The 144,179-nt window shown below is 27.8% G+C and overlaps 26 protein-coding genes across 27 annotated transcripts; 12 read left to right on the forward strand and 14 right to left on the reverse strand.

Annotated features, from left to right (window-relative positions):
• Nucleotides 1-1,872: 1,872 nt before the first annotated feature.
• Nucleotides 1,873-4,492, reverse strand: OCT59_002049 (uncharacterized protein; the record flags this gene model as incomplete). 2 transcript variants are annotated; one of them, XM_025319264.2, is made up of 3 exons in its annotated part: nt 1,873-2,309; nt 2,373-4,208; nt 4,486-4,492. In XM_025319264.2, 3 exons carry the CDS (start codon nt 4,490-4,492, stop codon nt 1,873-1,875), a joined length of 2,280 nt encoding a protein of 759 aa, XP_025174196.2. The 2 variants fall into 2 exon arrangements, with proteins under 2 accessions (XP_025174196.2, XP_065995407.1); XM_066144226.1 differs by lacking the exon at nt 1,873-2,309 and having other exon boundaries at nt 2,326-4,208.
• Nucleotides 4,493-9,282: 4,790 nt separating this feature from the next.
• On the reverse strand, nt 9,283-10,300 carry OCT59_002050 (uncharacterized protein; the record flags this gene model as incomplete). The annotated part of the gene is made up of 5 exons (XM_066144227.1): nt 9,283-9,290; nt 9,382-9,393; nt 9,492-9,665; nt 10,158-10,178; nt 10,252-10,300. The coding sequence occupies 5 exons, from the start codon at nt 10,298-10,300 to the stop codon at nt 9,283-9,285; spliced, it is 264 nt and encodes an 87-aa protein (XP_065995408.1).
• Nucleotides 10,301-11,296: 996 nt separating this feature from the next.
• OCT59_002051 (uncharacterized protein) lies at nt 11,297-13,296 on the reverse strand. The gene has a single exon (XM_025319265.2). The coding sequence runs from the start codon at nt 12,649-12,651 to the stop codon at nt 11,326-11,328; it is 1,326 nt and encodes a 441-aa protein (XP_025174197.2). The 5' UTR covers nt 12,652-13,296; the 3' UTR covers nt 11,297-11,325.
• Nucleotides 13,297-13,507: 211 nt separating this feature from the next.
• OCT59_002052 (uncharacterized protein) lies at nt 13,508-18,079 on the reverse strand (the record flags this gene model as incomplete). The annotated part of the gene is made up of 11 exons (XM_025332281.2): nt 13,508-13,769; nt 13,855-13,960; nt 14,043-14,130; nt 14,226-14,360; nt 14,433-14,479; nt 14,546-14,611; nt 14,686-14,849; nt 14,914-15,034; nt 15,104-15,508; nt 15,595-17,066; nt 17,236-18,079. The coding sequence occupies 11 exons, from the start codon at nt 18,077-18,079 to the stop codon at nt 13,609-13,611; spliced, it is 3,609 nt and encodes a 1,202-aa protein (XP_025174198.1). The 3' UTR covers nt 13,508-13,608.
• Nucleotides 18,080-18,410: 331 nt separating this feature from the next.
• Nucleotides 18,411-19,517, reverse strand: OCT59_002053 (uncharacterized protein). Its single transcript, XM_025319267.2, has 5 exons — nt 19,278-19,517; nt 19,112-19,161; nt 18,958-19,017; nt 18,716-18,840; nt 18,411-18,636 (listed from the first exon to the last, which is right to left on the reverse strand). The coding sequence occupies exons 1-5, from the start codon at nt 19,438-19,440 to the stop codon at nt 18,546-18,548; spliced, it is 489 nt and encodes a 162-aa protein (XP_025174200.1). The 5' UTR covers nt 19,441-19,517; the 3' UTR covers nt 18,411-18,545.
• A 133-nt stretch (nt 19,518-19,650) lies between these two features.
• On the forward strand, nt 19,651-23,171 carry OCT59_002054 (uncharacterized protein; the record flags this gene model as incomplete). The annotated part of the gene is made up of 13 exons (XM_025319268.2): nt 19,651-19,855; nt 19,938-20,125; nt 20,192-20,355; nt 20,417-20,512; nt 20,610-20,793; nt 20,878-21,363; nt 21,424-21,733; nt 21,825-21,898; nt 21,979-22,149; nt 22,227-22,284; nt 22,373-22,454; nt 22,540-22,761; nt 22,835-23,171. The coding sequence occupies 13 exons, from the start codon at nt 19,651-19,653 to the stop codon at nt 23,169-23,171; spliced, it is 2,577 nt and encodes an 858-aa protein (XP_025174201.1).
• Nucleotides 23,172-29,618: 6,447 nt separating this feature from the next.
• Nucleotides 29,619-30,072, forward strand: OCT59_002055 (uncharacterized protein; the record flags this gene model as incomplete). Its single annotated transcript, XM_066144228.1, has 3 exons — nt 29,619-29,661; nt 29,748-29,761; nt 29,821-30,072. The coding sequence occupies 3 exons, from the start codon at nt 29,619-29,621 to the stop codon at nt 30,070-30,072; spliced, it is 309 nt and encodes a 102-aa protein (XP_065995409.1).
• Nucleotides 30,073-30,469: 397 nt separating this feature from the next.
• Nucleotides 30,470-30,799, forward strand: OCT59_002056 (uncharacterized protein; the record flags this gene model as incomplete). Its single annotated transcript, XM_066144229.1, has 1 exon — nt 30,470-30,799. The coding sequence occupies one exon, from the start codon at nt 30,470-30,472 to the stop codon at nt 30,797-30,799; it is 330 nt and encodes a 109-aa protein (XP_065995410.1).
• A 1,277-nt stretch (nt 30,800-32,076) lies between these two features.
• OCT59_002057 (uncharacterized protein) lies at nt 32,077-33,177 on the reverse strand (the record flags this gene model as incomplete). Its single annotated transcript, XM_066144230.1, has 2 exons — nt 32,077-32,828; nt 32,901-33,177. 2 exons carry the CDS (start codon nt 33,175-33,177, stop codon nt 32,077-32,079), a joined length of 1,029 nt encoding a protein of 342 aa, XP_065995411.1.
• A 3,940-nt stretch (nt 33,178-37,117) lies between these two features.
• On the forward strand, nt 37,118-38,213 carry OCT59_002058 (uncharacterized protein; the record flags this gene model as incomplete). The annotated part of the gene is made up of 3 exons (XM_025326816.1): nt 37,118-37,176; nt 37,472-37,657; nt 38,021-38,213. The coding sequence occupies 3 exons, from the start codon at nt 37,118-37,120 to the stop codon at nt 38,211-38,213; spliced, it is 438 nt and encodes a 145-aa protein (XP_025174203.1).
• Nucleotides 38,214-38,674: 461 nt separating this feature from the next.
• OCT59_002059 (uncharacterized protein) lies at nt 38,675-39,163 on the forward strand (the record flags this gene model as incomplete). The annotated part of the gene is made up of 1 exon (XM_066144231.1): nt 38,675-39,163. One exon carries the CDS (start codon nt 38,675-38,677, stop codon nt 39,161-39,163), a length of 489 nt encoding a protein of 162 aa, XP_065995412.1.
• A 972-nt stretch (nt 39,164-40,135) lies between these two features.
• OCT59_002060 (uncharacterized protein) lies at nt 40,136-40,938 on the forward strand (the record flags this gene model as incomplete). Its single annotated transcript, XM_066144232.1, has 5 exons — nt 40,136-40,138; nt 40,201-40,230; nt 40,485-40,630; nt 40,713-40,792; nt 40,865-40,938. The coding sequence occupies 5 exons, from the start codon at nt 40,136-40,138 to the stop codon at nt 40,936-40,938; spliced, it is 333 nt and encodes a 110-aa protein (XP_065995413.1).
• Nucleotides 40,939-40,973: 35 nt separating this feature from the next.
• OCT59_002061 (uncharacterized protein) lies at nt 40,974-42,168 on the forward strand (the record flags this gene model as incomplete). Its single annotated transcript, XM_066144233.1, has 7 exons — nt 40,974-40,991; nt 41,082-41,098; nt 41,192-41,240; nt 41,390-41,420; nt 41,556-41,678; nt 41,986-42,073; nt 42,156-42,168. 7 exons carry the CDS (start codon nt 40,974-40,976, stop codon nt 42,166-42,168), a joined length of 339 nt encoding a protein of 112 aa, XP_065995414.1.
• A 1,925-nt stretch (nt 42,169-44,093) lies between these two features.
• On the forward strand, nt 44,094-44,475 carry OCT59_002062 (uncharacterized protein; the record flags this gene model as incomplete). The annotated part of the gene is made up of 2 exons (XM_066144234.1): nt 44,094-44,188; nt 44,259-44,475. The coding sequence occupies 2 exons, from the start codon at nt 44,094-44,096 to the stop codon at nt 44,473-44,475; spliced, it is 312 nt and encodes a 103-aa protein (XP_065995415.1).
• Nucleotides 44,476-47,868: 3,393 nt separating this feature from the next.
• Nucleotides 47,869-52,425, forward strand: OCT59_002063 (uncharacterized protein; the record flags this gene model as incomplete). The annotated part of the gene is made up of 10 exons (XM_025319271.2): nt 47,869-47,884; nt 47,962-48,371; nt 48,467-49,520; nt 49,590-50,393; nt 50,470-51,267; nt 51,343-51,969; nt 52,065-52,121; nt 52,212-52,235; nt 52,318-52,341; nt 52,409-52,425. The coding sequence occupies 10 exons, from the start codon at nt 47,869-47,871 to the stop codon at nt 52,423-52,425; spliced, it is 3,831 nt and encodes a 1,276-aa protein (XP_025174206.2).
• A 4,341-nt stretch (nt 52,426-56,766) lies between these two features.
• OCT59_002064 (uncharacterized protein) lies at nt 56,767-57,994 on the reverse strand (the record flags this gene model as incomplete). The annotated part of the gene is made up of 6 exons (XM_066144235.1): nt 56,767-56,876; nt 56,960-57,019; nt 57,149-57,287; nt 57,372-57,547; nt 57,627-57,690; nt 57,773-57,994. 6 exons carry the CDS (start codon nt 57,992-57,994, stop codon nt 56,767-56,769), a joined length of 771 nt encoding a protein of 256 aa, XP_065995416.1.
• Nucleotides 57,995-61,677: 3,683 nt separating this feature from the next.
• Nucleotides 61,678-61,968, reverse strand: OCT59_002065 (uncharacterized protein; the record flags this gene model as incomplete). The annotated part of the gene is made up of 1 exon (XM_066144236.1): nt 61,678-61,968. The coding sequence occupies one exon, from the start codon at nt 61,966-61,968 to the stop codon at nt 61,678-61,680; it is 291 nt and encodes a 96-aa protein (XP_065995417.1).
• Nucleotides 61,969-64,567: 2,599 nt separating this feature from the next.
• Nucleotides 64,568-66,732, forward strand: OCT59_002066 (uncharacterized protein; the record flags this gene model as incomplete). Its single annotated transcript, XM_066144237.1, has 5 exons — nt 64,568-64,946; nt 65,015-65,076; nt 65,166-65,293; nt 65,401-65,478; nt 65,553-66,732. The coding sequence occupies 5 exons, from the start codon at nt 64,568-64,570 to the stop codon at nt 66,730-66,732; spliced, it is 1,827 nt and encodes a 608-aa protein (XP_065995418.1).
• A 1,077-nt stretch (nt 66,733-67,809) lies between these two features.
• OCT59_002067 (Ubiquitin-conjugating enzyme E2 4) lies at nt 67,810-68,768 on the reverse strand (the record flags this gene model as incomplete). Its single annotated transcript, XM_025323565.2, has 6 exons — nt 67,810-67,916; nt 68,036-68,077; nt 68,168-68,273; nt 68,363-68,440; nt 68,527-68,631; nt 68,694-68,768. 6 exons carry the CDS (start codon nt 68,766-68,768, stop codon nt 67,810-67,812), a joined length of 513 nt encoding a protein of 170 aa, XP_025174211.1.
• A 1,449-nt stretch (nt 68,769-70,217) lies between these two features.
• On the reverse strand, nt 70,218-74,435 carry OCT59_002068 (uncharacterized protein; the record flags this gene model as incomplete). Its single annotated transcript, XM_066144238.1, has 6 exons — nt 70,218-72,962; nt 73,159-73,262; nt 73,358-73,718; nt 73,806-73,987; nt 74,083-74,152; nt 74,232-74,435. The coding sequence occupies 6 exons, from the start codon at nt 74,433-74,435 to the stop codon at nt 70,218-70,220; spliced, it is 3,666 nt and encodes a 1,221-aa protein (XP_065995419.1).
• A 2,462-nt stretch (nt 74,436-76,897) lies between these two features.
• Nucleotides 76,898-77,191, reverse strand: OCT59_002069 (uncharacterized protein; the record flags this gene model as incomplete). Its single annotated transcript, XM_066144239.1, has 1 exon — nt 76,898-77,191. The coding sequence occupies one exon, from the start codon at nt 77,189-77,191 to the stop codon at nt 76,898-76,900; it is 294 nt and encodes a 97-aa protein (XP_065995420.1).
• Nucleotides 77,192-79,362: 2,171 nt separating this feature from the next.
• Nucleotides 79,363-80,613, forward strand: OCT59_002070 (uncharacterized protein; the record flags this gene model as incomplete). The annotated part of the gene is made up of 8 exons (XM_066144240.1): nt 79,363-79,504; nt 79,588-79,605; nt 79,810-79,835; nt 79,907-79,940; nt 79,999-80,060; nt 80,161-80,181; nt 80,473-80,505; nt 80,584-80,613. 8 exons carry the CDS (start codon nt 79,363-79,365, stop codon nt 80,611-80,613), a joined length of 366 nt encoding a protein of 121 aa, XP_065995421.1.
• Nucleotides 80,614-90,432: 9,819 nt separating this feature from the next.
• Nucleotides 90,433-92,049, reverse strand: OCT59_002071 (uncharacterized protein; the record flags this gene model as incomplete). The annotated part of the gene is made up of 8 exons (XM_066144241.1): nt 90,433-90,726; nt 90,801-90,887; nt 90,980-91,157; nt 91,242-91,320; nt 91,387-91,453; nt 91,532-91,584; nt 91,665-91,894; nt 91,969-92,049. The coding sequence occupies 8 exons, from the start codon at nt 92,047-92,049 to the stop codon at nt 90,635-90,637; spliced, it is 867 nt and encodes a 288-aa protein (XP_065995422.1). The 3' UTR covers nt 90,433-90,634.
• Nucleotides 92,050-99,520: 7,471 nt separating this feature from the next.
• OCT59_002072 (uncharacterized protein) lies at nt 99,521-99,814 on the forward strand (the record flags this gene model as incomplete). Its single annotated transcript, XM_066144242.1, has 1 exon — nt 99,521-99,814. The coding sequence occupies one exon, from the start codon at nt 99,521-99,523 to the stop codon at nt 99,812-99,814; it is 294 nt and encodes a 97-aa protein (XP_065995423.1).
• Nucleotides 99,815-127,599: 27,785 nt separating this feature from the next.
• Nucleotides 127,600-128,107, reverse strand: OCT59_002073 (uncharacterized protein; the record flags this gene model as incomplete). Its single annotated transcript, XM_066144243.1, has 3 exons — nt 127,600-127,697; nt 127,796-127,894; nt 127,966-128,107. The coding sequence occupies 3 exons, from the start codon at nt 128,105-128,107 to the stop codon at nt 127,600-127,602; spliced, it is 339 nt and encodes a 112-aa protein (XP_065995424.1).
• Nucleotides 128,108-129,729: 1,622 nt separating this feature from the next.
• OCT59_002074 (uncharacterized protein) lies at nt 129,730-130,032 on the reverse strand (the record flags this gene model as incomplete). The annotated part of the gene is made up of 1 exon (XM_066144244.1): nt 129,730-130,032. One exon carries the CDS (start codon nt 130,030-130,032, stop codon nt 129,730-129,732), a length of 303 nt encoding a protein of 100 aa, XP_065995425.1.
• Nucleotides 130,033-144,179: the final 14,147 nt, after the last annotated feature.

Consider the following 144,179-nt stretch of genomic DNA (forward strand, 5'->3'; position numbering starts at 1 on the left):
ATGTATGTAAAATTTACTAGAAGCATTTATTTCATACATCCTTTAAAGAAAAGACATATAATAATCGCCATCATGGGTATGGAAGATCTCCTATATAATAAATGTAACTGTTTTAATACCTATGTAGTGTAACCAATTAAATAACAATATTATATTATATGGTTATTTATTTCCTAAAAGGTGCTGCTTCTTCTTAAAGACATTGATATAATACTTATAAATTATAATCAAAGATTATTATTTATTGAAAATTTTAATATTGAATACTTACTACTAGCTGATTATGCAATCAAACTGACTAATACAAGTCATGTTATATCATCGAAAGCTTCTTTGCTAATGAAGAGAATGACCTTGAGCGGTTTATGCTTCTTCATAATTTATCATTGGGTTGGAAAGGTGTTATCAAAAACTAAACAGTGTAAGCAACAATTCTTATTCTAATGCTAATGAGGAGTTGATTAATATATGACTATCTTTACATTTTTCTTTATTACCTTTTAAAATTACAAATTCATGAACTTAAATAAAATAATTAATTATTATCTAAATTCTTGAATAATTTTGTCTTTTTCAAAGTTTAAATAAATGAATATTTTTTTTTCAATTTTTGTAAATAATCCAACCTCCTACATTATTAGTTCTCGATATCTACAAATTTTTTTAAAAAAAATATACAAAATTAATCACTATTAATAATAATACTACTTTTATAGAGAAAAAGCATGGTTGAGCAAATATATCATCATCTGAAATACGTGTTTTTATTTGGAATTTCTAATAATCCATCCATCTATTATTGGGTAACTAAAAAAGTACAATACTGAATCTTACAAAGAATAAATTTGATACCGATAATCGTAATAAGAGTAGTATTTAATTCAAGATTTATAATATAAATATTTTATAATATTTAATATGGTCAATATTATTAATATGGCTTATTTTAACCAAGTTAACTAAGTCTTTGATTTTTAGGTTGCATAGATTTTTTCTGAAATTTTTCATAATAACGTTTTAACGTTTACATTGAATTTATTAACAATTTACGTTATGGTTCGAATCAATTAATTGGTAGTTTTTTTATTATAACAAAATATTATATTTAAAAAAACAATTTACGTGATTAAAATAAATCATAATCATATAGTAATTTATAATGTCATGTGTCATTTAGTAACATACTCACGTGATATTGAACTTTGGCTTCATCTGAATAAAGATTTGGATTCCATCGTCAAGGCAAATAAAATTAAATAAATTGTTACTGAAAACTTATGAAGGAAGAGTATGTTTTTACAATTGATCAATAATCATGTCCAATAAATTGCATAAAAAAAAAGAATGAGGCTCTTGAACAAAAAGCTGAATATGATAGTCATTTGTATTAAGTGCAATTTTTTCCTTTTTACTTTTACACATATAAAATATTTTATTAGCTATGACAATACTTGAATAAAATATTTTGAGTTGGGCAAAAAAAATTTTTAGATTCTCATGACATAAAATTTTAAAAATGACCTGGTCGGTCAGCATTTTTTTTTATATATGTAAAATTTTTTCATATGTGGAATTTTTTTACGTACATTAGCCAAAAACTTAAAATCACGTGATAAAATTTTTTACTATGATATATAAAAAAAAATTTCCATTTTTTTGGTCAAATTTTTTTTTTGCCCAGCTACAAACTTCAGGATAATTGATAGCACTTAATCATCACTTCGCTCAATTACAAACTGATTTATTTATGTAATAGCTTACATATATACTCTATATTCAGTGTTGAGCAAAATATACAAAAAATAAATATAATAAATAACAAAATACTATTATTCAACTGATAATAAAAATATAATACTTCTTAGTAATTGATTATTTTAATTCCAATGAACGGTCAATCTTCCCAACCAAATTCTGAATATTTTGTGGTTTATTAACTATTTTATTTTCATTTTCATTACTTCCAATAATAACGCCAATATCATCACTATTATAATAACACGTTTTGTTCAAATTCTTTAATTTGCAATTAAAGTTTTCTAGATCATTAAAAGTTACTTTAAGATTGTGAGCCATTATAGGAAACTTCTGCAATAAAGTTTTCGTATTTGGAAGGAATCTGCGCCAACCACAAGTGATCTCACAACGTAATACTTGAGTAATAGTAATACAAAATCCATGCATCCCTTCATAAATAAACCACTGACTGGAATGAACTCCAGGAACGAAATTTTCCCTATGACTACCATCTTTATCAAGATTATTGTCAATATATTGATATAACCAACGCTCTCCTTTAGTATTAGGACCTTTATAAAATAATTTTCACTCATTTGATGAATATTGAATATTATTACTTTTTTTATATCCACCTGTAAAATCTACACCTGGCGTTTTTGATATTCCAACCTTTCCTTCATAGCTCTTTTCATTACCCTTTGAAATTTCAATATTTCGATTTATTTGTCTTGGTTGTGAAGTACCTTTCAATCCAAACAAATTATTTCCATTATTAGGTAATGGAGAAATATGAACTTCGACAGAATGAAGTAAGTAACCGAGGCCTTTCCCATTAAATAATGAACATTGATTACTAAGCATATCTCCAACTCCACAAACATTTACATCAACGTCATATTCTAAAATCTTGATATCCTCCTCAAAAGGAATAATTTCTGCCCAAAGATTAGCAGAAATGTTAAAATCTTGCAAAAATTCAGAATTAATAACTTCGGCATTTACTTTTGATGAAATGTAGATTCTATCTACTTTTTTTTTACCACTATTATTATCATCACCATCACCATCATCATCATCATCACCACCATAATTATTATTACCACTATCATCACTATCATTATTACTAATAATATTACCACTATTACCGGTATTGTTATTGCTATTATTACCATTATTATTATTGTTGTTGCCATTTTGACGATTATTGCTACCACTACCACCACCATTACTATTGCCATTATTACTATCATTACCATCTTCATCCTTTAAGTTTTCTTCATTATTAGCAAAATAATTACTGGTGTTTAAATTCTGATTATTATTTTCATTTATATTTAAAGGTACTACTATTTTGTATATAACCTCAAACTGATCTTCAAATATAGTTTCAAGACATTCCAAAACTGTAATATCAAGTGATTTAGCAACCCAACAGGTAATGCATGGTCTAGTAGAATTTTTTTGAAAATCAGCTCCTATGGCATATACAGGTTGTAATTCTAGTATATGATCAATATCATCTTTTCGGCTGATAAGTAATTTTTGCAATTTTTCTGCTTCAGAATATGAAGTATCAGAAATTCCAGGAAAAATAGTTGCTTTTACTGTAATAAACTCTGAATTAGCTTCACAATTTGCATTAATAATAGGTTCATCAAATTGAATATTATTAAAAAGATTATTATTATTATCATTAATATTACTATCTATATTATATGTATTTATTAATTCATTGTTTTCAATAAAAAACTTATTATTTGAACCAGCTAATTTTTCATACCATTCCTTTGCTTTAATCTCATTTTTTTCAATTTCCAATCCATATCTATAAAAATTACTTAAATTATATTGTGCAATTTTATTACCATTTTCTGCTGATTTTTGATACCAATAAAATGATTTTTCTAAATCTATTTGTATATTTATACCATTTTTATAAAGAAATCCCAAATAATTTTGTGCATCACTATTATCTTGTTTAGCTGATTTTTCATACCATTTAAATGCTTCAATTTCATCAGTTTTTTCAATTCCCCATCCATTTTGATAATACAAACCTAAATTATATTGTGCAAATTTATTATTATTTTCTGCCGATTTTTGATACCAATAAAATGATTTTTTTAAATCATTTTGTATTTCATAAAAATATCCTAATTTATATTGCATTTTATCATTTTTTTGTTCAATTTCTTGTTCAACCAATTTTTCATCAATTTTCCATCCATTTAAATAATATGAAATTAGATTATATTGTGCCAATTTATTTCCATTTTCTGCTGATTTTTGATACCAATAAAAAGCTTTTTCCAAATCTTTTTGTATTCCTATTCCATTTTCATAATAATATCCTAAATAATTTTGTGCATCATTATGTTCCTGCTTAGCTGATTTTTCAAAATATTTAAATGCATTAATTTCATTTTTAATTTTTTGACAAAATAAACCAAAATTATATTGTGATAAACCTTATGAAAAATTAAATTGATTAAATTTAAATTACAAAACAATATAAAAATATTATCAGTTATAATAAAATTAAATAACTTACTATCTGTAATAATATATTAAAATAAAATTTATAAAATTTATAATTAAATTAATTAAATTTAAATTATAAAATAATATATAAAAAATATTTACCATCTGTAATATATTAAAATAAAGATTTTGCAATTAATTAAATTTAAATTATAAAATAAACATAAAAATATCATAATAAAATTAATTAATTAAATAACTTACTATCCATAATAATATCTGATATATTAAAATAAAATTTACAATTAAGTTAATTAAATTTAAATTATAAAATTATAAAATAATATATAATAAATTATAAAATTAAATAACTTACCATCTATAAATTATAATATATTAAAAATAAAGATTTGCAATTAATTAAATTAAATTATAAATAATATCAGATATGTAATAAAATTAAATAACTTACCAACTGTAATATATTAAAAATAAAGATTTACAATTAATTAAATTTAAATTATAAAATAATATATAAAAAATAACTTACTATTATCTATATATTAAAAATAAAGATTTGCAATTAATTAAATTTAATTTATAAAATAATATATAATAAAATTATAAAATTAAATAACTTACAATCTGTAATATATAAAAAATAAAGATTTGCAATTAATTAAATTTAATTTATAAAATAATATATAATAAAATTATAAAATTAAATAACTTACCAACTGTAATATATTATATTAAAAATAAAGATTTGCAATTAATTAAATTTAAATTATAAATAATATATAATAAAATAATAAAATTAAATAACTTACAATCTGTAATATATTTAAAATAAAAAATTTGCAATTAATTAAATTTAAATTATAAAATAATATATAATATTAAATAACTTACTATCTGTAATATTAAAAATAAAGATTTACAATTAATTAAATTTAAATTATAAAATAATATATAAAAAAATTATAAAATTAAATAACTTACAATCTGTAATATTAAAAATAAAAATTTGCAATTAATTAAATTTAAATTACAAATAATATATAATAAAATTATAAAATTAAATAACTTACTAACTGTAATATATTAAAATAAAAATTAACAATTTTTAAGTTAAATAGGAGAAAAGATTTTATATATTATAAAATAAGTTTTTATAATAAATACTGTTTTTTATAAAAATAATTGTAAAAAATACTTACATACTAAATAATTAAATTTTTTAAATAAAGATTTATAGTTAATTAAAAAATAAAAAATAATATAAAAAAATATAATAAAATTAAATACTTACATTCTAATAATTAAAATTTTTAAATAAAGATTTATAGTTAATTAAAAATTAAAATAATATAAAAAATATAATAAAATTAAATAACTTACCAACTGTAATAATTAAAAATAAAAAATTTTATAATTAAAATTAAATTTTAAATATTTATGTATTAATAATATTAATAATTAAAATTTTTAGATTAAATATAATTAAATTATAATAAAATTAAATACTTACGTGCTAATAATTAAATTTTTAAATAAAAATTTATTATAAAATAAGTTTTTTGTAATAAAATACTGCTTTCTATAAAAAGTAAATTATAAAAAATACTTACATGCTAATAATTAAATTTTAAAATTAAAAATATAAAATTAAATATTTATATATTGATAATTAAAATTTTAGATTAAATATTATAATAAAATTAAATACTTACGTGCTAATAATTAAAATTTTTAAATAAAATTTATTATAAAATAAGTTTTCTATAATAAATTAATATTGTTTTTTAAAAATAAATTATAAAAAATACTTACATACTAATAATTAAAATTTTAAATAAAAATTTTATAGTTAATTAAAAAATAATATAAAAAATATAATAAAATTAAATAACTTACCAACTGTAATATATTAAAAATAAAAAATTTTATATATTATAAAGTAAGCTTTTTATAATAAAATACTGCTTTTTATAAAAATAAATTGTAAAAAATACTTACATGCTAATAATTAAATTTAAATAAAATATTTATATATTAATAATTAATAATTAAAATTTTTAGATAATAAAATTAAATACTTACGTTCTAATAATTAAAATTTTTAAATAAAAATTTATAGTTAATTAAAAAATAATATAAAAAATATAATAGAATTAAATAACTTACCAACTGTAATATATTAAAAATAAAAATTTGCAATTAATTAAATTTAAATTATAAAATAATATATAATAAAATTATAAAATTAAATAATTTACCATCTGTAATATATTAAAAATTTTATAAAATAAGTTTTTTATAATAAAATACTGCTTTTCTTTTTATAAAAATAAATTGTAAAAAATACTTACATTCTAATAATTAAATTAAATACTTATTGTTAATAATTAAAATATTTGGAAATTAAATTATAATAAAATTAAATACTCACGTTCTAATAATTAAAGTTTTTAAATAAAAATTTATAGTTAATTAAAAAATAATATAAAAAATATAACAAAATTAAATAACTTACCAACTGTAATATATTAAAAATTAAAAATTTTCAAAGTTAAATAGAAAATAAGTTTTCTATAATAAAATACTACTTTCTATAAAATAAATTGTAAAGATACTTACATGCTAATAATTAAATTTTAAATAAAATATTATAAATTAAATATTTGTATATTAATAATATTAATAATTAAAATTTTTATATTAAATATTATCGCACAGCCCTATAGGATCATGCTGATTTTATTTGTCCGATATTTTCATTATCGTACAATATTGATATCAATAGTTTATTTGTGTACAATATTGAATATCGATAGTTTATTTGCGTACAATATCGAACATTAATAGTTTATTCAAGTATGATCTGCATTAGCCATACGATAACATAAATATTGTACGGTGATATTTATATTGGTTAATGTCACTTTGTAATATAAATACAACACTGTACAATATCCATTAATTATAATTAAATTATAATAAAATTAAATAGTACTTACGTGCTAATAATTAAATTTTATCATAAAATAAGTTTTTTATAATAAAATATGCTTACTATAAAAATAAATTATAAAAAATACTTACATGCTAATAATTAAATTTTAAAATTAAAAATATAAAATTAAATATTTATATTAATAATTAAAATTTTTAGATAAAATATTATAATTAGTAAATTATAATAAAATTAAATACTCACGTTCTAATAATTAAAATTTTTAAATAAAAATTTATAGTTAATTAAAAAATAATATAAAAAACATAATAAAATTAAATAACTTACCAACTGTAATATATCAAAATAAAGATTTGCAATTAATTAAATTTAAATTATAAAATAATATATAATAAAATTATAAAATTAAATAACTTACTATCTGTAATATATTAAACATTTTTAAATTAAATAGAAAAAAATTTTATATATCATTTATAAAAATAAATTGTAAAAAATACTTACATTCTAATAATTAAATTAAATATTTATTGTTAATAATTAAAATATTTAGATGAGGTTTTTACTTTAAATCACCAAGGGTAATCATCATCATTGGCTAAAATTATTAATTTTTACCAGCACTATATTTTTTTAATGCTGGTTAATTGTTATAATTTCAGTTACCAGTGATCATTACCCCCTGGTGATAGTTAGAAAAATTCTTTAGATAAAATATTAAATTAAATTGTAAATACTTACGTTCTAATAATTAAAATTTTTAAATAAAAATTTATAGTTAATTAAAAAATAATAATAATATAAAAAATATAACAAAATTAAATAATTTACCATCTGTAATATATGAAAAATAAAAAATTTTATATATTATAAATAACTAACTTTTTATAATAAAATATTATTGCTTTTAAAAATAAATTATAAAAATACTTACATTCTAATAATTAAAATTTTTAAATAAAAATTTATAGTTAATTAAAAAATAATATAAAAAACATAATAAAATTAAATAACTTACCAACTGTAATATATCAAAATAAAGATTTGCAATTAATTAAATTTAAATTATAAAATAATATATAATAAAATTATAAAATTAAATAACTTACTATCTGTAATATATTAAACATTTTTAAATTAAATAGAAAAAAATTTTATATATCATTTATAAAAATAAATTGTAAAAAATACTTACATTCTAATAATTAAATTAAATATTTATTGTTAATAATTAAAATATTTAGATGAGGTTTTTACTTTAAATCACCAAGGGTAATCATCATTGGCTAAAATTATTAATTTTTACCAGCACTATATTTTTTTAATGCTGGTTAATTGTTATAATTTCAGTTACCAGTGATCATTACCCCCTGGTGATAGTTAGAAAAATTCTTTAGATAAAATATTAAATTAAATTGTAAATACTTACGTTCTAATAATTAAAATTTTTAAATAAAAATTTATAGTTAATTAAAAAATAATAATAATATAAAAAATATAACAAAATTAAATAATTTACCATCTGTAATATATGAAAAATAAAAAATTTTATATATTATAAATAACTAACTTTTTATAATAAAATATTATTGCTTTTAAAAATAAATTATAAAAATACTTACATTCTAATAATTAAAATTTTTAAATAAAAATTTATAGTTAATTAAAAAATAATAATAATATAAAAAATATAACAAAATTAAATAATTTACCATCTGTAATATATGAAAAATAAAAAATTTTATATATTATAAATAACTAACTTTTTATAATAAAATATTATTGCTTTTAAAAATAAATTATAAAAATACTTACATTCTAATAATTAAAATTTTTAAATAAAAATTTATAGTTAATTAAAAATAATATAAAAAATATAATAAAATTGAATAACTTACCATCTGTCTTACTATCTGTAATATATTAAAAATGAAATTTTGTTTAATAAAACTTGGTTAAATTAATATAATATAATAAAATTAAATAATTTACCATCTGTAATATATTAAAAATAAAGATTTGCAATTAATTAAATTTAAATTATAAAATAATATATAATAAAATTATAAAATTAAATAACTTATTTATCTTACTATCTATAATATTAAAAATAAAGATTTGCAATTAATTAAATTTAAATTATAAAATAATATATAATAAAATTATAAAATTAAATAACTTACTTATCTTATTATCTATAATATATTAAAAATAAAAATTTGCAATTAATTAAATTTAAAATTATAAAATAATAAAAATAATATATAATAAAATTATAAAATTAAATACTTACATGTATTAATTCTTTTTTTCTTCTGTTCTAATTTATTCATTGAATTTATTGAATAAAATTTAAAACTTCCTGGTTTTGTTTTTCTTTTCCTTTTCTTTATTCTATTATTTTTTTTCTCTATATTTTCTCCTGTATTAATATTCATTTCTTGACTATTCTTTTCACTTATATATGCTAATAATTAAATTTAAATAAAATATTATAATTAAATTGATCAAACTTAAATTATAAAGAAAATAATATAAAATTATAATAAAATTAAATACTTACATGCTAATATAATAAATTAAAACAAATAATTTAAATTATAGATCACATGAAAATAAATATACTAATTAAAATTAAATAACTTACCCTCTATAATAAATAAAATAGATTTAGTAAAATGAATTTGAATTTAAATTATAAAGCCATATGAAAAATACAATTAAAATTATTAAAATTAAATAACTTACGCTCTAAATTAAATAAATTTAGTAAATTATAATATTATCATTCATTAGGAAAAAAAAACAAATAATGTTTAAAAAAATACAAGCAGAATTGGATAACTTACCTTCTATGATATAATCATTTATTAAGAAAAAAGGTAGTTAAAATATAATTGACTTACTAGGTAATACTTAAATTTTGTAGTTTAATAATTTATTGTATTAAATAACTTACCTATTTTATCTTCGCTGGTACCTAAATATTTTAAAATCGGTCAAGGTTAATTATAAATTAACAAAAATAACGAATCAAACAGTAAATTCCGTACCTTCATCTCTTATTACTCTTTTACCTTTACTATTAGCTTTTTCCGACATAATTGTAAAGCTATATAGAAACTAGTGGCTCGAGAAAATTTTATTTTATAATTGACGCAGTATGTAACATCAAATTTAATTTACATCATAATTATGTAATATCATTTCGTTTATAACAGCAAAACGAACAAAGGAACAGAAACCTAGTCCAGGGATCTCATACTGGGCATTGAAGTGAATGTTGTTGCTTCAATTTCTAATTAAAAGAGGTGCTATCGTTCTTTATCTTTGACAGTCCTTAGTCTGAAATGCGCAGAAGAATTAAAGGAGCTCTATGAACTATGAACTGGGAATAATTTCAAGGACTTTAAAGACTTTGCAAAAATAGCCACATGATATATTTTTGAAATTTTAAAATATATTATTGTTCATTAATACTCTTAATACTTTTTTTTATGTTTTTTATGTACAATGTATTTTGTTTTCGAATACTAATAAGTTGAAAATTACATTTATCATATAATGAATGAAGCGTGAGCTAGGTGTTGTCAATGCATTGAGCTCTCTGATGAAGAAGAGAGATCATAACTTAGAGGTTGTTGATGGCGTTTGGGACGAATTTTAAGAATATTTTTGATAATTGATATTTATACGACGTTTTAACCGATTTCCAACATCAATAATTCAAACAAAAAGAATCAATTTCTTAGTGTACGGCGAACATTAATCTTTTATATCATAAAAAAAAATAACGTAATAGTAGTGAGTTCGATCAATTGTTATTACTTTAATAATCATATAGATCGGTAAAAGTATAATTGGGAAATTTTAAATTTAGATATGGGTGGTAATTTCAAATCTACAAAAGTCAAGACATTACATTAAATTTCATCATCCTTTAGAAATTTTAAAAAATTTCAAAATTATTATTTTTTTAATGTTTAATGTAAATGAAATTGTTAATGTGTAAAAGATAATATGGCTTAAGTTCTGTTTGTACACACTACAACAAACCTACCAAAGGACCAATAAAATTCAATATATGAGATTTAAAATAATTAATTAAAGAAGGAATTATAATTAATTTATTTCGTAATGTTTTTCAATTCAGTGTCTGAAATATCTTCTAAATCATATTTTTGATTATCTGTTCTCCAATTCTTTTTATGAGCCATCATTAATGCCAATATTACAGGTAAATGTATGAGACTCCCAAAAAATAAATCCCTTGCAGTTTTGTCATTAGAATTTTTCCAAAATCTAAATGCACCTAATAAAAGTCCACTATTGATTATGGTCGAATCTAATGCGAACCACCAAGTTGTCATTTCAATATAAGGAATAATATAACATAAAGGAAATAACAATAAACTATATCTTAAAGAAACACGACTATTTAAAGCAGGGTTTGCATTGACCATCATGTGATATCCAGCTTTGGTATAATCATAACGCATATTCCAAGCAAGAGAATTAAAATGAGGAAATTGCCATGCATATAGAATTGAACCTAATACCCATGCACCAAGATCCAAACTATTTGTACAAGCTGCCCAACCCATCATTGGAGGAATTGCACCAACAATAGATCCAATCCATGTATTTACAATAGAAACACGCTTCATTGGAGTATAAATACAAGTATATAATACAATATTGGACGCACCTAAAATGGCTGTTAAAGGATTTACCATAGCAGATAATATCCCAACTCCCAATATTCCAGTTATCGTTCCGAAAGAAGCTGCATGTAAAGGAGAAATTACCTTACGTACAAGAACACGATTCCTCGTTCGTGACATTTGTGCATCATATGGTGCTTCCATCAATTGATTAAATGTATTTGCTGAAGCTATACATAATCCTGTGCCTGCTGTTGTAGCAAAAAGACATGTGAGATCAGTTGCCATCGGAGCCATAGCATACCCACACATTGTTGTTAATATTACAAGAGCTGCAAGTCTTGCTTTTGCGAGATCTCTATAAACCCTTATTAATCTAGAAAATGTTAATGAAGGAGGATTCAGTGAATTAATTTGACTGTGAGCATGGGATGTGAAATCAATGACAGGTTTTTTGATATTTTTGTTATCTTTGTTGTCCAAAGATTGAACTTGTGGAGCTGCTGCTGCTGATGCTGCTGTTATGATCTTGTTATGATGATGATTTGTACTTTCCCAGCGCGTATTTTGTATCCTTAAATGAGAAATTTTGTTATTATATGTTGGCCGAATTTTGAACTTTTCAATTGAATTAAATATTGTCCATGTTGAATGACAATACATATTTTTATAAAAATTCTTTACTAAACAATTTTGACGCTTATTCATTATAAAAATATCTTTTATAATGAAATAATTCGTTCGAAATTTTAGTTGTTTTCGAAAATTTAACAAAGTATTTTTCAACATTTCTACGATAAATTTTAAAAATTATAAAAAAAAAAAACTGATAGATAAGGTCGATCTGATCTACAGCAGTTTTTATGTTTTGATATTCTATCCAAATTTCTGGATTTATATTAGTCTGAAAAACGAGGTTCATTTTTTTGGGAACTGAAATTTAAACAATCTCTTTTAATAGTTAGTCTAATTTGAATTCCATAGGATATATTGAAACTTGTAATTTACGGTAGTTTTCTTCATGAACCTATTGATAAGACTTTAGGGATTCAGAAATTGCGAAGTATATATAAAATTACTAGAAGCATTTATATTTACTTTCGAGGCCGCGAGCATGGTCTATTGCTGAAAAATCCTTTAGTCTAAGGTCTCCTGTATAATAATTGCAAACCATGCATGCACAATTCAACATAGTATAATTATTATAATCATTATTGATTATGTAATGACTTATTAACTAATTAATAAAGCAATTATATTTTAACATCAGGTGAATTAAGATATATGATTTTAACAAGTTACATGCTAAAAGTTCATTTTGGTTTTTTATGGATTGATTCTAGAACCGGCTTAATATTTTCTTTTTATTATCTTTAATTAGTGGACTTTGAGCCACTTATTTTATAATTTTCACAATAAAATAAGATACAATCCATATTGAATTATCCAGATTCAGTATTAAATTTTAATCTTTTAAAGTTTAAATAAATTTTTTTACTTTTTTTGATAAACAATCAATTGTAAATATCTAGCCTCTACAAAAATAAAATGTCTTATTAATTACTTTTAGTCCCCAAATATCTATATGTATATTTTTTTCCTCCTTATAAAAAATAAAAATAATCGCCATTAATAATATTATTACTTTTGTGGGGGGAGGAAGAGTAAGAAATAACAACATTTTTATATATTTTATTATATCGATTTATAAATTTTTTTTTTCATTTTTCTTTTTCGTCTCTTTTTTTACATAAATATAGTGTCTTTTCCAACCATATCTACGATTCTCATTCCAGTATTATCTAACGAAACGTACATCCTCGTTGGAACTGGGGTTGGCCGTAGACACGTTGTTTGCAATACAAATTCACGTGTTGTCGGATGTGGGAACGAATCATTAAGTGGTGCTTTATTCAAAAAAAAAAATAAAAAAAAGGTTAAAAATTAAAAAGACATACTAAATATAAGTGATGATTAAATTTGATTACAAACCTCCAGAAGCAAATAATTCATAAACTGCTTGACGTTCGTCTCCATCTGAAACTTGTGTTTCTGGAATTTCTAATAATCTTTCTACTAAGTCATATTGTTTCGGTAACTAAAAATAAATATGAACCGATTTATTAGTAAGATCGGTTTAAAAAGGCATCTGATGGAAATGGTAATGGTGGTTTAAATACCTTTCGCAAAAGAGAAATCGCTTTACCGATAAGCATTTCGTTCCGTCTAAACGATTGTATTAATCCATCACATACAATATTTTTAGATCTTAAAAAATGTTGATTTACCGTTATGAGTTATATAATATTTAGCATGTAAATTCAAATTCAATCATGATAATTTTAATTTTTAATATTTTGTACCCTATTTCATTCCATGGAAAGTCAATCAGCTCTTGTGCCAAAGCTGCTAAGCCAGATGTTACAGGCTTAATGTTTTTGGAAACAGATCTAGAGACTAATGTGTCATACGCGATAAGGAATATAGTAGGTAAAAGTCTATGCAATTACGGGATAAATTAGTTATATTATTCAATTAACTTACACTATAATGATAAAAAAATTACTAACTCTTTAAATAGATCCTTAACCGATAATTGTTCCAAATAATGAAGTGCCTAAAGAATAAATTTACTCTTTAGAAAAAAATTAATTTTCAATTCACTAAAAAGTTCATTATTTACCTTTTCTGCTTCACGAGTATACTTGAACAATGGTTTCTGTCTTCTTGCCGGAATTCTTTTAGATGACTACGAAGAATACATGTTACTTTAATTATATATTATTTCCAATAAAGAACTTAAAACATAATAAGGATAATTACCCTCCACAATTCTTGCCAAAGATTTCCTTTCTCTTTCATTCTTGGACTAAGAGTTCCCTTGTTTGGATCTCCACTCTCGTCAGAAATCCAATCACGCGGTGAATACCATCGAACAAAGTCTTCTAATATAGCATGTGGATTTGCAGCTTTGAAGGCTTGCATATCTAGATGCAAATTATTAAATTAATCATATTATATAAATAATATATATATGTGTATGTAACTTACCAGATTTCAAGTGGACAGACTGTAATTGGGCTCTTATTTTAGTTGCATCTTCTGAAGAACCTAAATTCTCGAACAGTTCCTCTTGTTCACGTATCATATCTTCGGTCATAAATCCCATATCCTATAGAGTAAGGTTAAATTAATGTCATTATTATTTAAGCTACGATCAAAAAAAAAAAAATTTATATACCTGGGTTTCTGGTACTAGTAATGGCTCACCAGTTTTTAATAATTTAAGATTATTAAAATGGTATGAATGTCCTTCTCTCTCATTTTCATCCTTAAGTTCTTTATCAAATCTATCATCAAAGGACATTCTGCTTGCATTTTGACCCGCAAATTCAAATCCTTGATTTGAATCCATACTGGATGAATAATTAAGTTGAATAAATTGATCCGATTGTTCAGAAAATAAAGAAGTTGTTGGGGAATTAGAGTGAATATGAGACAATGAAGAAGGCGAACGACGATGTTGAGAAACCGGTCGATTTGGATTTTTCTTGTTCGGTATTCCTAAAGGAGTTGTTGTTGCTTCCTCAATTGCATCAAAGAATTCTTCTTCTTCCAATTCTCCAACACTTGCTGAATGAATATGCTAATAAAAACATTAAATCGTCACAACCAGCTCAACGAAATAAATTAAAAACAAGATTCAAGAGTTATATTTATTAACTTTCTTACATTAGGAGATTTTATTTCTTTTTCGTCCAAAGCGATAACATCAGAAGCGCTAGCACCATTTGAATTTACTGGAGGTACTAAAATCACTGAAGCTTCTGGTGTATCTTCCCCAGTTATATGATCAAATAACCGAACAAATGGATCTGAAGTCGTTTGCTTTTGTTCCATCAGAGAATTTTTACTTATTTTATTATTTAACATAAAATCAGAAGAACCTAAAGAATTACTCGATGATACTTGATTTTTTGGACTTGTGGACAGAATTGGGTTATACTTTTGATCTTGTCGAATGCGTGTAACACAACAATTAATCATGCACAATTTTTGATGAATTATATTGTACTTCATGTCTATGCCAATATTATGAGAATTGGTCATTTCAACTATAGGATCCTTCACTTTATTATCATCTATTGATAATGAACCATTTTGATTAATAACAGAGGATATATTCTCATCTTCTGACATATAAATATTCACGTCAGGTAAAGGCTCAAATCGTTCCCAATGTGAACGAATTTCTCTAATGATTTCGTTCCATAAAATTTTCAAAAATCCCAAAAATGAATCACTAGAACTATTCATACGTGAAACGGTTTCCAATAAATATTCAAGAAGATTCCATAAAAATGATTTATAAGGAACGGTTCTGACGCAAAAATGATGACCTAATGATGATGCTGATAATAAAGGAATCCCACTCAACGTGTTAATCCGTTCGGCATTACTTGGAAATGTTTTACTACTTAACGGATGGAATAGACGACGAAGAATTTCATCAATATCTACATCGTCCATATCAACGATTCCACCAACTGTCGATCTAGAGAATCGTGCCGCATCACTAGCTAAATCATCAAATTTGAATGTTCCCGGTATATCAGTAACCTGACTTTTTCTAAAAACCTTATTCCGAATCTTGCCTTTTAAATTATTTGATTTTTCAGCCAGATCATTGGCACAGTTAATGTTGAAAGAGAATATAGCATTATTCAACATGTTTGAAAGCGACGCGTGTGATTGATTTTGCTGATTTTCAGGGTAAAAGTTACATCCCAAAATCCAGATGGGAGCTCGTACGGCATCCATTTCTGAATATACGTCATTATCCAAATATGAGTCCCTCGGAGCAGAAGGAAAAAAAGCAGTGAGCAACAACGATTGAAGTTGATCATTTTGCGGACCGAAAGGTAAATTTGACGCTGAAGCAACTGTTGAAGTAAACTCCTGAGAAAATCCGGGTGGATCTTTCAACGTTCCATTTTCAAATATTGTTCCATTTCCAAACATTCCTCCATTCTGTCCTTCAAATTCTTTAAAGATATCTTCATTTATTCTACTCGAAGGAAAGTCATTATCATCAAAGTCTTTCCAATCTTGATCATCCAAATTTTGCAATTCATATGTGAATAACCCGGATACGACAATTCCAAGGTGCGGCATTTTGTCTAATTCTGGAACATCAACTTGATCTGTGTAACCGAATCCGATCAAAACGATATGTGTGTCAGATCTAGGTTGAATTTTTGTGTCGTATTTTTATAACAAGTTTCACGAATAACTTGAGAACAAATTGCATATCCAATTGATGTTTGGACGGTAATATTTGTGAAAATGAAAAATTACTAAACTAACACTTACCTAAAGGAATTTGATTTAAATCCATTTTTTCAATAAAAAATTCGGTCAAACCTGCTAAATGTGAAAAACGGGATGGAACATCACGAACATATGTAGTATTAAATCTTATCTCAACTTCACCAGCATCAATAACATTTTTCGCATATTTATTGTATAAACACATGTAACCAGCATATAAAGAATTTGCAACTTGACCAGTTGGAACATAAACTGGAAGCTTACATTTCGTATTATGAAACGCAATTGCAAATGAAGATAATAACATCTTTGTAGTATTAAGATCTAAACTTGTAAAATTTGAAATAGATCCGGATGAAAAAATATCTGTTGGCGTCAATACCAAAATATGAGTTAGACCCGTCCATCGATGAATTTTGTTTAAATTTATCGAAGTTGAGTCTAATGAAGTACTTGGTAGAGTAATAGGAAGGAATTCTGAACTAGGTAAAAATGGGTCAGGATTTGGAGGGAAAAGGGTAGTAGTAGTTGGTGGAGGTTGAAGTTCTGAAGTGGAACTTACGGAAGAAGAACGACTTGTAAATTCATTCCACCTTTTTATAGGATGATAATGATATGATAAAGTATAAGAATTATCGTCGAGAATTATTATCTCTCGTTTTACAAAAGGATCAATTCCTTCGACCGTTTTTATAGAAGGTTTGTCGCCAAGAGGGGGCAACTTTGAATCGTCAAATATTCCAAGTTGACCATCATTAACACCCCACCCATTTAAAACTTCTTCGACAGTTGTTATGAATCGCTCCCATTGTGAAGCAGCGGTATAGTCAATAAACTCAAAATGTTCGTCGTCATCAATAGGAGAATTTGGATTAGAAGCATGCATTTGTAAAAATTAAAAATGTTATAATATGAGACGACAAGAAAAAAATTTTTAGAGACATGAAAAAAATTTTTTGAAATGGAAAAAAAAAAATTTTTTAAAATTTTTTTTCGGTGTAAAAATTTTGATATTTATATTATTGATTTTCATCCAAATTTAAATGCAAACGCCCAAACAGGAAATTAATCAGGATTAACAAAAACCGCCAGTTTACTATATGTAATATACAAAATACTTATTTAGAATTAAAAACTCATAACGGGCGGGCTAGTTATTATATGTTATTATGTTGTCAGGATCGACTTTATGCATTTTACGCATTTGTTGTGTTGTGTACCACTGTACCTTATAATTTTAATTTTATTGATAAAGATAAGATACAAAAGAATTCATTGTTTAAATGTCAATCTTGTGATTTGGAATAATAACTTGAACGCAGTCCTGATTTACATTTATTTAGTTAGTTAAATTACAAAGATGATTTCCGAGGTCCCTTCACAATTAATACTGGACAATGTGCGTTGTGTTGACAGAAATCGGAAAAACTTCCTAAAAATAACCTATATAATACATATACGTATACATATATGTATAAATCAATATATTTAAAAAAGTTCAAAAGAAAATAAACCTGCGAACCTTTTCCATACTGACAAGTCTCTACTTCCCATTATAAGAACGTCAGCCTTCTCTTTTTCAGTATAATCTACGACTATATTTCGAGAATCAGCATTCGATTTTATTAATTCGACCTCACATTTAATCTAATTAATAAAAATGAAAATAAAAAAAGATAAAAATAAAAAGATTGTAAATATATATATTAACTATCCAGAGTTATTTATAGTTATTTATTTTAGTTATTCTGAATATTTTTGTACATTTGCTGTTTCTAACTTTTTAGCGAAAGGTTGCATTGCATCATTAGTCTTTTGTTCTACCTCCAAGTATAAATAAAAATCAAAAAATTAATAATTATTAAGTAGAATTATTAAGTAGTAAAATAAAAGAATATATTAATGAAATGGAATATACTTCTTTTTCCAAATTTGCGGCATATTCAGCTGCATAATTTACGTTCATTCCTAAATTAATGAATCGATCCGAAAAAAAAAGTATTAAAATATTAAAAATTGTCAAAAGATCGGGTTAATATTTTCTTTATTAGTATAAAATACGAAACTTATTCTCAAATACGTACCTAATTCAGTTACGTCGAAGTCAGAATTTAGACATAACGCTGAAATTAAATGCACTTCGTCTCGTTTAGGTATAAGGAAATTATCAACTATCCAATCTATAGTATATGAAGCCTCTTCAGAAGAAGGATCTAATGCGACAACTACTTTTCGTTGTTTTGACATTATTCAGACTGAACCGATATTAAATAATATAGGAATAAGATAATTTTTAATGTTTTTCTCAGAAAAATTAAGTTATCAAAAAGATCAACGGAAAGTCGGTACTCTAATTATAGAATCTGCGCAAATAATTGGTTGATGTAACCATCAGCTGTTCATGATTATCGTAAAAATTTTTTTGCTCAATTAAAAAAATTTCGATCTTTTTAAAGAATGGAAGTAAAATTCAGCAAAGATTCGATGTCAAAACGAGCAGAATCTGAAAAAGAAAAAGACAATGATGATAACGTGGATATTTTTTCCTCATTGACCAAGGGCGACGAAGACGAGGCGTTTGAGGAAGAAGCAGCTTTCATTTCTAAACAACTTCAAGCAAAGAATAGGAAAAAGAAAAAATCTGGCGGGTTTCAATCAATGGGTATAAATTATTTTACTCGTTTTATATACAAACAAGTTTTTTTGATCGGAAACTTTAATTTTTTTCTTGATTATATCTATAGGATTAAGTTATCCAGTATTTAAAGCAATATTGCATAAGGGTTTTAAAGTTCCAACACCTATTCAACGCAAGACAATTCCACTTATTATGGAAGGGAATGATGTTGTAGCAATGGCACGAACAGGATCTGGAAAAACTGCAGCATTTCTGATACCGATGTTAGAAAAGTTAAAAGGCCATTCTGCTAAAGTAAGCAAATTATAATAATAAAATTAATACGATGTTATAATTTTACTACAATTAATACAATTTTAGGTAGGTGCGCGTGCAATTATATTATCACCATCACGTGAACTAGCACTCCAGACACAAAAAGTTTGTAAAGAACTTGCTAAATATACCGATCTGAGATCTTGCTTAGTAGTTGGTGGTGATAATTTAGAAGATCAATTTGCGATGATTGCAGGAAATCCCGATATGTATGTAATTGTCATAATTTAAATATTGTTCAAATAAACCTATTCTAACTGTTAATGTTAGTGTTATCGCAACCCCAGGACGTCTACTTCATTTGATAATTGAAATGGACATAGAACTCAAAAGTGTTGAATATATCGTTTTTGATGAAGCTGATAGGTAGATTTTCCGAATAATATTATGTTACTTTTATTATTTTATTATTAAGTTAACCAATTTTTATGCTATTAAATTGACCACATTTTTATTTTGCAAGATTATTCGAACTGGGATTTTCAGCCCAATTGCATGAAATGTTGCATAGATTACCTCAATCAAGACAGACTATGCTTTTTTCTGCAACTTTGCCTCAGTCGCTTGTTGAATTTGCAAAAGCTGGTTTACAAGATCCAACTTTAGTAAGATTGGACGTAGATTCCAAGATTAGCGCTGATTTAGAGGTATAACTTTTGTCTTTTAACAAGATTAGCTTTTAATTGTTATCTTTTAATCCACGAATTAATCAAGAAAATTAAACGATTTAGATGGCCTTCTTTTCTGTAAAGCAATTGGAAAAGGAAGCTGCTTTGTTATATATTCTAAAAGAGATTATCAAAGTGCCACTCAATTTAAATCCCACGAGTGATGATGTCAAGTCGAAATCGAATAAAAAAAAGTCGAAAAATACTTTTAATGAATTGCATTCTCATCAAACTATAATATTTGTATCGACAAAACACCATGTTGAATATATAACAAGTCTATTGAATATAGCTGGATATCAAACTTCATATATTTATGGCTCACTTGATCAGACAGCACGAAAAATACAGATAAATAATTTCCGAACCGGTCAATCTAGTTTATTAGTTGTTACAGATGTTGCTGCTCGCGGTATAGACATTCCAATATTGGAGAATGTAATAAATTATGACTTTGTTTGTAGTAGTAAAATTTTTGTTCATAGAGTTGGTCGAACGGCAAGAGCTGGTAGGAGAGGTTGGGCATATTCATTAATAATTCCTGAAGAGGTATTTATTACAAATGAAAGATAATTAAATTTTTTTTTTCATTTTAATAAAAAATCGCAGCTTCCTTATTTACTAGATCTCCAGCTGTTTCTCGGTCGTCGTTTGATGATAGGGTCAACAGCAAGTTCACAACCAGATTATACTTCTGACATTATTATGGGCTGTTTCCCTACTGATGCATTGGACATGGATTTGGAGTGGGTTAAAGGCAAACTCACAGAAGTGAGTAATATTGAAGCGCTTAATAACGTTGCAAAGAATGGTTATAAGCAATATTGCAAATCCAGATTGTCAGCATCTTCGGAAAGTTATAAAAGAGCCAAGGAGATTATGGCATCAGAGAACTATACCGATGTGCATTTTCTTTTTGGTTAGTATCGATCCTCATTTTTTTTAAATTATTTACTTTTTTTTTCCCCTCTATAATTTAACATTAATCCACTTTTTTCTTTGATTTTCAGCTGACAAGATTGATGAAAAAGAAAAGGACCGACAAAATTTAATTAGTTCGATTTCTAGTTTCAGGCCGCATGAGGTGAATAAATTTATTTATTTATTTCAATTTAAATGAGTAACTGTTTTAACGGATATTTAACATTAATTATTTTGTTATAGACTGTATTTGAAATCGGGAATCGAGGAAACAAGAAAACAGCGCAATTTATGAGACAACGGCGAGAAAATGTTTCAAAATTAATTGAAGCGCATAAGCCTATCCCAAATAAAACATTGAACGAGAATGCAAATTCTATTGAATTATCCAATTCGGATGATGAAAAAAAAGATGTAAGAATTCATCTCAAATTGGTTTCGTTTTTAAATAACAATATTATATAATATATACTTATATCATTTTTTAATAGGAAACCGTTATTAAAGATTCCAAAAAGAGGAAATCCAATAATGATAATTTCGGAATTTGTACGTATTATGCATTGTATGCTTTGGTAAATTCGTCTTCTCTAATTTGATAAGTTTATAAAGAACTAATATCTGCTTTATGATGTAGCCAAAAAACAAAAGAATGATCGATTCCGTGATGATGAATTCTATATTCCCCATTTTCAAAAAGATGCAAATACTGAAAAAGGGTAAACCAATTATTTTTTTTTTTAAAAAAAAGTTGTTGAATTTTTAGATTGCACTTGAATAAGAATATACTCGTTTTGATTGTAGATATTCTGTAAATCAAGGCGTGTCATTTGCTCAAGAATCCAAGAAAGCTTTAATAGAAACTCAAGCCGATGAACATATTCCACAAAATAATAAAGCTAAAGCTTTGAGATGGGACAGTAAAAAGAAAAATTTTGTGAGAGGAAATAATATAGGGTCAGATAATAAAAAACTTATTACCACTGAAAGTGGAATTAAAATTCCCGCTACATATAAGAGTGGAAGGTAAATTTTAATTCAAACAGATTTAGATTCTTAACTCGATTCTAAAAGTAATAATATATATTTTTCATTTTAGATTTAAAGAGTGGCAACAACAAAATAAACTTCAAATCCCACGTATGGGAGAAAAGGAACTTCCTAATATAAATATAAATGTGAAACAATTTCGACATAATAAAATTACAGCACCTAAACCTTTGGATCCTTTATCTAAAGATTATGAAAAGAAGCTCAAGAAAACATCAAAAGCTGGTGATCCGAATGATCAGGAAAAGAATTATAATTTATCAATTAAAAAGAAATTTAATAATGAATTAAAAACGGCAGATCAAATTTATAAACAGAGAAAATTAAAAGAAAAACGAAAGGCAAAAAATGGTAGAGTCAGCCGTAAAAAGAAATCCAAGAAATAAATATTATTATTTAATTTTATATCATTAATAAAAAACACTAAATTATGCATATAGATACAATATATTTGACATAATTTATAGTGATGAAAAAGAATCTAGTGGAAAGTGTAATAACTGGAGTTCAGTTTGAAATGATTTTAATTGATTGTAAGAATCAGGTTGATATTAGATTCAGTATATTAATTTGATCAAAGTGATCTTTGATCTAGCGTTACGGCTCATAAAACTAATGAATAAGCATCGATAAGAAAAATCTATTAAAATATAAATATAAATCATCCATGATTTTTTACAGTTAATAAAATTACTAAATGATCAGGTTTTTACTATACTTAAGAACAAAATAGCAATTATTTAATAAATGATTATGTTGTTTTATACAAAGTATAAAATATTGATTCTATGCATAATACACATTGTTTATCTAAATCTTGAAGATAGAGATTTGTTAACAAACTGATTTCTTTGATTTGACAAAGAAGAGATCACAGCGAGCGCATCTAAACAATGAGAGCAGGAAAGACATCAGATATTGGATCAATTAAATCATATAACTTAGATCGATCTTTTGAGTTGGAAGAAGCCTGACACATGAAACCCGCTTATTATATTATTAGATAGTAATGCCACCGAAAAAAATATAAATAAATAAATATATGTATTCGATTGGAATTATATATTGAAAAAATTTTCATAAAACTTATTTCAAATAATTCGAGTGTCTCAATTCGACTTTACATGTCACTATCAGTCACTGGACATAGATTCAATATCACTCATTGACATTGTTAAAGCCGTAAATAATACAGTAAATGAGAGAAAAGAAAAACAAGGAGAGCTTATAAGCTTATTAAAACACGTAAATGACGTGATCGTAGATAAAAGATCACAAATATCCGACAAATAAATTTTATAAAATTATAATCCCCATGCACACAAAAAAAATTATGCTGGGGGTGCATAAAATGCATCACGCAGTATTCACTTGTTCTTTGAATATGCAGACGGTGGAACACTAAGATATTATTTAAGAAACAATACTAGTATTGGATGGAAGAACCAATTAAGGTTGCAAGTGTTATTTTATGGTTACATTGATGATAAAGGAATCGTACATGGGTTCTTATAAGTACAGTATGTTCGTAATGTTTTATTCACCATAATGCGTAACTAACGCCTTCTTTTTTTAGCATCCCAATAATACTGTATCTTTAATACGTAAGAATGAAATAAAATTAGCAGACTTTGGTCGTTCATGTGATCATGTCTAAAAGGGTCGGATTGTAATACTGAAGTATGGGGTTTGATTTCTTATGTGGATCCTAAAATGATCGATCAAAATCTGATATATATAGTTTGGGTGTCTTATTCTGGGAGTTAACAAATCGTAAATCGCCTTTTGACGGTCTTGATGATGATCATATTACGTTAAAAATACGAGAGAAGAACGAATATTAAATTTATTGGGCTTTATCAAAGTAAATGCAAAATTAATTCGGAGTAATAATTCCTTTTGATCTAGTGCAATCTTTATTTTTTTTTGTTGTTTTTTCAATCTAATTTCAATCTATTTGAATAGAATGTTGGGAAGAACTGGATAAACGACCAAAATTTTCCCAAGTAAATATCAGCACTTAATAGTATTGATCCTGAAAACAATAAGGCATCTACTGTTCCTTATTCTAAAGGAAGCGAAGAAAGTAATTCCTGTCAAATTGATTTAGTTGATTTAAATAAGCTTTGTCAAAAATTTAGATTAGATTTTTAGTTATTCTTATCTATTTTTTCCACTCAAATAGAAGATTTATTTTACGCGAATATTTAAAATAAATTATAGGTTTATTTCTTTTACAAAAATTGCGTAACAATAGACAAAATTTAATGTCAAGTGATGATATTTGTTTTTTATGGCGTAAACTTAAAAAAATGATGCCCGATGTTGCATAGCAGCGTAGTATAATTATTTTTTACTAAGTGCTTGTAGTGAGAGGTTTAAAGTATCATATACAGAACGTATCAATATATTTTAATGACCTCTACATACAAGTTGGGATTCTTCAGATTCCGAATATTTTACGCATGAGCAACGAATTTCATCTTAAAATTTGATAGTTTGAGTCAAAAAGTACGTATACACTGATAGACACGACATAAAACAAGCGTAGACGAAAATATATTGCTAGCATATATAAATATAATATTCTACGTGTTTGGACTTTAGAGTAACAAAAATTAATTATTCAATAGCTTTCCAATGAACAAGCTCTTCGTGTGGTTTAACGCATAATAATTTCATGAGATTCACAATTGCCCGCTGATGTTGGATTAATCCATTTTTGCTCCAAATCTAGGACAGAATTACATATTTCTACTATGTCCTCTACAAAATAAGTTATTCAAAGTGTAATTGCGTCATTTTTTCAGTTCTGAGTCTTGTTAGTCTATGTGAAAAAGAGTTTATTTCTAACACTTTTCAACGTTAATTTTCATAGCGTGTGCTTTACGTTTTAGCGCCCTTCAAGTGATTTATATTCGAATTACAAAGATGATGTCGGTCAAACGAGTGCATGAATAGATCTGGTGTATCACGTGACTCAGGGTCTTTCAACCTTGATGGTTCCTCGCATGTTTTACTCTTAGGCTTCTCAGCTGGTGCTGGGACTTAATATTGGAAAAATACGGTAATTTATATAAATTATTTTGGTCCCTTCGGCAGATTATTAAATTTATTCTGATTTTCTGATTTATTGGATAGTTCTAAAAATTATAATGTAAAATACCCGCGGAAGTAGTAATGATATAATTTTTTCTTTATAACCATTTATATACCATTTACAGAGGGTGATCAAAATTATCCGGCCAGTTTATTTTGCTAAAATTTTGTTGATCATGATGTGTTAATGTAATATAAATAAGATATAATTTTGTATTTATAATCACAATAAACAAATTCCAATGCTTCATATTTTTCGAAAATATGAAGTCACCCTATTGTATGAATTTTATAAATTTTACAATTTTGTGTAAACAAACTTAAAAATATTAAAAATATCATAATTTCGCCAATATCGATCTGATCGACCTGTGCTTACCGCCATTCGAATCGTCTCAATGAGACGGATCAAAAGAGCTATAAATCGTAAAATTTTAACCACAGGATCAGAAAATATCGCAGATGACATTTAGGCTTTTAGAGCGTAATCATGTGATGAATATCGATCCTACAAACATTAAATTATTACCATTCAAATCCTCTCAATGAGACGAATCTGATGAACCAAAAATTTCAAAATTTCAATCACTAGATCTCAAAATAACCTTAACATACAATTTTAAATTTTAAAATTCGCGAATTTCGCAAACTTGAAAAATTTATAATTTACATAGTATTACATTTGCATAATACCTGTAATTAATATGTAATATAATGGCATAATACTTTTTCAACATTATGCTTGCATACCTTATTAAATTTTCTGATAAAACTACTTGAAACGTACTATGTTAAAGTTGCATTGAAAGGTATTCCTCCAGAATATTATAAAAAATCTATCAATAGCATATTTCTGTGAATTGGGGAGTTATTTTTGCAAATGGAGATAGAATTTATTATTAAAATTTTATCTGAATTAGTAAACAAAGACATAATGAATTTGTTTAACTTAAATTTTTATTATTGCTATATTATATATATATAAATTTTTTCAACTTGAAAAGTGGCCGGATAATTCTGATCGCCCTCTGTATATATTTATCAGTACATTTTTTTACTTTCTCGCACAATTCAGGTGTTTGATTAAACTATGGGACAAGTTTCTTTGAAAAATATTGCTATCACGAACATCGAGTTTATTGTTGTTAGATCAAATAAAAGCATAAGATAACATAACATATTCTTGCATATAAAGACATCGTTATATGCATCACGTATAAAAAAAGGAACGTTAATTTCTTTCTTGTTCTATGAAATGTAAATAGTAGTAATTCAACAGATTTTCTTGTGATCACACTAGTGTACAGGCATTACATGACAATAAACAGAATAAATAAACCTATATACGGTAAATAGGTTAACTCCTTAATCAAAATGATAAAGAATTATTAATTAACAAACCAGTTCATGCTTTGAACTTCGAAAATTAGAACTATCTAGTTGTATTGTTCGTATTGCAGAAAGTTTATTTTTATTAATTATTTTTGCCAATTATAGTTTTACGTGTTTAAAATTTGATAATCGTATCAATGAAAATTTTGCTTCGTAATTAAATTAATATCTGGAATTATTACGAAAACAAATTTATTACCATATATTGTATATTATACTTGTATTTTCTTGATCTTATCAACATTTCACATCAGTTATCTTTAAAACTATTAACCAAAAGGCTTAGTTAATATGTCGCGGAATTTTGCGATAGGATATCTATAATCTTGATTATTATATATAAATACGTCTTTGAGACCTAATACCAAGAAATTTATCAAATAAAATAAAAAAAATGGAAAAAAATATTTGCGTTTTATTATCAATGCTCGCACTCACATTTTTTACCTTGCAAGTATTGGCGCAAACTATTACATGTAATTCGCCAGCCACTGTCACTTCACAACCTATAGCGACTGTAAGCGTTTATGATCCAGATTGTCTTACAATATCTAAGAAACAAACAGTTGTTTGGTGTATGTTTGTTGTTATCATTTTACGCAATAATTTTTAAAAGAAATTCATTTTAAACAACATTTCTTTTTTTTTTATTTTTTTTTTAAAAAAAAATAAAAGAATGGCAAGTAAATCATACTCATACAATGATGGACCTTTCGGAAGTTGTGATAACGTTGATAATCGTGAGTTACATTTTATTTATTTATTTTTCATAATATTTTCGATATTAAAAATTTTTTTCTTCTTTTTTAAAGCGGAAATTAATCTGAGAGGTAATAAAGAGGGACAAATTCTTCCTAAAACGCCACACACTCTTTTAGGTAGTGAACTCTTTTTCAAATGTAACATAGATGCCCTTCCTCTTTTTTTTTTAATTTAGTAAATATAAATAATTAAATGCTAAAAGAAATGAACTTTTGATATTTTTAGTTGTGATAATGGCATGTTTGCAAAAATCGTGGTCAATTAATAATATGGAACGTAATTTTTTTGATATTTGTATTTTTTTTTATCTCATTTCGTTGTAGAATTTTTTTATGGGTTATTTTAAGGGTTCAGTAAACTTGTTATTTTAGTAAATCTCTTCCTGTAAATAATTGTTTTATAAAGTTCCAAATCTTTATTAAATTTTAGTTAATTAGCATAAATACAGTATGTAAAAAGTTAATCAGGTATTTAAGTTTGCTTATATACAAAACCCATTTACGAATTAATGACTGTATTATTATTTGTATTATTATTTATCTCGGTGGAAAGTAACCTGAATCGGTTAGATAAACAGCTCATTTTGATTATAGTTCTAAATTGAAATTTGAAATTTGAAATTATAACTTCCTCCGATTATAACTAAACATATAAAAATGATTGTCAATTTTAATTTTTCGAATAATATTAGATTCAAGTTATTACGTTAATTGGCTAGAAAAATCAATCTCCGATAATTATATAAAATGTTATACTTCTAAAATTATAGATCGGATAGGAAATGGTTCATTTGGTAGTGTTTATCGTACTAATTGGAAAGGAACGAATAATGTTTTGGCTTTAAAATCTTTTAATAATTCAAGCATTTTAATAATTCAAGCATCGACTCTTTTAAGGAAGTTGTTAATGAAGTATAAAATTTTACAATTATTTTTTTTTTAAAAAAAAAAGTTAATATCTATATTCTTTTATTTATTTATTTTTTTCTATATCATAGTTAAAATTATATATAAGATGTTAATTTTCATGAAAATATTATAAAATTTTGTGGAATTACAAAGACAAAAATCGGTAAGAATAAAAGTATATCAATATATTATATTTATTTATTATAAATTGAATTTTTAATATTTAAATTTAAATTTAAATTTTTTTTTTTTTGCTTCAGATCAAACGAGCGGTTATATTCTGGTCTTAGAATATGCTAATAGTGGTACATTAAAAACTTATTTAAGGAGCATTTTATGGGATGATAAACTTGAATTAGAATTACAGTTTTCAAATGCTATATTATGTTTGCATGAAAGTGATATTATTCATCGTGATCTGGTAAATATTTTTTTTTTAAATCGTGAATAATATATCTGATATATATATTTTAAAAAATTTAGATTAATGATTTGTATTAATTTTTGATTTAAATTGCTGAAACATCATCAAGTATCACATCAAAAATGTTTGGTGTAATACCTTTAATATATTGATCCAAAATGTTTCAATAATCAAATATAATATTAATGATCAAAGTAAAAATTATGTATTAAATAAAAAAATCTGATATATATAGCATTGGAGTTATTATGTGGCAGATTTCAAGTGGGCGTCGACCATTCTATGACGAAGGTATAAAATATGATACAAGTTTAATGTTAGCTATACAAAAAAGGTGATAGAGAAAAAATTATTGATGATACTCCTATTGATTATAGTTACTTGTATACAAGTAAGTTAACATATATTTTTGTAAATATTTTTATTTCAAAATTAATTATTTTTAATTAGAATGTTGGAAAGGTGAACCTAATGAACGTCCAGATATACGAGAAGTTGTTTCAAAACTTTCAAACAATTTCTTTTAAACGAGATGATACATCATTTATTGATACTAACGAAGAGAATGTAACGACAATGGAAATTAGCAAAGAATTTTCAGATATGAATCAAGATTTATTGATAGATAATATACCAAATATGATTGGACCTAAAAGTACTAGTTCATGTTTACAAACTTATAAACTATTTCTTTCAATATAATGGAACATGAAAATCACCTGTCAGTTAACGTCCTTTCGGCGAAATACCCCTTCGGTGAAATATCCCTTCGGAGAAATGGCCTCGGCGAAATGGTTTTAGATGGAATCGGCGAAATACCCTTATACTTCATCAACGGACTCATTTGAGTCAGCAGTCAACAATATTAATAATTCATTTATTAATAATTTAACTGTTAATTCAAATAATAATTAAGAAACATGATAAAGGTACTACTTTTGATATCATACAAAAACTTTGTTAATCAACAAATGTTACAATTGAATCGAAATATAGATAAACTAGTAAAAGATTTCATAAAAAATCAATATAAAGTAGACTGGGAAGGTAGACTTGGTTGTATACAATTAATACAAAACCTCCTAGTGAAAGACTGATAATGTTAATTAGTAAATTTGAACGCAAAGAATTTTTCAATCACAAATTTAGTGCAAATGATTTATTTAATCGGTTGTATAATGTTTCACATCGAAAGTCTCCACCAACTTGTTTTATACTTCTTAAGACTGTCTTGGGATTAATAGCAAAAGATGAAGATATTAAAGTTGTTGGAATGTTGCAAAGTGTATTGGCTGCAGCTATCTTGAGAGCAGCAGATCGATATGAATTCATGAATCTGTGTTTAGAAGTCAGACAACTTTACGATACAAATATTATAGCATCACTTGATGCATACACGCGACCGGATATACCATCATACAATCAATAAATGAAAATTTTTATCAACGACTAATTTCTTCGTTAAGTTTCGTTCATACTTATTTTCTAGATATATAGTATTATTTATTAGAAAATGAGATATATATCTTTAAACAGCAAAATTCGTAGTTTATACAGTAAATTAAATAATTCATTTCATATAAAATCATAGTAAAATATAGTAATGTAATCTAAAACGATAAAGAATAAATCATTTATTTTATTATTTACTTTTGAAACAAGTTCTCTTATACTTTAACTTATAAATTCCGATAATTAATAATTATCATTTTCGTTATTTATTAAAAGTAAAATAAATCTTGAAGCAGACTTTCAACTGCAAATACGTAATTACTATACTCAATCAACTCAATCAAGGGTCAATACGCGTTTTTTTTAAAAAATATTTTATTATGTTAAAAACCTTTCAAATGTAATTCTGCACTAAAAATGTCCGAAATTCACGAAATTCAAAAACGTTAACCGGGTTATACTTAGGGGTTGGAATCGATTAATCGAAAATCGACAAACCATCCATAGTAAAATCGATTCTCGAGAATCGATTCTCAGCAATTTTTTACATATAAGTTAACCTGACTCCAAAGTAATTTTTCATGCCGGCCAATTGCTGATTATTTTTGCTGAAATTAGAAACTGATTCAAAGTCAGATTGGTCGTCTATAAGAGAAATCTTGAAAAGATTCGATTTTCGATTCCAATCCCTAGTTAATACTACTGTAACATTTATATGCAAATTATTTTTCAAGTTTTTAGATAAATCAACATTGTTAAATTATCATCACAGTTATTAGCAAATCGAAATTCACATGACTATCTCGTGTTATAAGATTACGCAACATATTGTGTTTAAACAAACACTTTTTTTTACGTTTAATATAACGTAATTATGATAGCAGATACTCGTGCATATTTATTTTATCATATTCGGATTCTTTATATTATAAATGTTGTAAAATAGAAAAAAATTTTTTACGATAATTTACGATAAATTTATATTAATTTTTAGTATTAAAAAAAGTGAATTTCACTTTAATTCTATTAAACCCCACACCTTTTATTTATTGTATAAAAAAAAACTAATTCTAATACAGATTTGTCTGTAAATAAAAAAGGTATTTCATTATTTTCGCATTTTTAAATATATACTATATATTTAAATTTAAAGACAAGAAAAATAAAAATTCATTACAGTAATAATTAACTATTCTATAATTAACTATTTTGTCTATTCATATTTTTGTTATATAATATGTATATTTATATATATTATGCAAATACTGGAGGACCTTCTTTGCATTTGTTGACTTGGTCTTCACAATCTTGACCACTGAAGCTTTTATCACCACCATTGAATTTGTTGAAGCATAGATTTTTTTGAACATCACATTGACGGCTATGTGCAGCATCCAAATTACCATTAAACCCATTTCCATTAACAATGAAATCATCATTTTTCTTTTCGATCTTTGGCATTTTAACTCCCCCAACAGGATCTGTCTCTGCAACATTGGTTCCAGGATCTTCTTTTTCTGGGTCCTCTTTTTCTGGGTCTTCTTTTTCAGGATCTTCTTTTTCAGGATCTTCTTTTTCAGGATCTTCTTTTTCTGGGTCTTCTTTTTCAGGATCTTCTTTTTCAGGATCTTCTTTTTCTGGGTCTTCTTTTTCAGGATCTTCTTTTTCAGGATCTTCTTTTTCAGGATCTTCTTTTTCTGGGTCTTCTTTTTCAGGATCTTCTTTTTCTGGGTCTTCTTTTTCAGGATCTTCTTTTTCTGGGTCTTCTTTTTCAGGATCTTCTTTTTCAGGATCTTCTTTTTCTGGGTCTTCTTTTTCAGGATCTTCTTTTTCAGGATCTTCTTTTTCTGGGTCTTCTTTTTCTGGGTCTTCTTTTTCTGGGTCTTCTTTTTCTGGATCTTCTACTTCTTTAGGGTCTTCTACTTTACCGGTTGGATCTTGAGCTTGAGTTAATCCTTCAAGTTCTTTATTCCTTGGTTTTTTATCACAAAGCTCAGATGGTTGGCCTGCCTTAGGAGTATTTCGTTCAAGTTGACGATATGTTTTTGCGACTGCAATAAATTGATCCAATTTTTTACCTCCAAATTCTTTACCAAGGTCAATTATTTCATCTGCTCTATCTTGTTGATCGCAAGCTGGAGCCTTTGCTAAGAGAGCCCTTACCATAGCACCTGATAAATTACCAGCTTGTGCTTCTTTATCAGAACCTTGAGCTAAATCTTTTACTTCTTGAAAAGTAGCGTCAGCTTCAGGAGTATGTTCTACACCAAAACGTCTTTTATCAAAATTCATAGGAGCAGCTTGAGAAATGATAACAAATGACAAACAAATCGGAAGAACTAATGATAACTTCATGATTGCTTGATTAATTGATTAAAAAGAATGAAAATGGTTGAGATTTTAAGTAGAGGAAATTAATTAGAATTTAATAATAATCTAATAATATAAAGGATTGTGAGAGCACAGCTCTAAATATGTTATATATATTGAATATATATTTTATTTTTGTTAAGATGAGGATGAGTGTATTTGATGATAAAATCTTGGGATTATTTATATCTTTCGAAAAAGTATATTTTTTTTTTTTAATTAATTAATTTGTTTCACGCTAAATTTGATCTACAATAAAATTTATTGTGCAATTAAACTTTGCTCCATCCATTTTGATTTCCGAAATGCGAATAATTTAATCTGGCATAACATTGTAATTAAACCATTAAGTTTAAAATTTTGTTTTTCTTAACATTAATTATAATAAAATTCTTTATTCCACATTTTTTTTTCCCCCTCGCATCAATTAGAAAGAATTTGGAAAAAAAAAAAATATTCAAAAATATTTCATGTCCTGAACTATTTTGTATATATCAAATAATAAAATAAAATACAATAATCAAATTCATAAAGTATTATTTTCTTTATTGAAAGGAATAATAATATAAAATATACAAAGAAAAAATTTAATATTATTCTGATCATGTGTTTTAACTTTGTACTTTTCTTTTTTTTTTCTTTGAACATCATGAAATGCGTAATTCTTTTATCGAATTCTTTAATTAATGTGGGATTACGGGATTAGAGGAGGGTTTTGGGAATTTCTTTTTTTCTTTCTTTTTTTCATAATGCAACATTACTATTATTAAAAGAACCTCCTTTGTATCATAATATGCAAACTATATAATGATCAATTTTGTAAATCCTAATTAATTAAAATATATTCTTTAAAATATATGTATCACTTTATAAAACAATGTCAAAAAAAATTATTATCTGATTTTTTTTTTATTATTGGCCTGTAAAATAAATTATCAAATGTTAACTAAAAATTTTTAATTCGAAAGAAAATTTTTTTTATCGTTAAAAGAAATCTTTTTTTTTTTATTAAAAAAAAATTAATTGAACATTAATTGAGCATTAATTAGTGCATTTTTTTTTCTTTTTCATTTTCTCTTTTTTTTTTAAAAAAAAAACAATTCGAAGTTAAAAAAAAACAACTATTACATAATATAAATAATATTAACTTTATTAAGTCTCGTAGTCTCATAACACTTACTTAAACTGGTTATTATTTAAAATATGTTTTGTCAACATTCAAATTAGTGTATTACCTTATTTAGAGTTCACCTTCACCCATTCTTCCAAAAAAGGCTTTTATTCCGAGTGGGGAGTAGATAAAAGAGTTGATTAACTAATCAAGATTTCATCGACTTGATAGATGAAGTATGGATAAAAATTAACTAAATATAGTTAATACAATATATTTTGAAACAGTTGAAAATTATCGGGATAACATTTCTATTCATTGTTTCGTTGTTATATTCTTTCGGGTAAAAAGTTTATCCGATTTCTGTACATCTTACGGGAGAAGATATTGACCTAATTTGGTATTATAATATAATTGTACAGGTATTACGGTATTACAGGTACTACAGGTACTACAGGTACTACACGTGATGTCATGGTAATCACTTATTGCAGAATTTTTCAGAATTTTTCAGAATTTTTCGTTAATGAATACATACTTAATATATTATATTGTAAATATCAAATTTGATAAAATACTTTTCGGATTGAATGAAATGAATTCGAAATATATATATTATTTTTATTTTTAGAGATTTCAGCATATTTTAACGTATTTTAATTTTTTAACATAAGTATTTTTAACGTTAATTAAAATTTATTAATAGATCGTCTTCGAGAATCATGTAAATTTTTTTAAACAATTGGACAATTTGATATTCTACTTATTCTACTTATTCTACTTACTGTGCTGACAAGGAGTATTTTAGGATATGATTTTTCACATCTAGAAATTTCAGAAATGCAATTATATAATTATATAATTATATAATATAATTATTACTACCTAAATCAGGAAGATGCTGATTATATAATAAGTAAATTACTTCACAGAATTAAATACGTAATATCCGATCGAATGTTCACGTGTAATGATCTATGAATGTATCTAACATCATTTTTCTGTATTTCATTATTTATTTTTACATAATCATAATCCCTTTTTTTCTACGCATATTAGAATGAGTAATTTAACAAGCATTAATGATTTAATATGATTTAATATGATTTAAATGATTTAAATGATTTAATATGGTTTAATATGATTTAATATGATTAAAGTAAAAGGATAATAATTTCATCCGAATGGTTGAATTAATTTTTTCTTTTCAGAAGAGAAAAATAATTTAACGAATTATTATTGAATTATGATAGGACTTTGATTTTTTTTACTTAATAATGATAATTTTTTTGATCCAGTTAACTCCTTTTTTATGATCATTTTCTTATAATATTTAATTCTTATTTGATCGATCAAAGATAATATGAATCTTTCTTAATAAAAATCATTTTTATTTTTTTTTCGTTATGCATAATTTAAAGGCAATCAGGAGAATGAATTAAGGTAACACCACTTTACATATATTTTACATCTATTAAATAATTAATTACAACATAATTATTATTTTTGCTAATCCAAAAAAAGTTTAATGCCTTCTGTACATCAAGGATAAATTTGAATTTAATAATAAAAAATTTATTTTTTTGTAATACGATCATGCATCATAAACATTTTTTTTTTTTGGCATTTGAACTTATAAAAAATTTTGCCAGCTAATTTTTTTAAAAAATACTATTTAACCATAATTATATCTACAATATATTTTAATTTCTTCATTCATTAAAAAAAATTAAAAAATTTTACAAATAGAAAAAAAAATTTCTTTAATTCCCGTTCGATTGGATATTTGTACAACACTACAGAGAAGTTTTAATTAATTTATTTGAAATTTTTAAAATTTAAAGCTTGTGTCATTTTTGCTTGCCCTTATTTGAAAAAATTTACGACAAATCGTAAATACAGTATATTGAATACAGTATTTTGCTTAATGGAATTTGAATATCACTATGAAAATAGGTGAACCGAAATTTTGCTTATTTTAAGTCATTAATCAATCTTACCGGCATGGCTTTACGTAATAATTCTTTCATTATTATATTTCACTTTCACTATTTCGTATGCTCCCGAATGACTATCAGCTAGATATATCATATATGTAATAGCTCATGTGCAGGACCTGTGCGTATGACCCTAGAACAATTAGAATTAGGTTATTAGCTTGCACGTTTTAACAAGTTTTCTTTCAAAGGTAAGGGACAGCAGCAAATTGTCGCGTGATCATTTTATGTATTATTAAAGAAATTGTCCTTCTTTTAGCCAGTTAAGACACGTTAAATTTTCCTTTTTTTTTTTAATGCTGGCCGAATTTTCGTCCCTTAAACTTGCATAATGCAAAATAATATACTAAGTAATAATCTCTGCACGATATTCACACACTTTACAAAAAATATATTTGAGCTTGATTGAATGATTGATGTAAAAAGAGGAGTTACCAGAAAGATCTTATTCTACTGATGGTTGTTCTAAAATTCTAATAAAATCAAAATTATAATTCCTTAAATTTTAATTTCATCATTTTGATCAGTTAAGAATCTTCACGGTTACACCTATGATACAATGTGGTTGATAATGTGATAGATCCATGCAATATAATAAATGTCAGATCGGCGATACGTGATAATTAGCCAATTATTATCATGATGGGATTTGTAAAAATTTCATGGCTCAAATTATTGCTATGTTACTAGCGCAATAGATTATCAACCATCGTACTTAAAAGTCTGAATCATTTGAATCATTTTAATATATTATATATAATATAATATGATCTGTAAAAATTTTTTTCGTTTTTACTCTCCTTTCTATTTAGAAAAAATGTCAAAAGTTTTAAAAAAATTATTTGAGAAAATATCTGCGCCAAAGCAAAATGGTTGGTAATATTATTTTACAAGCTTCTCTTTATTATACCTTTGATTATAATATGTTGTTTGCTTGTCTTGATAGATATTGAATTAAGTGAAAATTCCAAAAAAATGATTTGCAAATGGAAAAAAACAAAGAAGTGTTGATAATGAAGACCCGTTGTTGTTGGTTGAATGGGACGAAGTTGGACTTGTTGCAAGAAGTGTTGCTAATCAAGCTCACACAAAAATACTTCTAGTAAACAATATGTTTATATAATATTACATTACTAATTCTTTTTAAGTATTTTTTTATTTTTTTTATTAGTCTTGTAGGATATGCACCTTTCCCTTCAGTCACGAATCCATCTGACTGTGCTTTCGGCTTCGTTGATACAGCAGGGTTACCAGCGAAACAGGCGATGACCAATGCAGTTGGTGCGCTTGTAACCTATGTTAATTCTGCAAATGGTAATTGGCTAGACCGGTCAATGGGATGCCAGACGTCGGACGGGTATTTCTTATAGAAATTCCCAAGAAAGGGCAGTATGACGCTACAGAAGTCACATATGTGTTTAGTTGAATATTAATAGTCTTGCTACAATTTTTCAATATATAATTTGAAATTGTGATTTTTTTTTTTTACTTATCTAAAGTTACTAGACTTTCTTTTATAAATCAAGCATGTATTTTTTTTTTAGAAATATAATTACAAATGTTAAGACATTAATAAATAGTAAAGTTTATGCATATGCTATCACTAATTTTGTTTATGTCCACTGTGGTAAATATTAATAAAGTTTGCCCATATTATGTTTTTTAAATATTTTCGGAAAAATTACCTCTGGTAACAGATCATGTGACTGAAATTTCTGAGATTATGTCCTGGAAAAAATCCACCGAAAACTGAGGTTGGAGTATGGTATAATGAAGGAGATTATTATGAAGATGATGACACACATAATGAAGGATATCATTACGAAGATAAAGGATATTATTATCGTAATGGAAGATATGAAAGAAAAGTCTCACCAATGACGAGTCCGATCATCTCTCCGGTGACCGCCTAGAATACTCGAATTATTATTTTTTTTCGAAACATGTGGGTCGCTTATATATTATCCGCAGTAGAGGAAACTTCGTTATGTGAACCGATCACCTGAAATACGCTGGCAAAATTATTGCCAAAGAATAGGGGCTGTGCGACGTGCGAATCGCATATATTCGCATTATTTTTTTCGACTTTATTTTTTGCGTCATGTCTCCAGGCACGCTACTATCATACTAACAAAACAATATTCAGGTATGGCTATTTTTTCCAGCAATCATTATTTCGCATATGAGATTTGGGGATGTGTATGCTCATCCTTCGTCATTTTTATCAATTTGCAAGAGGATTGATGGAATGACGAAATGCAGTGCATAATTGCTGGTAAAAATCTGGGGAATGTTTTCTCCCGCGAAATTTTAATAATGCTATAAATGAGGTCAGTATATTTTTTTCGAACCTAGTTGAGGGAAAAGTCCCAATATGTTGAGCTCAGAGTCAACTAAAGCTCCAGAATCTTTCCAGGTCCCAGAGAGATCTCGTCCATCTCTTGCTAATCATAGGAATCTTGCTTATAATATCTTGAAGTATCTTGAGGATGATATTGTTGGGGATAAAGAAATTTTGGAGCTAGAGCCATGTTCTGAATGTACGAACAATATTCTGGTACTCCCTCTCAAAGCACTTACAATACTGTCATGTGGGCATATTTTTCACAGGTCGTGCATCGAGAAGCAACTTCTTTTTATCAAACCCGGCACATGTCCATTTCCGGATTGCGGGAAGACTGTCGAAATTGTCGTGAACCCAAATTCTACTAGGAGAGATTCACAATCATCTCAATCAAGTGGAACTTCGGCCTTAACTAATTTGATGGGCGAAAGGTTTAACTTGCCCATATTTTTTTATGAATCGGAAAATTTTGTCTGTCTTAATGAGTATACAGTAAAGTATTACGGTATTATTGTATAAAAGGTAAGTTACGATTAATAATATACAGGTACGAATGGACATGCTAATCATAATAGTAATTTAATTATTAACTTAATATTTTTAATATTGATGTTACGATTTGATAACAACTATGATAGATTAACAATTAAAATCGAATAATAATAGTACTTGCAAATCAACAAATAACAATTATCGCTGATTTTAATAGGATATTTCTCTTCAATATTTTCTTCTATATTACCTTTTGTATTACATTAATAATGTTTTCACCATCTAATTTCAATTTAATAGATGAATTTGATGAAGACGAATTTGATAAATAGAATTAATGATAAATAATTCTAATAATCAGGTCTCGGAAATTTTTCTATCAAAATGGCAATTTAGCATAATTCAAATTTAGATAGTAATCTTTTGCATGTTTAATAACAATCACAAATGCGTAAATATCAATCAAAATTTGTATACAGCAAAATAAAGTAAATTCGGCAATTTTATTACGGTATATAGTTCGTAAATTACAATTAACTGCTTTATCACAAATATAAAAAATATCATATTTCAGACTATTTAAAAGTAATAAATTATAATCATTTTTCGTTTTATAAACTTTTATCTTTGCTTTTAGTTGGGTGACTTCATTTATCAGTTGGACGCTTGTAAATTTTATTATGATCCTTTGTATATATCTTAATAGTAGTACGAACGATACGATTAGTAAATGAATTATCATACCGGAAAATTAATGATCATAGCTGTAAATACGTAACTATTTAAATAATACCGGCATTTGACACCCCTAAAGTATGTCGGCACATGATCGATTGAATTATTTTGGCCAATAATCAGTTGCGTAACTGATTAACTAATCAGATCAATCGGTTTTCTCACCAAAATTGAGGCACGTCATTAAACAATACTCGTTGGAAACATAGGCTCGCTTACTTTAAAGAGAACAGAACATGAAACCCGGTGGAATTTTTGTGGAGTATGGTATACGCGAAAACAAGATGAGCACCTGTTATAGATTTGTTTTTCTCGCCATCCTCGACTAGTTGGCGTCACAATGTTTGAATACATTTGAGGTTTGAAAACTTTTTTGTTTATTGTTTTATTCTTTTTATTTGGGATCTATAGCAAAAGCTGGGATGCGTCTGATTTTTTCTGGATGAGTCTAGAAAAGTGCTTTGTTATAGTTCCATTATTAATTGCTGAAAGTACTAGAATGAATCTGAATTCCCGGGAGATGCGTCTCCTGGGTGCACTTTTTTTCATTCAGATACGTCTGAATTAATCAAGGCAACCAACTTTTGATTTTTCACACATATAACACATATAGGAAGGACATCTCATACCGAAACTTTATCACAATCTCGTACTGGCCCGTTTGTATTGGTTGTCTCAGATGAAATTCGCGGAAGGTCTTCAACATCAGATGATTCAACAAAAAATCGCGGAAAGATCTTTAGTTCAAAATCGTTCAAAGTAAAGATCTTCTGGATCAATTGTTCTACTATCATGAAAACGTTAAAAAGAGCATCTGGTACATATGGTACGAATGCCAAAGCTTAATTCATCAAATGCTCTACTTACATTACGATTTCAACGAGGCACTTTCTAACACCACGCGTGAGACTATAAAATCCGGTAAACATTTAAACTCATCTATATTATTATGTTTAATTATGTGCTTAACCTTTTTTTATCATGAAATGGTAGTTTTGAAGCAGAAATCGGCCTATAAATCTGAAAACAGGAAAAAGAAAATTTTTAATTTGTTTAATAGAATCTGATGATCTGAGCGAAGCAGAAGATGATGGAATAGAAGATGCGATCATTGATGCTGGTGCGTAACACCTATTGATACCAATCAAAGTGGGAAAAAAGCAAAAGCCTGTAAGTAAGAATAAAGGTCTTTCTTAAATTTGTTATATAGACGAAATGGAATTATAGGTAGAAGAATAATGAATTATCAAATGATCAACCTCATTAAGCTCCTTTACAGTTGTTGCTGAGAGCTGATGATCCTCATAACTACAATTATAGATCAAAGCTACTATTGGAGATGATGAGGGACAAACTTCAGAACAACAATGTATCCATTAGAACAAAGTGCAGAAGACAATTATGAGTTGACCCGTTAGGTAGAGTTGGAAAGTAATATCCCGAAAATACAGAAGAGGAAACAGTTACAGCTGAACTAGTCTACAAATCAAAGCGAAAATCAATTTGAAAAAAGGCTAGTTGGTATTAAAATATCGTCTTGAATTTTATGGTGAGCATTTTTTAATGGCTCTTGTTTATATCTACGGGATAAAAAAATCGGATGGCTCAGTTAGTATAGAATATGATAAGGATCTGTTTACGCGAATCTCCTAAAAAAATTTCCTATCTTTTGATGAGTGAACAGGGAGTGAACAGGCCAAAACGAAGAAAAAAACGTGGATGATAATCCATGGCCTGCAGAAGAAATTTCTCATACCATCATCATTCCTCCAAATCTCCATCCATCATCGGCGAGTCCTTAATAAAAGTATCATTCTGCTTGCTATGTTATCTTTCTAATTGCTGTTTTTCTTTTTGAAGTCTAATGGCCACGACGAGTCTGAGAAAGATATACAGTAGTTATGTTGCGAGAGCCTTGTAATGGCAGCTGAATCTTTCCAATTTGTTGCATCTGGCATCGTTAGTTCAAATTTACGAGATTTTTCAGATCTTGCTGAAAAATTAGGATTAAAAACATAAAATCCTGGGTAATCTCATTTATGTGAAGTAAGCTCAACATCGATAAAAGAGCTGAACAAAGAAATCGGTTGAATTGTTCCGACTTACCACAACAGATGCTGAAAGTGATGCTGAAGGTCTTGATGGCGATGAACAGATGTCAGCATCGGATTATGAAAAACTCCGTCAAAGATATAACAATAGGTAACTTTAAAAAAATCTGAATAGCTATTGAGTACTGGTATTGTTATAGAAGTAAAGAATTGATTATCGAATCTTTTTTAAGATTTTTTTCATAGACGGCCAGCCTGACGTCAAATCGGTTCAGCGCTTAGGGAGCATTGGAAATTGCTTTAGAGCCAAATGGGTCTACATGTAAAGAGTTGTTGAGATCGATTTTTGAGAATCGATTTTACTATTTAGTATTAATTTTTTTAGAATCGATTCTAATCACTATGTAGAAGACAATCTTTATGCATTTGGACTGAAATGTACTCAGTCTTAATTTTATTTGTGTTTTGTTACATTAACATGATTATATTAGGAGTAATATATATCTTTTTTTCAGTCTGAAATTGAATTAAAATCTATTTCCTACTAGAACTTTTAACGAAAGAAAATCATAAAATAAGATGATGATGGTAGTGATGGTTCATAATACTTGTGAAGAATATTAGTTTGTTATTTAAGTTGCGTGGTTATGGATGAATCTTTAATAGAATGTATTTAAATTTTAAATAGAAAGTATTAATAAATTTATGAATTTGTTAGAAATTATCCATTATATTATTAACGAAAAATTTGCCATTATATTGTTTCTACAATAGGTAAAATCTGAAAAATAAAGCCTAAAGCCTTATTGGGATGATATTATTCGTGAAAGAAAAGAAAGCAAAACTATTCCGTTATTTTATTTTTTTGGATTATTATTCATTTCATGTATCTAATGTAAAATAGTTGTCAGTTGAGAACATACATATCACTGGAAGTCTCGACCCGTTAGGGTAGAGTTGGAAAGTATAATATTCAAAAGTTAGGATCCAAATATACTAGTCTACAACAAAAGCGGAAATCACAAAAAGTTGATTCCATCTAGCCCTATTAAAGTCTATAACTACCAGTACAATAAGTGTTTAAAAGCGATCGAACAAAAAATACAACCCTTTAACAAGGGAAATCTCGAAGGCAAATTTATTAAAGAAATCGTTTAAGGTTAGTAATTTTTGCGTGCAGAAGAGCATACTGTAATTCGTTGATACATAACTCGCTTTGAGTCAGATAAATACTAGACAGGGTGCCCACTGAGTTTCCTCGTCGTAATATCAATTATTAAGGCATAAGATTTTTTGATGTAATTTCATTTTCGTTTATTTATTACTCTTTTGAGATTGACAAAAGGATAGAAAAGAGCGATTGACTGAGCTTATTATATTGGTACAAAACGAAGAAATTGAAGGGTGAATTCAAAATATTAACATTAACTCTCTGATCCTTTCCTTCTATTAATTATACAGTACAGGTACGAAACTTCATTAAGTACTCATGTGAGAGAGGAAAAGGAATTATATTCCAGCCAGAAATTGCGTAAGTATTTGGTTACATTTATTCTCGCATTCACAGTAAATTGATATTTTTTCCTCTTCATCTAGTGTTCAGCTTTCCCGAAAAATGAATCAAAACAAGGCCAAGAGGTATAGGTGCATAATTTTTTGCCAGAAAGTTATGGATCTCTATTACGATGACATTTCGCAACGTTTACCATTCGTTAGGCGGCATATATATTCAGATTGAAAATATCAACATATTATGCCTACCAGATAAAAGCGGAAGAAAGCAGCTATCTCTTCCAAAAAAGGTCGGATAATGAATGGTAAAGTTTTGTGTCGCCTTGAATTTATGTGGCATTTTTTAATGACTGTTTATTATATCTACAGGATAAAAGATCGGTTGGCTCAACTAAGGTGTGTATAGAATACAACCCAATGATAAAGGAGCTCAAAAAATTTATTGTGAACAGGCCAAAAACCACCAGCAAGAATGTGGAGGATGAGTGTGATCATCTAGTAGAGGAGGTACTAGCAGCCAAAGTATGATAGGTCAAGCACTTCAACCGTAAATATATTCTACAACTAATTTGTTTAATTGGTAAATAAAACATGTCTATTAATGTATGTATTATTAACTAATGTAGCTAAACAAAATTGGGAAAAAAGTTTGATTCTTGATGCAGTATGTGATAGTTCCAAAGCCTCCTCTAGAAGTATTTACACTGACATTGAGCAAGAGGAGCCATAAAAGAATGCAAATACGACTCATGATGTAAATTCCTAAACTCATATATAACTTGTTCCACTTTACGTCCACTCTTTAATGTTCACATGTGATGTAGGTCCATGTTCAAATTGCTGCTTCACGATAAGATTTCATATCAGCATTGGAAACTGTCAGTTGAATGGGAGGAGATCATTATCTCGGAAATTAAGCCCAAACCCAAACTTGAACGGCCTCAGCTTGAATTGTTGAAAAAGTATACACTTGACAATACCAAGGATCTGCGAAAGGTTCTTGCTGAACCATTTGTATGGTGCACACAATCTAAAGCTTAAAGGGGAGCTGAAAATGAATAGAAAAAAAATTTTTTGTTGTTATAAAAAAATTTAGGCCTGTTATTTTATAGAATATTACATTGTGATTATAAATAATAACGAGTTTATAATTTAATCATGAATCTATTATTTTTAAGATCGTCCATATTATATTATATGTAATATATAAAAATATTGCGAAAATCATATTGCATAATTTTCAACCGCAAATAAACTGAAGATATTTTATTTGAGGATAGTGAAAATAATAAAGAGTTAACTGTTAACGGATAGTGAGCCAGAGGATAATTGTATAGATTGATAAGGAGTTAAAAAAAATATCGCTCCAACGGCTTTGAAACAATATTAAAAGCTCTGGAATTTCTTTGAGAAGATAATGCTGAAAAAGAGCAATCATGTGATATACATATGGTTGCCACCTTTTCGCATATTACCTGGTCCTGTCACATTTTTTTTTTTAATTTTGTATTACTGCTTTTTATAGACGTAATATTATTGTAATACTTTGTAATAATTAATCTTTTTTTAGTTAATATGCGATAATTTTTAAAAAATTAATATTTTTTGGTAATTATCCGGAGCGAGCGAAAGGACTAGCAAGTAATGATAATACTTCGCAAAAATATCTTAAAATTGGTTTTTTTTATTAATGTTCAATAATACATTGTAACAATTAAACATTAAATATTTTTTTTATAAATATGTAAAGTTTTCGCAAGAAATTAATTTTTAAAGCACTTCGCAAATATTAATGTTTTATTGTAAAAATTTGGTCGTCGGGATTTCGTAGTAATTCATTTAGTTTAGTATTATATCACGTACAATATGACTGTTGTTTTTAAATGCAAACTCAATTGCCTGGCGGCCCTCTTTCGAACTTTTTCCTATCATTATTGAAAACGATAATCTTCCCACTCTTTAAAGAAACATAGAAATTGCTTCATTAATTTCTTCATTTCTAATTTCCGGTTATTAACTAAATTCACTTTTAAGTCACTCATTCTCACAAACAAATGCGAATTTTTTATAATAAATAATAAACCTATTACATTATGTATAACATAATTCCAGCCCAAGAATAAAATCAACATTTTTATACATTATAAATGATCAGGTTCCAAACTGGTTTTCACTAGATTGGTACATCTGGTTCGAAGTTTACAATTCGTGTTACATTCAAGTTTTGAGTTTGCGCATTTAAAAATTTAGAAAAGCAGTAACCATTGACGATAAGATTGAGATAAAGTTTTATTTATAATTCGACAAGTAAAAGATTCTTGTATAAAAATTGACTTAAAACTTGTAATCTAATCTACTTTGGAAAAAAGTTAAGAATCATTATAAACGTAATAATGAATTCAAGATATTTGGGAATTTTAATATTAACGGATAATAAAAAAACGTATTTGGAATAATATTTACGCGGATAATTATTAGATTAAAACTTCATTACATTTTCAAATAGCTAAATTATCTCAATTTACGTATTCTCAAGTACTAACTATAAAGTATTAAATATAGTAATATAAGCATACTATTGAATGACTACTAGCTAAAGAAAGCCCAATTTATGTATTACCATACGTCCATACCAAATGGTGTATTTTCAGGAGATATGTTTGAATTTTGATGCATATGTAATTGAAATTGAACAGCTCATCATGGTCTTAATGCAGAAAAAATCACTGATCTTGGGCGCATTTTTAAATTAACAGGAAAAGTGAACATTTTGTGTATTATATGATAATATTGAGTATCTATGTCATGCTTAACATTAATTAATCGTGGCCTGGTATGCCGCCACTTTTTTTTGCACTAATGTTGTCATCTCCAAAGGCCAAATTTCACATTGGTCTTATATCGCAATTCTGGTATGCAAATACATTAATTATGGAAAAAAATTCAATGCAATCAAATTTTCGCAATTTCAAATGATGAATTTGTTAGTTAAATATGATATGCAAGTGATTTTTCATATCTAAAGAATAGAACTGAGGATTTAGAATAGTGAAGAAAATACTTAATTTAGCAATTGCAACAGGCAAAACATCTAGTTTATTAAATTCAGATTCCATTGGAATTCAAATTTTACCTTCTATTGCCCGGAGCGAACGTTAATCACATTAGATCACGTGGCGAAATCCACTCGTCACGTCACTGAAATCACCAATAAACAAAAAAAAATAAAAAAAATAGAAAAATAGATGGGTATGATACAAAATTTATCGCTCCTGGCCCATAACGGCTTCCGTTTCCTAGTTTATATTCATTTCTACATTGCAAGAGGTAGAATGGAAGAGCTTTAGTATGAAATACATGAAAAGAGATGGAAATTGAAGTGGCTCAAACTGTACAAAGAAATGACATAACAGAATTCGCTCATACCATCAGCAACCCAATTAGCATTAGAATAAAAGGTCAAAAGCCCAAAAGATGAATGGAGTTTATAAAGGTAAAAAAAGGCGATTTGATCAAATCAGTAAAGAGAATGATACTAATTATAAAGATCATGAAGAATATCAATATAAAAAGCTTCGAAAAGCATTACAAGATAATTCAAAACATAGGTACGTATATTCATTTGATTTATTCTATAATTTTATATTTTTTATTAACATTTCTTTTGTTTAATAGATTTGGAGTTAAATGAGGGTATAGAAGAAGAAGGTAAAAGCAAGTTAAGATGGTGTGAAGTTTGTGAAGTTTGCAATCGTGAAGGTCATAATGCACGAACTTGCTCAAATAAAAAACGTCTAAATTAAATTTTTAGTTCAATTTCATGTTTAATAAAGATCATTTTAATATATACATTAAACACCTTAAAAACATTTTTATTTTTTTACGAGGGTTCGTATCACATCTAAGTACAAATACACAGAAAATCAAAATGATCGCCATAACAAATGTTAAATACAGCGCTGTCTTGAACAAAAATGATATATAAAAGTGTGTATATTGCTCTTTCATTATATTTTATACAACAAATTTTTAAAGATTTAAAATTTAAAAAAAAATTTCAGTACCACTGGTGTGATTAATAAAGTTGTGAACTATTCACTTTTTTCTTTAAAAAAATAAAGAAATTATGAAAGTTTGACGTTAACTTATTCAAATTAGCCAATAGACATCAATTTCAAATTAAAGACTTCGGAGTTCGGACTTTAAAATATATCGGATATTGCATAATCTATTAGTAACATCTTTATCCTACATAACCACAGCTCCATGCACATGCAAAAAATTTTGTGGATTGTTCTACAACAGATCAAATTAGTAATTTCTGTGATCAGCAGCATTATGCGTGATGACGATTTAGTGAATATTCATAAATATTTAATAACGAACTTTCAATTCTTTTTTCGAAGAAATTCATTTTATACATTCTCTGAAATAATGAAACCAAATAAAGGTATATTACAAAGTAAAAATTATGTATTCTTTGATGAAATACAAATATGATTAATATTTAAATTATTCATTTTTTAGAAAAAGAAAAATCGAAAAAAGGTTTGTACGGTATATGTATAGAATGTAAACAGCAAAGAAGCCATTATCAATGGTGTCAACCATGTGAACGAAAACGATGCGAAAAAAATTTTAAAAATTGGACTAGTGGAGATGAAACAATTGATAAATTTCTTCAAGATGCACAATTAAAATCTATAAGACCTCAAACTTTTCTAGAATGGATTACTTATGACAAACTTGAATACATAAATATATTAGATACAAAATCAGAAAATAAGACAAGTACAGTATATTCGGCTATTTGGAAAGATGGACCAAGAATCAAATGGGATCAACAGAACGAAGAATATAAGAGAGTTAAAACTAAAGTTACTATCATAAAGAAGGATGGTAATGATGTTGACCAAATTAATGAAATTTTAAATGAGGTGAATTGTTGTTAATAATTTATTTTATTTTGAATTTTTCAATTCACCTGTTAAGAATAACAGTTCATTTTTTTATTATAATTATAATTATATAGCTTAAGATTTATTTGAATTGTCATACTCAAGAATATGCTCTATTAATTCAATTCTACGGAATCTCTAAACATCCTGACAGTAATGATTATTTTATTGTAAAGCAATTTCATGAAAACACTTCGTCATTGACAGAGTATATTTCTCATAAGTTCGATAGTTTAAATTGGGAGATGAAATTGCGTTTACTACTTTATCTTTCTGAAGATTTAAAATCATTACACAATGCTAAATATGTTCATAGATATTATAAGTATCCATCTAGTGTATTAGTATTTAATAATAGCTTTTGTGCAATAGAAACTTTTTTGGAATGCAAAGCTCTACCTTTATCAAATACAGATGAGAAAGGTGGGTGGTATCTTTATAAGGCACCAGAAATTTTAGTTGGCCAACCTTATATAAAAGCTAGTGATATTTATTCATTTGGAATGATTATGCATGTTATTGGAACTGGAACAATTCCTCCTTCTGATTTCCCATCACCTTTCAATAATTTTATTCAGTGTTTAACTTTTGATATTTGTTTTGGATTAAGACCACATATTCCAGATAATATACCAAAAAGTTTCAAGAACTTAATGGAGAAATGTTGGAATACTGAACCAGATTTACGCCCTAATATTCATGAAGTACACAATGCTTTATTGAACTTATGGTCATCAATTTATTATTATGACAAAAATTTAACTTCATTAAATTTAGCGTGTTTAGAATATCTTGCTGCAGACAATAATAAAGACTATTCTAATTCTAAGCCTCAAGAAATTATTCCTCAACAAGCGGAAAGTAGCAATTTAAGACTATCAGATATAATTGATTCTATGAAAAGGTTAGTTAAATTCATTAAAATGAATGAATTGACGACAAAGACTCCTATTGGTAGTATGACTTCAACATATATTTTGAAAGAAAATGGTTTAGTCTTTTGTAAAAGATTAAAAAATGGCCAACTGGTTAGCGATGAATCCATTAAAGCCTTTATTCATAAATTAAATATGCAAAATAAGCCAGGGTTTCGCTTAAGAATAATACCTATTTTGGGTATGAGTTTTGGTAAGCAATTTTGAATTTATTAATTCTTGTTTCTTATTGTAATAAACACTCATTTTAACTTTTTTATAGATGAAAGTATAAATGAGCACTTACTTGTTATGCAATATGCTGATAGTGGAAATTTACGTCAATTTCTTAAAAATCACCTAGAAAAATTGAACTGGGATGATAAAATTAAGTATGCTTATCAAATTACTGAGGGAATTAAATATCTTCATGATAAAGATATTTTTCATTATAATTTAAACTCTAAAAATATATTAATACACCAAGAAGAGGCTAAGATTAAGCTTGATATTGCAAACAATGATTCTGAAATTTCATTTATTGATCCAAAACTCCTGGAAGACGATTCTTACGAATATGATAAGAAGTCAGATATTTATAGTTTAGGCGTTCTTATGTGGGAAATATCTAGCGGTAAACCTCCTTTTGCTGATGGAAAAGTTAGTGAAAATCTTTTAAAAAATGATTTAATAGGTGGACATAGGGAAGAACCAGTACCTGATACACCTGACGAATACTTAAAATTATATAATTCGTGTTGGGATTCTGAACCAAATGCAAGGCCATCAATTAATCAAGTTTTTAATAAATTAGGAAAGATATTATATGCACAACCAAAAAAAATTCATGAGACATCAGAATTGGTTAGTTTGATTAAAGATAATCGTCTAACTGAAATTATTGATAAAAAAGATTTATCCAAAGAAAAAAGTGGATATACTATTCTAGAAGTTACTCGGAAAAAAACAGAATGTTTAGTTGTACTCAAAACTATTATATTAAATGAGGCTTTTATTCATGAATTAAAAATGCATAAAACATTGAATTCATATTTAAGAATTGTACCTATATTAGGTATAAGTTTAGGTGAGCTCATATAATTAAATGTATTGTTATTATTTATATTTATATAATGAATATCCATTTATTGTTTTATTTGTAGATGAAAGTACAAATGAATGCTTGCTTATTACAGAATATGCTAATGGTGGAAATTTACGGCAATATCTTAAAAATCAAGAAAATTTGACTTGGAATAATAAAATAAAGTTGGCTTATCAAATTACTGAAGGAATAAAATATCTTCATGATAAAGACATTAATCATCAAAGTTTATATTATAAAAATATAGTAATACATAAAAAAGAAGCTAAAATTATACTTGATATTGCAAAAAGTACAAAATCTGATTATTTGAACGATAATGAAATGAATCCATATCTTGATCCAAAATTCCTGGAAGACGATTCTTACGAATATGATAAGAAGTCAGATATTTATAGTTTAGGAGTTCTTTTATGGGAACTATCCGGTGGTAATCCTAAAGCTCATAGTATAGATGCTCCAATTCCTGGTACAACTAATGAATATCTTAATTTATATAAATCATGTTGTGATTCTGAGTCCAATAAAAGACCATCAATAAGTCAAGTTTTTAATAAATTGGAAGTAATGAATAAAAATTTAGGAGCGGAATTGATTAATTTGATTATAGAGCAAAAATTAGTTAAATTGATTGATAGAAGTGAATTAACAGATATTGAAAAAATTGATGCGGGTCATTTTGGCATTATTTCGAGAGCTATATGGAAAAAGACAAATAATTATGTTGTTTGTAAAAAATTAAATAATGATGAATCAATTAGTAATAAACCAATTGAAGCATTTCTTCATGAATTAAAAATGGTTAGGAGACTGGATTTTTGTCAAAGGATAATACGTATATTAGGTATAATTTTAGGTAAGCTAATATACTATATTATTATTACTCATTATAATAATAAAAATAATTAAATACTTACTATTTTATTTATAGATGAAAGTACAAAAGAATATTTATTTGTAATGCAATATGCTGATAGTGGAAATTTACGTGAATATCTTAAAAATCGGTTTTCAACATTATCTTGGGATGATAAAATAAAATTGGCTTATCAAATTACTGATGGAATAAAATTTCTTCAGGGAGAAAATATTCTTCATCGAGATTTACATTCTAAAAATATTGTAATACATCAAGGAGAAGCTAAAATTATTGATCTTGGTATTGCAAAAAGTATTGAAACTCAAACAAATATCCATTCAGGCGTTATGGGAATGATTGCATATATTGATCCCAAACGATTAGAGGATTATTTTTACGAATATAACGATAAGTCAGATATTTATAGTTTAGGCATTCTTATGTGGGAACTATCCAGTGGTAGACCTCCTTTTTCCGATAAAAACATTAGTGATAGTCTTTTAAAAACTGATTTAATAGGTGGACGTAGGGAAGAACCAGTACCTGATACACCTTATGAATACTTGAAATTATATAAATCATGTTGGGATCTTGAACCGAATAAAAGACCATCAATTAGTCAAGTTTTCAGTAAATTAGTTAAATTAGGAAAAGCGATGAGTATTCAAGACTTTCAAGATATTAATGATGATATGCAAGGTAAGAACGTTTAACTTGCAATAATAATTTTTACTAAAAAAATATACATGATAAATAATTTTGGTTTAAACTTTATTATGATAAATTAATATTAGGCATTAAAGATATTCAAGATATTCAAGATGATAATGACAATGATACTGATGCACAAGGTAAAAAATTATTATTTATAATAATTAAAATTATATAAGTAGTAATTTCCTTTTTTTTTTAATAATAAATTTCTACAAAATGAACTACAGAAGCAAACGTTAATGTTGAAGCAGGTAATCAACATATATGCTTTTTTGTTTTAATTTTTATAAGTTCTAATTATTTATAAATTGTTTATAATCAAATTTATGGAAGATGATATAAATAATGATTTAGACAGTAAGTTTATTCACAATAATTTTATTATTTTGAGATCTAGAATAAATAATTTACTTTGTATTTTTAGTTCCTGATGACTATTGATTATTGAATTATTTTACTTGTAAGTTCATAATTTTTTTCAATATTGTCATTATTTAAAATATACGTACATTTATTCTTGCTATTAAATACATTTTTACTTTTTGAAAAATATTTTGTATCCAATATTTTTAAATTTACAATAGTTCTTATAAATGTAATCTTTAGATTCAATGTTTAAATATATTCACTTACACATTTATAACATAAAAAATTTAGTATTTAAAAATTGATTTTGTTCTATGTATTTAATCAAATTCCTGGTTCATTTATACTTAGAATCCCATTCATCATGTAACCTGCACTCTAAAATTTTTATGTTTTGCATATTTTACGTCACTACCCAATTGTACCAGTTTGATTTATTAAGAATGTTCACATTTTTTATAAAATTTTAAAATTATTTCTATTTATTTATTTAAAAATTTTGTTATGCAGAAGTTAGATAATTATACGTGGATACGTTTAAATCACATTTATATTATCCCCTGATCGGCACTATTTACACGATTACGCAAATGTAGTTATACCTAGGGTAGCAAATTTTATATGTATTTATTTATCCGTTTCTAGGAAATTTTGCAGTAAAAATTAACTATTGATTATACTATAATGGACTGATTTGAACATTTGAGTAATTCAGAAAGATTTGCATTTTCCAAATGAGAAAAACTATCTTTTAATTTATTTGTAATCGCAATATTATTTTTCAAGTTTAATAGTAATAGTTCCGAAGCTTTTTAAAATTTTAAAATCTTTTAAAATGAAAAAAAACAAGCGAAAGAAAATTAAGATTATATACTCACGATATACTATAAAATACTTACTATTGTATAAATAAACCAGTTATATCCTGGCTAATTGGAATAGTAAAATTTTACTTTATTCCTAATTAGCCAGGATAACTAATACTTATATGGCTTATGGCTTATAGAAAGACTATATCAAGAATACGGGACAAAGATAAGTTAGCAATAAAGGAATAATTACAATTAGAAATAGATGTGAAACATCAAGTATGACTAATACGTATTTTTCGAAGGTTTATCTTATTAATGTATAGTTACGGAGGCTAACATAGTATTATTTGAAAAAAAATCTCTTTCGGTTAACATGATTAATACAATCCTCTAAAGCATAATTTTTTTTTAAATGGTAAAAATAAATCGCAAAAGTTAAAAATAAATAAATAAAAAATAAAATAAAAAATATACTGTAGGTAATTTCACCATAAATAATTTGCTGATTTCACACAAAAAAAAAATACTAAATTTTAATTGGATATTTTACTCTTCTAAAAGTTTTGCTAATTTATTCTAGGTTAAATAACTACCCAATAAAAAAATTTATTTTACATAGTATTAGTTTTAATCGAAAATTTTTTATTAGAATCTAAACACATTTATGGTGATTGGGAAAATTTTATCTATAATCCAGTAACAGTATACGTCTGGTTCACGTGATTTTACAGACTTTTTGATAACTACCACCGATATAACGAATCAATGGTAGAAATAAAATATATAAGATCAGCTCCAAAGACAAAATTAAATAAATGAGATCAGAGTGAAATCAAAGATAAAAACATTAGACAACATTAAATAAGATCCAAAGATATATACTCATGCAAGTTCAAAATGAGCCAAACCCAAAAGTAAAATAATTGAAATCGATATAAAACCAAAGACAATGTTTCTAATAACAAAAAAAAAAACAAAAGAAAGTTTCGCAATGAGATCCTTTAGAAGAAGGAAATAATATAAAATAGTACCCACCCGAAACTTTAATAAAAGAGTTTTTTTAAATAAATAGAATTTCGGTTTAAACAAACGAAAAAAATAAATAGAATTTTGGTTTAACAAACCAAAAAAAATAAAAAACAAAAATTTTCGATTAAAAAAAAATTAAATAATTTTTGGTTTAAACAAACCGAAAAAATAAAAAAAATGAAAAAAATAATACTTTTTGGTTTAAACAACCAAAAAAAAAAATACTAAAAAAAAATAAATAAATTTTCAGTTTAAACAAACTGAAAAAAATAAGAATATTAAAAAAAAATTTTTCATTATAAAAATTAGATCTGATGGCAATATAACGATATATATGAATTTAAATTTACCTTATAATACCAGAGAGCTACTTTGACTTTATCTTACGAATCCAAAGACCTTTGTCTATTGCATATGTAATTTTACATTAGGAGAGACCTAGTGAAGTAAGCAGGGTCTTTCCCTATATTATTAAATAAAAAATTTAATTAGTTCATATTATATATAATTATTATATTACAGAATTAAATAAATAACTTACAATCTAAATAAATTATCAAATAAATTTTCAAATAAAGAATTTAGTTATATGGAAATATCATATAAATATATATAATAATAGAATTAAATAAGTAACTTACCTTCTATATTATAGATAATTTTTAGTTAAAAATTTAATTAATTTAAATTAAATATAAATGTATAATGAATAAATAACTTACGATCTATATTATTAAATAAGGGGTTAGTTAGTGGTTAGTTTAATAATAGAATTAAATAAATAACTTACAAGCTATATTATTAAATAATTTTTAAATAAAACATTTAAGTTTAAATTATATGTAAATTAATAATTTTTTAAATAAAACATTTAGTTAGTTTAAATTATATGTAAATTATAATAATAGGATTAATAACTTACAATCTGAAATAAATTATCAAAAAATTTTTTAAATAAAGAATTTAATTAGTTTAAATTATTTGCAAATATCATATGAATATATAATAATAATAGAATTTAAATAATTTACCCCCTATATTATTAAATAAAGAATTTAATTAATATAAATTATTATATAATTATATAGAATTAAATAAAAGAAATTGCTAAAGCTCACTAATGGCGAGGATTACCATACCAGCATTATGACATTATGATGCACTTTTAGCCAGAATTAAAAATCTAATAAAATACTGGCCGGAATTACATCATAATTTCACAACTAGTGATATTTAGCAATATTTTTAAATAAATAACTTACAATCTAAAATAAATTGCCAAATAATTTATAATAAAGAAATTAGTTAGTTTAAATTATATGTAAATATTATATAAATATATAATAAATATATAACTTACAAGCTATATTATTATAAATAAACAATTTGGTTAGATTAAATTATGCAAATATTATATAAATATGTAATAAACATTAAATAAGTAACTTACAGGCTATATTATTAAATAATTCATTAAATAAAGAATTTAGCCAATTAATTTATATGCAAATATTATATAAATAAGTAATAATAGAATTTAATAAGTAACTTACAATCTATTATATTATTAAATGATTTTAAATAACAGATAAGGAATTTAGTTAATTTAAATTATATATAAATATTATATAATATATAATAATAATAATAAAATTAAATAACTTACCAACTAAAGAAATTGCCAAATAGTTTTTTAAATAAAGAATTTAGTTAGTATAAATTATATGTGAACAATACTGAATATTATATAAATATGTAAATAAATAACTTACCTCCTATTTTATTAAATAATTTTTTATATAAAGAATTTAGTTTAAATTATATATAAATATGTAATACAAGAATTAAAAAAGTAACTTATAACTTACCAACTAAAAAGAAATTACCAAATAATTTTTAAATAAATAATTTAGTTATATAAAATAATATAATAATAGAATTAAATAAATAACTTACAGTCTAAAAGAATTACCAAATAATTTTTTAAACAAGTAATTTAGTTAGTCTAAATTATATGTAAATATTATATAAACATGTGATAATAAAATTAAATAAATCACTTACAAGCTATATTATTAAATGATTTTCAAAATAAATAAAAATTTAGTTAGTTTAAATTATATATAATAGATAATAATAAAATTAATATAAATAACTTACAAGCTATATATTAGAAGAAAAAATTTAGTTAGTTTAGATAATACGTAAATATAAATATATGATAATAGAATTAAATAAATAACTTACAAACTATATTATTAAATAATTTTTGAATAATAAGTTTAGTTAGTTTAAATTTATATAAACATGTGATAATAAAATTAAATAAATCACTTACAAACTATGATTTTTAAAATAAATAAAATTTTAGTTAGTTTAAATTATATATAATAGATAATAATAAAATTAATATAAATAACTTACAAGCTATATATTAGAAGAAAAAATTTAGTTAGTTTAAGTTATGTAGTAAATATAAATATGTGATAATAAAATTAAATAAATAACTTACAAACTATATTATTAAATAATTTTTTAAATAAAGAATTTAATTAGTATAAATTCTATGTAAATGTTATAAATATGTAGTAATAGAATTAGTAAATAATTTACCCATCTCCTTTTTAAGTATCGAAACAACTTTTTGTATATCTGGTCGTTCATCTGGTTCATATTTCCAACACCCTAATTAATAATAATAATTAAGTACTATATCTATTTTAAGACGAAAAATTATTCAGTAGATATTACTATAAAATATAACTTACATTCATATAAGTCACTATAAAAAGTAGGTGTTCCTTCAATTATTTCTTCCCTTTTTCCTCCTTTTATTTGGCACATTAAGCCTGCGTCATATTTTTCAGTATGGAATGGTTGTCGTCCGCTTGAAATTTGCCACATAATAACCCCAATACTATACACATCAGATTTTTTATTTAATCTGTAATTTTTACCGTCAAATTTCGGATCTACATAAGGTACTACACCATATACACTTGATGTACTACTACTTGATGCTTCGACAATTTTTTTTGATTGACCAAAATCCGCCAACTTAATTTTGTTCTGATGCACAAGTATATTTGCTGAGTGCTTTTAAAATTAAATATAAAATTTGATTAATTCATTTATTCTTAAAGTTATGAAAAAAAAATATATTAAATAATTTATAATTACCAAATCACAATGAATAATATCGTGATTATGTAAGCAAGATATAGCACTTGCTATCTGAAACGCTAAGTCAAATCTATCATCCCATTTAAGTTCTTTAATATGATTTTGTAAATAATTTTGCAATGTACCACCGTCAGCATATTCCAGTACTAATGAACAATTTCCTAATATTGGATCTGAAACAAGATAAATAATATATATAAACATATTATAAGTTGGATTCAATTAGTATGTATTTTATCGTTAAATTCTTACCTTTTGTGATACCATATAATCTTATAATATTAGGATGATAGTTAACTTCTCTTAGCAATCGTATCTGTAAAAATATATGTTTATATAAATTAAATGATTTTATTAATTGGTTCCATAATACTAGATACTTTTAATACATACTTTACCTCATTAACAACTTTTTCAAGAGTTATTTTATCATAATTAACATAATTAAAACATTTCAAAACAAATTTAGTATCCTTAATATCTTTTAATGTAGCAATTTTAATTCGTGCGGTAGAGCCGGTATCAATTTTTTCTAAAACTGTAAAGTCCGAATAATCGAAACGATCGTAATATTTATCTAACCAATCACTATAATCATTCGTGTCATTATCATTTGACATTGTAAGAATTTCTCCGTTTTTTTTTTTAAAAAAAAAGAAAATTAGTTTTCGTTCAAATATAAATAAAAAAAAAAATTTTTCCTGCAAAATCGGACAAAAATTCCGAATTCACGTGCATTTCATTGTTGATCAACCGATTAAACGGGTTTATTCCTAAATTAAGAGTCTTTAAATGTCATGCTGCATTGTGTTTCGATGGAAGATTCTAAAATTGATTTTTGTTTAAAGTTACGATGCGGGCTGATAAAAAATTTTTCTGTGGCGCCACTAAATTTAGCGATTTGAATAAAGTAAAAAATAAATAAGTTCATATGTTTATGTGTAAAAAAAAATTTATTTCGTGTAATGATGTTAAAAAAATTGTTTTCCGTAACGCACCTAATTTACCCCAGTAACACCACCAAATTTTTCACCCCTACGTGTTTTTTGTGGCGTCTAAATTTTGATTGGCTCATTGCTTATTTGGCAACATTTATCTTAGGAAAAAAAAGACAACAAAAAGAAAAAAAATAAAAACTCCATATTTTCTATAATTGTGTAGTTAGCCGAAATATCTAAATAGCAGTCATTGCGCTATGCAGTTTTTATATCATTGGGTAGGTTGAGTTAAGAGCTTTTAAACAAGCCTAAAATCACATAAATCCAATCACTAGAAGCCAAGATATTGCATTTCAAAGATTTTATTCTGAAATTTTATTGCATTTTCATAGTCTTTTATGATAATCCTGAGCCAGGTTTTGATTTTTGACCTATCTTAACTAACATTTTGAATTTTAAAAAGTGTTAACCAAATTCTTGCATTGTTGACTATATTCAAATTTAAAATCATTGAATTATTCCTAAAATTGCGAATTCTAAATGAGAGCTGTGATCATAAAATTTGAATTTGTATATATAAAACTAGGAGTAACCTGTCATGGAAATAAAACTTGCCCATCAAGTCGAGAAAAGTAACAATGAAACAGACTTAGTATTTTAATAATATTATTTACAGTATGATAAGGTTAGAAGAAAATAATCTAATAAATTTATATAATTTATATATTTATACTAATAAAAGTGAATTGTGTATGAATGTTATATATAAAATATTATATATGAAAAATTGTTTTATATAAAAAATGTTATTTTTAAAATGTGAATTCTATTTATAGAATGAAATATTTCACAGTATACAATGTTTCTTGTCTTGCAGTTCTCACCATTGTCTATAAAGACCTTAATATGTTGATATACACTTACTCTTGAGAAGACAATATAACTGCCCTACTCCCCTTCCTTCATTCTTCCCTTTCCCTTCCCTATTTCCTTGCTTTTTCCCCTTTCCCCTCTCTCGCTTTTCCTTCTATTTTCCCTCCTGACCAATGTTGTTGCACCAGGACCCCGGATAATTATAATAAAGGTCATATGCAAAAAAAGTATATAATTTTGCATTTTTAATGGAAAGGTCATATGAAAAAATGGGTATTTTAAGAAAACGTTACATGTCAAAATAGAGTACCATCAAATTAGGTCACAGTAAAAAAAGTATAAGGTCACATGTGATTTTCTAATAAAAGCGTATATTTGGGAAATATCATATGCAGTGTTACATCAATTTTCAATATAATTAGCAAACGACCATTTTATATTAGATAAATTTATCACGATATTAAATCTTTCATTTTATATGATAAATTTACCGCAATGTAATAAATTTATCAAATTTACTTAGTTGCTTTAGCTCAAAATGATGGTGCAAAAACTGGACATTTAAGAACTAAAAAATGGCAAAATAGAACACGTTTAGAAGTATTAGAAAGTTATCAAAATGCTCCAGATTATTGTTTGCAAATTTATATTAATTTATAATTTGTATTATAATTTATTTAGCTTTCAAGCATTAGCATTGCAAATGTTACTTTGGAAAATCCCGCCAATCATGATGGTTACGCATTTGCACTTTTGGGATCAAAAATTTGCCTTGTTCAATTTTTGGCTATGTATCATAAATTAACAAATTATCATTCTTATGTTGATAGTATTAGCTGTATTAATTCACTTTCTTATATTTCAGTATATGTTTATATAGAACAGATTCCAAATATTTTTGGATGTTTTTTAATGGATGAACCAAAATATGTTTTGTTTTCACATATTCCTAGTCATTTGTTCATTTATTATTTAGGAAATTGCAAAAATTTTACTGAAAATATGGGATTTTTAATTGTAGGAAAAAAAGAAATGGCAATCTATAGTTTTTTTAATTCAGTTATATATAAATTACAATTGATTATTGCTACAAAGTCAATAATGATAATGCTGAATAAATTTAATATGAAATATAGTATTTCTTGTAAAAAAAAAAAATATTATTAGTCATATGATAAAAAAGGATATTTTTAATATGTATAAAGGTCATATGATAAAAATGTATATCAAAACGGCAAAAATTATGTATATTTCATTGAATTTTTAATTAGTACTGCGGATGTGACCTCTATTATAATTATCCGGGGTCCTGTTGCACCTAAACGTTGGTGATCAGGTGACAACAAGCTTTTTAAAAGACTTGGCTAAGTTAGAAACACTATAAATTAAAAAGAAAATTTTCAAATTAATCCTATTTTGATCATTCAATTTAAATTTTCACAAATGTATTAATAACATGGTCCAAAGATTATTAATAAATGCGTATTGTATATGAAAGTTAACTTTAATTTAACACAGGTCATTTAAAACTTTATTATAGCTTTTAACAATTATAACAGCAAGTTTCAGTTAAGTACTTCAAATCATGTAATTTTGCTTGCTCTACGAATTTACTTATGACTTGGGGTGAGTAATATTAAATCTGAGGAACAAATGCACCTTTTTTATATATTATCTAAATTTAAATAATTCAAAAATTTATAAAAATATTATCTTTTAATCATTTTCAACACTTAAGGCAATAATATCGACACAGCTTATTAGTTGTTAGATATCCTAAGTTTGTAATTTACTTGTATATATAAAAATTTTGTAATCTAAATAAATTAAAAAAATTGATACAAACTCTAGGTTATTAAGGTTACATATAACGTGATTTTTATTTCTCTTACATGCTTACTTTATGGATAAAATGAGATTTAGAGTATCGTCTATGACTTTTACATTCTGGTATTATGGCATGTTATTTTAATATGAAATTTTGTGGTAAAGAAAAATGGGATGTTCTTCACGTATATTTAACATAACTGATCAGTGTAACTCAAGGAAGAGGAATAGGCTAAAAAAAATACATATTTGCAATTTTTTAAAAAAAGTTTGCATTGTACACGTGACAGATTCTACTATTAGTATACCAAAAGGTTGGAAACCCGAGTGATGTCATAAAAATTATACTATACACTGTATACGGAAAGTTCAAGCTAGGAATAAGCTAAAAATCATACATCAAATTTTACAACGGTACCGTTCTTAGTCAGATAGGCAATTAAAATATTAAACTTTATATTAAAATAATAACTATTAAAGGTTTAGAATTGATACCATGATAAATATAATAAAACTTTTACTGTTATATGAGATAACGAGAACGATTATGGTTGTCTATTAAAATTATCACATAATATTATTGAATAATGGTTTGTTTTTTGCTGCTGTATCAAACAAAATTACATCATGAAACCGGCGCCATAGTTGCAGCTGACTTAGACGCATCAAGAGAGTCTTGCGAGATGATTATCTTTGCCTTCAAAATATGCATCCACATAAAAGGTTGAATCTTCTTGTTGTTGCTTCGTAAGCTCAAAATACATTGAACCTGCATCACCAGTACCACTATTTTTGTGTTGAATAACTTGGTCAACGTTATATACAATGCGAGCATGAACGTATTTGTCTGGATGTTTCTTTTGTAAAACTTCTATAATTGCACCAGCACGAACTCCACAGGTTGCAAGAAGTTTTATATCATCAGGATCAAGCTTGCGATAACGTGATGCAATCATACCAATATTTTCCACAAGTGCATGATTATGTTCACCATCAACTTTTTAGACAAGATTGTCTTTTCCGGTGATAAGCAAATTTACAATTGTCCGTATGGTGTCTTGCATTACGTTCATTTTATGTGCTGCTTTTCGTGGTATATACAGTAACTATATACGCTAGTCCCTTCATACATGCATAAGTACGGTGTCGAAATAACCTATTTGTCACTACGAGTAATTGTAAAAGCAAATCCTTGTTTTAATCCATTATTAAGCCACCTAATAAAACACTAAAATAAGTGCTGTAACTGTGATAACAAGTGAAAATTTGCTATTTTAGTTTCTACAACTTACTCGTCTAGATTTTTCAATCTGTAAAAACCATTTCTGGCGCAGCTGGATACAGTGATTCTTCGTTTTCAGCTTCCTCATCTTTAAAAAATCCATCAGACAGTTGTTCATTATTCGTTAAATGTCAAAGGTGTATTCCAGAATTTCAATTTCGTGAAGTTCAGCGATACTGTCACGTGCAAAAATCGACAACGGCAAAATTTTTAAACGGGGAACGGCAATAGTAAAATTTTTAAGTGGGGGAGGAACAAAAATTTTATCCGATAAACAAATTTGACGTCGAATTAAACGTGTTTGTTACTTTATCATATTATTGAAATAATTATGATCACGTGATATATACGTAGCTCAACACCAGTGATGCGTTTTATAATAATAATTACGGCCCAAAAATAAAATCAATTTTTTTTATACATTATAAATGATCAGGTTTCAAAAATCCAACCCGGTTGTTCACTCACTTGCACTTAATTGGTACATTTGGTTCGCATTTTTTTTTGTAGATGAAGTTTACAATTTGTGTTTTGAGCTTACCCCTGTAAAAAAAGTCGATCCATTTTTCATATTCCCGTAAAAGGTTCATATTTCCGGAATTAATAACCTTATATCACGGAATTTATCGAATTATTTACATTTTCCGTGAATGGATCCGGGAAAGGCTAATCTTTACGGAGTTTCTACAGAAATAACGGATAAAATTTTTTATAGGGTGCACATTTTTAAAAAAAAATTAGAAAAACAGTAATCATTGACGATAAGGTTTTATAATTCGAAAACAATTAAAAGATTCTTAATAAAAGAATTAACTTAAAACTTGGAATCTAATCTACCTTGGAAAAGAAGTTGAGAATCATTATAAACATAATAATGAAATAATAATGTCTAATATTAATGGTAACTCGCGGTTTAAACTTTAATTCTGGTCGTGCAGGTATCCGCAGCATGTTGATCATTTTTTTTTTATTTATTTATTTTACTGTATTTATTTTTATTTTTTTTATCATAATTATTTCATGATAAAATAAAATTCAGAACTGTGTATGGAAAAAAATATTTCACGCGGATAATTATTAGAGTTAAATTTCATATAGCAAAATTATCTCAATTTACACATTCTCAAATAATAATTATAAAGTATTAAATATAGTAGGTATAAATAATGACTATATAAATATTCTGAAGATCGTGGTGATTATCACGTGGAGGGCATTTTTATTCTTTCACAATTTTATCAAAATAAAAAAAAAACAGATAAACTATTAATTGATTGTATTAATGTGTTAAATGGATAGTATTTTTAGGAAAAAGGTTATTTCATTTATTTCACACATTATTATTTGATGTTTGTAAATTTCGGTTAGAGTATAATAATGATTTTCTGCCAATCAAAAATCTGAAACAAATGTACAGTAAAACCTTAATTGTGTGAGTTCCAAAAATAAAAGTAAGTCTTTTTTTTTTTTTAGAAAGAGAAAGAATGAAATAACAATGGTTCTATTATTATATAATTATTAAAATAAATTTATGATTATTGCCAAGCTTAATGATTTATCGATAAAATTTTAAGGTTTGAGGGTATTTTACATTTAGGAATCCAGTTATAATATCTTTCTTTTATTCTTAATTCTTGAATATTCTGATATTTGATAAATAAAGTTAGTGTATTACAATAGATGAGTTAAAATTGTCCCTTAAATAGCAATAAGAATTTTATTCGTTTATTAATGTAACTATTACCGAAGAGGATTAAATTGATGATCATTTTACGCTCAATTGGTATAATACTTTGATCCGGAATAATTATATATAAATCAAGATTAGCTTTTTTGTACTATTTTAATTTTAAAATTTTCTCATCGCATATTTATTTGAACTTTTTTAACAAATACTGAGGACAAATCGCAAAATCATAAAAAGCCATAATTCTGTTATTTTTAGTAAGTTGAACGATTTAGTCAAGAAAAAAAAAGAAATAAGGAGTTAATTGTTTAAATTAGATTATACACGATAAAGTCTTTGTTTGTTAAAATAATATTGCATTATGTTCGTAATGTAGCATAACGTCAAGAAGCATATGGGGTAAACAAAATTGAATTCACGTTAATAATGTAGTAAAATGTCGAATGAAGTAAATAAACTGCTTAAAGAAAAATTGGCCTCGATTTTTATATAAAAGGTTTCAAGAAATTCTCTTCTTTTATGTTTCCTCACCTTTTAATTTTAAGGTACAATTAATAATAAATTTCAATTTATGACCTTATTAAAAATGAAATTTAATCTTAAGAGGATTTTAATCCTCTTTATCTCATTATTTGTGATTGGATCTGTAGCTATTGAAACAAGCGTTCACACCGTTAGTGGGGATAGTCTTCATTTGAAAGATTATACTAATGAAATTACAAATCTTAATGAACCATACAAATTTATTAAAACCGATTATTTTAAACCCATTACACATCTTACTTTCACTAATAAACCTGTAACTCGTTATTATCAATTGACATTAAAAAAAGTTAAAATGTCACCTGATGGTTTTGAAAGAACTGTTTGGAGTGTAAACGGTCAACATCCTGGTCCACTTATTCAAGCAAATAAAGGAGATAGACTTGTTATAAATGTAACAAACCACTTTGATGATCCAGCAAGTATGTTTGTTTATAATTTATAATTGTTATAAAGATTGTCATTGACATATATTCACTATTATTTTTAGCTGTTCACTGGCATGGTATGTTTCAACATGGTACAAATTGGTACGACGGAGTTCCAGGACAAGTAAGTAGACAATTTTTTTATCATAGTTTTCTTTCCTTTTTTTTCCAGATCTTCTTTAATAATCAAAAAATAATCCCTTTCGTAATTAGACTCAATGTCCAATTCCAAACGATGTTTCTTTAGTCTATAATTTTAGTACAACCGATCAACATGGTACCTACTGGTATCACTCTCATTTTTTTGCCCAATACGTTGATGGTTTACGTGGATCACTTGTGTAAATTTTGATTTTTTTTTTTATCAAAAAAATGAATCTTGATATTTTTATACATATATACTTATTGTCAATAATTTATATTTTTTAACTCGATCAAAAAAAAAAAGTATTCACGACCCAGATGATCCATATTTAAAACAATACGATTTTGAATACCTTGTCATGTTATCAGATTGGCATCATAAGTAAATATTTTCTTGTAATGAATTTCAAAAATTTGTTATATGCTTTAAAATTATTTCTATTTATTATTATATAGTACAACTGGTGTTCTCTTACCACTTCAGGACGCTCCAGGTTATAGTGGTTTTCGCCCTATTCCAGATTCTCCACTTATATCCGGTCTTGGTAGATATAACTGTACTGCAGCTCCCCCTGGATCCAAATGTAATTCTGATCAACCATTACCCGTATATAATGTTAAAAAGAATAAAAAATATCGTTTCCGTATAATCAATTCCGCTGCAGATGGTGTTTTCGTCTTCTCTATTGATCAACATAAACTTAAGGTTATAGAATCGGAAGGAATATATCTTAAACCAACCATAATTAAAAAATTACCCGTTGCTGTCGGTCAACGTTATTCCGTGATTGTTGATGCTAACCAACCAGTTGGAAACTATTTTATTCGTGGAACTCTAGATAAAAGATGTACTCCAAATAATAATGCAACAATTAATTTTAATTCCGCTATCGACTGGGATGGTCTTGGTATACTTCATTATGAAGGTGCAAAAAATAGTCCAAATTCGAAAGAATTCGATGATGATTTTACTCCTTGTCGTGATCTTGACAAAAAACATTTAAAACCTATTAAACCCATCACTAAATATGATGGTCATGTTACTGATTTTGTCAATATTACCATTACGTTCGGAGCGGATAAGAATCAAAGATTAGAAGCTTTAATTAATAACTCTTCGTTCGTACCTCAATTGAATGATCCAACGATCAATAAAATCACAAGAGATATCGCTGCTAAAGATTTACCAAAAGATCAGAATTCTGTGATTCTTAATCACAATGGTGGTATTGCAGAAATTTATGTAAAAAACGATAACAATGCCGATCATCCATTTCACATGCATGGACATGTATTCGCTATAATGTTTGTTGGTGAAAAAGGTGATGTCCCTGATGAAAGCAAATATAACAAGAAAAATCCTGTCGTTCGTGATACTGTAACTATTCCTGGAAATGGATTTTTGGTTATTCGTTTCATCACTGATAATCCTGGTGTTTGGGCTTTCCATTGTCACATTGAATGGCACGTCGAAATTGGTATGGTTATGGGAATTATAGAACTTCAAGATACTTTGAAAAAAGAAACTATACCGGAAGATGTCGTTGCTTTATGCTTAGAACATGATCTTCAAAAGAGGACAACTCGAAAAATGTTAAATGCAATTGTAATTAATGAAATTAGAAGTGACGATTAAAAATTAGTCAATAAGATATTTTAAATATTTTTAGAATATAAATCATTATAGTAATAATAATTAATAATAATAATTTTAGTTACACTGTTTTTTTTTTTTCTTTGATTTTACAAAAATTTTTCTCGCATTTTATTTTTTTTCATTAGATAACATGTATCACACATACTGAGAGAACTATCATTTTAAAATAATAAAATTCGTTTAAAAATTTTTATAATTTTATAATAATATTTCGTAAAAACTATTTAAGCGATCAATGAGTAGGACAATTTTTTCTATTAACTCACCATTAGCCTGTTGCGGGCAGTTTGAGCACCATAACAATATTATGCGATTTGCCACTACTTTCTTTATGCGTAACAAATTATTTGATATCATTGATTGATGGCGCAGCATAACTAACGGCTGCATGTGACTTATTAATTCTGGCTGGAATTGTAAATTAGGCCAGAATTACTAAAGTTTTTGAACCAAAAATAATGGGTCTTAAATTTAATAATTCTTCAAATAATTTAAATAGCGCCGTAAGTAATAAAATAATGTTAAAATTTTCAATAATAAGAACTCAATGTCTTAAATTATAAGTAGCTAAGGAATATAAAAATATAAATAAAACTCCTAAAACTTCTAAAGTGAGGTTTATATACTGTAAAATTATAAAAGTGAAAGATAACTCCGAAGTTAAACTAAAAAATCAATTATTGAAACTTTGAAATATTTACACATTTAGTAGAGGTTATTAAAAGAATGTTTAAATAAGGGTGATGGTGCGAACTACAATTCAATCCCTGCCAAAGCCAAGCGTATCACTGAATAATTGCATCCTGAAATCCTATGTACCAAAAGAAGTATCAGTTTCGCGAGAAGTTAAATTTTCAATCCATATTCAAAAATAATTCTCGAAACAACACATGAAAACATGACATTACTTAGTATAATAATAAGTAATAATATTAACATGTTTCGACTGCTGTTTCGTGTATTTATTTTTTGAGACAACTATTTACGTATTTGGTTTTATTACTATAATTAATTATATAAAAAAAAATATATAAATATTCAAAAAGATACACTAAATTAATTATAATCACTGGCGTATTTGCATGTCCATTCCCATGCAATATCTTCATAACGAGAGCGATCAGTTTTATATATGTGAGCAATTTCGGAGTCAAACGTAATTTCTAATAATTAAAAAATTTCATTTGAGTAAGAAGAAAGTTTTTTTTTTAATTTGGGATAAATAAAAAAATAAAAATATCAACATATTATTTTTTTATGTTGAATATTAAATAATACATACCTGGATTTGGATCAGTCAACAATGAACAAATTGATAATAACACTTGGAGAGAAATCATTATATTTTTAATTAATAACTTTTTTGCCTTAAAGAATTATTATAACAATTTTATTTACAATTAGTGTAAATTACATTTTGAAATGGTTAATACTGGTGACCATAGAGGACCTAGGCAGTCTAGACCTATACATCCATCACCGTTGATATTTGGATGATAAACTTTTGTTTTAAAGATTACCTTGGGTATATATGAGAGACTGAGAATAAGTTCTTACGATCAAAAATATACACACAACACAAATGAACACAATTATATAAAATATACACCGTTGGCGGTTTCAATGGATAACCTATGGGGAAATGAATATCAAGGAAAAATACACCACTCGAATACGGAGAGTTAGGCTATTCGATAAAAATGTAAAATTAAAGTTAAAATCTGGTGTAAAAAAAAAAAATTAATTAGTAATGAAGAAAGTAATATTGCTTACGGGACCGATAATTGCAGCTTCCCAATGAAGAAGGTCATCATCCCCATCCCCAATAGGAGCAGCACTGATAAGCGGCGTTGGATCATTATCTATATCATGTTTTTCCTAACAAACGATTGAAATTAATAATAAAGTTTTAAGTATTAAAAAAATTTCATAAAACTCACTTTACGAATACTCTTAAGAGTCGTCTCAAGTTCAATATGGTCAATATCGTAATCCATTTTGTTCTTTTCGCCCATTTCGTTGTTAGAGAAAAAATTACAGAAATTGATGTTTTTTCGCTTTTATGTTTTTATTGTTGCATTACAAATGAATCAAAATTAATCGCCAAAAAAGAAATTTATAATGCTCGTTAAATAAATAGGTCAGATGGTCGATAACAACTATTTTTATTTTCTTTGATTCCAAAAATGGTATTTTCGGATCATAATTGGTTTAGTGATACGTGCATTTAGATTTCCTTTTATAGGGGTCGGCTGGGTTCGCCTAAAGCCATGTTCGTTCCCGTGATCATAAGCCAATCATAATATCTGGCTATTTATAGTGACCAATCAAGGTACGTGATCGAACACGGCTTTTAGACAATCCCCTTTTATAACTAGTTATAGGCCCAATTCTTATCCGGAAAGTTACATTACACAAGCTCAAAAACACGCTATTCGTAATTCCGTAAATGAATTCTCTTTTCGTCATTCAAATATTATTTATATTTTCAGAAATCATTGAAATCATTTTGAAAAATTTCAAATTAATATTTACGAACAAAAATTATATTGCTGAGAAATCAAATATAAAAAAAAAAAGGAATCCATTCGCTCATATGTTTTTCAAGAAAATGTTTTTATTTAAATACTATTTGATTTCTCTTGTTACCATTTAATAGAAGAATATGAACTTCATATTTAGTTACGTACCATTAGTCATTTAAAAAATACGAAACTGTAGATATTTTTATGTTTAGAGTTTGTAAATTTGCTATAACCATGGTTATCCCTTTATTATCACATTTTTCTATCACATTTTTCACGAAATCTTGCATATTACTATCTCTAAATAACATGATAAGGTAAATTTATAAAGAATACTTGATATATAATATTGATGTTAAAATTTTGGTAGTCTGAAATTTTTATGTAAGACAATTTTATGACCTACAATATCATGAGATGTGCGCAAATGAGTTGCCTTTGTCAAGTACATAAGTAACTTGGAAAGTTAATCTATCAAATAAGTACAAAAAATAATTATTTATAGTGCTGAGGAAAAGGCGTCAAAGCAATTTAATGTCAATATTGAAGAATCACAAAAGGCAACTCAAGGAAAGTGCTATTAAAAAAGTATACTTTACATGATTGATTATTCAATTATTATTTTTTATGACAGAAATATAGAGACTTAAAAATTTTTTTTTTTCAATTTAACATTTTTTACCCTTCCGCTTTTGCATGTAATCACGTGATATTACAATTACTGCGCCATGATCAATAAAATATTTATTTTATTTTACTAGATATATATAATACAAAATTTAATAAGCTATATATTAGATTTAATTATTTTAATTATTTTGAAATTTATCACTAGTATATATGTAATTAGGACATATGGCAATTGTTATCCCGCGTCGCGCCTGGCAACGTTCACTCATATATCACAGTATTATTATTTAATAATTATTAATATAAAAATTATAAAAATTTATATTCTTTATCAACGGTTTTCTCATGTAACTCAATTTCTTTATTTCCATAATATGCAATTTTATATTGTGCATTTGGATATCCAAGTTTATTTGACCTTTCATAAAATTTGAAAGCTTCAACTTCATCCCTTTTAACACCTATTCCATGTTCGTAACATCTGCCTAAATTATATAATGCTACTTCACTTCCATTATTTGCTGCTTTTTCATACCAAAAAAAAGCCGTTTCATCATTCTTTTCAATTCCATCCCCATTTTCATATAATGATCCAAGACTATATTGTGCAAACTTATTTTCTTTTTCAGCTGCTTCTTTATATAATTTCAACGCTTCTTTTTTATCGGTATCAGTACCAATTCCTTTATTATAACATTCAGCAACCTTATATTTCGCATTTGGATATCCTTGTTCATTTGATTTCTTATAATATCCAAAAGCCTTAACTTCATTCTTTTTAACGCCTATTCCAAGTTCGTAACATCTGCCTAAATTATATAATGCTATTTCGCTTCCATTATTTACCGCTTTTTCATACCAAAAAAAAGCCATTTCATCATTCTTTTCAATTCCATCCCCATTTTCATATAATGATCCAAGACTATATTGCGCAGACTTATTTTGTTTTTCAGCTGTCTCTTCATATAATTTCAATGCTTCTTCTTTATTAATATCGGTACCAATTCCTTTATAATAACACTCAGCAACTCTATATTTCGCGTTGAGGTATCCTTGTTCAGCCGATTTTATATAATATTCAAACGCTTTATTTTCATCTTTTTTAACACCTATTCCGTTTTCATAACATATACCTAAATTATATTGTGCTATCTCATTTCCATTAACTGCTGCCTTTTCATACCAAAAGAATGCCGTTTCCACATTTTTTTCAGTCCCATGACCTTTTTCATAGAAGAAACCAAGAACGTTTTGTGCTAATTTATTTCCATTTTCTGCTGCATCTTTATATAACTCATATGCTTTTTCTTTATTAATTTCAGTACCAATACCTTCATTATAAAAATTACCAAGCCGGAATTTTCCATCTGTATATCCTTGATCAGCTGATTTCTCGTAACATTCAAATGCTTTATTTTCATTTTTTTCAATACCTATTCCATATTCATAACATCTTCCTAAATTAAATAATGCTATTTCGTTTTCTTTCGCTTCATTATACCAATAAAAAGCTTCTTCAAATTTCTTTTCTTTTTCATAAAAAGTTCCAAGTCTAATTTGTGCAAATTTATTTCCTCTTTTAGCCAACTTTTTGTATAATTTAAATGCCTCTTTTTTATTAGTCTTGGTTCCAATTCCTTTATCATAAAAATATGCTACTTTATATTGTGCTTCTATATACTTTTGTTTAGATGCTTTTTTATAATATTCAAAAGCTTTAATAATATCCTTTTCAAAATTTATTTCATTTCCATAAAACAAATTTAATGTATATGGACGTCTATATTTAGCTGATTTTTTATAATATCCAAATGCTTTATCATCACTTTTTTTAACACCTATTTCATTTTCATAACATACGGCTAAATTATACTGTGATAACCTATTCCCATTATCTGACGCTTCTTTATACCAACGAATTGCTTCTTTCAAATCCTTTTCAGTTCCTTCACCTTTTTCATATAAATGTCCAAGATTATTTTGAGCTTCAAGATTTCCTTTCTTAGCAGCACATTCATATAATTGAAAAGCTTTTACTTTATTAATACTAGTCCCAACTCCTTTATCATAACAATACCCTAATCGAAATATTCCATCTGTATAACTTTGTTCAGCTGATTTCTTAAATAATTCAAAAGCCCTTCTTTCATTTTTTTCTACACCTCCTATACCATCTCTATAACAACAACCCAGATTATGTTGTGCAACTTTATTTCCAATTTCTGCTGCTTTTTCAAAATAATGAAATGCTTTATCATATCTCATTCTTAATAGCAATTTTCCAAAATAATATAGACGAAATTGATTTAATCTTTTAGAGATTAATATTTTATGAGAATTAATCTCACAATCTTTGGGAATATCTTTTGCAGCAATACTTCCACTTTTTCTTGCTTTACTATACCAACATTTAGCTAGAATATTATCTTTTTTCGTTCCAATTCCATGATTATAACAGTTTCCTAATTGAAGTTGAGCGTCAGCAATTTCATTATCCTCAGCCAGTATTTTATAATATTCAAATGCCTTTTTTTCATCTTTTTTAACTCCTTTTCCTAATTTGTAGTAATTTGCAAGATAAAGTTTTGCCGTTATAATGTTATCATTATTCGCCTTTTCGTACCAATAAACTGCGTGTTTTTCATCCTTTTCAATTCCAATACCATTTTCATAACAATAACCCAAATAAAGCTGTCCAATAGTACTTTTATTGTTTACAGATTTTTTATACCATTCAAATGCTAAATATTGATTTTTTTCTGTTCCATATCCTTCAATATAACAAATAGCAAGATAAATTTGGGCTAATGAAAAGTTAACTTCTGATGCTTTTGAAAATAATTGGAATACTTTAACTTTGTCTTCTTCTGTAACAATATTTATAATCTTATAATAATAAAATAATCCCAAAAACCAGTTATATTTTGCTTCTTTCTGATTATTCGTTAGCCAATTTATAAAATTATCAACGGTTTGATTTAATTGTAAGATTTCTTCATTAATAAGTTGTTGAATTTGATCAAAAATATCAAAAGTAATACCTTGACTATGTTTCTTAATTATAATTTTAATTAATTTATTGACAGTTAAATAATTTAATGAATCAGTCATTGAAATTCTTGATGAATCACTTCTAGCCTCAATAATATTAGGTATATTCTCTATTAATAGACTTTTATTTATACTATTTGAAATTTCTCGGCTAAAATCGTTCGTTGTTAATACATTTCCTTCGTTCGAAAAGATCGACCTGCGTTCGAGTATTCGTAAGCATATCACTTTTAAAAATTGTTTGAAGCTCTGAAACAACATCTTGTATATCTGGACGTTCATTTGGATTACCTTTCCAACATCCTAATTTAAATTATACGCATATATAATAAATAACTAATGCTGTATTTATTTGAGACGAAAAAAAAAAGAATCTGGTAAATATTATTATAACTTACTAGTATATAAATTACTATAATCAGCGGGAGTACCACTAATAATTTTTTCTCGATAACCGTCACGTATAGATAAGACTAGACTTATATCATATTTTACACCTTCAGGATAAAATGGTCGTCGTCCGCTTGAAATTAGCCACATAATAACTCCAATACTGTATATATCGGATTTTTTATTTAAGCTGTAATGTTTATTTTGATTAAGATAAACATTATATTGATTATTAAAACTTCTTGGATCAATATAAGGCACGACGCCAAGCATTTCTGTTGTTAAACTTGTTGGTTCGGCAATTCTTTTTGACAAACCAAAATCTGCTAATTTAATTTTTCCTTGATGTACAAGTATATTATCTGCATGCTTCAATTACAATAAAAAAAAATCTATATTAATAATTAATTGAATTGAATTGAATTAATAATAAGCAAATAATATACAGTATATTACCAAATCACGGTGAATAATATCGTTTTTATGTAAAAATAATATAGCATTTGCCAATTGCAATGCTAAGTCAACTTTATCATTCCATCCAAGTTCACTGAAGTGCTTCTTTAAATAAGTTTTTAATGAACCACTATCAGCATATTCTAATACTAGCGAGTACTTTTTTACTTGACGTATTGTGTCTGAATAATAAGAAATGAATAGTAATAATAACGTTATATTTTTACATTATAAAAAAAGGTATTTATTTCTTAATTGTATCATTATTAAAAATTACCGGTTTCTATCGTGATTCCAAAGAATTGTATAATATTTTCGTGAAGATGAACGATCGTATGTAACGTTAGCTACAACACAAAAGTATTATATATAAATCATCCTGTATAAAAGTTTGTAAAATAATTATGAAATTTAGTAATAATTTACCTCTTTAACAATACTTTTGAGAGTTTGTTCATCATCATTATTAAATGATTTTAAGGCGTAAGTCTTATTTTCTAAATGACCACAAAAAACATTTCCAAAAGCGCCAGTTCCTATTAGTCGTACGTCCTTAAATTCTGAATATTCATAATGTTTGACATTATCTTCATTCTCTAACCAATTAATGGGTTCTTCTCCTGAAGACATTTTTTTTTTTTAAAAAAAAAATTCCGTCCGAATTTATAATTGAAATAAAAACGGCAATCGATAAATACTGCGTATAAAGACATGATAAGCCGGTTTCAAGTTTCTTTCACCTATTTCCATATTTATTAACCAATAACAAATCTTTTCTAATTCTACCGTTGTTAAACTGTTTCATCCATTTCTTTTTTCGATATCTCATTGTAATTTCACATGACTTCTGCAAATTTTATCCCAAATAGTAAATACGCCAACCCCTGTACGTTGAACCCTGTCTTTCATTAAGGTTTTACAACTAAACTTTTTTGTCTTAACAAAGATTTTATTGACACAATGATTTACATTATTAGTTATTATTTGGTAACACAGAATTAAATATATTGGGGCTATTTGCTTTCATTCATTATTGAAGTTATTTCCACACAGATTATCGGTTGTTGCGCCTGTTGCGCCAGGTGGAACGCGTCATCAGGTTCCTTTCAATGAGTTGAAGTTATTAGTAAAAAAGAAATTTCTATCAAACACTAAAAACTGTAAGTGTAACAGTGAATCAACAAATAAAGCTTTGCTTTTTAGACATGTTTTTATTGTATCGCAAATTATTATTTTTTTTTATGTAAATAATGATGACATTGATTATCTTCAAATGATGCCCAATCATAGGATCCAAATACCTGAGTTAGGATTCATTATTATAACTAAAATAACCATAAAACTATTTATTTGGTCTAAAGTATAAATAGATAAATATAAGTTTTCTCATACTTTGATTCAAGAACTACATATCGTCGTTATCGGTATATCGAACCAGTTTCTGATCTCTTTATTTTTTTGAATTTCCTCGTTGTTTAATCGAGTATCATTTTTGTTTCTTGTGGCAATTCAAAGGAACCAATGATTCAATTAATTTGTCACTTTCACGGCTAAATTTCTCAAGCGATAAGAAAATTCGTTGTCTTTCATATTTTATGTATTTCCTTTGAGTATTGCGCTGTTTCAGCTGAAAAAGTAAAATATTTAATATATATATATCGTATGCTAGAATTAATAACAGGGTTGTTAATTCTTGATTCTTGTCAATTTTAATCCTAAAACAACCTCATTGTCAAATTTCTCAAAAATTGGCATTTATCATAATGCAATATCATATGGAAAATTTGAAAACCGTTGTCAAAATGACTCTTTACACTCAAAAATTCTGACTCGAGTGCACATGATCGGTAGAACGTTATCCATAGTGCGGAGTTGAGCAAAATTACAATTAATTTGACCCGCACTAAGGCTTTGACTCGAGTTATCTCGAGTTCTAACTTGAATTCTACCAATGCGCACTAGTCAAATTTTTGCATAAAGAAATGAAAAATTATTACAGGTAAAACAAATATTAATCGAATATCACTTCACATTTACAACACTATATCTTTATTTCTGATAATACCTGTCGGTGTTTTTTAATTTGTGGGAGAATAACTGAATAGTAGAAGATTGTTAATAACTTGAACAGTTTGACTTATCTCGTAATTAAAATTTGTAACGTTTTAGATTACCTGTATAAATAAATTCTAAATTGTGCAACCTTACTTCCATTGGCCAGTTTATTGTGACGTCGTGACGACGTGACGACCGTGACGTTAACAAATTCAAAAAAGCAAAATTTATATGTTGATCATATAATTCCAGCCAGCATTACAACCAATCCTCAGGTTGCAACTAGTAATCATTAAAAAAAAGTTAATTGAAAATCACTATAATCGCTAGGGGCAAATTAAAAAAAATCGGTTTTACGATTATCTCACAATCTATTATTGATCCAATTTCGACGATCTTTTTATATTGCAGAGGTGTAGAGAGTTACACAACAACAAAAAGTTAATCGAAATTGAATCACTGACCACGAGATAATCGCAAAAACCGAATTTTTTTCGGAAGATGACTGGATTCCATATTTCGAATCCGATATGTTCTGAAAAAAATCGGTTTTATGATTATCTCACGATCTATTGGTCCAATTTCGGCGATCTTTTTTTTTTATTTTGTAGAGGGAGAGCTATCCCTATAAAAAAAGTAGATACGTTTTTTATACTGAAAAATACGTTTTGTATGCTCTAGATACGTTTTGAGATACGAAAAATGCACAATTCCGTATCTTGCAAGTCACGTTTTGTATACTGGAACACTGAAAAAACATATAAAAAACCGGCGTATCTACTTTTTTTATAAGGTTTTTTATTTTATTTTATTTTAAGAGTTTAGACAAAGACGGGGGTTAAACTAATACATGAATACATGAGCCAACGAAAATTAACTACAAAGCCAAGTGAACTCGATTAAAACAAATACACTAACCTCCACGTGAGAGATCGTCCTGCCTGTTATTCAAAAAGGAATAACCTGCATTGTCGAATGATGAAGTAAGGGAATAAAATGAAGTGAAGAAATAAAAGAATTATTCTCATCTAAAAAATCTACATAAGTAGGGTAACGTAAGCCCAATCACTCGAATATAAGTAATTAGAAGTGACCAAAATCAACCATAAAGGAACAAAAGACCGTGAATAGCGAGGCGAAGCCGAAGAACCTGCACGGAAAGGATGTTCATGTTGAGAAGTGCTTGAAGTCCTGGCAGAAGTTGAAGTGTTCGCCATGGGTGAGGGTCTAGGTGAAGAGTTGGTCGTAAGTAAGGAGGAACGGAATTTGGTCAGGTGACCGGCGGTGCGACGAGGAAAATGACGTTTCTTGATGTTCTTACGTCGTTTCATCTTCGAGGTAATATCACGTGCACACTCCCAGGCACGTAAATGTGAATTGTGTTGAGGCCAAATATGTTGATAAAGCGTTTGTTGTAACAAAATAAAAAATTCAAATATATAAAACGAGTAGTTTTCATATTGAAAAACTTAAGTCATAGAGACTTTGTGGTATAATTTGATGCAAAATTAAATAAATTTCGTGTGATGATGACGAAGAAAATAACACAGGGTCAAATAGCGAATAACGGTTAACGCTAAAAGCTACTAAATAATTGTGTTTTTTTTATAAGGTATACAACAAAAAAAGTTAATCGAATTGAATTACGGGATCACGAGATAATCGCAAAGCCGATTATTTTTATTTGCCCTAGTTTTTCACCTATTGTTACACAATCACGAATTAAGGAAAAGTCATCGAAAATTGTATTTTTGAAGGGGGAGAGAAAGGGAGAAAAAAAGAAAATCAAAAAATTTTTTCGATTTCTCTGTCCTTGCTTGGGTTATATAATGTAGGTTGGGAACCTATAGCAGAAGGCGAATTCAAAGCAAAGAAAAATGAAAAGAGGTTACGATTCCATTTTCAGTTTATAAATCACAACGTGAAGTTTTCATCGCAGAGAAAACTAAGAAGCAAATGGAAAAAGATAATGGATTTAGTCATGAGAAGAAGAAACAAATTCTTCAAAGCCTGTTAACAAACTGATAGAAGTGAGTCGGTATTGTAAAGGAATTTCCTTATCCGTATAATCTTACTTAAGCAGCATCTTAAGAGAAAAAACCATGCATACCCTATAGAAAGAACAATGGGCCCATCAGTATCCCGTAAAACTCACGATATAAAAATGGATTCCATAGTCTCCATTCGATCAAGCCTCGCCTAATTTCTCACTTCCAAGGCCATAGAAGTAAACTTTTGAAAAATAAATTCCCAGATTTTTTTTCATTTATACTGCTATATCAATTATCAATATGATTTTAATTTAATAGTTGAATCTGGAAAATGCACCACAAGTTCGTGGTTTAGTATCAATCTTAATAATTTTTCATTTAGCATCTATAATAGAAACTAAATCTGATATTCTCTTAGCTGATGTGATGTTTAAATCTTCAAATTTTTTCTCTACTGAAGTGAGTTCTTTGGATAATGCAATATTATGATTCACGTAATATTTTTTTCACTTTTTCAGTTCTCGTGTTAATTTCTCGATTTCTTCATTTTTAATTCGTAATGTCTTTTCGTACTTCATAAACTTTTATGAGTAGCAGTTTCTCTATTGCGTTTATCTTCTTTTAATAAATTTACAAATCAAATTTAGATCACGAAAAGAATCTTCAAATTGCATTTTAAACTAGTTGCTGTTCACTTTAAATGTAGAGGATACTTTCCTCTTTTACCCGTAAAGAAATAATATTCGAATAAAGATTTTTCATAAGGTAAAAAAAGTATTACAATTTCAAAAAATTTATTTGAGTCTGCTGTTTAGCCCTATAAAAAATTTTATCCGTTATTTCTGTAGAAACTCCGTAAAAATGAGCCTTTCACGGATCCATTCACGGAAAAATGTAAATAATTTGATAAAATTCCGTGATATAAGGCTATTAATTCCGGAAATACGAGCCTTTTACGGAAAAAAGATGATAATATAAAAAATGGATTGACTTTTTTTACAGGGTAGCTGAAATTTTTCGGTATCATTTAATGAGCGGAATCTGACATTGAAAATGAACATTTGAAGATGATATTATAGGGGTTCGATACGTAATCCGGTTGATCTGATCATTCGAATTAAAATCGGATATCCTCATCCGGCGGATGGATCCGTAAAATTATCGGATTACACATTGTTGATCATCCGGATTATAATCCGGATTGTAATAATATAAATTGGGATCGAAAAAAAATTTTTTCGAAATTTAAATTTTAATTTTTAAATAAAAATTATGTTGGTCTTTAATCCTAATATTTAATTTAATGATTTATCTTTTTTTTGAAATTAATTTTTCTCATTTTGGCACATTTTATCCCTATTTTTATTATATTCCATTTACTCCCATACCATTTTTATTTTCACTCCTTTATCTCTTATGGAACTTGCCCAACTATTTTTTTCCTGAAATGTAAAACCTCTATTATGGCATATAGCTCAGATTTTTATCCCAATGAAGATTTTAACTTTGAGATGACAGATGTTGTGTTAGAACAGCAAATTGAAGCACCTGAAAGTTCAAAAACTTCACATGAGTCAGTAATTACTAGAAAACCACATGCCATTCAAGGAACCCTTCCCTTTTCTACAATATCCTCAGAAATCAAAGAAAAAGGTAGGGTTTAAATTTTTAAAGATTATAAATTGCAATAAATTATTATTTATATTATTAATATAATTAAATTTTTTTTTATCTAGGCGAACTTCCTGAGACTAGTAATATTAAATATAAGCGTAAAAAACCATCATTTACTTAGGAGTATTTTGAAAAAAGGTTAATGATAAAGGTGAAGAGATCCGAGTTTGCAATATTTTAGATAAAAATGGAATAAAATGTGGTCAAATATAAATGTGGAAGAAGTGGAAGTTCAACGGGCAATTTGATCGTGCATCTTAGAGATAAACATAATATTGTACCAGATGATGATGCAGATATTTCAAAAAAGGTAAATTTAATATTGACTGTTGTGTATTTATTAAAATCTTTTTTAAATACTATCATAATGTTAATTTTTAGCCGCGAAACTCTAAAATTACTGATTTTGCACGAAGTCATAGTAGCACATGCAAGAAGACTAATTAATTTTTTTCAATATTAAAAACAGGTAGAAAGGTTAGAGCAGGTGCAGAGAAAACTTGGCTATAGAGATATTTTGCGTTGTATTCAAGATGTATCCACACGATGGAACTTGTCTTATTATGCTTGGGATCGTTTATTTTTTTTAAAGGATGCTATTATTCAACTACAGACTGATTTATCCACATCAACAGATTGGGAAATCAAGAAAGATGGTAATAGATTGAAGAGATTGTTACTTAATGATGATGAATGGGAGTTGTTGGATCAACTTGTTGATTTGCTAATGCCATTTGAGGAGGCAACACGTGAATTTTCTGGAAATTCATATATTGCCTTAAGCCAAGTTATTCCAACAAAAGAAATGATTTTTGATTTAGCTACTGAAGCACCGTTAAATAGTGATGATTTTCAAATGAGGACACTGTATTTGAATCAGAAGCTGTAGAAACACAACACAACAAACTGACTTTGATGATGATGAAATTATAAGTAATATTACAAAGAAGAAGATTTCAATTGAAAATCAATTAAATACAGTAGGTGTTTTAGAAAAAGTAAAACAAAATATTTATAGTGCATTCCAAATGATCTTGGTTTAATGGCAGCTTTATTAGATCCTCGTTATAAAAGCTTGGATTTCCTAGATGAAAAACAACGAATTATCCAAAAACTCTGCAGTGAATTTGATGAAGTGGAAATACCAGCATCTGAACCATTAAACAACCCAGCTTCATATGATGCAGAACCTTCACGTTCACATAAAGAATATCGTCAACGGCGGCAAATTAAAAATAAAAAGGGGAATAAATCATATTTAAGCACACCAATTGTTGATGAAATTCCAAATTATTTGACATTACCATTAGCATTGGAACCCGAAAATCCTTTAATTTGGTGGAAATTACGGTTGCAAATGTTTCCAAAACTTGCCAAAATTGCCCGAAAATATCTTGCAGTTCCTGCGACATCAGTGTCAAGTGAGCGGTTATTCTCAGATGCCGGAAATCTTATCAATACTAAAAGGACAAATTTAGACACAAATTTAGTGGCTAAAATACTATTTTTAAAAAGAAATATTAAAACAATGCATGTTTTTGCATCAGAATGGGACGAAGATGAAACAAGTCATGTTGAGATAGATTAGGTTTCTTTAATAAAGGTTTTTTAATAAAATATTGTAAATGAAGTATTTTCAATAAGTCTCTTCAATAAAGTGAGTAAACTTTCTTCAATAAAGTAAAATTATTTCACACAGTTTTAAAATAAAAGAATTTCGATTTCCTAAATCTGAGTTGATGGAACTTACGGATTATCCGTATAATTTTCAAATCCGGATTATCAACCAGATTTAACGGATACAGTAAATGGAATCCGAATTTAATCCGGATTGCCTTTAAAAAATCGGATCGAACCCCTATGATATTAGGACCCAGAAATATATATATGGGGTCAGGTGATGAAAAAATTTCATTTTTTCAGGGCCGGAATTATGATAATGTCAGTCGGTTACCATATCGGGAAATAAAATTCTGACTGGCATTATCAAAGATTATCAAAAAAGGAAAGATTTTCATGATTTTTTTTTTTTATATTTCTGGGTCCTATGATGTTCCACTTGAAAGATTGGCTCATTAAAAATTAAATGAAATCTGACCAATAAACGGATTTTTAAAAATGTCTAATATATTTATTTGGAGTCATCAGATTACATATAATCTAATATTCAAATAAAGTAAATAAAGTGAGATTTGTGAATGAAGTATATATAAACGTTTGTCGACAAATTTTTTTCTAAATGTTCATCGTGCAGTTATACAAATTTCTTTTTTTTGATAGTAATGTGGCTTGTATACTCAATAAAAAAAAAACATATTGGTGTGCAGTTAATAATTGATTTATAGGATGTGAATAATGTATATCATATATAAAATATAATAGTAATATATATATAACAGTACAGTATGTATATATGTAATTTTTTTGAGTGCAGGAAAATCTTGTGAATTTTATTAATTTATTAAAAAATAAGAAAAAGTTATGCAAATAAATTAATTTAAAGGGTTAAAATAATTATTATAACCTTTATTCTACATTTAATTTATTAATAAACTTTATCATACAGTGCTTTAATTTCTTTATTTTATGAAAAAATAATTTTCCGATATCAATTATGTAAGTAGAATATATATTTTGGATAAAACATTATAACGCTAAAGTTCCCCATAAGGTGCGTTTCTAAACAATATTATCTATTCAAGACTTCAAGTCTGATGGACTTCTAATTTTTTACATTCGAGTAGATACAATAGATTTATTTTCTTATAAATTAATTTTTTTTTCTCTGTCTTTTCATATTAATTTGTTTTTTATTTCGCAATTTTATTTTTCTGTTGTGTGCTATTTTGTTATATCCAGAAAAATGATCACGTGTCGCAAAAGTTGTCTTCTAGGCGACTTAGTTTGCAGTTTTCTATTTTATAACAACTTTCGATTCTATTTGTATAAAGTCTCTTGTAGTCTGTACTGAAACTTTCTTTACTCTGTGAAATAAAGATAAAAATAAAAAAAAATGATGAATAATTTGTCAACTTTATACTCAAATCGGATATTAAGCGAATATGGAAATAACAGAATAAAAAACACGGAATAAATTTATTATAGGGAATCCTATATTATTATTAAGATAAACACAAAGGTAATAATTAAAAACTCGATAAAATAAATATTATTGTAAGTGATCATTTAAACTCTAAAGTATAAAGTATAATTCTAGTTAAACAAATATGTTGTATTGCTTCTAGTGAAAGGTTTCATTCATGTAATATATAAGTACGTAAAGAGTCCCTTTATTGAGCTGCGAAAAAAATAAAAGTTTTATGGATGAAAAAAATTTATGGCTAGCTGCGGGCAAAACGTTAGAAAATGAGCCCGGCTGACGCTTGTTCTTTCCTGTTTAACGTATTTTTATTATGTCTCAAACTAGACCTTCCCTTCGTATCAGATTGAATCCAAACTTTGAACGTAGATATTAATTATTTTCTTTAGATTACTGTTTTTGTCAGTTTAAACAAATTAAATTTGTTAATATTATTTTTATAAACATTAATTTGAAACGTATTGCGCTTAATAATTGATATAATTAAACTTTTTTAATTTCCTTTAATCCCTTTTAAATAAATGAAATCCTTTAACTTCCAAAATATGAAAGATACAGGTATTGTATGTTTGAAACAGTAAATGGGAAAAATGGGACCATAAATGTATTACATTCACGGAATTTATAGCCTCGACATGTAGATTTTTAGATATTTTTCCGTAAATATAAAAATTACGGATAAATCTTTTACAGGAATTATGTCTTCTAACAAAAATATTAATTTTTCGTGATTTATAAAGATGATCAACTGAATATTGTGTATTTTGCCTGCTAAAGCACCAAAAAGATTTTTTTTCTTATTAGGATAGAAAATTTTCTGTTTGGAACCCGTGTACACTATTAGAAAATTAGTCAGGTTTATTATGGTTTAGACAACTTTAAGGCAACCTCATACTAACCAAAATTATTAGAATTTAGAACAATTAATAACATTAATACTAATTTAAAGATGTAATTTTATTTTTGTAATTTTAAAATACACAAATGGTAGAATACAAATAGGTATGGCACGTAATTTAAAACAACATGTTTTAAAACAGTTTTTTCCGGTTTATTATTATATATAAATTGATTTTTTAACCTAAATTTAAGAGTGTTCTGTGTTTTAAAGCATTAAGTTTATAATATCGAACATTTTTAAAACATGTTTTAGAACACCGAAATCGTTTTAAAACAGGTCCCTAAATACAGAATATCATCGTAAGACAAAATATGAATAATAGTGACTCGAATTATTAAGTAATTTGATAATTATAATAACATAAGTAAACTAACGAAATATTTACATAAGGCATAATGTATTATTACCAATAAATAGATTTAAAAGTTGTAAACTATAGGCAAATGATTATTTAATAATACATAATTCCAATCAAACCTATGTAAAGACTTTTATTTTATTACATAAGTGTACAACTACCACCAGCTTTAATACCAGAGTCAACCGGTTTTTCAGTGACTTCAGCAGTTGTGATAGATGGAATGGATAGTTTAATGATAACTTCAGTCTGATTCATTTTGTTAGGAAATTTAAAGAATTTAATTGATTTTCTAAAAGAGTTTGAATTATGCGAAAAAAACTATCAAAGTATTTTTTTTTTTTTTTTTTTTTTTTGATTGAATTTTAATTTTTTATACTTTTTCAAACTTTTGAGTTGAAAATTTTTAATAGTGTGCATTACAATATGCTACTTTTTAGGAGCTGAAACATAACAATATACAAAAGAATTTTCATATATTTAATATTATTTTTCACAATATTTCTGTGTTATTTAAAATTCAGTATGACTGTATAAGTACAGAATCAAATTTGGTATATGGTTGATCACAAATTAAGTAACATAAATACCAATTACTATTTATACTGCACGTGAGTCACTGGTCACGTTAACGGGGTTCCTTAACGTACACTGGGGGCGTACGATATTAACGTACGGAACTGGCCGGAGTTAACGCACGTGCACGTGCATAACTCCTAAACTCGGGCCGCCAGGTGTATGTACACCCCCCGTAAGATAAGAACGCCCCAAGTTAAAATTACGTGACATTAACGTTTGTAGACTAACACATTTCTGGCCAGGATTAAGATAATTTCTTATAATTCCGACCAGAATTAAGATAATTAAAAAAGAGAGCAAAATTGTTCAGGAATAAAATATTTAATTAATAAAATATTTAATTTATAATAACTTAAAAGACACTTTTATTTATTAAACCCCATAAAAAATTTTATCCGGAAAAAAGATGAAATAAAAAACGGATTGACTTTTTATGGGGAAAATAAAACCAAGAAACTAGTATCAAGTTAAACCCTATCTAGGACTACCAAGAGTAACCACAAAAAATTTAACAAAATGGGGTGAAGATTTTTATTAATCAATCAGTGTGAAATAAGTGAAGATTTTTTATTAATCTAATGAAAAAATTCTTTTTTAGACAATATTTTTTCGTTTTGATTTATATGTATAAGAGTTTAATTGTTGATATGCACGTTAAAGCTTATTTATTGATATATAGACTATAGATTTTTTAATATATTTAAGCTTATAAGGAAAAGTCTAAAGTTCTATTGTTCTATTTTTAAATAATATTTATGTCTAAATTATTCGTTTAAATAAACTTTTTGACCTTTCTTTATAGTTCAAATAGACTTTTTATACTTTTTCTCATAAATAATAAACTTTATTTTTTATCTATTGATAAAAAAAAATTATTTCAAATTTTGTGGTTTTCATTTTAAGAATTTTTTTCAAATATTTATTATTTAAATTTATAAATCAATTATTTTAAATGACAAGATTGCAAAAATCTCAAAAAAATACTGTGCAAAATAAAACAGAAGTTACGAGTAAGTATTTTTACATATATTATAATATTATTACAATTTTTTATTTATTTATTTATTTTTAATTTAATCAGGAGGTCCTAGAAATAAAAGATAGTGATGGACAAGGTCATGGATGTAGATGTGGTCGTGGACGTGGTCATGGTCAAGACAGTAAAAATCCGTCTGCAAGTCCGATCCAAGTGCTAAAAACCAATGTAGGCAATGATTTAACATTTATTTTACATATTATTTACAATTATATTTTGTACATTCTAGATCGAAACAATTATATTTTATCATTCTTTTAAATCATCATTTCATCTCTTTTTTAAAAAAGTATTTAAAGATTAGACAGGAACTGCTAGAGTAAGAAGCTTAAAATTTTTGGATGATTTCAGGCAAATATTTGCTCTTTAGATGGATCTAGATGCGCAAAATTTAATTGAATTATTTTTTTGGGGGGCTTTGGGTCGCTTTGGACACAGGTATATTGATTGTATATGGCATCCCTTATATTCAGCTGTAATTTTTCCGGGATCATCTGTATGGGTTAATCTTAATGTGACACCACATGACTACAATGATTTTAAATATATATAGATAAAGATAATACAACAATATAATATTTTAGGACAATACTCATACTGAATTTTTAGAAACATGGTGAAAATATTGTCTGTATGAAAATTCATTTGTATGTTGTGATGTTTCAGCTAAAAAGTGTAACAAAATTTGACGTATTGTAGATCAATTACCAATTGTTTTTTCAAACACAGAGACATGCGTAAATGCACACAATATTAAACATTTTTCAATCCAAAAGTATGAAAAAAGTATAAATTAGCAAAAAAATTTCTAAACCAATTAAATTCTTTAAATTTCCTAACAAAATGAATCAGACTGAAGTTGTCATTAAACTATCCATTCCATCTATCGCCACTGAAAAACCGGGTGATGGTAATAATCAAGCTGGTGGTTGTCCACTTATGTAATAAAAATAAAAGTCTTTACATTTACGAATTTTATCGTCAGATTTGATTGGAAATTAAACATTTATGTATTATTAAATAATCATTTGCCTATAGTTGACAACTTTTAAATCTATTTATTTGTAATAATACATTGTGTCTTATATATATATATTTCGTTAGTTTACTTGTGTTATTATATTATCAAATTACTTAATATTCGAATCACTATTACATATTTTGTCTTATATTCTGTATTTAGGGACATGTTTTTAAAACGACTTCGGTGTTTTAAAACATTTCGATATTATAAACTTAATGCCTTAAATCTTAAATATATAAATAATAAAACGAAAAATCTGTTTTAAAACATGTTGTTTTAAATTACGTGCCATACCTATCTGTATTCTACAAAAATAAAATACATTCATTATTAATATACCAAATTCTAATAATTTTCAGAGTTTGAGGTTTTCTTTAAAATTGTCTAAACCATAATAAATCTGTCTAATTTTCTAATGGTTCCAAACAGAAAATTTTCTATGCCGATCACTTAATAAGAAAAAAAAATCTTTTTGATGAGGCAAAATACAATATTTATTAGGACCAGTTGATCATCTTTATAAGTAACGAAAAATTAATATTTTTGTTAGAAGATATAATTCCTGTAAAAGATTTATCCGTAATTTCTATATTTACGGAAAAATAACTAAAAATCTATACATTTTGAGGCTATAAATTCCGTGAATATAATACATTTATGGAAATAACAATAAAAAACACGGAATAAATTTATTATAGGGAATCCTATATTATTATTAAGATAAACACAAAGTTAATAATTAAAAACTATCAGTACGTAAAGAACCCTTTTATTGAGCTGCAAAAAAAATAAAAGTTTTATGGATGAAAAAAATTTATGGCTAGCTGCGGGCGAAACTTTAGGAAATGAGCCCGGCCGCTTGTTCTTTCCTATTTAACGTATTTTTATTACGTAGCTAATTCTCGAACTAGACCTTCCCTTCGTATCAGATTGAACCCAAACTTTGAACGTATGATATTAATTATTTTCTTTAATAAATTACTGTTTTTATCGGTTTAAACAAATTAATTTTATTAATATTATTTTTAAACGCTAATTTGAAACGTATTGCGCTTAATAATGATAAAATTGTAATTAAGCTTTTTTAATTTCCTCTGATCCCTTTTAAAGAAATGAAATCCTTTAACTTTCAAAATATGAAAGATACAGGTATTGTATGTTTGAAACAGTAAATGGGAAAAATGGGATAATATTCGCTTAATATCCGATTTGAGTATTAAGTTGACAAATTAAGCAATTTCATAGTAGATTTTCATGATTTTTTTTTTATTTTTATCTTTATTTCACAGAGTAAAGAAAGTTTCAGTACAGACTACAAGAGACTTTATGCAGATAGAATCGAAAGTAGTACAAAATAGAAAACTGTAAACCAAGTCGCCTAGTAGAAGACAACTTTTACGACACGTGATCATTTTCTGGAAAATTTTTTATAGGGAATAGTTAACATAAACAAAATAGCACACACCAGCAGAAAAATAAAATTGCGAACTAAATAAAAACAAATATGAAAAGACAGAGAAGAAAAAAATTAAATTATAAGAAATAAATCTATTGTATATACTCGAATGTAAAAAATTAGAAGTCCATCGAATGTGAGCAGACTTGAATAAGGTTCTTTGATAAAAAATCTATTGTCTGAGTCACGTGATCTGTTTTGAATTAGAGCACTAATAAGTTCTAGTAATTATTGTACAATAACTGAATACATGATCATACATAACTACGGCGTTGTTACTATCTATTTGTGTTGATGTCACATGATGGTAAACAGAACAATTTATTGAATAAAATGTAAAAATTACATAGAAAGTCAAAAAAACTGGTTGAATTCATAAGGTAAAATTCTTTATAAATTAAAAAAAGCAAATGTACTTCGATTAATTAATGAAAGTTTTTCATCTAACTCTCTTTTATTTCATTTATAAATATAAATGAGATAATGTGTCATAGCTTATTTAAATATTTTAAATGAATTTTTTTTTCTGGAAATAAATAGATTGATTATCCAAAATTATTTATCAGAATATAACTATTGTTACGCCAGTTCTTTTAGTGTTTACAAATGTAATCAAATGAAAAGGTAACAGGTTATTAAAATAAGAAAAATAAGAAATTAATACAAATAATCTAATCAAACATGAATAAAGTACAGCAACTACCCTGACATATCAATCAAATGTAATAAAGGATCTATTAATACTTAAATTAATTCTTAAACTAAATAACCTAGAGCGTTTTCCACCTCTCATTTTGTCTGCAGCATTGTATTTATATAAAATTAACTATATATTTTGACATAACAATAATAATCAATAAAATAAATATAATAATTATATAATATACGACTAATAAAACTAGTAAAATATTCATATAATATATAATAAATAAAGTAAATATAACAACTGAAGTAACAACTATATACGATCTATTACATATTTTTTTTTATTTCTAAAAGTGAACTAAGCTACAGTAGTGCGAATTGCATATACTAGAATCGGAAAGTAATTCAATATTTAAACTGTAAACCGTCATTTGTTGCTAAACGTCACGTGACCAGTCATTTGAGTCATTTGATGGGGTAGATTAAAAAAATAATAAAATACTCAAAATAGCTAGTCATGTTTCTGGTTTATACGGATATAAAAGTCTATCATTTGAGAATGTGTATATGACTAAAAATATAAAATAATATTTTTCATATTTTAATATATAACATTACGCAAACTATTACGCTTGGAGGACAATTATATAGAATGTGGGAAGAAAAGATATAAAATTTGAAGAAATTTACCCAAAAATTTATCATATGCCAGCTCGGAAATTATTTCTTTTTTCTAAATGTATTACCAAAATTTATCTGCTGTATCTCCACGTTCACTAAGATATCCAAATACTTGTTGTATTTCTTTTTACATTGACTATCGAAACCTATTTATATCTACTTTGCTCAAAACTAAAAATAAATAACATCACTAAATTTTGGAGGATTCAATATTGCACATTATTGTAAAGTATTTAAATTGTTAATTTTTTGCGCAAAAATAGGAATATTATTTTACAATTTATTGCAAAATATTGTGCATGTCAAAATATTGATATAAAATTATGTATCGGGATATCACGTGATGTAATACTAATGATCGATCTATTGATCTGCGCATAAAAAATTTAGTGATGAATTAAAATATCACTAACTATATCAGAGTTAGTATAATACCCTATAAAAATGATCATTTATTGGAGTTTTTCCAGATTTTTTTTTCAGGGATATTTAGCAAGTTCGGTATTTTAAGTTGAAGTTTTTTTAAGACAAAGCTCTTCTTTGTCCTAATAGACAATGTAGCACGCTTTTTTCTTAAAACAGTGTGAAATATGGTACATTTTTTGTTACATTTCTTTGTTAAATTGTTAAAAGACGATGGTTTTGATTTACACCTGCCTAAAATAACAATTATTTATGATTTATAAATTAACATACGTTACATTAAGAATAATCTGAAAGAAAAATTCTTCAAACATATCAAACAGGTTTTTTTTTTAAAAAAAAAAAAAATGGTTAACATATTTAAACATATTAAGGATATTATTACAAGAGAAGTCATTTTATTTTTTTTACATGATATCGTGATGTCGTTGTAATCGAGCATCTATATCGATCGGTTAATCACGAATAAATTTAGATTTAGGTATTTGAAATATCGTTAAATTTATATCAATAATTTATTTTGGCTTGAGAAGATAGTTTCAATAGGTTATCACGAATTATTTTATCGAGTTCCGTTCGTAATGAGCCATGAATTTTAATTAGTGTATATTGCGCTATTGCTGGCTATTGTTTAATATCGCTTAAAGTACAAAGAAATATATCACGCTATCATATCATCACGATTTATTATCACATTTTTTTCGTTTTATACTGACGGAATTATTTTATTTCATAATATAGGTTTAACTTGCTGCTTTAGTTATTTCATTTGTTAGAGAGAAAACTTATCTATATTAAACTTTTACGTTATTTAGTTTGTTAAATAATTGTACATTTTTCTAAAAAAATTTAGCTTTAAAATCTATTTTTAAAATTTATAATATTAATCTTCAATTATTTGTTTATTTAGACGATGTGTGAATACTTTGGCTCACTTGATTCTCTTTTTACAAATTTTCTCCCGGTTTTAAATTCGGGAGGAGCTGGTTCGTATGTTACTATTAAAGAGTTAACTAGTTATTAGTATTGAGTAAAAAATGAATAAAGAGAATAAAGAACAAAATTTACATACTATATGTTGACATATTTTTATTGAAATTTTTATGACACCTAATGGTGTTCCATGTTGATAATGCCAAAACAATCCAACATAAACACGCTAATAATATATGTATATATTTTTAAAAAAGATTATTAGTATAATTTACTAATTTAAAAACAATATAAAATATGTGAAATTAGTAGTATTACCGTATAAAGAAAACATATTAATAACCATATTATACTGAAGGCATTGTAACGGGGAATCTAATTTTTTAATAAAAGCGTATTTTTTACAGTAACTTTCCAGATCAAGATATAAGAATATGGCTTGAATAACATTTCCGACGTATACAATGTACATCAAATAACGTTTTTCGTCCCTCACCTAAATATGTTGGTATATGCATAAAAGCAAATTTGTTTTAGTATAATAACAATATATTAAAGAACAAAAAAACAATGTACTTACACCTTTGAGCATAAAAAACGAATAATAAAGAAAAATTATGTTAAATGGCACTAGATAATTTATAAATAAATTTCGAGCCCTAATTCGTCTTTTTGTTAGTAAAACCAGGTCTATACCAATTACTCCTGTCAAATAGGCAACTAACCATAACCCTATCATCATAGTTTGGGCATGGAACAATGGAAATTGTACTTCATAGGTTGCATGCATCCCTAAGCAAGAAAGAGAAGAATTTAGAAATTAAACATATATACTATATGTTGAAGGATTTGAATAAATGAATTATTTACCCTTAATCTCGTCATGTCTAGAATGTTTGAATTCATATACTAAAGGCCATATTCTAAATAAAAAAAATGAAATAAAAAGTAAATTTAATTATTATTTTTTTTTGTTACGCAATTAAAAGACATTATCATTTACCTTTTCTTCCATATTAAGTACACATATAATGTATGTAGCAATTGAAATATAACTACAAGTGCAACTAAAAGACCCACACCTGCATAATATATTGGATTATTTGCGTTACATACGGTAGTTTTGTCTCTGCAATGAAAATATTGAGTGAAAAAATAAGATATTCCTCCAAAAACAGGAAACGAATGTACACCAAGGAATGCTAATCCATGGTAAACAGTTTTACCATAGAACTATAAATAATAAAATAAATTAATTACTAGTATTAAATATATTAAACAATCTTCAGTATAAAACATTATATTACCATAATTAACCCTGATATTGTAGGAAAAAGTAATATTGGAAAAAGTATGTAATTAATTTCGGCATCTCCACTTAAGACCATAGTGGCAATGAACAGAAAACTATATGTGACCATATCTATAATATATGTATACAAGAAAATTTTTTCTATGCGCTTTAATTCTCTATAAAATTTACGAAATATTTTATAAAGAATAACTAGTGAATTCATTTTTAAGAAAAAAAAATAAGGTAATAAGGTGCTTTATGTGGGTGGGTAGCTATTGGAAGTCAAGCTAGTAAGCACTATTGCTGGGAGTTAAAATTATTAAGAAGATAACGAAGAGATAAAAATTATTAAAAGATATCTATGAAGTACCTTTTTTATCATGCCAACAATTTTTGTGAGCGGGTATATATATCTTTTAAATACAAAGAAAAATATCCCGTTTTAGGCTGTTACTCATGATTAAACGCACTTTGTATTTAGTATTTACAAGAGTTTTATATTTACAAAGAATCGTGATGATCATGTATCACAAACTCAAAAAGCTTTTTATTGTAAATAAAAAATTTAATTTCTTTTTGTTTTATGAAAAATAATTAATTATGTAAGTAGAATATATATTTTTGATAAAACATTACGCTAAAGTTTCCCATAAGTTCTATCACACGAAAATAGAACTTTTGGATCATCCTGCAAATTTCAAGGAAAAGAACGTCTTTAAGATAGAGTCTAGATATTTTTTTGTTAATTTTTTAAAAAAAAGTTTTCGTTGAATTCTCTAGGAACTTTATAAAATTTTCTCCTGTGCCACTAAAACATAACAATTTATGAATTATACGTTTATTTGACCTTTTTTTATTCGTTGAAGTACTTTGTTAAAAAAAATTATCGTTATCAAAAAAATTGAAGCGCATTTACTGACTCGGATATACCTGTAACCTTTGTCATTTTTCTGTATTTTTAATAACAATCCGTTTTATCCATAATATATTTTAAATATTTGAGTAATCGAAAAATATAACCGCAGTCAAAAGTTTACAATCATTTCTAAACAATAATTTAATACATTTAAACAAAGAATTCTTTTTGACATTCTCTTTATTCTAAAACTGGAAATAATGATGAAAATCTATGAAATTGCCTTAATATTATTAAACATATTACACTGTTTCAAGCATACAACGCTTAGATAAATTTGTAATATGTTTTGAAAATGTGAGAGATTTCATGTCCTTAAAAGGAATTGTCCGGAGCGTTTAAATGAAATAAACGAAATGTACATGCAAAACTGAGCACTGTACGATAAAGTTTATTAATAAATTGAAAGTAGAATAAAGAATATTTTTTTTTTCTCATTTGCCTTTTTTTTTAATAGATTAATAAAATTCATAAGATTTTCCTGTACTCAAAAAAATTTACATATATACATATATATATATTACTGTTTATATTTTATATATATTATACATACATTATACACATCCTATATGCACGAAACTACAAATCAATTATTAACTGTACACCAATATTTTTTTTGATTATACAAGCCCACATTACTATCAAAAAAAGAAATTTGTATAACTGCACAAATCTCACTTTATTTGAATATGTATGACTCCTGAAATATACCAAATAAATATATTAGACGTAACACTTGCATTTTTGAAAATCCGTTTATTGGTCAGATTTCACATGATAATAAACACTGATTACCAATAAAAATTTCTGATTTCACGTGATAATCAATTTTTAATGAGCCAATCTTTCTGCTTGTTCAAGTGGAATATCAACTACCCTAGCGTTCCCAAGAAAAAAAGCACTTGGTGGCCGGCATTATTCCTGTCACGTGAACTGTGCGGTGACAAATAATATGTGACGAATAAGTTTTTACCAACTCGCTCTCAGATAAATATAAACAATGAAAACACGGTGTGACGGATGTGATGATTTTTACACGGTCACGTGACAAGTGCTTTTTTTCTTGGGATTTGGGAACGCTAGGCCGCTAGGGTAGTTTGGTCAATAATTAAATTCTAGCTTTTGATTGGCTTTTATATGTATTATGTGATTGCTTACATAATTTACAAATTAGAATTTTTTTTATTTAATAAATTGATTCTTTGTCCATTTGAATAATTAGCGCCATATAAAAACAGTTTGTACACAAATCATATTGAATATATTCAGAAAATGTACAAAAGAGTCATTATTTGTCTGTAAAATAAACAAATTTTTGCGATTGTATATTATTGGTTATAAAAATTGTATGATAATTGATTATTTATATGTACAATAACAAATATTGTTCAAACTTCGTGCAAAATAAAAACCATTCTGTCTACAAAATTATACAATAACTGACATATTTTTACAATTTGTACAATAATTGATAATGCAACTATTTGAAATTACAGTATATGACCATTCTTCATCTTTATCAATTATTTACTATATGGGTTACTATTGGAGACAAGCCGTCTGAAAAAAGGTAGTATAATAATAGTAAATTTAAGATGGGGTCTGGAGGTCTCGTATCTGTATATTAAATTTTATAAAATATTTTCATGAACTGAATAGCCATGCACAATTAAGATAATGAATTACTTAACCTTAAAAGTTGGTTCCTTTTAAGGTTCATCATTGCGAAAAAATGATGATTCATTCACTTATCTGCTGGTGATCAGCTTATATGACTAATACAACTAATTTTCTCATCTTTACTCCAAATTTTCACAATATTAATGTAAATACAAATGAAATAAAAAGTTCATACAAAAAAAAAACAAATATAATAAATAAATCGGCTAAAAATAATTTTTCTCCATTCTGGAACGTGGGAATCTCACCAGGATTATCTCCTTTTTCTAGACATAGATTTAAATAGTTTGTATTGCGATATAAATCGCTTTCATAACATTTCTCTATAGTTCTCATCTATAATTTTTATAATCAATAATTATTTCTTGTATCTTGGAATGGTTTCATTCCTTTTTCCTAACATCAGAGCGTAGGGATTAGAATTGATTAATCGAAAATTGACAAAACATAGTAAAATCGATTCTCGAGAATCGATTCTCAGCAATTTTTTACATATAAGTTAACCTGACTCCAAAGTAATTTTTGATGCCGGCCAAGTGCTGATTATTTTTACTGAAATTAGAAACTGATTCAAAGTCAGGTTGGTCGTCTATAAGAAAAATCTTGAAAAGATTTGATTTTTGATTCCAATTCCTATCAGAGCGATGCTGTCTTTATAGGCAGTTTTGTAGTGTAATAGTTTGGAACTTCTTGCTTATATATTTTAAGTTTATTTAGTTCATTTTACCTATGTGTGCGCTTGGATTATAAAAATAAAAACAAAAATCGGCATTAAAAATTTCTTCTAAAAAAGTTACATCATTCAATCATCTTCTCAATTGTTAATATTTCCTAATATAGGGATAATCAAAGAATATTCTTATTAATGTACTGATGCAATTGCAATATGAATTAATAAAGTTAATTCAATTTATATAAACAATTACAGTATTAATCCATATATAGATTAAATTTTATTGACATAATATTAATAAGTTAGTAGTCAAATTAGACTAATATTTGACTTTGCCGAATATTTGAAATAGTGAAAGATAATTAAAAAAGTTAATATTTAAACCTTTTTTTAAATTTTCTTAGGATCTTTTTGACTTTGATTCCTCTTGGATAAAGGTAAATAAATATATAATTTTATTTTTCTTAAAAACAAAATTTTCACGAATGGCATTTTATTTGTTTTAGCTTTGGTCTGTAAGTACATAGATAAGCTCCTTTGGCTTCCATTTTAGCTTTGGAAGGTAAGAGCTTTTTTTAAAATTAACTTTGTAGAAATGTTTTACTAACATTTCATTTTTTTTTTTGTAGAAACTACCAGCCAGAACGAACTGGACATTAAGGTGAGAAGGAGGTGAAACTTTTTTTTATCTTTTTTTTTTAATTTAAGAAACGTTTTAACATTTTTTTTCATTAATTTTTTTTTTTTGTAAGATGCCAGCTTGAACGAAGCAGACTTTAAGGTAAGAAAGTGTCAGAACTTTATTTTTTTATCTTTTTTTTAATTTAAGAAATGTTTTAACATTTCTTTTTATTATTTTTTTTTTTTGTAAGGCATTAGCTGAACATGAAACTGAACTTTAAGGTAAGAAATAGAGAGGAATTTTCATTTTAAATTTAAAAAATAAACTAATGTTTATTTTTCATTGCTTTTTTTTTATAGGATACTGGCTTAGACACAAACTAAACTTGAAGGTAAAAAATAGGGAAAGAGGAAAAAGGAAGAAGATTTTTTTATTTAAATATAGGAACAACTAACATTTCGTTTTGTATTTTTTTGTAGAATGCCAGCTTAGACTATAAGGAGGAAATTCAGTAAGGAAGTTTTTGACTTTTGTAAATAATACTTTCAATGAAACGTATAACATTCCATTTTTATTCTTCTTTTTGTAAGCTGCTGTTTCTTCAGAATCTTTGAACGCATGGGCTCAATGGTTCAAAATTTTTTTTAAAAATTTTTTTTTTAATTTAATTTTTCTTTTTTTTGTAGATATCAGTTTCTTCGGCTTTGGGACTTGGATATGCTGATGTAGTAAGTTTCTATTCAAAACTTATCAGTAATAATATTTTTAATTTGTTTTTTTATTAAAAAATTTTGTCTTTTTTTTTGTAGACATCTGGTTCTTTTGGTGATGCAACTCAACTCGTAAAAGAAAATCTGCAACAGTGAAATCCAAAAAATCTGACAAAATTAATAGTCAATTAATTTCTCACAGATAATCTGTAAAAGAAAGTCTACAATAGAGGTCTGCATTGACCACTATTTTACAATCCGGCCTGGCCTGCACTTGGAAATTAACATAAAGTGCCCGGCCCAGCCCGGCCCAGACTTAAAATATTAAAAACCTGGTCTGGACCAGACCCGGACTTTTATTATATCATTTTGTTGTAAAAACAAAAAAATCGGCCAACTTAATTTTGGCCAGTTTAATTTCGGCCAGAATTAAGGCGATTTTGGCCAGAATTATGAAAATCCGGGTTCAACGAAAATTCATGTGCTGGCCCGGACCCAGCACAGGTGAATTTTGAAGAAAGTTTGCCAGCCCAAACCCAGATCCGGATCCGGGCCGAGTTAGGGTTTCCGGGTTCCAAGTCCCGTTTGCAGACCTCTAGTCTATAGCGGTAGTAGAAGCTGAAAGACTCATTAAAGTTAAGAAACCATTAACTATTCGTTAAGCAACTCACAAAAAGAAATAGAATCTTGAAGGAATTAATATCGATTAGCGATACTTAATTATTAAAATAACTTGCTATTTAATATATATTTTATATATATTTTACAAACAAATTTAAGTATGTATTATTATGTACATTAACTAAATTTACAAATAAACAAATTTCTTTCAGTTTATAAACAAAATTTAAGCAAAATATGTTCATATAACATTCAATTTGAACTCGTTTTTTTTTACATATCATGTATATATCATGTGTAAATTATATATAAATAACGAATGATTTTCAGTTGATTAATGAACAACAAATACAGTCAGCTCGCTTTATAACGAATTTTAATGTAACGAATTTTTTAGTATAATGGATCTTCACTGTGGTCCAGAATTTTACATATTAAAAAAATCTTGTTATACCAAATTTTACTAATTAAATGCTGTATAACATATAACTAAAGTTGCTTGCCGAAACCTAGGGGTTTAGGCAAGATGGCGTTTCGCCGAAAAGCGAAATTCTGCTGAAACTATATTAAAGTTATATTAAAAAACTGGCAAAACTTTGGAGAAAGGCGAAACTGCCGAAACTTATTATAAATGCCGAAACTGCCGAAACTCTGCCGAAACTATAATAAATCTATAGTAAAATTTTGATGAAACTAATCGTAGGATTTTGAAGAGGTTTAGACAAGCAACCTTACATATAACAAAGTAGAATGTGTAAACTTCATATATAAAATGAGTCGCTTTGTAACGAATTTTTTTTATACCGAATTTTTTTAAATATTACAAAGATTTTTGCAATTTTTTTTATGGAGGGCTATTTTTTTGCAAATTTTCTATAAAGGACAATTTAGCATTTATTTTACACTGAATCATGTTTCAAATATAGCAATACTGCATATTCTGTAATTTCATATAAAAATAATAATAGATAATGATTAAAATTCATGTTTCGCGTTTTTATTTTTTATATTTTTTTAAAAAATGCCAAAAATTAAACCTACTAACCTATCCAAAAAACAACTTTCTAATGAACCTTCAATTACTAACAAATGTAAGTCTCTTACTGCTGCACAAAAAAAAGAAGTTTGTTTAAAAAAATATCCATACCTTCCTTAAAACAAAAAGAACTAGCCAAAGAGTATGAGGTTAGTGAAGGGATGATTAGTGATATTTTAAAGGAAAAAGACCGTTGGCTTGCAGTGGATCTTAGTTCATATCAAGCTAGTCTGCGACGTGAAAGAAAGCTTTCATTTATTAATATTGAAGAGGCTTTAACTCTTTGGGTAGAAAATGCACTCCTGGCTGGCCTTATTATTAGTGATGATATTCTTTCAACTAAAGCCTTGGAGTTTGCTTTTTTGTGCAATGAAGAAAAATTTAAAGGATCAGAAGGGTGGGTTGACAATTTTAAAAAACGGCATAACCTTAAACAATATAATATGCATGAAGAAGCAGCAAGTGCACCACTCCAAGATCTTGATATAATGCGTGAAAACTTGCACCAAATTCTTAAAAATTATGACTCTAAGGATATTTTTAATTGTGATGAAACAGGTCTTTTTTGGAAAATGTGACCCAATCGCACTATATCTAATGGTCCTGTTGCTGGAACAAAACAATCAAAAGATCATATAACTGTTTTATTTACTTGTAATGCAACTGGAACTGAAAAAATGCGCCCATTATTCATACATAAATATGAAAATCCCCGAGTTCTTAAAAATATTAATAAGAAGACTCTTCCAGTAAATTATTACTGAAACTCAAAGAGCTGGATGCAAGTATCAATCTGGAATGAATACCTCAAAAGCTTGATACTCAAATGAGAGCACAAAACTGAAATATTATTCTTCTTGTTGATAATGCACCAACTCATTCTTTATATGAAAATACAAGTCTTACAAATATTACAATTGAATTCCTTTCTCCAAACACTACTGCACACCTCCAACCATGTGATCAAGGAATTATCAATAGTTTTAAGGTGAGCAAATTTAATCTCTATTTTGCATTAGTGATACTTAAATTTTTATTGATTATTACTTTATTATTTTTTTTTATTTTAGGCATAATACCGAAAGTTGTTATTACATAATAGAGTTAAAACTTTTGATAATTATAATGAATATGGCATTGAACCTATTGAAATTAATATCAAAAAGTGCATCAAATATATTGCACGTGCATGGAATGCTGTTATGCAATCTACAATTGAAAATTGCTGGTTAAAAACGGGTATTTTACCTAAAGATGATGAAGTTGAAATTGATTTAGAATTTCATGCTGAAACACAAGTTCATCTAATGCATATGAGAGAACTAGAAGAAGTTCAAGATTTAATTGATCAACTTTATCTTGAAAATCCTTTTACTGCTGATGAATTTATTCAATATGATAATTTCAGACTTACAGCAGAAATGATATCCAATGAAGAAATTTTGAAAGCTATTCTCCTTAATAATCCCAATAATCAAGAGGAAGTAGAAGATTTTGATCCTTTACCACCCATTACTCATAATGAGGCTATCAAGCATTATGATAAGATGATTTTGTATTTGGAGCAACAAGAGGATAATTTTGATATGAAAAAAAAATGAATTAAATTTTGTTAAAAAGCTAAAAAAAGAAGCTTTAAAACAACGTTTTATTTCTGCAAGACAAACTAATCTCAATAATTTTATTAATATTACTTAATCCATTAATTTTCGTAATAATATAATAATTGTATAATAATTACAAATACAACAATAATAATTAATAAATAATACATAATTAACTAAATAAAACTTTTAAAAAATATAGAAAAATATTTAACGAATTTTAAAATAATGCAATAAATATTCGTTATACAATATTACGAATTTTCATTATATATACCGAATAATTCACTGTGGTGTTACCGAATTTTTCCATAACGAAGGTCAGATCGGCTGGAACGGCAATTTCGTTATAAGGTGAGCTGACTGTAATTATTATTTTTGAACGTTTAATGAACAATTATTTTTTATAGGAACATAATAGTCCTATTTGACCGAAGAGTAAGGTCCTACAGGTGATGAAGTTCTGGGTTCTATATACATATATTAGTTATTTTACGTGAAAATGCTATCTACTTTTATTAGTAATAGTCTTAGATCTACTACTCTTTTAGAAATAAAATAAAATAAATAAAATAAATTGATTCTTTGTTTCATAGAGTTTAAATTTTTAAATAAGATCAGATTATTGGAATCAATTTTTTTTAGTTTCTATTATAAACTGTCTGCATTGTATAATGTTCTGCTAATCATATGCATTCAAGGCAGAATTCTTGAGTGCAAGAGTCATTTTGACAAATTTTCCATATACCTATATTACTAGAAATTTTGTTAAGATAGTCTCTCATCTTTTAAGTAATTAACATATTGCATTATTATAATAAATGCCAATTTTTGGAAAACTTGACAATAACAAATTTAAGGTTGTTTTAGAATTAAAATTGACAAAAATCAAGAATCCATAAACCCTGTTATTCTAGCATACAATATATATTAAATATTTTACTTTTTCAGTTGAAACAACACAATACTCAAAGGCAATATACAAAATATGAAAGACATTAAATTTTCTTATTACTTGAGAAATTTAGTCACCATGAAAGTGACAAATTAATTGAATTATTGGTTGCTAGATTATTTCCTTTGAATTGTCACATTTTTTTTTATTTTATTAGAATTAAAACAAACTAGTGCTCCGAAACGAGTCGAGTTGACTCGCGAGTTGGTCAAATCGAGTTGAGTCGAGTCGAGTTGAAAATTACAATCAAATCTAATTGATTCGAGTCGAGTTAATAATTTAATAAAATCGAGTCGAGTCGAGTTAAGCCGAATTAAACATAATTCCAGCCAAATTTATGGAATTTCCTTTTTTGGAAATTATGTTACACAAAATCCGAGACGAAAAATTTTTGAAAATTACAAAAATGGAGGTCGTCTAAAGCAGGGCAAATCACGTAACTTCGAAAAAAATTGTTTTCATAAAATAAAACTTTTTACCATATATTCAACCATTCTAAACACACATCTTAAATGCATTTTTGCCTGCTCTGCAAATTTACTTAGAACGCAGAGTAGGGTTTTGAATGCTGTTTTTGATTTATTTGACTTTTTCAATTTCGTTATCCATTTTTGAATATAATCGGCAAAGTTTCGTTCATTCATATGTAAAGTCAAAAACAATATTCATAATCCACTTTTTTTCCTTAAGTAAACTTGCAAAGCAGATAAAAATACGCTTATATTATGATTTTAAAGTTTCTATTAATCTTTCTTTATAAAAAATTAATCTAATTAAAATTACACTGAATCACGTGATTTGCCCCCGCTTTAGACGACCTCCAAAAATGGAATTTTGTGGAACGGCTATCGCCAAAAAAGGAAATGATTGGTATAGCCGAATAAAATCACGTGATTTAATTCGACTCGACTCGATTCGGTTTGACGGGCCAACTCGACTCGAATCGAGTTGAGTTTATATTTTTATAATTTTAATTCAACTCAACTCGACTCGACTTGTTCGGAGCTCTAAAACAAACTTAACTGTTAATATATATTTTCTTTGATAATTATATAACACTCATATAACAACCCTGTTATATTTATATTTTGTAATGATTTGTGATATGACTGCTATTATAATTCAATATATATTAAACACTATGTTAGAATTTGCATTATAACACTATTATAATATGTATTATCATATAATTACAATAATATTAATGCTGCGCTTTATTTGTAAAATGTATGTCAATATTAATACTATAACATTATTATAATATTTGCAATATATATTCATTATTATTTTTATTTGCATTACATAATTATTATATAATAAACTCAATATTTTAATAACTATCTAGGCTGAAAAAACTTAAAATGAACTGTTAGAAACCATTTATTTTAAAATAGCTTTCAGTGCATAGCTCTAGTGTAGTATAATGTAAAAAAGAGACTAATTACCGTATATAGCGGGCCACAGTACCCCGGGTATCTTGCAAAAATCAGAGTTTGACCCTGTATCCCGGGTACTAAACAAAGTCTAAAAATTCCATTTTTTGCGAATATCTCATGATCTACCAGTCCAATTTGAACAATAATTTTTTATTTTAAAGAGCTCAATGAAAGCTATCAAACAAAAAAAAGATGGCTTAAATCTGATCACTAGATCAAAAGATAATTGTAAAATATCCCCAGATACTATATAATTCTATGAAATTTTTCAAGGGGGTACTATGCATAGGGGGTAGTATGGCCCGTGATATATGGTAGTAGCAATAAGCAAAAGCGTGGAAGCCAGGTGTGAGGATATGGGATATGATAGAGAATCCCTCAGGAAGTACCCCTTCATGACATTGTTAAAAGGCAAAAAAAATTTGAAAACATACACTTACCAAAACCCAAAAATCTGAAAGAATCATCTAAAAAAAGAAATGAAATGAACTAAAAATAAAAATAAAATTTTACTTGTCAAATTTCCATGTCCAAAGAGATTTGAAGAATCATCTAAAAAAAAAAAGAACTGAACTGTTATTAATAGTTTGTTAAAATATTAAAGAAAAAAAATGAAAAATATACTTACTGAAATCTGATTTTCCAAAAAACATTAAATTTCACAACAAATTGTGAAACTTTTCATATCTAGAAGAAAATAAAACCTACAAAAGAAATGAGAAAAGTTAATAACTTTTCTCAAAAAAAAAGAAAAAAAAATTGTTTCATATTGAAATTGAATCTAAGTTTATTTTTAGTTTATTGCCATTTTCAAAATAGTATATGCAATGCCAATTATCAAATAAAAAAAATTTTTAAATTTTTGCTGAATGTTTTAAATTTCATAAATTAAATGTGTCTTTTTTTGGTAAATACTTAAGATTATTTGGTTTCAGCAATATTTGTATTATTACATTTATTTACAGCTTTTCATTGAGTTTTAGGCCAAGTTATTGTGTACTATTTGACATTTTTTCGCTTAAAATTTGCGATTTTTTAGAGATTTTTCAATTTTAAAAATTTTCATATTTTTTTTCTGATGGCTCGTTCTTTTAGTAAAGACTTGAAGTGGTGAATTGTTTATCTTTATCATAATGGTTGTAGATGAAAAAAATTGCTAAGTTATTACATATAAGTAAAGCCACTGTTGATAAAGTTCTGCAAATATATATATAATGGTATAGGGAACTGAAGTAAATCCTTGGTAAAAACTACCAGGATGTTATAAAACACTAATTAGAAATGAAATGAAGGTAATTGTGAATGAAAAAAGAATATAATGCATCTTTTTTATAGGATCTTGGATATTTCCAAAACAGGTCATAAGTCACACTTTTGGCAAATTAGCCCATTTTTCAAGAGCAAAAAAATCATTTTTTGTAAATATCTTGATATCCAGTAGTCCAATTTTGATGAAAATTTTTTTAAATTGTAGAGCTAAATGAGGGCTACAAAATAAAATAAAAAGTTCATCAAAATTGAATCACTGGATGCTGAGATATTTACAAAAACTAATTTTTTAAGTTTTAGCAAAAAGGCGTGTTTTTAGCTAAAGTTGCCTGCCAAAATTAGGGAGTTTCAGCATGTTAAAATTGTTAAAACTATTTCAACATTTCGACATTAGCTTTCTGATTTGTCAAAATGCCAAAATAGTTTTGATATGTCGAAATTGTCGAAACTTAAAAATATTACATTTTACGTAAAAACTCGGTATCTAATAATCGTAGAAAGATGCACTATAGTTCGTTAGAATTGTCTCGTAACAACGAGTTGAATGGTAGTTAGATCATCTTCCCATAATCACTGGATGCCAAGATATTAAGCGAAATGTCAAAAATTGGCATTTTGTATACTACACCTATATTCATGAAAATTAATATTTAAGCAGAATCAACCCACCTGAACAACTTTCAATTAATAAATGAAGTTGATTTCATTTATCCAAAGTGGAGATATTACGCTCTAAATTAAAAAAAACAGAATAAAGAGTTAATATCATCAAGAAAAATGCAATCTTCTCTAAGCACTACACCTATATTCATAAAAATTAATATTCAAGCAGAATCAACCCGCCTGAACAACTTTCAATTAATAAATGAAGTTGATTTCATTTGTCCAAAGTGGAGATATTACGCTTTAAATTAAAAAAACAGAAAAGAGAGTTAATATCATCAAGAAAAATGCAATCTTCTCTAAGCACTACATCTACATTCATGAAAATTAATATTCAAGTACTTTTAACCTGCCTGAACAACATTCAATTAATAAATAAAGTTGATTTTATTTGTCCAAAGTGGAGATTATAGTGTGTTTGAAAAAAGAAGTTTAATTTAAAAAAATTTTATATAAAAAAAAATGTAATATAAAAATTAAGAACTGAGTTAACAAAAATTTGAAATAACATGAATTTTAAATTAATTCTTTCATTAATTATTAGTCAGTGGAAATGTCCTCAAAAATTAGAGAGAGATTTTTTGTACTATGATATCTCAATATAAATTATTGGGACAGTATGGCTATATGGCATATAGTATATATGTAAACTTAAGGTTGGCCAAAGTTGGTACAAATGGCTAAAATTGACAATTTTCAGATCTTAATTCTGGCCAAAATTTTCTTAATTCTGGCCGAATTTGTAATGCTGGTCTAAATTACATTAAAATCGAAATTTTTGGGTCAAAGGTAACACCATATTTATGCAATGTAACATTTTTTCCAACAATAGTAAATATGTTCGTTCAAGGTTTGAAAAATATTTTTAAACCTTTTAAAAGTCAAAAACTTCACTTTATTCGGTTGCATCTGGCCAAAGAAAGTAGTCAATTATATGGTTATTTTAATACAACAAACTAATAAAAATTAAGAAAATTTATTTAACCTTATTCTTTTGCTTATTTTTTTTAAATATTCAATAAATATCTTTTATTTTAATGCTACTTTAGATACTTTTATATATATAAAAAAATATTTTACTTATTCATATTATACTATTTGTATTTATGACTTAACAAAGTAAATAGACCTAATAGTTAATAAGAATTTTTCTATGAATAAATAATTTTTGTTTTATTTTCTTGTTAAACGAACTAAAATTAAAAATTTTAAAGTTTTTTTTAATGTTATAATAATTTACATGATTACTATAATATTAAGAATTAAGGCATTAAATGTCTAATTTAAATAAACAAATAAAAACATAATATTTAACTATTTTTGCAATTAAACCTCATTTATAACACCCAAATAGACCTAATAATATTATTTTAATAAAAAAAATTTTTTTTATTAGCATTATAATTAAAAAATTCAACAAAATTTATAAATAACAAAAAATCTAGCTTAATAATCACCATTCTAAGCTTAACAAAAGTTGTTCATTTCACCAAATTATACCTAAAATGAAATAATTGCTGGTTAAAAAAGCTTTTGTTAAGAGTTTTATTGAAATCAAGAAAAATTTTTTTTATTATAAAAATTGGTTTTTTGCAGTTTACACAAAATCTCCCTAAATAACTGCCTTTTTTAACTTAATAAATCTTTTTCTTCTCATAAAATTACATATATTTGCATTATTTAAATTGTATTTTATACCCACCTTTAAGTTGTATTTTGAGGAAAACTTCATTTTTAAGACGAACTTTTTTGTAATATGTAAAGAAAAAAAAATATTACTAAAGAGGAAATGATGCCGAATATTTATAGTACACATGATGAACTATTAATTTACTTAATTTGTATAAGTATTGTATTAAAAATTTCTTTTTTAGCTACGTAATGATATATTCAATTATAGTTACACAAAATTATTTTAATTAATGATCGGCAAGAGAAATGACATTTCCACTGACTGTTAGATTTTAAAATTTAAACGCACCCCCCATGGTATAAGTCAAAAATGAAGTTTTAAACCCCTTTTATCATAGTCGGTAAGTAAAGTTGTAGAGGAGGCAAAAATACGTATATAATGTGAGTTTATTTATAGATGTATAAGGTATAAATTGCGTTTATTCAAAAAAATCAGAAATTCACCAGTATTACGTGATAAAATGATCAGCATTTTTATTATATAAAAATTTCCAAAAAAGGGGGTGCATTCAAAACGCAGGTGCATTCAAATTTTAATCCCTTTTAGTTATATTAATTTTTATTAATCAATTAGCAATAAAAAAATAATGCTTATCAAATACAAGCTGCGTTAAAACTTGTTTAATAAGCACTTAAATTAAATATTCTTAAAGCATTTAATAAATGGTTGGTAAATACTTGGTTTAATTTCGTGATGTAATAGTAATACAAAATATTTTTCTTCAAGAATTATGATGTAATAAATAACATCATATAACTAATTTATACTTATGTAATAGGAGTAATGCCTATCATCTGTACAGTCAACTCTCTTTATAGTCACACATTTGGGACAGTCCATATTTGGTGATTATTTTACAAGTGTATTGTACGTTTAGTGGCCACTACTTTCCGCACCCTCTATTGAAGGTTATGGAGGTAGGTCGTTCATATCCTCGCCATCATTGAACCACCAGATGTCATCAAGGCCACCTTTTAACCAAGACAACTTATCCAGCACGTCCATCAATCAGGCATACCCCAGGGACCCGAAGGCCTTTGGATCAGAAGAACACCACCCTACTCGTCCTTTAATCCGTTGTATGATACTGTAATGGCTACTATTATAAACCCCTCACCACTACTACTGTCACATAGGACTTTCGTCAGATAACCTTCAAACATCTAGACCCCTTCCATACCACTATATTAGGTAACAGGTCTCACTCAAAGGCCACTACAGCCCGCGATTACCCACCACCGATAGTACAGTTGTAATCCCCAAGTGGTATACTTTGTAGTGACCACCTGGACAGTAAGCTTGTAGGTGTTACTCAGGATCATCCCTTATGGTGGGTATAAACCACCAGGAATCACCAACCAGGGCCCATCAGAGAAAGGAATCGAACCCAATCACCAAGCTATCTGTCTGTGCATGAACACCTTGGTTGGTCTAAGACCTAACAGAAGGTCAAACTACCACTAAGACATTGCACCCTCAGCTTTACCATCTAGGACGACCATCTAGCCATTACTGACCTCAAGTGGTATCCTGGAGTGACCACCCAGACAGGAAGTCCCTTCCAAGGTATAGTAGTGACCTCAAGGACAGGACTGCGCACATACCAATGGCCTCATAGGGAACGTTAGCAGGACACCATGACCCTTAATTGAAATGTGCGGCCTAACCGTACACACTAATTCACCATGATGCAGTCCAACTACACTAATCCCTGTACCTTCACGCTATTGGTTGTAGCGTCCGCAGTAAAATTCTTTTTATTTCCATGGTCATGGGAATCGAACCTGCGACCTCACCATACTCAGGCTTAATGAGGGTCTCAGTGACTAACCACTGAGATAGGGTAACCAACCCATATATTTGGTTATTATTTTACAAGTGTATTGTACGTTTAGTGGCCACTACTTTCCGCACCCTCTATTGAAGGTTATGGAGGTAGGTCGTTCGTATCCTCACCATCATTGAACCACCAGATGTCATCAAGGCCACCTTTTAACCAAGACAACTTATCCAGCACGTCCATCAATCAGGCATACCCCAGGGACCCGAAGGCCTTTAGATCAGAAGAACACCACCCTACTCGTCCTTTAATCCGTTGCATGATACTGTAATGGCTACTATTATAAACCCCTCACCACTACTACTGTCACGGAGGACTTTCGTCAGATAACCTTCAAACATCTAGACCCCTTCCATACCACCATATTAGGTAACAGGTCTCACTCAAAGGCCACTACAGCCCGCGATTACCCACCACCGATAGTACAGTTGTAATCCCCAAGTGGTATACTTTGTAGTGACCACCTGGACAGTAAGCTTGTAGGTGTTACCCAGGATCATCCCTTATGGTGGGTATCAACCACCAGAAATCACCAACCAGGGCCCATCAGAGAAGGGAATCGAACCCAATCACCAAGCTATCTGTCTGTGCATGAACACCTTGGGTGGTCTATGACCTAACAGAAGGTCAAACTACCACTAAGACATTGCACCCTCAGCTTTACCATCTAGGACGACCATCTAGCCATTACTGACCATATATTTGGTGATTATTTTACAAGTGTTTTGTAAGTTTAGTGGCCACTACTTTCCGCACCCTCTATTGAAGGCTATGGAGGTAGGTCGTTCATTGCATCATCCTCACTAAGCCATGATGTAACCATCCCCGCCACCTTTTAACAGGGACAATTCAACACCACAACCGAAACGCAAGGACATATCCCAGGGACCCGAAGGCCTTCGAATCTGCTGAACACCACCCTACTCGTCCTTTAATCCGTTGCATGATACTGTAATGGCTACTATTATAACCCCTCACCACTACTACTTTCACGGAGGACTTTCGTCAGATAACCTTCAAACATCTAGACCCCTTCCATACCACCATATTAGGTAACAGGTCTCACTCAAAGGCCACTACAGCCCGCGATTACCCACCACCGATAGTACAGTTGTAATCCCCAAGTGGTATACTTTGTAGTGACCACCTGAACAGTAAGCTTGTAGGTGTTACTCAGGATCATCCCTTATGGTGGGTATCAACCACCAGGAATCACCAACCAGGGCCCATCGGAGAGGGTCGAACCAACCCAATCACCAAGCTATCTGTTCTGTGCACGAACACCGTGGTTGGTCTAAGACCTAACAGAAGGTCAAACTACCACTAAGACATTGCACCCTCAGCTTTACCATCTAGGACGACCATCTAGCCATTACTGACCCCAAGTGGTATCGTAAAGTGACCACCCGGACAGGAAGCCCCCCAAGGTATAGTAGTGGGACCTCAAGGACAGGACTGCGCACATGCCAATGGCCTCACAGGGAACGTTAGAAGGACACCATGACCCTTAGTTGAAATGTGCGGCCTAATCGTACACACTAATTCACCATGATGCAGTCCAACTACACTAATCCCTGTACCTTCACGCTATTGGTTGTAGCGTCCGCAGTAAAATTCTTTTTATTTCCGTGGTCATGGGAATCGAACCTGCGACCTCACCATACTCAGGCTTAATGAGGGTCTCAGTGACTAACCACTGAGATAGGGTGACCAACCCTTATATTTGGTGATTATAAAGAGATGTGACTATATAAAAAATTTCTTATATTTGTATATCATAATTCCGGCCAAAAATTAACATAATTTTAGCCAGAATTATACTTAAAACTTTATTGTATCGTAACTTCGCCAATATTAATCGTAGAGAGATGATCTTACCGCCATTCGATTCGTCTTGATGAGACGGTTCTAATGGTATAAAATACGTCGAAATCCAATCACTAGATTAATTTCCGAAATTAAAAAAAATATTAATGGTTTTTGTGTAATAACTCTGCCAATATTGATCCTAGAAAGACGATCTTACTACCATTCGATTCGTCTCGATGAGGCGATTCCAACGAGCTATAAATCGTCTTTTTACAATCACTAGGTACTGAGAAATCTAGCAAAATGTTAAATGGCGCAGTAAACGTAAATCAAGAAATATTATAATGACGATGTTTAACATTTTGTTGAATAACTCGTCAGCCAGTGATCAGAAAAGGATAAAACATCAGGGTTGGTCACCCTATCTCGGTGGTTAGTCACTGAGACCCTCATTAAGCCTGAGTATGGTGAGGTCGCAGGTTCGATTCCCATGACCACGGAAATAAAAAGAATTTTACTGCGGACGCTACAACCAATAGCGTGAAGGTACAGGGATTAGTGTAGTTGGACTGCATCATGGTGAATTAGTGTGTACGGTTAGGCCGCACATTTCAACTAAGGGTCATGGTGTCCATCTAACGTTCCCTATGAGGCCATTGGTATGTGCGGCATCTGTCCTCGAGGTCACTACTATACCTGGGGGATTTCCTGTTCAGGTGGTCACTCCACGATACCACTTGGGGTCAGTAATGGCTAGATGGTTGCCCTAGATGGTAAAGCTGAGGGTGCAATGTCTTAGTGGTAGTTTGACCTTCTGTTAGGTGGCTTGACCATCCAGGTGTTCGTGCGCGAACAGGTAGCGTGGTTATGGGGTTCGATTCCCCACTTCTTGGGTCCTGGTTGGTGATCCCTGGTGGTTGATACCCACCATAAGGGGTGATCCTGGACAGAAGCCTGCTACTTCCTGTCTGAGTGGTCACTACAAAGTATACCACTTGGGGTAAACAACTGTACTATCGGTGCTAGGTAATCGCGGGCTGTAGTGGCCTTTGAGTGAGACTTAGTATCTAAAATGGTGGTATGGAAGGGTACTAGATGGTTGATGTTACCTGTCGAAAGTCCTCCATGAAAGTAGATGCTCTCTAAAGGTCGTTAAATAAATTGAGTATCAGTATCATGCAATGGGTATAGAATGAGTAGGCGGCGTGTACCTAGCTTCAGATCAGCCTATAATGGCCCGATGGGAGATGTCTTCTATAGTGGTGCTGTTACCTGAGGAATTAAGTACTCGGTATAATGGTTGCCCATTGAAGATGATAGGACACAGACCCGAGATTAGTCTCATAAGAGGCAATGGGTGGTCTGGCCGTAAACATTAGCAAAAGAAAAGGATAAAACATCATCTTCTTTGGCTTTCTATTCGACAACTTATCAAGGACCGTAATCTTAATGTTGAATTGATTAAAGTCCCTGCTCATGGCGATGATATTTACAATATACAAGCGGATTATTTGGCAAAAGACGCTCATTCGTCTTTACAACCCACTACTCTACTTTCAACATTTTGTTATGCTCCATGCTTGTTGACCTTTAACTCCCTACCTATTGACGTGAATATTCGACATTTTCTCCGCTCTATTGCAGATGCTCGTGCTCTTTTATCTTTCTGTTCACTAGCGCGTTTTACTGCTCTCGGTTCTCCTTCACTTTTTGATTGGGCTGGTATATATTTTTGCCTTTCACAAATTAAAGGTTTTGCTTCACATAGGAATGGTCGTCCTGAATTTTGGATCTTCCGCATTAAACTTCTTTTGGATATGTTGCCTACCTTAACTACTCTTCAACAACGTAAACCTTACTTATATTCTCCTGACTGGCTCTGTCCGCAGTGTAATTCTGCTCCTGAAGATTTAAATCATCTTTGGACTTGTCCTTATATTTTACCAGATTTAAATCCCTGTTTAACACACCGGTCTGAAGTCATTAAATTTAGAGATTCTTGTTTATCTTCTTTCTTATCCTTGAAATCTTTGGATAATTCCTTTCATACTGAGTTCTTTGCTTTGGATTGCTGGAACTATGAAGCTCCTTCTTCATCCTGTCTTTGGCTTACTCGAGGATTGTTGCCTGCGCATTTAACGGCATTTTTGAATCAATACTTTCCTCTCTCTGTTATATACAAGATTATTTCTCCCCTTCTTAATGACTTCCAAGTCGAATTATATGGTGAAATTTGGCTGTGTCGGAATGTTCTTTTCCATGTAGAGCTCCGAACGGGTCAGGTCAACCCGGGTGACCCGACGGGTTGACCCGAAAAATTCGGGTCGGGTAGCAAATTTAATGACCCGACCTCGGGTCGGGTCAGTCACAAGTCGGGTACCTGACCCGACCCGTTGACCCGATATATTTTGGGTCAATAAAAGACGTTTCAGCATTTTTTATATATAAAAAATGCCAACCCGTTTTTTTTGACCCGAATCTGACGTTTGTTCATAAAAATAATAATAATAAACGTCTTTTTTTAATGAAAAAACGCCGAACCCGACGTTATTTCATTAAATAAATCAAAAAAAACGTTTTTTAATGAAAAAACGCTGAAACCGACGTTATTTCATTAAATGAATGAAAAAAAAATGTTTTTTAATGAAAAAACGCCGAACCCGACGTTATTTCATTAAATAAATAAAAAAAAACGTTTTTTTAATGAAAAACGCCGAATCCGACGTTATTTCATTAAATGAATAAAAAAAAACGTTTTTTTAATGAAAAACGCCGAATCCGACGTTATTTCATTAAATGAATAAAAAAAAACGTTTTTTAAATGAAAAAACGCCGAACCTGACGTTATTTCATTAAATGAATAAAAAAAAACGTTTTTTTAATGAAAAAACGTATAACCCGACGTTATTTCATTAAATAAATCAAAAAAAAACATTTTTCATTAAATGAATCAAAAAAACGTTTTTTTTTTTAAACATCAACGGGTTGGGTCGGGTACCCGACCCGACCCGATATAAAAAACGTTTTGGCGTAATCTAATATGTAAGAAAAATGCCGAAACGTTCTTTTCCACAAAATAATTGTAAAAAAAACGTTTAGAGTTTTTTCTTATAATTTGATATATAAAAAACGCCGAAACGTTTTTTTTGATCCAAAATATCGGGTCAACGGGTCGGGTCGGGTACCCGAACTGACCCATGATATTCGGGTCGGGTCATCAAATTCGTGACTCCCCTCGGGTCGGGTTAAGTCAATGATCCACCCTTACCCGGAATCTGCCTTCGACTCTATTTCCATGCTTGGGAGGAGTCGCAGGGTATCTCGGCTGCTTCCAAATTACGTGGCCCGTCTACAAATTCCTTCCCTAATACTACTTCTCCACAACAACACAACTCTTCTTTGGCGTCAGTTTCTCAGGATTCCTGGATTTCTTGGATATCCTCTTCTATAATTCGGGGTGGATCTTGGATCTCGCACTTGGATTTTCTGCGCCGCTTAACAGTTCAACCTCTTAGGATCTCTTTCTGGTAACGGACTGGATTTTTGGATGTTGGATAGTTGACTCACACTGGCCTTCGGGTAAAGTTGGGGTATGCGATTCTGTAATAGTTCAGTTTTTCTTTGCTTTAATTTTATTTTAGTTTAGATTTCTTTACTTGTATGAGTCGTGAAGCTACTCTTTTTATTTTTTATTAGTTTATTTTCTTATTTTTGTAATATTGTTCGATTACTTTTCGAAATGCAAAGTATAAATAAAAGATAAAGTCATAAGACTGTTTGCACAGAAAAAAATAAAACACAGAACAGGTAGCATGGCTATGGGGTTCGATTCCCTACTCCTTGGGTCCTGGTTGGTGATCCCTGGTGGTTGATACCCACCATAAGGGGTGATCCTGGACAGATGCCTGCTACTTCCTGTCTGAGTGGTCACTACAAAGTATACCACTTGGGGTAAACAACTGTACTATCGGTGCTAGATAATCGCGGGCTGTAGTGGCCTTTGAATGAGACTTAGTACCTAAAATGGTAGTATGGAAGGGTACTAGATGGTTGATGTTACCTGTCGAAAGTCCTCCATGAAAGTAGATGCTCTCTAAAGGTCGTTAAATAAATTGAGTATCAGTATCATGCAATGGGTATAGGATGAGTAGGCGGCGTGTACCTAGCTTCAGATCAGCCTAAAATGGCCCAATGGGGGATGTCTTCTATAGTGGTGCTGTTACCTGAGGAATTAAGTACTCGGTATAATGGTTGCCCATTGAAGATGATAGGACACAGACCCGAGATTAGTCTCATAAGAGGCAATGGGTAGTCTGGCCGTAAACACTTGCAAAAGAAAAGGATAAAACTAGGGTTGGTCACCCTATCTCGGTGGTTAGTCACTGAGACCCTCATTAAGCCTGAGTATGGTGAGGTCGCAGGTTCGATTCCTATGACCACGGAAATAAAAAGAATTTTACTGCAGACGCTACAACTAATAGCGTGAAGGTACAGGGATTAGTGTAGTTGGACTGCATCATGGTGAATTAGTGTGTACGGTTAGGCCGCACATTTTAACTAAGGGTCATGGTGTCCTTCTAACGTTCCCTATGAGGCCATTGGCATGTGCGCAGTCCTGTCCTTGAGGTCACTACTATACTTTGGGGGGACTTCCTGTCCGGGTGGTCACTTTACGATACCACTTGGGGTCAGTAATGGCTAGATGGTCGTCCTAGATGGTAAAGCTGAGGGTGCAATGTCTTAGTGGTAGTTAGACCTTCTGTTAGGTCTTAGACCAACCAAGGTGTTCGTGCACAGAACAGGTAGCATGGCTATAGGGTTCGATTCCCTACTCCTTGGGTCCTGGTTGGTGATCCCTGGTGGTTGATACCCACCATAAGGGGTGATCCTGGACAGATGCCTGCTACTTCCTGTCTGAGTGGTCACTACAAAAGTATACCACTTGAGGTAAACAACTGTACTATCGGTGCTAGGTAATCGTGGGCTGTAGTGGCCTTTGAGTGAGACTTAGTACCTAAAATGGTGGTATGGAAGGGTACTAGATGGTTGATGTTACCTGTCGAAAGTCCTCTATGAAAGTAGATGCTCTCTAAAGGTTGTTAAATAAATTGAGTATCAGTATCATGCAATGGGTATAGGATGAGTAAGCGGCGTGTACCTAGCTTCAGATCAGCCTAAATGGCCCGATGGGGGATGTCTTCTATAGTGGTGCTGTTACCTGAGGAATTAAGTACTCGGTTTAATGGTTGCCCATTGAAGATGATAGGACACAGACCCGAGATTAGTCTCATAAGAGGCAATGGGTGGTCTGGCCATAAACACTTGCAAAAGAAAAGGATAAAACTGTTAGCCTTGCTTTTCTTGAAACTTCCTTTCTCTATTCAAAATGCCTTTTATCGTTTTCTCTCTTCTCATGTGGCTTCTTGGCAAAAGATCTTCATTCACCCAGATTTCCATGAGTTTGCCAACTATGCCATCTCTTATCTTCAAGGGTTTCTGGGCGCTAAAAGTTGCCCGACTACTATTAATCTAGAGCCGTGGTCACAAGTGGTTTCCTTGCGGATGCATACCTTGTTTAATTCTCTTTTGTTCTCCTCGAGGCTTCATATCATGTGGTCCTCCTCCTTAATTAGGCCTCCGAGGCGTGATCTACAACCTGCTCTGCCACTCCGATCTATTCTACCACATTCTGTTTTTCAAACAAGTTGGAAACTTTGGAAGAACCTGAATATTTTTGTGCTCGCCCAATTGGCTTCTCCTTGTGGACGTTATCTTATGAATTGGTCTGACCTTTATTACCTTGGTATCGTTGGCCATAAAGGACGGATCCCTACTTGGTTTAATTTTATTAAAAATAATTTTATTTCTTCTTCTTTTTCTTCTTTATTTTTATCTATGTATTTTATTAATTCTTCTTTTACATTAGCTTCACCTTGTTTATTAGATGATACTGTTAAAGATTATCATTTTTACCCTCAATGGGCTATTAATTTTAACCTCGCTACCCAAACTTTGTCTGTTGGTCGTGTATGTATCACTTACAAGAAACAAGACTCCGCTATCATGTCACATTGGCTTCCTGTATCTGCTTCTGCCGATGAACGATCTTATAATCCTTGCCCTAGTTGTTCTTATAACGTACCTGCTTTGTCTAAGAAAGCCGCGATTAAACAATGTTGTAATAGCGAGAAATGTTTCTTCAATGTTTCTTTATCTGAAACTGTTGGTTATCCCTCGAAGAATGCCAAAGTTTTTGCAGCTTATCTTCCTATAACTTTGTCTACATCCTGGAGTTATGCTACTTCTTTGGCCCTTACATATCTGCAGAGTGTTTCGCCTGCTTCTTTTGGTAATCCCCTTTCTTCGATATCGAGGAATGATATGGATGTTAATACCCTTGTTCCAATCTTACCTTCTTCAGTATATACGTCATACACTGATGGTTCATTCCGCCGCGCATCAGATTCTACTCCTCCTTCTATGTCATCTGCTTGGTTAGCTCTTGATGATGACGGATTTATATTGGAATCCTTTTCTATAAGCCTTCCTTCGTGTTCACCCTCAGCTCTATGTTCAGAAATTTATGCTGTGGTATTAGGACTTCAAGCTCTTCCTTTTGGTTCTTCCATTATAATCAATACTGACTGCAGTCAGCTAATATCTCTTTAGAATAGTTTTGTGGATGTTCCGTTTTCGCCAAAACTGCTTCGACAACCTAATCATCTTCTTTGGCTTTCTATCCGTCATATTGTTAGAGATCTTGATTTGAAAGTCAAATTGAACAAAGTCCCAGCTCACGAAAATGATGCACATAACATTCAAGTAGATTCTTTGGCTAAAGACGCTCACTCATTTTCGCAGCCCACCTTTTCGCCAATGGCTGTTTATCAAGTTCCATGTTTACTTAAATTTGATTCCTTACCTATTGACATGAATATTCGTCATTTTCTTCGCTCTATCACGGATGCTCGTGCCCTTTTATCCTTTTGTTCCATGGCATGCTTTACTGCGCTTGGCTCTCCTGCGCTCTTCGATTGGGCTGGTATATATTTTTGCCTCTCACAAATTAAAGGTTTCGTCTCACATAAGAATGGTCGTCCTGAATTTTGGATTTTCCGTATTAAACTCCTCTTGGATATGCTGCCTACTTTAACTACTTTACAACAATGCAAACCTTATTTATATTCTCCTGATTAGCTTTGCCCACAATGTAATTCCGCTCCTGAAGATTTGAACCATCTCTGGACTTGTCCTTATATCCTTCCCAAACTTAATCCGTGTTTAACACATCGAACTGAAGTTATTAAATTTAGGGATACTTGTATAACATCATTTCTATCTTTGAAATCCTTGGATCTTTCCTTTCAAGAAGAATTCTCTACTTTGGATTGTTGGGATTTTGAAACTCCTTCTTCGTCCTGTCTTTGGCTTACTCGAGGACTGCTTCCTGCTCATTTAACTTTTTTTTTGAAACAATACTTTCCTCTTTCAGTCGTTTACAAAACTATTTCTCCGCTTCTCAATGATTTCCAAGTTGAATTATATGGTGAAATTTGGCTTTGTCAGAATGTTCTTTTCCACGCTTGGGAGGAATCGCAGGGTATTACTGCTACTTCAAAATTACGTGGCCCTTCTATTACTTCAACCTCTACTGTTTCCCCTCATTGTCACAACTCCTCTCTGGCGACAGTTTCTCAGGATTCCTGGATTTCTTGGATATCCTCTTCTATAATTCGGGGTGGATCATGGATCTCACACTTGGATTTTCTGCGCCGCTTAACAGTTCAACCTCTTAGGATTTCTTTCTGGTAACGGTTTGGATTTTTGGATGTTGGATAGTTGACTCACACTGGCCTTCGGGTAAAGTTGGGGTATGCGATTCTGTAATAGTTTAGTTTTTCTTTACTTAAAAATTATTTTAGTTTAGATTTCTTTACTTGTATGAGTCGTGAAGCTACTCTTTTTATTTTTTATTAGTTTATTTTCTTATTTTTGTAATATTGTTCGATTATTTCCTCAAAGTTAAAATTTAAATAAAAGATAAAGTCACAAGACTGTTTACACAAGAAAAGGATAAAACTAGAGGGTTGGTCACCCTATCTCAGTGGTTAGTCACTGAGACCCTCATTAAGCCTGAGTATGGTGAGGTCGCAGGTTCGATTTCCATGACCACAGAAATAAAAAGAATTTTACTGCGGACGCTATAACCAATAGCGTGAAGGTACAGGGATTAGTGTAGTTGGACTGCCTCATGGTGAATTAGTGTGTACGGTTAGGCCGCACATTTCAACTAAGGGTTATGGTGTCCTTCTAACGTTCCCTATGAGGCCATTGGCATGTGCGCAGTCCTGTCCTTGAGGTCACTACTATACCTTGGGGGACTTCCTGTCCGGGTGGTCACTCTACGATACCGCTTGGGGTCAGTAATGGCTAGATGGTCGTCCTAGATGGTAAAACTGAGGGTGCAATGTCTTAGTGGTAGTTAGACCTTCTGTTAGGTTTTAGACCAACCAAGGTGTTCGTGCACAGAACAGGTAGCATGGCTATGGGGTTCGATTCCTACTCCTTGGGTCCTGGTTGGTGATCCCTGGTGGTTGATACCTACCATAAAGGGTGATCCTGGACAGATGCCTGCTACTTCCTGTCCGAGTGGTCACTACAAAGTATACCACTTGGGGTAAACAACTGTACTATCGGTGCTAGGTAATCGCACGCTGTAGTGGCCTTTGAGTGAGACTTAGTACCTAAAATGGTGGTATGGAAGGGTACTAGATGGTTGATGTTACCTGTCGAAAGTCCTCCATGAAAGTAGATGCTCTCTAAAGGTCGTTAAATAAATTGAGTATCAGTATCATGCAATGGGTATAGGATGAGTAGGAGGCGTGTACCTAGCTTCAGATCAGCCTAAAATGGCCCAATGGGGGATGTCTTCTATAGTGGTGCTGTTACCTGAAGAATTAAGTACTCGGTATAATGGTTGCCCATTGAAGATGATAGGACATAGACCCGAGATTAGTCTCATAAGAGGCAATGGGTGGTCTGGCCGTAAATACTTGCAAAAGAAAAGGATAAACCTAGGGTTGGTCACCCTATCTCAGTGGTTAGTCACTGAGACCCTCATTAAGCCTGAGTATGGTGAGGTCGCAGGTTCGATTTTCATGACCACGGAAATAAAAAGAATTTTACTGCGGACGCTACAACCAATAGCGTGAAGGTACAGGGATTAGTGTAGTTGGACTGCATCATGGTGAATTAGTGTGTACGGTCAGGCCGCACATTTCAACTAAGGGCGGTCATGGTGTCCTTCTAACGTTCCCTTTGTATGTGCCATTGATGTGCGCAGTCCTGTCCTTAAGGTCACTAGTACTATACCTTGGGGAAACTTCCTGTCTGGGTGGTCACTCTACGATACCGCTTGGGGTCAGTAATGGCTAGATGGTCGTCCTAGATGGTAAAGCTGAGGGTGCAATGTCTTAGTGGTAGTTAGACCTTCTGTTAGGTCTTAGACCAACCAAGGTGTTCATGCACAGAACAGGTAGCATGGCTATAGGGTTCGATTCCCTACTCCTTGGGTCCTGGTTGGTGATCTTTGGTGGTTGATACCTACCATAAGGGGTGATCCTAGACAGATGCCTGCTACTTCCTGTCTGAGTGGTCATTACAAAGTATACCACTTGGGGTAAACAACTGTAATATCGGTGCTAGGTAATCGCGGGCTGTAGTGGCCTTTGAGTGAGTCTTAGTATCTAAAATGGTGGTATGGAAGGGTATTAGATAGTTGATGTTACCTGTCAAAAGTCCTCCATGAAAGTAGATGCTCTCTAAAGGTCGTTAAATAAATTGAGTATCAGTATCATGCAATGGGTATAAGATGAGTAGACAGCGTGTACCTAGCTTCAGATCAGCCTAAAATGGCCCGATGGGGGATGTCTTCTATAGTGGTGCTGTTACCTGAGGAATTAAGTACTCGGTATAATAGTTGCCCATTGAAGATGATAGGACACAGACCCGAGATTAGTCTCATAAGAGGCAATGGGTGGTCTGGCCGTAAACACTTGCAAAGGAAAAGGATAAAACTACCACCATTCGATTCGTCTCAGTGAAACGATTCTAACAAGTTATGATACATTTTTGTTCGATTATTAGATGCCAAGTTATTTAATATATTCTTTATATAACTGTGATTATAAACGGTTCTTTTCTAGGGCTCTGATCAGTATCGGTAAATACCGAACTGAACCGATCGGTTTTGGTATCAGATCGGTTTCAGTTTTGCAATTTACCGATACCGAATCATTTGGTAAATTACCGATTGGTTTCGGTAACTGCGGTTTCGGTATCGGTTTTGCGATTTACTGAACCGATTTACTGAACCAAAACTTTCGATAAGTTTACCGATCAGTTTTGGTAAATTTTACCATCAGTTTCGGTAAATATTTACTGACAGTTTCGGTAAATTTTACCATCAGTTTCGGTAAATATTTACCGTCAGTTTCGGTAAATAGTTATTTAAAAAAACGTTTCGCAACATTTTTATTAAAATAGTTAAAAAACGTTGCGAAACATTTTTTAACATGTAAATTAATGAATAAAAAAACGTTTCACAACGTTTTTTTATTTTAACAGTTAAAAAACGTTGCGAAACGTTTTTTAACAATTAAATTAATGAATAAAAAAATGTTTCGCAACGTTTTTTAACATGTAATTTAATGAATAAAAAAACGTTTCGCAACATTTTTTTATTTTAGCAGTTAAAAAACGTTGTGAAACATTTTTTAACAATTAAATTAATGAATAAAAAAACGTTTCGCAACGTTTTTTATTAAAATAGTTAAAAAACGTTGTGAAACGTTTTTTAACATGTAATTTAGCAAATAAAAACGTTTTTCGCAACGTTTTTAATTATTTGAACAAAAAACGTTGCGAAACATTTTTTATTAATAATTTCATAAAAAAAAAATGTTTTTCGCAAACGTTTTTAATTGTTTTTCCAAAAAACGTTGCGAAAATGTTTTTTATCAAGTAATTTAAAGGTAGTGTGTAGTATGTGATTTTTTAATATATATTGTATGGCAAATTTTTTTGCCGATCATTTGTTTACATTTTATATATCATCGCGTGTTACATTTAATATAAACAACCAATAAAATTTAAGATTGCCTATTCGCAAAATCATATATTCCTATTCGCAATTTCATATGAGGGTTTTTGAAAATTTTTTTTAAGGAATAAAGTTTTTTAAAGTCAATAGACAAAGTTCGAAAATGTGGCTTTCTAACCATATAATTTTTATCCTTTTATGTTAAGTATAACAAAAGTTTATATTGCACAGAAATTTGCGTTACTATATTTTATAAAATTTGCCATGTCAATCAATATGAAACTATCACGTGATACACAATACCTTTAATAATAAAAAACGTTTCGCAACATTTTCAATTGTTTTAACAAAAAATGTTGCGAAAACGTTTTTTATTAATAATTTCACCAAAAAAAAAAGTTTTCGCACGTTTTTTTAATAAAAAACATTACGAAAATGTTAAAAACGAACCGCGATAATGAATCAGTAAATCGGTTCAGTTTTCGGTAATTACCGGTCAGTTTCGGTATTGATGATTATCGAAACCGATCGGTTTCGGTAATTAACAATACCGTTACCGATCAATTCGGTTCGGTTTCGGTTTTGGCAAAAACTGTACCGAACAAAACCGATCAGAGCCTTAGTTCTTTTTAATATAAGATTTTTGAGGATAGGTGTGATAGTGACTATAGATAGATTGTGACTATATAGGATAGATTTTAATAATAAAGTGTTTTGAACATTCAACTGGTGTGACTATATAGTAGAATGTGACTATAACGGGAGTGACTATAGAGGGAGTTGACTGTACATCATATCTTTATATAGATCGTATCCTGGATCAGTTTATATTCATAACTCAGAATAATGATCTGCATTATTGGTGAATCTTTAATTCTATTTCTTTAATTCCATAATTCCTACTTTACCTAGTATGACTTTTATTTTCATTAATTCTATACTTGGTTTTTGCTGATTATATCGGCAAATGATCGGTAAAGTGATATAAAGTATGTCCACTATGTCTTTCTCCACAGCAAAACAGAAGATTATAAAAATATAAAAATGTAAAATTTGTTTATCTTATGCAAAACGTCTACATTTTGACATTTTGTGTTATTTCCTTTTTTGAATCCTAAAATATTCTTATATAACTTTATAAATTGTGGATCATATATACATATATATTGCAGCCTAACAGGGCAGACATCCCCATATTATCACAATATTGCTGATCATTTTGCCGATCACTTATCTAATATTATCATATAAAAAAATACCATTGAATTAATTTTTTCACAAATTCTACATAATTATGTATAAAATTTTGATTTTTCACTTTATTTTATTTATTGTTAATAAATTAGTTCCTAAAATAATTCATAAAGATTTTACCAAATATCAGACATATATTAATTTTACAATAATTGGGGATGCCCGCAGCAAAAGCCGGGGCTCGGCAAATCACGTGATTTTGCGAAAATCACAATTTAATATTATTGGTTAATTTAGTAAATCGCAATTTATTTTATCATTTTTAAAGATTTTTGAAATCAGTTTTTTGCAAACTAGGGTAAAATTTTGCAAGAAATTCATTAAAACATTGGTTTTTTTTCTAGCAAGTTTATATTATCCATTAAATATAATAAAATAAAAATACAAAAATCATAAATTATAAAATATTATATTTTTTTAATATGCTATGAATAAAAAATTTTTTTTTTCTCTAAAAGATTGGATTAATAAATATATAATTATAATAAAATTTTAAAATCAAAATTTTGGCCGAGCCCCGGCTTTTGCTGTGGGCGTCCCCAATTGTAAACATTTATTTAATGATAACTTTTGAGTTATCAAAAATTATTCATATCAGTTACCGGAAATGTCACAAAAAAAGAAGGCAAAATTTTTTTACTAAAGTTGGTAAAAAAAAATTTGTGATACAATATTCTTTTTAAGTATACAATATATGTATATAATCAAAGTTGGCCAAAATTAATTAAATCAGGATAAATTTGCAAATCAATAATTCATAATTCTGGCCAAAATTTTGTTAATTCTGGCCAGATTCATAATGCTGGCCTAAATTTAGGTAAAATGAAAAAATTTAGGTTATATATCACATCATATTTATACAATATAATCAGTTTAATTAAAAAAAAAATTTTAAACTTAGTGACCACTTCTACAATTTTATTAAAAAAATATTCACATAATCTTTATTATTCAACTTGAATCTTTATTTAAAGTTAATGTATTTTTTATATTAAAAATAAAAAAAATAAAAGATCAAAAATTAGTACTATTATGATGAACAATGACAATTGCGCCATAAGTATTAATCAAAAATTCATAAAATTTAAAATACAAATACTTTTGACATTACTGACATTTTTTACTTAATTTACAAAGTCAATTTACTTAGAGCCAAAGTGCTGAAATTACGCTCTGAAGTTTCAGATCAGGTATATAAAATATAAACACTAATTACGCCATAAGCATCAATTAAAAATTCATGATAATTAAGATGTGAGTAGATTTGACAATACTGAACAATTTTCACTTAATTTAATAAGATGATTTACTTAGATCGAAAGTGCCAAAAATACACTCTGAAGTTGTTGATCAGGTGTAAAAAAATTTAAAGATCGAAAATTAGTACTGTTACGAATAATGACAGTTGCATTATGTGTATTAACTAATAATTCACAAAAATTAAAATACAAGTATTTTTGATTTTACCGAACATTTTTCACTTAATTTACAAAGTCAATTTACTTAGGTCCAAAGTGCCGAAATTACGCTCTGAAGTTGCTAAACAAAATTTAAAGTTAGTTTAATTATAAAAATTAAAGTAGTTACGCCAGTATTATTAATAAACTTACAAAATTTGAGATATACATAGGTAGTTTTGATCTTTTTGAACAATATTCACTTAATTTACAAAGGCGATTTACTTAGAACCAAAATGGAAAAATTACGCTCCAAAAGTTTAATAATATTAAGAAATAATGTAATTTTTCTATTTTTTCATATTTTATGTAAAACCTACCCAAATAACCTCCATTACAAGCTTAGAAAATCTTTTTCTACTCATAAAATTACATATATTTTTGCTTTTAAAACTGCATATTTTTTTATACTTCAACTTCAATCTTGAAAAAATGCGTTTTTAAGGGGAGTTTTAAAAAAAAAATTGTTAATAAAGATCGGAAAATAAAGATAGAAATTGATAGAATACATGATAATCTATTAATTTTTTAACTTGTATAAATATAGGGGACGTCTAAAGCGGAGTCAAATCACGTGACTTCGAAAAAAATTTATTTTCTAAATAAAATTTTTCGCAATATATATACGACCTTTTAAACATATATACTAAGTGTATTTTGGCCTGCTCTGCAAGTTTACTTAGAATGACAAAATGAGTTTTGAATGCCGTTTTCGATTTATTTGACTTTTCATTTTTGTCTATCCATTTTTGGATATGATCGGCAAAAAAGCTTTTGCTAATATATAAAGTGAAAACCAGTATTCAAAATCTACCTTTTAACCTTAAGTAAACTCGTAGAGCAGGCTAAAATACACTTATTTTATGATTTTCAAGTTTATGTTAAACTTGATTCATAAAAAAATTAGTTCACTTATATTATATCGAATCACGTGATTTGACTCCGCTTTAGACGACCCCTAAATATAGTATATTGGAATTTAGCATTTAACTATAAAATAACATAATTTGCTCAATGTTACACAAAATAATTTTAATATGAAAATGATCTGCATGTGACATTTCCAGTGACTGATATTTATTTTAGCCATTTATTCTTGAATACCTAAATAATATACTGTAAAAGTTTCAAGTTTTGTCTAAAGATCTGTGACTTTGCTTAAGGCTTTAAAGTCAGATATGATTGGTATATATATAGCATATATATTAATTATTGAAAATTAGACATAAAATCTAACTTTGGAAACACACTTTATTTTGCCAGGACCCCAGAAAATGCTTATATATGTAAGGTACCAAGGTGCTTCATCGGTAATGTTTTAGAAGTCAGGATCTACGTGAAATCCTTATTTTCCGTAAATAGTAAAGATTCACGTGAATCCTTCTCCACCTCAATGGATCCTTAGAATTAAAAAAGTTTAAAGAATCCCTAAGGATAGGAAAGAATCCTTAGGGATATTTATTTAATTTTTATTAATAGATTATTTATTGATTTTTATTAAAATCTATTTATTAATTTATATATTTAATGTGTATTTATTTATCTTTAATATTATTGTATATATTATGTATTTCTCTAGTTAATAAAAATAAAACAATAATTTAAATATAAAATATAAAAACAACTAATAAATAAAGTTAAAAAAAAATAATTATGTAAGTTTCACAATGAAACTTATTGCTTTTTCTTAATTCTTCTGTTGATATCCAGACAACCTAAAAAAAATTAAACATCATTTAACGCTTTTATTAAAAAGGAAGCAATTGAAGTTTCGCAATGAAACTTACCTATTATTAAATTATTTTCTCTCTAATCGATACCCAGATCATGGTATAATGTCAATAGCGTCATTTGATTTTGAAGCAGGAGGGTTATCGATCCTAATTGCTTGCATGACTTTTACAATATCTGGGTGATTTCCAATTGAAAAAGTATCAATCTGTTCATGGATTCACTAATAGCTGATCTATAGCAAGCGATAGTATTCCCCTATTGAAACCTACTCGTCTAAAAAAAAGAAAAAGATTGAAACGTTAATAAACGTTTTATTAAAATAAATAATTTAAAGAAGCCTTCACTTACCAAGTTTCCACACGTCTAAAGAAATCAAAAGAAATGGCCATCTAAAAAGAAAAAAATCAAACATTAGTAGATATTTTGCTACAGTAAAATAAAAATTTAAATAATTCCCCACCAGTTTCTAACGTGTTAATGACCCATTCTATCTAAAGAAAAGAAAAAATTGAATTTTTTTGTTTTCAATACACTTGTTGAAACAACTTATAGTGCGTGTCTAATACTGAAATTAATCCGAAAGATGTCATCTTCGATATCTTTTTTCCTTTGTCATTATTCTGTAAGTATTTTACGTCCAGAGATATTTAAAAAAGAAACACCTAAAAAAAAATGAAAATGAGCAGTTAGTAATGCTCGTTAATATAAAAAAATCTGAAATAACTTCTTTTTTTGTTACTTACCAGTATCCAAGTTGAAAAAACACCTAAAAAAGAAAAAAAAATGAATATTTAGTATTTGTCAAAATAAAAAAAAAATTGAAACAAATTTTTTATGAAACTTACTGGTATCCCACATCAAAAAATTCCTAAAAAAGAGAAAAAATGAACAATTAGTAATGTTTGTTAAAATAAACAAAAAGAAAAAAAATAATTTTTTTTACACACTGGTATTCCGCGTCTAGAAAGGCTCAAAACCACCTAAAAAAAAAGAAAATGAACAGTTAGTGATGTTCGTTAAAATAAATAAAAAGAAAAAAAATAATTTTTTTTCTTACTTGCCAGTATTTCACATCCAAAAAGGCTCAAAATTACCTAAAAAAAAGAAAAACGAACAGTTAGTAATGTTTGTTAATATAAAAAAAATGAAATTTTTTTTGTTTACTTGTAAAAGTCCTATTCGAATATCCAAACCCAAAAAAAAAAAATAGAATAGTTAATAATATTCATTAATATGAAAAAATGAATAATATTTTTTTACTTGCCAAAATCCATGTTCAAGTACCTGAAAAAAAGGACGTCTAAAAAAAAGGAAATAAAATGAAACGTTAGTTAAGGCAACATACCATTAAAATAAATAAAAAATTAAAGTGTAAGCTTACCGAAATGCCACATGCAAAGGAAATCTGAAAGAACCTAAAAAGAAAAGACCTGACCGTCTAAAAAAAGAAAAATGAAAATGAAACATTAGTTAATGTTTCGTTAAAATAAAAAAAATTGTAAAAAAAAACTTGCCGCAAGAAAATCTGAAAGAACCGTCTAAAAAAAGAAACAACTGTTAGAAACTATTCATTAAAAGAAAGGAAAAAAAAGTTTAAAACTTACCAGAATATCACCTTCAAAGTAATCCAAAAAAACCGTCTAGAAAAAAAAAACAAAAAAATGAATTAGAACCTGCTCATTAAAAGAAATAATTAAATATATAAAAAAAACCTTACCAAAATCTGACTGCTGACTAAAAAAATAGCGAAACATTATTTAATGTTTCATTATGGATTTTGTAGAGAGAGGGAAAAGAATAGGGTAAAGAAATAGAACGAGAAAGGGAAAAGGTGAGAGAGGGAATAAAGACGAAAGTTTTGTAAAAAAAAAATTCCATATCAAGATATCAGATGGCCGATCATTAAACATTAAGATTATAACACGTGATACACGTAATTTTTTAATTTTAAAATAAAAATAAAATTTTTTAAAGATTTAGATATAAGGAATATATAAGGATTTTTTATATGGAATCTTTAAAGAATCTTTAAGGATCTGTAAACTTATAGATTCCTTAAGGGTATTTTACAAATCAGTATGGATTTTTAAAGAATCCATAAAATTACAGATCCTTAAGGATTCTAAAGTAATTTATGGAATCTTTAAGAATCTATATTCCAAAAAATTTACTGATGTTAGCCAACATAGTAAAGTTTTATAATGTAAGAATTTTATAATGCTTAATTTTAAGAAAATTTTATACTATGTAAGATAATTAAATTGCATATTTTTGGTATTATTTTAAGACTGTTGCTAACTTTCTCTCCGAGTAAAGATCACTTAGGGTGATTTCACCCAGGTGATTTCATGTCCTATAAAAATTTAATTGAAAAAATCAGGTGATTTCACGTCCTATAAAAATTTAATTAAAAAAATCAGGTGATTTCATGTCCTATAAAAATTTAATTGTAAATCAGATGATTTCACTTGAAAAAAAAAATAGTCGGTAATTCACTCATATAAAAAATTTTATTATCTGTTATTATTATATGATATTTAATAAAATGACCTATACATCTCAAAAAAATTATTAAACATTTGGACATTGTGGGGCATAATGACCAGTTTGATGGCATTTTTTACAATATCTTTCTCTTGTTTTACCAGCTTGAGTTGCTACAACTCTCTCTTCATTTTCATTATTAGTGATATTAGTTATATTTCGCATATGCCTTGCTTTCTTTTTTTGGGTTCACCACATGATCTGTACCTATTAGATTATCTACCTTTATGTTGTACTCTTAATGGATTACCAATATGCATAGAAACTATATTTTCCTGATGTTCGAATAATTCTACTTTTGTATTTTCAATAAAACATTTTACTTGATTGACAAATTCATCAACTTTATCAGTTCGAATAGCAAATCAAGAGCTTTTTTAGCATATCCCATACCAAATCTATACTTTTGTTTAGGACCCTGCAGTTGTACAATATTAGGAGTTTGCCTAAAATTTGCGAGATGTTGAAATGATAATTGAGGTATGGGCTGTTCTAACTCACTCAACTTATTTTCTCCAATATGATATATTGGCATTACATTTTTCTCATGTTCATTATATTTACTATTATTATACCATCGTTGAGAAACAAGTGATATATGAAACTGTGCAGTAGTTGAATAAGACATAACCCGAAAAAAGTGCCTGCATATAATTCCTCTATTAATAAGCCAAAGACAAGTACATAAATGTGAACTATCATCAAGAAGAATAACATATTGTGGTTCTGATTTTTGTCCACGATGTCTAGTTACTTTCCATACTTGCTGAATACTATTGTGTGATATATTTTCAATTAATGAAGAAAATAGAGATTGAGGTTGGTCATAATCATCTTCTCTAGCCATTTTTTGTTGATAAAAATCATTTCCAATCTAAAAAAAAAAAATATTTTTTATTAGTAGCTCTAAGCACAGGTTTTTACTATGATCGCTAAGCATTGTTGATATCTAACCTTAAAAATTATATAAAAATAAGCAAATCAATCTTCTAACCTAATTAAATTTTTATTATAACACATATAATTTATAAAATATATTTATTAATTAATATATTTTATTAAATCCAATTTTAAATATGTTGTGAAGCTATAAAACTAAACATAATATACAAGTAGATTAATAATATTCAATTAATAAAGTTAATAAACAGTAAGAGAAAAATTCGAAATTAATACTATTACAAAAAATGTAAATTTCTCCATAAGTATTATACTTATACCTATAAAAATTAATATGTAGGTATTTTTGACCTTGCTGAACAATTTTCAATTAATTTAGAAAGTCGATTTCATTTGACTGAAGTAGTGTAATTACGCTCTGAAGTTATAAACGAAAAAGTAGTTATTACCGTTAAAAAAAATATGCTTTTCTATATAAATATCATACTTAGCCTTATGAAAATTAAAATACAAGTAGATTTAACTTGCTGAATAACCTTACTTAAGCATAAAAGATAATTTGATATAACTAAAGTGGTAAGTAGTGAAATTATATTTTAAAGTAAAACATATTTACAGTAATTTTATTTAACAAAATAAACATGTATAATATAGTAATTTTATATTAAAAATAATGCACTGAGTTTAATAAAAATTAAAAAGATACTATTGAAAGATAATCAATAAAACATTGAAAAAAAAAACTGAAATTCCATCAAAAAAAATTTTTGTTTATGTATTTATATAAAATCGTGAAATGTAGTACAAAATTAACACTTACCGTTAGTGAAAATAAATAAAAATTAATTATAAATTCAATATATAATAATTTAAAAAGTTCTATAAATATGAAAAATAAGCAACTAGAAACTCTTAGTATTTTAAAATAATACCAAAAATATGCAATTTAATTATCTTACATAGTATAAAATTTTCTTAAAATTAAGCATTATAAAATTCTTACATCATAAAATTTTTCTATGTTGGCTAAGCACCTTGGTACCTTACATATATAAGCATTTTCTGGGGTCCTGCCATAATTATAATTTGGGATGTCATAATTCATTCGGTTTATATATAATTTACTATGTAAAGTGCCAAAATAATTTGGGATGCCATAATTGAATTTGGGATTTTACTTATAATTACAGCAGTTTAAAATAATTTGGGTGGCATGTATAATTAATACTAACATTAAGTTCTCACTTTAATTAACTATTAGTAACTTACGTCCAAAAGTGGCAACCAATCTTTAATCAATATTGTATCATAGTATAATGATTGAGCCATTTGATCATGTTGTTTTTGAAGAATTTGTGGTATCAAATACTCTCGCAAAATCTTATCAAGTTCTGGAAAATATTCATCCATTATAGATGGTATTCCTTTTGTTGGAATTTCATTTTTACATTCACTTAGTATTGCTTTTTTTGATTGTTGATCAAATGTTTTTTGAACTTCTTTAACAACATCAGTTAAACATGAAGATCTATTCAATTTATCTTTAATTATTTTGTTCATTACTTCTACCTGTTGTGTGCTTTGAATCCCTGCAGTAAAATTTTGGTTGATAGCGTAACTTGCCCAACTACGTTTACAAGGATATAAAACTCTTGTAAGATATTGTTCACAAGCTGGAAATTTGTCGGTAAGTGCTTTCCATTCTATTTCAAACTTTTTATGGCATAAAAAATTACGCATTGCTAAAAATTTAGCACGAAAAAGTTCAAATTGATCGTGTAATTTTCCTTTAAGTTTTTTTCTTAAATTCAAATCTATATGAAAAATACAATGAAAATGCTGTGTTACTGAATAATTTTTTTTTACAGCCGTTATTAAGGCCGGATCAGCATCAAAATATAGGGCTGTTGGTGTTATGTCACATGAATTTTTTAATTCTTGTAAAAGCCACGAAAAAGTAACTTCAGTCTCATCTTCTAAAACAGCTGCTGCTACTATTAAACTTTTGAAGTTATTATCAACCACTATAATTAGCATCAACAACATATCAAATTGATTAGTTTTTGATGTTGTATCAATAATTACAATATCATGATATCTTTCATAAGCATTTACTTGGTCAGGAGACATCCAAAATAATGAATTTAACCTTCTTTCATCAAGGTCAAAACGCGGCTTTATAATCCATCTTGAATCAATTTCTTTCTTCAAATATAAATCGGTAAGCATTTGACATGCATCATTTTTATTAGGTTTTGCTTGTTTTTTAAATTGCTGAATAGCGTTACTTAAATCCTTTTTGTTAATTACTTTATCTGGAAACAAGGCCACCAGGAGATTGTATTGAGTTGATATGTCCATTTTGCCTTAAATCATTCAAAATTTAACTTTTTCAATCATTTTGTCAGTTAATTTTCGATATTTTGGTGCTATTTCACCAACAAGTGGGTTCATATCATGATTGTGTTTACCAATTATACTGTTAATCTGAACACCATTTGAAGATTTAGGAAATGCAAGATTAATATGCCAAGAGCATCCAATCATTTCAGAATCTCTATCCCTCCTATTTTCCACTAAGATAGTCTTTTGAGTTTCATGTGTTTGGACATGTGAGCATTCATACGTTCTGCGTCTAGTAATTGTTTTATCATTTGGATCTGGTATACGCCTTTTTTTACGAAGGCAGAATCCTTGTTGTTTTGCATATTTGTCAAGGTATGACTCAGCAAGTTCCCATGAACTAAATTCTTTTCCTTGATTTAATTCTAATCCGTTTTCTTCTTTACTCTCATACTCACTCTCATATTCACTATCGTCATATTCTTCTTCATGATGATAATTTTTCAAATGATTTCTTACGGTATTTATACTTTCATTTCCTGTTTGATTTTCGTTATCTGTTCATAATTTTTAAGGAATAGATTAAAAGAATCATATGAGAAATCAAGTATCAGATTGGGAAAATCAAATAATAAGAACAGAATAACAGGTTAGAATTTTTGATCGTAGTACTCACTATTTTCTTCCTGATGATCATCCAAATAATTTCCTATAATATCGTTTCCTAGTTGAATTTCGTTATCTGTTCATGATTTTGAGAAACGGATCAGAAAATCATGTAAGAAATTAAGTATTGAACAATTCAATAACAGGTTAGATTCGTTGATCATAATACTCACTATCTTTCTGACGGTCTTTCATATGATCTTTTAAAAAATCTACTAAACTTTCATTTCCTATTTGGATTTCATTAGCTATCTCATCATTTTTAAGAAACAAGTCAGAAAAATCATATGAGAAATTAAATAGCGGGTTAAAAGTATCAACTGAAGAATTATAGTGAGAGTTCGATAAAAGATCAGAATCATTATATGAAGAGTCATAATAAGAGTTAAATAGTGGGTCAGAACTATCATACAAATTATTATAAGAAAAGTTTGTATTTAAAACTATATTTTCCATTGTAAGTGACTTTAAAGTTCTGTATTGCAGTTTTATGTAAGTGATATCAGCAAATAGAAACAAAAGTGATACTAATTTTATTAATTTTATTCGGAAACTAATTCTTTAGAGAAGTGAAACAAGATAAAAGTTTTTTTTAACGAAATCAGAGTGAGAATTTTTGAAATAGTTCGTAAATACAATAACGATAACAATGCGGTATAAGGGCAGTGACATTTATTACGTAATATTTTAGGGGGTGGGAGGGTATTTAAAGGTCATATAACATATAAGTATAACGTAAGATTTTTCATATTACATGGGGGTGGGGGAGTATGGGCTTATAGTAAATAGATATTACGTAATAAATGTCACTGCCCTAACAATAGTACCACAATCAATGTAAACATTATATCATCGCAAAATATTTAATTTTGTTTTTCAGGTGATATCACCTATATTAAAATAAAATTTATTAATAAAATTAATAGGTGAAATCACCTAGGTTAAATCACCTATTTAAACTTATTAAATTATAATAAAATCGATAAGTAATATCACCCGAGAGATATCACTCCAGGTGAAAATTAGTTATAATCTTTTAAAATATTATATATTGAATTTATAATTAATTTTTATTTTATTTTCACTAACGGTAAGTGTTAATTTTGTACTACATTTCACAATTTTATATAAATACATAAACAAAAATTTTTTTTTGATGAAATTTCATTTTTTTTTTTCAATGTTTTATTAATTATCTGTCAATAGTATCTTTTTAATTTTTATTAAACTCAGTATATTATTTTTAATATAAAACTAGTGTTCACCTGTTATTTACGACAACAGTTAATATGTAATTCCGGCCAGAATTAAAAGATCTGCAAAGAATTTCCTTTTTTGGAAATTTGAGCAACACAATTTTTAATTTTTCTGAAAAGTAACAGAAGACAAAATTTCCTTTTTTGGAAATTTGTGTAACTGACAATTTCCTTTTATGGAACCCTGTGTAACCCAAAATTTGTAAATCTTACCACACCACCTCACGTAGTACAGGTGATAATTTTGTCACATAGTCACGTGATGGCGGTGGCCTTGTTGTTTATATTTATCTCAGCGACTTAGAAATTTTTTTGCGGTCTGATCTCTATTTGTCACTTGCATAAAATGTCACGCCCTTTATGCAGTGTAACCAACACTATTAATATTCGTAACACACGAGGTGGTGTGGTAAGATTATTTCCCAAAATTTCAGTTTTTCGCCAGAAATAAAATTTCCTTTTTGGTTTTATGTAACATTGGCGACGAATAGGAGTAGGGTTACACAATTCAAATGACTTATTTATATGGTTAATCTAAACATAACGCCCAAGTGATTGCAGTGTTTTTTAATATATAGATAGATTACTATATTATATATGTTTATTTTATTAAATAGTAAAATTACTATAAATATTAAGGTTCCTTGTCTAAACCTCTTCAAAATCCTACGATTAGTTTCGTCAAAATTTTACTATAGATTTATTATAGTTTTGGCAGAGTTTTGGCAGTTTTGGCATTTATAATAAGTTTCGGCAGTTTCGCCTTTCTCCAAAGTTTCGCCAGTTTTTTAATATAACTTTAATATAGTTTCAGCAGAATTTCGCTTTTCGGCGAAACGCCATCTTGCCTAAACCCCTAGGTTTCGGCAAGCAACCTTAATAAATATGTTTTACTTTAAATATAATTTCAATACTCACCACTTTGGTTATATCAAATTATCTTTTATGCTTAAGTAAGTTTGTTCAGCAAGTTAAATCTACTTGTATTTTAATTTTCATAAGGCTAAGTATGATATTTATATAGAAAAGCATATTTTTTTTAATGGTAATAACTTTAAAATTTTTCACTTTTTTGTTTATAACTTCAGAGCGTAATTACACCACTTCAGTCAAATGAAATCGACTTTCTAAATTAATTGAAAGTTGTTCAGCAAGGTCGAAACAACTTATATATTAATTTTCATGAGTGTGGGTATAATACTTATGGAGAAAAGTGCATTTTTCATAACGGTACTAACTTCTGAATTTTTTATTTCTCTGTTTACAACTTCAGAGCGTAATTAAACCTCTTTGGTCAAATGAAATCGACTTTCTAAATTAATTGAAAATTGTTCAGCAAAGTCGAAACTACCTACATATTAATTTTTATGGGTGTAAGTATAATACTTATGGAGAAATTTACATTATTTGTAATAGTATTAATTTCAAATTTTTCTTTTACTGTTTATTAACTTTATTAATTGAATATTGTTAATCTACTTGTATATTATGTTTAGTTTAGCTTCACAACATATTTAAAATTGGATTTAATAAAATATATTAATTAATAAATATATTTTATAAATTAAATGTGTTATAATAAAAATTTAATTAGGTTAGAAGATTGATTTGCTTATTTTTATATAATTTTTAAGGTTAGATATCAACAATGCTTAGTGATTATAGTAAAAACCTATGCTTAGAGCTACTAATAAAAAATATTTTTGGGACCTTACCTATATAAGTATTTTCCGGGGTCCTATTTTGCCACAATACTTTCATAAATTGTCAGAACTCAGAACATTTATTGCTTGGAATAAAGCTTCAAATTTAATGTAATATCTAGTGTTCTAAACAGATCAGATCAGGTCGGGTAATCTGTCTTACCTAACATGAAAAAAAATCAGGTCAGATTGGATAACCCGTCTTACCTGACCTGACTTGCTTGACCCATTTGACCTGACATAATATTTCAGGTCAGATGGGACAAATATGTAAAAAAATGCTGAAATGTTTTTTTTTTGTATTAATTATTAAGAAAAAACATTTTTGGCATTTTTTCATATAATAATATTATTAAAAAAAACGCTAAAAATGTTTTTTTTGATTAGTTATTAAGAAAAAATGTTTCAGCGTTTTTTTAATAATATTATATGAAAAAATGCCAGAAACATTTTTTTAAAGATGTTAGCTGTAACTGTAATATTAAGACATAGTGTCATATGTAATAGGTTGCAACCTATCTACATTAAAAAGCAAAAGTTGTAATGCTGTAATTAGGTTGTAATGCCATAATTAGATCGTAATACTGTAATTAGGTCTTAATGCCGTAACTAATCTGTAATGCCGTAATTCCGAAATTAAGTATGTAATTTCGGCCAGAATTATGCACTTAATTTTAGCAGAAATTAACAAATATCCTAAAAAGGAAAGTGATGTTACACAAAATTCCAGTGTCATTCCCACTAAAATCAATTTTTGTGGAACGGCTATCACCAAAAAAGGAAAGATCTGCATTCCGTTAATTTCGGCCGGAATTATATTTCGGATTTTCGGATTTCGTATTTTAGGAAATATGTGACCGTATAATTTCAATTTTAAGGGGTAAATAATATCAAAATAATAATAATAATAATTTTTTTTTTGTAAAAAAGTTTATATGTAAATTATGCATAAAATCATCTAATTATTAAAGATATTAGGCCAAAGAAATAAAATTATTCGTTTCTCATGAAAAAAAATTGCTAAATTTGACCCGGCCGCCCAGAAAAAAAATTTATTTTCAAAAAAAAATTTAGCCGTTTCCTAGAAGATGATTGGTTGATTTAATAAATTTTTTGCGGTTATAGGTGGAAAAAAAAATTATTTTTTTATGATTATGATTGGTCAAACCCAAAATCACATGACCAAATAAAATAAATTTTTTTATCTTTTCGTAACATTTACATGACCCGCCCGGTCATAAGAAACGAATAAATTTATTTACTTGGCCTTATGCTAATTTAATATAATTTTTTTGAAAAAAACTTAATATTTCCTACCTTCCACCCCCGACCCCTAGGGATTTTAGTTCATTATATAATTTTTTTCTTTACACGAACGTGTATACAAAATACAAAAAAAAACGTGACCCCCTAAAAATTAAAATTACATGACATATAAACTATTGTAATTTACTTTTATAATTCATTACTTTTATTTTAAATTTTTATGCCATTAAAAATTACGACATTACAGCCTAATTATAGCATTACGACCTAATTACAGCATTACGACCCAATTACAGCATTACGGCCTAATTACAGTATTATGAAAAGTGTTGTAACTGTAATGCTGTATGCTGTAATATTACGGCATCAGCCAATCAATTACGGCTAACATCTTTACATTTTTTTTGATTAGAAAAATGTTTTCAGCGTTTTTTTATATAATATTATTAAAAAAAAATACTGAAAAGATTTTTTTGGTTACAGTCAAACCTTGATATAGCGAATCCTTGATATAGTGAATTTTTCAGACAACTATAATAAATTTCCCCTTGCTATAACGAATTAACCAATCAAATCTCTTAAAATCTTTACTATAGCCCTATAGTGAAGTTGAGGTCTGGAACCTAGGGTTCGTTATAACAAGGGTTGACTGTAGTTATTAATAGCTGATCTGCCTAAAATCGGTACTGCATTACTAATAAAATTTGGAATAATAGCGATAATAAAAAAAGCATTTTTTGCATCTCACGCGTAAAATAAGTTCACCCATTTTACAAACAGAAATATCATAAATACAATATTTTCTTTCATTTTATGGCAAGTCATATTTGCCAAAAAATTTTACAATTATATTTCTGTACTGGTTTTCTTCAACTTTCACTTGTTTTTAATAATAAAAATATTTCAACAAAGCTTTTAAAAACAACTTTATAAGCTAAAAATTATAGGTTTTTATTGTAAATAACACAATACACAGGCAATCTCGATAAATTGGATCCTTGATAAACCAGATTTGGCACTATTTCAGATTTTTCTTCTGGAACCAAATCATCTATATTAAAACAGTTTTGATATGTCAGACTTTATTAGTAAAATCTCGATATTTCATAAATCAGATTTTATTCTAGATCAACTATAGTTAAAAAATCTTGATATGACATATTAATTTTTTCAGAGTCCGAAATAATTATATTAATCATTTATTAATTAGGCAAACAATTTTTCTCACTGTTTTTTTTTCAAACTATACTTTAGCATGAGAGAAAACAAAAATACGAATAATAAAAAGAAGAAATCTTTAACATTAGCTCAAAAGAAAGAATTCTGCAAAAAACGAAGAGATCAAAAACTTAGTGGTGTTAAATTAGCAGCACAATATGGAATTTCCACTAGCACAGTTTCTGATATTTTAAAAAGATCAGAACATTAGCTTTCCATTGATACCACTTTACCAAATGCAAATAATTTTCGTGAAAAATCTAGTGTTTATCCACAACTAGAAGAAGTAATGAGCATTTGGGTTGATCAACAAATTTCAAGAAATTTAACTATAAATGGGTCTATTATCCAACAAAAAGCAGTAGAGTGTGCTAACTTACTTGATATCACCAACTTTTCAGCATCTGCAAGATGGTTAAGTAACTTTAAACAGAGAAATAATTTGCATATATATAAAAAAAAAGGAGAAGCTGGCAGTGTTCCTATTGATGAACTTCCACAAATAAGAGCTGAATTACAAGAAATTCTTCAAGTATATGAACTAAAAGATATCTGGAACTGTGATGAAACTGCTCTTTTTTGGCGTTTAGAACCATCCAAAACAATAGCACATGATCCTGTACTTGGTAAAAAATGTCCTAAAGAACGTGTTAGTATTTTGGCAACTTGTAATGCTTCTGGTGATGAAAGATTGCCTTTAGTTTTTATTCATAAATATGAAACACCACGTGCATTATTGCCGTTTTCAGAAATGTTGACATTAGAATGTCGATCATTTCTATAAATCGAACACACCGAACACACACCGAACACAGTAATTAAAATTAAAAAAAAACAAATTTTCCTTTAAAAAAAGCAAAATTAAAACTTTAGTAATATATTTTTAGGTAGTGTGCATAAAAAAATGTATAAAAATTATATTATTTGCATATATGTATTCACTTGTATTTGCTTGTATTTGCCAATGTTCGGTGTGTTCGGTGTGTTCGTTTGTGTTCAGTGTGTGTTCGGTACAAATTTTCATATTTTCAATTTTATTCATATCTAAAAAGTGACAAAAATAGTTTTTATATAAAGTTATGCATGAATACTTCAAGTTTGCATAATTTTTTGTATGTGTTCACGGTGTGTTCGGTGTGTTCGGTATAAAATGGTCAAAATTTCAGATTGTCAACATTTCTGAAAACGGCAATAAAGGGAATTGAAAAAAGATCTCTCACTGTTTGGTATTATTGGAACTCTAAAGCTTGGATGCAAAGGAGTATTTTCAAATAAACATTATCTTGAAAGATTAAATTCCAAAATGCTTAGAGAAAATTGGCATATTATTTTACTAATAGATAATGCTAGATGTCATGAATCTGAGAACATCAATAGTCTTTCAAATATTAAGGTTCATTTTTTTACTACCAAATACAACATCATTTCTTCAACCATTAGATCAAGGCATTATTTATAGTTTAAAAGCACAATATCGCAAATTGCTATGTCAAAATCGTATTCAAGCTTATGATTTTTATGAAGAGGGAGACCCCATTCCACCCCCAATTGATATTTTTGATTCAATTTATAGTCACACATTTGGGACAGTTCATATTTGGTGATTATAAAGAGATGTGACTATATAAAAAATTTCTTATATTAGTATATCATAATTCCGGCCAAAAATTAACATAATTTTGGCCAAAATTATACTTAAAACTTTATTGTATCGTAACTCCTCCAATATTAATCGTAGAGAGATGATCTTACCGCCATTCGATTCGTCTTGATGAGACGGTTCTAATGGTATAAAATACATCGAAATCCAATCACTAGATTAATTTCCGAAATTAAAAAAATACTAATGGTTTTTGTGTAATAACTCTGCCAATATTGATCCTAGAGAGACGATCTTACTACCATTCGATTCGTCTTGATGCGACGAATCTAATGGTATAAAATACATAGAAATCCAATCACTAGATCAATTTCCGAAATTAAAAAATATTAAATAGTTTTTAAGTAGTAACTCCGTCAATATTGATCATAGAGAGATGAGCTTACCACCATTCGATTCGTCTTGATGAGGCGATTCCAACGAGCTATTAAACGTCTTTCTACAATCACTAGGTACCGAGATATTTAGCAAAATGTTAAATGGCGCAGTAAACGTAAATCAAGGAATATAATAATGCCGATGCTTAACATTTTGTTGAATAACTCATCAGCCAGTGATCGTAAAAGGATAAAACTGCCACCATTCGATTCGTCTCAGTGAGACGATTCTAACAAGCTATGGTACATCTTTGTACGATTATTAGATGCCAAGTTATTTAATATATTCTTTATATAACTGTGATTATAAACGGTTCTTTTTAATATAAGATTTTTGAGGATAGGTGTGATAGTGACTATAGATAGATTGTGACTATATAGGATAGATTTTAATAATAAAGTGTTTTGAACATTCAACTGGTGTGACTATATAGTAGAATGTGACTATAACGGGAGTGACTATAGAGGGAGTTGACTGTATCTAAAAAAACAATTCTTAACAGTTGGGCTAAAGTTGGAATCCTTCCCAATAATAATATGGAAGATTCTGAATGTTTAGACAATTCCGATTATGAAGAAGATAATATTGGATATGAATTACAATCATTAATTGATGAGTTAGAATTCATAAATCCTTTAGCTGTGAATGATTATATTAATATTGATAATAGAGTATCTGCTGAAGAGGAATTATCATTACAAGAAATTGTTGATGTTGTAAAGGGAACAAATGAAAGGGAAATTGAAGAGGAAGAGGAGCAAGATGAAATCTCTACAATAGTTGCGTTAAATAGCATTGAAAATGTAATTAAATATATTCAACAAAAAGATTTAGAAATTGGTAATTTAGAAATGAAAAATTTAATTAAATTGAAAAAAAGGATCTTTTTTGATAATATAAATGAAAAAAGGCAAAGTAAACTAAATGAATATTTTGATTTTAATGTATTACAGATAGTTCTTTTATAATAATAAAATTATATTCATTTTTGAATAAAATTTTGAAAATTTTGAACGAAAAATCACGTGATTTCTTGGTATTTCAGATTTTTCATATATTTTTATATAAATCCAGTTTGGCGAGATTTTTTTGATATATCGGATGTCTTGATATATCGGATATTTTTACTGGAACCAACTGATCTGATTTATTGAGATTGCCTGTGTATATTGCTCAAAAAAAGGAAATTCCGTCTAGTTTCTTTAATTTATACATAATATAATTAATTGTTATATTGTTATTATTAGAGAATGGGAGGAGTGGGTTAATTATCGAAATGTTTTTAAAGTTTAGTTTGTTAGACCCTATAAAAATTTTTCAGAAAAATGATCATGTGTCTGAGTTTCTTCGGAATGAAAACTAAAAAAATGATCATTTATAGGAGTTTTTTAATTTTTTTTGTAGAAAGATTTTAAATAGTTTCATTTTCACCGTTGAAGTAGATTTATTGTCTCTTCTTTTAGTTTAGATTATTTTGTTATTTCTTATAATTATATGTATACTAACTAATTACTGGTAAAATAAAAATAAGAATAAAACCATAATTAATTGTTATTGTGGTTTAAGATTTTATTATTTTTTTCTTTTATATATTTTTCTTTAAAAAATTGTACATAATAGAAGAAATTATTAAACTAGAAGGAATTTATACATTTTCTTTGATTTAAATAAAAACTAGAAAATGGAAACCAGTCGCCGCAAGGTGGACATGCATTATATCACAATGTCGATCACTTGCCAATCATGATATATGTGATATCACTAGTGTTTCAAACGGGTTGGATCAATTCAAGTGACCCATTGGGTTGACCCAAAAATTTCAGGTCAGGTCATCAAATTCATGACCTGATCTCGGGTCAGGTCACAGTTTGATGATCCAACCTGTTTGACCTGCTTGACCCATTACTTAAAAATGTCAAACTTGACATTTTCGTTAGTTTGATATTTTTGTTAAAAAAGAATGGGGTTTTTTAATTGAGAACGTCAAACCTGATGTTTTTAATTAAAAAAACCAAAAAAAAATCATTTTTTTAATGAAAAATGTCAAATCTGATGTTTTCATTAAAAAAGAATAAAAAAATGGTTTTTTAATTGAGAACGTCAAATCCGATGTTTTTAGTTAAAAAAATAAAAAAAATCAGGTTTTTTTAATGAAAAACGTCAAATCTAATGTTTTTAGTTTTAAATAAAAAAAAGTTTTTTTTTTAATGAAAAATGTCAAATCTGACATTTTTTAGTTTAAATAAAAAAATAAACTTTTTTTTAATGAAAAACATCAAATCTGACATGTTTTTAGTTAAAGAAAAAATAAAAAACATTTTTTTTATTAAAAAAATAAAATTGTATAATAATTTAATGTTAAGAAAAATGTCACAGCATTTTTTTTTTTATAATTTTATGTGAAAAAAATGCCCAAACGTTTTTTCTTAATAGTAATAATAAAAAAAACCGTTTTCAGCATTTTTTTTTAATAATATTATATAAAAAAATGCCAAAACCGTTTTTTCTTAATTGCAGATCTGCCTAAAATTAGCACTGCATTACTAATAAAATTCGGGGTTAAATTTGCCGATTTTGTGCTAGAACACAAACTTCAAAAAAGGATATCTCATAGATGGCATATTGACTATAAAAAAAAATCATATGATATACTGAAAAAATAATTGAAAAAAACGAATTTGCAAAAAAAAGTTATACATTCATATGCAAAATAATGAGTTTACTATGCGTGTGTGTCAGATTTACACCTTAAAATATACAAAATTTTAATATTTCATTTTACTATACACTGTGAAATTCGATAAACCGGATCTTCGATAAACCGGATTTGGGCCTAAACCGGACTTTTTTGCTGGAACCAAATCACGTATATTAAAATAGTTTTGATATACCGGAGTTTACTAGTAAAAGCTCGATATTCGCTATAATGGATCAATTTTCAAACCAGCTATTCAATAAACTGGATCCCATAATCATTGACCAATAAAATTTGAGTAACGTGATGCAGTAAATCTTAATTTTGGCCAGAATTATAAAAATCTTAATTCCGGCTAAAGTTATGTATTACATACTCAATTAAAAATCATTTTTATGGCCTATATGACTTAAAACTAAGATGAAAAAATTAAATTATAGTGTATATTAGTTTATTAGCATGAAAATTTTAGTATAATAGATTTTCAATATATCGAAAATTGTTTCGCTATACCGATAAACCGGATATTTTTAGTGGAACCGATAGATCCGATTTATCGAATTTCACTGTGTATCTATTTCAATTCGACATCTCTATATCATCACGAATTTGCCGATCATTTATTGACATTGTCACATTGGCTATTTTTATGCAGATCCGATTATTGTCCGTCAAGGTAAAAAAGAAGAGGAACATCCCCTGTTGCTGAAAAGCGGCGTGAGACGATATTTCCTTTTTGGAAATTAATGTAACCAAAAATTTCCTTAGGAATACTATTCCTTTTGGATTTGATTAAACATAACCGACGAGTGGGAGAAAAGCTACACAATTACACAATTCAAAAGAGTCTTAACGTGACACCACATGACTGCAATGATTTCAAATAATATAGATAAAGATAGATAATACAACAATATAGTATTTTAGGACAATACTCGTACTGAATTTTTAAAAAATATTGTTCACACAGAAACATGGTGAAAATATTGTCTGTATGAAAATTCTTTTGTTTGTTGTGATGTTTCAGCTCCTACGTATTGTAGATCAATTACTAATTGTTTTTCAAACACGGAGACATGGGTAATGCACACAATATTAAAAGTTTTTCAATCCAAAAGTATGAAAAAGTATAAATTAGCAAAAAATTTTCTTAAGACAGAAAATTAAAATTCAATCAAAAAAAAAAAGAAAAAATACTTTGATAGTTTTTTTCGCATAATTCAAACTCTTAAAATCAATTAAATTCTTTAAATTTCCTAACAAAATGAACCAGACTGAAGTTGTCATTAAACTATCCATTCCATCTATCGCAACTGCTGAAGCCACTGAAAAACCGCAAGATGATGGTGGTTGTACAATTATGTAATAAAATAAAAGTCTTTACATATACGAACTTTTATCGTCAGATCTGATTGAAAATTAAACATTTATGTATTGTTAAATAATCATTTGTCTATAGTTTATCTATTTATTTGTAATAATATATTGTGCCTTTCGTTAGTTTACTTGTGTTATTATATTATCAAATTACTTAATAATTCGAGTCACTATTCATATTTTGTCTTATATTCTGTAATTAGGGACGTGGTTTAAAACGATTTCGGAGTTTTAAAACATGTTTTAAAAAAATGTTTTGAAAACACTTTGATATTATAAACTTAATGCTTTAAATCTTAAATTTAGGTTAAAAAATCAATTTATATATAAGAAAAAACTGTTTTAAAACATGTTAATTTAAATTACGTGCCATACCTATCTGTATTCTATCGTTTGTGTATTCTAAAAATTACAAAAATAAAATCACATCTTTAAATTCATTATTTAAAATGTTCTAAATTCTAATAATTTTGATGAGTTTGAGGTTGCCTTAAAAGTTGTCTAAACCATAATAAATCTGACTAATTTTCTAATAGTGTACACGGGTTCCAAACAGAAAATTTTCTATGCTGATCACTTAAAGAAAAAAAAAATTTTTTTGATGCTTTAGCAGGCAAAATACACAATATTTATTAGGACCAGTTGATCATCTTTATAAGTAACGAAAAATTAATATTTTTGTTAGAAGACATAATTCCTGTAAAAGATTTATCCGTAATTTCTATATTTACGGAAAAATAACTAAAAATCTATACATTTTGATGCTATAAATTCCGAGAATGTAATACATTTACGGAAATAACAGAATAAAAAACACGGAATAAATTTATTACAGGGAATCCTATATTATTATTAAGATAAACACAAAGTTAATAATTAAAAACTATCAGTATGTAAAGAGTCCTTTTATTGAGCTGCAAAAAAAACAAAAGTTTATGGATGAAAAAATTTTATTGCTAGCTGCGAGTGTAACGTTAGGAAATGAGCCCGGCTGACGCTTGTTCTTTCATGTTTAACGTATTTTTATTACGTAGCTGATTCTCAGACTAGACCTTCCCTTCGTATCAGATTGAACCCAAACCTTGAACGTACGATATTAATTTATTTTCTTTAATAAATTACTGTTTTTGTCAGTTTAAACAAAT

This window comes from Rhizophagus irregularis, chromosome 10 (assembly GCF_026210795.1).
Source record: "Rhizophagus irregularis chromosome 10, complete sequence".
Taxonomy (NCBI): domain Eukaryota; kingdom Fungi; phylum Glomeromycota; class Glomeromycetes; order Glomerales; family Glomeraceae; genus Rhizophagus; species Rhizophagus irregularis.

Excerpts from the sequence above, each read along its gene's own strand:
- OCT59_002051 (XM_025319265.2), bottom strand. The coding sequence starts at position 12,651 with ATGTTGAAAAATACTTTGTTAAATTTTCGAAAACAACTAAAATTTCGA.
- OCT59_002053 (XM_025319267.2), bottom strand. The coding sequence starts at position 19,440 with ATGTCAAAACAACGAAAAGTAGTTGTCGCATTAGATCCTTCTTCTGAA. Across the intron at positions 19,162-19,277 it reads CTTCGACGTAACTGAATTAG|GAATGAACGTAAATTATGCA; the intron begins GTACGTATTTGA and ends TCATTAATTTAG. Across the intron at positions 18,841-18,957 it reads AAAAGTTAGAAACAGCAAAT|ATTAAATGTGAGGTCGAATT; the intron begins GTACAAAAATAT and ends TTTATTAATTAG.